We start from the raw sequence: 144179 nt of genomic DNA on the forward strand, positions 1-144179 counted from the left end.
ATTAACTCATTTGTCTTGTCTATGAAATCCGAAAAAATTGAAAAATGACCATAGAATTTAGCCAAAATCCAAAGTGAGGTTCCTTGTTTTGTCCAGCAAAAGCCCCAAAAGTATTTAGTTTAAATACAGATTGCAAAAAAAAAACTGCCAAGCTGCACATTTGAGAACTTTAGGTCTATTGTAATAAAAAATTAGGTGGGGGAAAAAAAACACAAAAATGAAATGATCCCTATGAATGATATCATGTATTGATTTCATGCTCAGTTAAAGATGTTTTGCACTTTTTTTGAATGTTATATTTCGGCAGGGATGTTAATTATATTGTTGGAATCGAACGGCTTGCTACCAACTGTCCTTTCCATTAGTGTCATTCATTCTCCAAAGCATAAGGATAATTTTTTTTAATGATTTGTTGACTGTTAACTAATTCCACAAACACCAAAACCAGCAATGGATTATCTGCATTCAGAACCAAGCCCATTTTTTTCCCCTGTTGAAGCTTAAATTGCCAAATGCTCAGTAATTTCCTATAAGCCATTGTCATTTTCAGCATATGTTACTCGTGTGGAGCAATGTGGAGGATAGAGATTTTTTTTTGCTTTTTTCTCGGTCAGACTTGGTGTTATTCTGGTGAAATTAAATATTTAAACTGAACACACCTCTTTGACATGAGTCCATACCAGCCAACTTATCAAATGAAAGAAAAATGTCACACTATAGTTTTTAATGACATGTTTAATGAGAAGTAGCAAGATGAATATCTCCCATGCTGGTTCCTCATTCTGACGGCCGTCCCCCCAGTTAGGACTCTATATGTGTTTGCATCTGTTGAGTTGAACCCACACTGTGTCGGTTTCAGTTGCCTGTATTTCCCTGGATGATGAGTAATATTGAAATTAAAAGAAAGAATTTTAGTTAATTGTCACACATTCTGATGAGACACATTCACAAAGATAGTTTTTCAGATTGGCTGAAATTAAGTGACAAACATTTGAGGGTGCTACCTTTGTATTTTGTTGTCTTTAAGACTTGGAACAATTTCCTACCTTTGTGTCAACTTCTTCTTCTGATGGTGGACCAAACCCAACAGAATTTTCGATTGGCAGCAAGGTACCATTCCACTGCTCCTGAAAGATAGTTATCAACATTTTGATAAATTCCCATTCTCACTCTTTGGTGTTAACATTTTTTTGTCTCACCTATCTTTGTATTTTGTTGTCCTTAAGTCTTGAACAGTTTCTTACCTCTTCACCATTTGTTATTCATTGCTTTACTTTATGAAAGTTAGAGTATCTAGCGCTATGTGCTCAATTTGTGTCCTTTGCTCTGGAACATAAAATAAGAGGGCATTGCACTTTATTAGGAAAATATACACATATTTACCCTGGACCAATTTTTGCCACAGTATGTTTGCTTAATCCTGCAAGGTCGTTGACTTTGAACTACTTAGCTAAACAAATTCTTTTGCTCCTCTGCAGCAGCCTTCACCGAATCTTTCGCTTGGATTGGAAAGCAAGTTTCATCTAAAAACAAAAGCCAAATTTTCCACCATCGCCAAAAATGTTGCAATCTAAAGTTGTGAAATGACTTTCTTAAACAAAGATATCGTTCTCTTGTCACACCTTCTAATTTTCCAACTGGGCTTGTAACTCCTGCTTGCCGATTTAAATTAAATTTAAAAAAACAAAACAACCTGGTTTGAGGATGTTACAGTGTGCACTTTGCGTTGAGCCACTGCGCCTACCTTGTCAAATATACTATCCATTTGTCAAATCCATTAACATTGGATTTCAAATTTCAGTTACTTGTTTTATGTTGGAATAGTATCAAAATAAAAAACTCAATCTGTCTGTAAGCAAAGAAAATCTGTAATATTTAGAATTTTAGACTTATGTTACCAGAAAACTCCATCATACATTAATCATTACTGCCCTTTATGATACTCAGGTGTACCTACCTGTACATACTCAATTTCTCTGGTTTTGTTTTTCACCTAAAAGAAAAGGACATTGCACTTTAGTAAGAACACACATACATGTACCCTTATTGAATGTTTTTTTAATGGTGTGTTTGTTTGTTCCTGCAAGGTCGTCGACTTTGGACTTCAAATAAAGCTGCAATATTACATTAAATGCATGAGTAGCTACTGTAGGCTGCCTTTGACTTAGCACACCTCAGGAAACATATACAGACACTTCCGTTGCAAGAATTGCAATGACTGAAAATGGACCCAGAATGCCTGTTAGCCTAATAGCCCTAGAAAGTTATAGAGTAAGACAATAAAAGCAGTGAGCAACAGCAACTATAACAGTACATGGTTTGTCTTAAAAATAAAATGCATGTCACCATTGTGAAGTCTCAAGCATGTAAAGTTAAAGCAACATTTAAAGCATCACAGAAATAATGCACAACCTGAGAAAACCGTTGTGATTTTGTGATACAAGGACACAACTGGACAAAGTGAAGTTTGTCAGCGGCACTCTTCATGCATACACTACATTTTCAATTCAAACTTTCCTACCACTGGTGCAGTGTGAAGCTCTTAAATATTGTAAAAAAAAAAAAAAAAAACAAAAGAAAACAAAAACATTCATCCTACTCAGAAGTCTTGTCCATTACCTATTCAACAACATTCGGCACACACAAAATTCCTTTGTCAAACAAAGACTGCAGTACATACCATTGATGAGTTGGTTGTACTGTTAAAGCCATCGCCATCCGTCGGGAATATAATGCCTGAGTCGTCCTGAAAATTGAATTTAAATATTGTTTAACTTAGTCCAAAGGCATTACAGTGTTTGTTTAGTGTCCAGTATTCATCAAGTCTTGTAACGGTTATTTCAAATAAATCAATTAAATTATCAATAAATGTAACATCATTACTGATGCTGTAGACTTATATTGATTTTTCTTTTTTTATTAAATAATTCTTTAAAATGTTAGTTTGCTTGTTGACGTCAGAATAGTATTAAAATGACAATGAAGTAAGGCTGTAAAATTTAAAACTAAATGCATATGTTTTGCTGATTTAACACATAATGGGTGAAAGTCATGCATTGATTTGTTTCCTCAGGAAAATCATCTGTCTGAATTTAAAGAAGGTGATTTCAGTAGTTAGATTTTTAAAAAATTTTAAAATATTTTTATGTATGGATTTATTTATTAATTACAGATTTTGATTTAAAGCTAAAATAACTCAAGGATTTAAGCACATGATTGACAGAACATTTTATAACTAAAAATAATTTCAATTTCTGCACCAAAACCAACATTGATCACAGTTTGTGTATAGTAATGGATGTTCAAAGGTGAAATATTTGTTTTCCAAAATTCCACGACTTGAAAACTTTAAATTCTACCAACCTAATAGGCCTGAAATATTTTTATACATTACTTTATGTGGTTTTAATTTCTGTCTTTGACATTTAGTTTAAAGGTTAACAATGCTGTAGAATTGCCAAAGTAACTGGATGACTTAAGGTGTAATAAGTTAAACTTTGTCAATATATATATTGAATCAGAGTAATTCATTTTTGTAATTTAAGGTCAAATTGAACTAAGAAATACAACAAATTAATAACCAGAGAACAGTAGCAGTCGATATTCTTATTCACGTGAACTTATTTCCTTTCCTTTACCGTGTTTATGCTAACTGTAGATGACACTGCTGTTGCTCCCAGACAAATTCCAAGCAAAACGAGTAGTGTAAGCCCTCTCATCTTGAAAATGAATTGTCCGCCTGTTTGCTCAGAGATCTGCTTTGTAGTGTCTGTGTCAGTAGGTGGAGTTTGAGGTCTGTGCTTCACTTGTACATTATTATCAAAGTCCAATTCCAACAAGTTTTTTTTTTCTTCCTTTTTTTCCTTTTTTCAGGATTTTGTTGACGTTCTCTTAAAGTCAGACATGTGTATAAACCGGGGAAGGCGCCCCCTCAAGAACAATGTTGATTCGCTTTTAAAATATAGATGTTTTTGTTGTCAATATGATATATTCACAAGAAGTATGCTTAAGTGAACAAATTTAGTATATAAAAAAAAAATCAATCATATCGGACTGCAGCTTTGTTATTCTAAAAACTAAAGGTGACATTTTGAAAAGGGACATCTTACCTGGGTTGTGGAGGAAAAGGAAGGGTTAAAGGTTCAAAATCAGGCTTGTTCAGTCATATTATGTCAATCATACGGTCAAAGCTTATGAAGGATGAAGATTCAAATCAAAATCAGAATTTGTGGGGAAAAAAAGAAAAAGAACCCCCAGGTGATAATCTACCCTCGCAAGCCACTTTGAGCAATACAAAGTACTTATAAATAAGATCGGCTATATTCTCAAATATTTCTCTGACTCTAACATAACATTAGAGAACACATGTGATTTTTTTTTTCTGTTTAAATTCTTTGATTATTGCCCATTATACCATGGTCAGTGAGAATTCTACCGCTAACTGGCGTGCATTATTTTCGTGTATACGCACACGTAGTTCGGCGAGTTAGATCACTGGTATGATATCACGCCGCTCTGGGCGTCACCATAGCAACGCGCAGATCAGCTGTGTCCTGACATGTGAATGAGAGAAACGCGATAAAACATGGATTTCGAGGTTAATTTTAATATATTTGGCCGAAACAAAACGTTTGAAGAATGGGAAGAGGAGGAGCGCAAAGGAGAAAAACAGCAAAAGAAACGACATAAAGATTTATACCATGGTCAGCGAGAATTCTATGACTAACTGGCGTGCGTTATTTGCATAAAGTAGTCCCAAAAAACTTCGGCATTCTTAGCAAGTTCTATTAATTAAATAAACATTTTGTGTGTTTGCTCGCTGTGTGGGACCATGGCATTAAACAACTCGGAGCCGTGCATTATACGGTTTTAGACTCCGCTGCGTGCATTCAAACCGTATAATGCACGGCCCCTCGTTGTTTAATCCTTACAGAAGCAGCGACTTCATCGAATGGAACGAACAGGTAGCGGGGTCGCGCTTTACCACCTTGCCTCTGTGAACGCGCGCCCGTTGCCATGGCGCTGCCTAGAAACCAGAGAGCGTTGACAGAACCGAGGCGGACTGAAGCTGACAAACTTTACCCAGGACTTGTCCTTAAATGACTGCTTTTCTCCGAGAAACCTCTTTCATTTCCAGCCGACTTCGTTTTTATATTTATACAGTTTCAACTGTTAGTTTCTGACGGCTGCCGTGGTTCAGTGAGGCGGTATGAACGGTCACAGCAGGGAGGTACAGGTCTTTGTCCGGATCAGACCGACTGAAAACTTGGCCCAAGACCTCATTGAATGTCTTCCTGACGGACAGGTAGCTAAATCTCCCTTTTGGTACCGTTAGAATGAACATGAATCACACTATAAGTTATAAGCACGATAAGCTGGGTAGCGTTTCAAACTCTAACGTCACGTGAGTGTGAGATAAAATGAATAGCAGTCGGTTGGAAGATGTTAAAAGGAAGATTAGTTCTGAGTTTGTCCAAGTTTTAACCTCCATGTTGTTACTTAAATCACTAAAACCATTTGGATAAGTCCAAGACATTATCGTGGCCATGGCAGGAGAAGCAGAGGTGTAATAACTTCCACCAGGGTTATTCCATCTCAACTCATCAGGAAGCTCCACCATCTCTGATTTGCTTTAAACTGTTTTTATCATAAACTATAGTTACTAAAAATGATATCTGTGAAATTTTTAACTTGGTATATCAAATACTTTGACGCACTTTCAGCACGTTTTTTGGGGCAATTTAAAGATCTTGGAAAATATTTGATATATCAGGCCAAAATATCACATTTATCTTTATAGATGTTTTATGTTTTGTAAATTTCAGGCAAATGTGAGCTAGTCAAGCAGAAATTGTTTTAAAAAATTGATGATTTGAGACAGAATGCTATAACCTACCAAGTTGTTCAGTTCCAGGGGGCATCATTTTATGTATTCTTGCACACTGCAGTAACTGTCAGGGATGATTAAATACAACGGAGGCATCAATGATGATTATTTACATCCATGTAGTTCCTCCTGTAGCTTGTCAGAGTGTTAGTCAGGGGGGTGCAACTAAAAATGATTAACATTGTAGACTAATCTGTCAATTGTTTTCTCGGTTAACTGACTAGATCTTTGGTCTCTAAAGTCTCAGAAAATAGTAAAAAAAAAAAACAAACAAAAACATGTTGGTCCATGTTTACCAAAGCCCCAAATGATGTCTTCAAGTGTCTTGCTTTGTCCACAGCCCCAAGACATTCAGTTTATTCTCATAGAGGTGAAAAGAAATCGGAAAATATTCAGTTTTGCTGTTTGTTTTTTTCTTGGGCCACAGATTTCTCACAAGTGTTTGACCTGTTAATTGGGCAGAATGAGTGGTTTCAACTTTTCTAAGATGGTTTCAATTTTAACAAAGGTTCTGGGATATTGTGACAATTTGACATCTCCTCGCACTTTATGGTCAAGCATGTAATCGACTTGTGAAGGCTAGTTTTTGTTAGTTTTGGTACTTGTACACTCATACATTCTGTTTGTGTGTTGTCCCTCAGACAGTAAACATCTATCAAAGTAAAGACTCCAGGAGGGTCCTTGAATCCAGGAAAGGTCAGTTGAGCTCCTGGTCTTTTCGGCTAGAAGGGGTCTTGCAGAATGCGTCCCAGGAAGAGGTGTACACCCGAGTGTGCAAACCAGTGCTACTGGGAGCACTGGATGGCTATAACGGTAAATAGGTTGGCAGATGACTTTCTAAATGATGCTTTAATCAAAGACATTTGTGAAGAGTTTTATGTTGAAAGTCTATTTTGTGTATCTGCCAGGTACAGTGATGTGTTTTGGGCAGACAGGTTCAGGAAAAACCTACACCATGACAGGATCTAGGGAGTCGTATAAGCAGAGAGGCATCATTCCTCGGGTGCTTCAGGAGGTAGGAAAATGCCGACCTTCAGAGAAAGGATGACTCAGAAAGTTATGAATGTGAAGGATACATAAGTGGACTTTGCATTTAATGTGATTTTCAGGTGTTTCAAAAGATGAAGAGGAGAACTGAGCTCACCTTCTCAGTCCACCTATCCTACCTGGAGATTTACAATGAGACCCTGGTGGACCTGCTGTCATCGCTGCAGGACTCACCCCACCCGTCTCCTCGGGGCATGGCGGTGATGGAGGAGCCGCGCAGAGGGGTGGTCATCAGAGGTCTGTCTCGTCACCATGTTCACTGCGAGGAGGAGGCTCTCGACCTATTGTTTGAAGTGAGTAGTAGGAGACTTACACCCATACAATTCTGTCCAGCGTGAAGGAGTAGTTTAAAGATTGTATATATGAGATTTTGAACATTACGTTCAAAATGTTTGTAGATTTTTACAAATGGAACGTGAAATATTCCTAAAGCTTTTCTTTCTTTACTCAGGGTGAGATGAATCGCATTGTTGGATCTCATAGCCTGAACAGGAGATCCTCCAGGTCACATTGTATCCTAACTGTGCATATTGAGGTATTAAACCAGTGTTTTCTGTGGTTACTATTCAGTTTTACTGTAGTCTTGGTGAACAGCCACCAAAATAGAAATAGGTGAACATGTTTTTGTCTCTCACAGTCTCGCTCACAGACTTTGTCTGGTGCCAAATATATGACCTCCAAGCTGAATCTGGTGGACTTGGCTGGGTCTGAGAGGCTGGCAAAGACTGGGGTGAGTTTGAGAATAGGACTTTACTTTACCAACCAAAAGATTTTTTTTTTTTTAACATCCAAAGTGCGATAAGATGATCGTCATGTCACTTAACCTTTTTCCACACGTTGTGTCACATTGCTGTTCTTCCAGTCCCAGGGTCAGATGTTAAAGGAAGCCATGTACATCAATAAGTCTTTGTCATTCCTGGAGCAGGCCATTCTGGCTCTAGCAAACCACCGCAGAGACCACATACCCTTCAGACAAACTAAACTCACACATGCCCTCAAAGACTCACTAGGTAAGACTGTGGCGCTCTTGGTTTTTAACAGTGCTGACACTTGAAATGTGGTCATCCAAGTGGCCAGCTGCTGTGTCGTAATACTCGTTATATTACCATGTGTTTGTTTCTGTAGGAGGAAACTGCAACACTGTGCTTGTGGCCAACATCTATGGTGAAGCTGCACAGATAGAAGAAACGGTTAGGAGTAGAATAAAAAATTTAAACAGAAAGAAGTTGCCTTTGTTGATGTCCGTTGTGCTCTGGCTGATAATTATTATTCTTTACAGCTCTCTACGCTGCGTTTTGCCAGCAGAATGAAGTGTGTCCAGACGAACCCCGCTGTCAATGAACACATGGATCCAGCAGTAAGTTGGCAACACATGAGTTTATATCTCAAAACTACTCATGGAGGTTTTACATGTGCACAGATATGTATCGATTGTGTTTGCAACCTGTATTGTGCTGTACTCTGTGTGTGTCAGTCATCACAACACAATTATGTTGAGATTAGGTTCAGATCAAGAAACTTCAAAAGGAAGTACAGATGCTGAAAGACGAACTGTCCATCTACAATATACCGTTGAATAGAGCCGACAGGAACATGGTGAGACGGCACGTGTCATTGTACTTTATTAATTTGCATGGATTTAAGGTGTTGCTCTTCTTCCATCATTTATTCGCAATTGTGTGCCAACTTTAAAGCTTGTATGACAAAATCAGAAAACGAAATAAAATTCTGTATTAGCTGGTGCGCTGGGATGTTTATGTTTACAAATTAGAAGCACATTTCAGTTGGTTCATATTAATATCTAAGTGCTTGTTCATCATCTTTCACCAGGAAAAGCGACCGAGCATCACATACGAACCGTTGTCTGGAGCCCAGCTGGCTGAGATCCAGAGCCAGGTTCAGAGGTACCTTGAGGGAAGCCTGGAGGAAATCAGTGTGAGAACATAACGAACAACACAACTATTAATACATTCTCTGACATTCCCATCTTCGGCTTTGAATTTTTCTCTGCGCTACATCTAATTACAGGTGACGAGTGTCAAGCAGGTTCAAGCAGTGTTTGCCCAATTCAAGCTTGCTGTGCGGTGAGTATCCTCCACCTTTTAAAATCTGCAACTTCTCAATACTGTGTGTTTTAAGACAACGTATTTTTATTATTGTATACTGTTCATTATTCGTAAACTGAATATGATTTGGATTGTTTTGGTCTGTGTTTGAGCAGGGAGCAGGAGCAGAAGGTGAAGGCTCAGCTATGCCAAACCTACAACTTGGTGAAGAAAGACCAAAGTGGTGGTGCAGCGGCTATTGAGGTCAGTCATTTTCTTTGAACTTGGAAATTAGCAGTTTAAATTCTGTAAGTGTGTTGTACCATTAACTGCCTAGTTCACCATGAGTTCATTGAGACTAAACTTTGGAAGTTACACTAACTTCTCAGGAACGAGATAGCAGAAGTATTCCTGAGGATGTGGACGCTGGCAGCTTGTTGGCATCTGCTCCGTCACAGAAACTGACTCATCATCCAAGTTCAACCAAAGACAAAACTAAGACATCCAGTGACACACAGAGGTAAGCGAGCATTTTAGACTGAAGCCAGTGGGAACAAAAAAAGCAGGTGTCAAAAATCTAAAAAAAAAATCCTAAATAAAAATTAGCACTCAGAAATTTGCTGCCTCTTCCCAGGCCTCCTCCAACTAAAGCAGAGGCATTTGAGGATTTCAAGGTGGGACAAGGCAGCAAGATCAGCCTTATTTTTAAGGAGAACAAGGCTGTTCTGCTGCAACGCCGCAGTCTTCTTCAACAGCTCACTGAAGAGGTCAATGCTGTCAAGAAAGAGATCGACTGCACCACAGCCACCTTACAGCAGTACGAGGAGATTAGAGGAGGCCAAGGTACATTTCATGTAAAATGTTTGTATCAGCATGAGTGCCAAGTACCTGGTGCCATTAAGTGTGATCACGAAATGTTTTGCACAGGCTTTGGAAACACTGTGCAAAGTGAGCTTGGATTGAAGGGCCTGCCAAGATGTGATAATGAAGTCAATACATCTTTTCTTTGTGTGTATTTGGATTAAGGTCAGTGTTTGGTTATGACCGGGGGCCCAACGCTGCAGGAGCCAGATGCCTCTTTATTGGTGCATCTTAGAGAACTTCAAGCACAGTACCGGCGGAGATATGAGGCGCTGTGTGACCTCAAGGCAGAAGTCTACTACTGCCAACACCTCGTGGATCAGTGTAAAGTGCGCCTGCTTTCTGGTCAGTTCTCTTTAGTAGCCTCTACCTTCCTGAACAGCAAACATTTTATTTGTTAAAACAATTGAAGATGCTCTAACTTAGGTTTTCTGTGTCCCAGAATTTGAGACCTGGTATGAGCAGTCTGTCCTGTTGCCTTAAGAGGAGCTGGACCCAACTATGGAGAAGAACTGTGCACAAGTGAATTTGTCTCATAGTCAGTGGACAAAATATTTATACTTATTACCACCTAGCAAAGATGCAAAAAAAATGCTTCTGCATAGTTTTGTATTGAGCAGACATTGGAATAAACTTTACAGTACATGGTGGAAAGCGTAGCTGTGGGCTTCATTTATGCAAAGAGTTTTTTCATTTTCTAGCATGTTTTGAATAAAAGCCCAAAGAAAGGAAGCATATTGGACATTAACTAGAAAAGTTTGTAGTAATGATTTGTTAAAAAGAGGACAGTCCAAGGCGTTAGCTTCTGGTTGACAGCTCAAATCCTTCTACAAAGCTCGCTACAGGACACTCAAACAGGTATTGTTCCTGTTGCTACAGATCTATTGAACAACTGTTTATCTTGCCGGATAGCACAGTAATTATCGGAAAGCTAATCAGTGGTTGGCTCATCTATTGCCAGGAAGACTGGAGTTAAGTAGATGTGCCAACAATTAAAACGTTGGTATGTGTCTGCAGAAGAACAGCAGAGGGCTGTGTTTTCTTCTACCCCAGTGCACAGGAACAAATCTGCAGGACGAGGAAGACCTCCTCCTCGTTTCTCCCAAAGTAAAATGAGGTTTATGTACAAATTTGAGTTCATGACATCCATAAGTGCTGAATGAGGTGAAGAAGTGTGATTTGTGGTTTTCCACTGTCCACCAAGCTGCTGAATTTACTTTGCTTTTTGTGTGTACAGTTGGTCTGTGCATTTTAGTTTGTACAAACTTTGTACATTGATCAAGCAAAAAAGACACGACACAGTGAATCAGCTTCTTAAATGAAAAGTAAAATTTATTATTCCTGAACCACAAAATAGACTTCTTTGGTTGTACAAATTCACTAGTTACAGTCTTGTATGAGCTATAACCCTTGACCCTAGGACTTCTGACCCTTTCCCTCCAACCTATTTGCAAGTAAAAGCCCCCAAAGAGAACTCAAGACAAAAGAAAAAAAAACACAGAAACTTGAAACACTGCATCAATAATGTAGTGAAACCCAACTGAAAAAAAGATTTACCTACTGAAAGTTAAAAAATAAAAAGATCTCAGCCATTGCAAATGTTATCAAACTGAATTTCAGTCAGTGAGAGCAACATGGAAAGCTATCATTAGAAGACCCTACATTAAATTAACACAAATGCTACGATGCTGTGATTCTGCAGAAATACCCGTCAGATACATAAACTGACAGTGTGTCAAGCTGTGAGCTGAATGAGATCAATGTCTTGAGAGGAATTCCTAATTGCTTGTGCCTCTCGCGGCTCTCCCATTAACAAACCAATATACATGCAAAGAGCATCCCAGCACCAAGCCTGTCCAAACCCAGATGCATCAGCAGTCTAGACAATTGTTTTGTCTGGGTCAAGACTGGCTCAGTTTCAAACCCAAAATTTGTTTTCCTTTCAGTATTTGTACATTATTCACACAATAAATGATTTTCAGTGGCATCAGATTTAAATTAACCATAGACAGAAAAATAAAACACCTGCTACCTTCACATCACTGTGGCATACCTCCTGATAATGCAAGGATAGAAATGAATGATTCACATTGATTTAAAAACAAAACAAAACAATAGCCTAAACAGGTCAGGGTGTAAGTACCATTAATGAATAAATGATGCTAAAATGCATGTTCCCAAACATTAATATTCTCAGCCTGCTCAACGCAGCTGCCTCCAGTGTAGTCAAACTCTACAGGGGAATGTAACACAGCTAATAAATCTGGACAGAGGCTCCTTTAAAGTCTGCTGAGACGAGAAAAACAAGCATTTTGTTATGACCCTACTGTTATGAAACCAATGTGCAACAACTAGGCTTCGTCAGAGCAATCTAATTAATAGATGTGCTTGCTTCAAAATCCCTAGTAAAAAAAATGTATATAAAGTAGATTAAATAAAATAAAGTGATATGCAGATAATTAGTTGAAAAGCTTTTACTTTCTGACTCATAACTGTATTGAAAAATGTCTTTAAGGATAAATTGATACGCCTCAGTCGTCCTCTTGAAACTAGAAGGACTGAATGGGTTAAAACTAAAATAAAAAAGGCCTTCCATTTGAGTAAAACAGTAAAAACAATAAATTAGTTAAGATATACGTTCTTAAAAAGCTGATCAATGGCAGTGCAAAAATGATATGTACTAATTTTTTTTAAAAGCTTTCCACAATTTGTGACTATGAAGGTAGCAGGATGTTCCCTCTTCAATTAATATATACACACACCTGTCCGCCCAAGTCTCAAGAAACATAAGACATTTTACAGTCGAATCACTGAAAGCCTAGAAGTATCATTCAAGAAGTTAGTATAGCTATGACCCATTTCTTTTCTCTTCCAGTATGTTTTTTTCTAAACAGCAAAATCACTGAAGGCGCAGAAATTTTAAAAAAACAAAACGAAACAACAACAACAAAAAAAAAAAAACCCTAAAAACTTCGATCACCTCAAGTTAAAATAGATCAGATTCTAGTAGGCAAACCGAATGTTGAACAAAAAAAGGAAGAATGGTCTGTAAGTAGCAATCCTAGCTAACCACACTCGCTCTTTCTGGCCCCCTGAGGGACAACTTGCCAACTCACCCACAGACTGTAAAGGCAAGACTGGCACGCAGGATATAAGTGAGTGTCTATGTGTGGCGACTATTAGCATCATAGTCTCTGCAGTGGTTATATATGTGAGAGTAAATCTCGCTCTACTGACACTGTGTGTAGTGTTTAGTGAATCTGCACCTCCTGTGGATGCACCAATATGTTTACCAGTGTTCCACAGTGAATGTAAATGTGTGTATATTTTGGTGTTACGTGGGCACAGCGGTTTCCAGGCTGCGGCGGCCCTGCCTCAGTTTACGCTTGTTGCTGTACAGGGCCATCTCCTCCAGGGCAGAGGTGGCAGGCAGCGGGGTGGGGACCTCAACCTCAGCACTCGCAGTGGGCCCTAGAAAACAGCAACGCAGACAGACCATATGTCACAATGACGCATCTGGGCTCCGGCAATACATATTCTTCCCACGTGACAACCGCTGTCAGCTGTGGAGAGGAAAAAAAAGATCAAGACAAAAGGACAGAATATTCCTGTGAAGCATTTGATGAAAAGGTGGCTGAATCCCTTAAACCTGCGAGAGACGCCCCACATTCAGAGCAGCAGCTGGAAACAAGCCAGAATAAGACTGGTGAGCAGAAAACTGAAGCGCCCGGTGAGTGCATGTTTAAACCTCTGTGGATTCTGTGCTCAAACTCTAAGCACAGTTGATGCTGCTGAAGTGACTTTGAGAACCAACAAGAAATGCCTTTTAAAATCTTCTCACTCAGTCTATGCATGCACTTGACCAGGTTATGGTCGGCTTCTCCAGAAAGGTAATTTATTAGTCATTAAAAACAGCATATGTTTTATTCATGTTCTACCAGGTCTCTAATTGTGTTTTTCCATGTGTGCATGTGCAAGACAAAGACCTCAGCCAAAGTATCGCTGTGCCAGCTGAGCAGGTGGACGAGAGCAATAAATACCTAAATTAGCAAGCAGCATGTTGCATCAGTGAAACTGTTAAAATCAGTAAAACTAGTGAGACTTTTGATTCAACTTGCTGCACGTGTACACAGATTAAAGAAGCAAACTGCAGAGCATGTAAGCCCACTGTCCTGCATAATCATGGTTTGCCTGAGTGGCATGGGCTCTGTTTTGGGCATGTAAACACTGACTGATAACTGAATCATTTAGAGCTCCGCACAAACAAATCCATGCACTGTTAGCATCATAGTCACAATACAGGGCCCTCCCAAGGGTCATGGCAGGAGTCTTTGGAGGACTACTTTTGTGTTTCATCACAATATGCTTTACGTTTATTCTGATTGACATGAACAGTACGTGTGATGTCCAGTCCAGTTATAACACACTGGCATTTTAGGGAAACACTCCACAGACAATAAGGAAAGGAGAGATGATATGACCCTTTTTACAGTACATTTAAGGTCAGTTTTTCATTTTAAAAGGCCATTTTTGACAGTATCAAGCTGCAGCTGCTCTGCCTGGCTGTGCCGGTGAAACTATAGCAGCATATATAGTTGCATTTTAAAATGAATGAATAATTCATGAAGTGTCACAGCGTCTCTCCTTGGTGTAGTAACTGTATTTCCCTAAAGGGGCAGTGTGTTATAGCTGGACTGGACAACACGTCAACTGTTGGACATGTGGATCAGAGGGAACGTAAGGCATATTACAGGGAACACAGATCACAAAATGTATTAAAATTTGTTCAGTACAAATTTCAACACAATCCAGGGGCAAAGTAAGACGGGTGAGCTCGACGCCAAATACTAACTAGAGTAGAGCTGCAGGGTTTTGCAAGGTGAAGGTAATAAGAGTTTCATATGATTTTTTTCTCCCCAAGGTGAGCTGGCATGTTATTAAAGCCCTGCAAGGGTCATGGTGAGAATTATTTAGTACTTATAGCCTCACAATAGACTTTATATTCCATCTGATCCATATAAAAATTAAGGCCATTGGTTCAGTCCAGTTGTAACATACAACCAGTTTAGAGAAACACTACGGAAAGGAGAGATGTTATGACACTTAATACATTTATTGCTCATAATTCTTTTTAAAAGGCCGATCTCAGCCAGTATCCAGTATCTGCTGGTTGTGAGTACAGCTGCAGCTGCTCTGCCTGCCTGTGACGGTGAAACTGTGGTTATTGTTTGGACTTCAGCTGCTGTGGTGCTGTGTCCAGCTGTTACTAACCGATTACTTATTTAGGAGTTCAAGAATATAACAGCTCAGCTAGCAAGCTACCACTGCGTGTAGTCAACCATTAAAAACTAATATGTCACAGCCATAATTGTCACAAAGGCTAAAGCCAGCGTGGCAGCTGTGTCATCCCAGAGCAGTCTCAGCAGTGGGCCAGTAAGAGAGCTGCTCAACCAGCTCCTGTAGTTTTCCTTCTAAATGCAATAGTGCAGTATCGTACCTGACAGACACAGCTGAGGGTGAATTGACAATCTATAGTCACAACCAGCAGCACCTTTAGGCTAAAATGTTGTGTTAAAGCTATTATATTCATATATCTCATAAAACTAGCTGTCATAGAAGCATCACAGTTTGAAATATTAACAGCTAAACAGATCAATAGCACAATAAACTGAACCGTCAGACAGGCAGAGCAGCTGGTTTATGTCTGAAATCAGGCTTTTAACATGAATAATTAGCTAAATAAAATGAATCACATTAAGAGTCGTCACATCATCTCTTCTTTCTGTAGTATCTGCAAAGTCTTTCCCAAAGTGTGTGTTCTAACTAGACTGAACCAACTGTTATTGATCAGTAGGAATGTAAAGCATTGGAGTCCTCTCTTGCCGTGACCTTTAGGGGGCTCAGCATTTAATATCCTACTTCAGTATTATCATCCGCAGCTGCTTCATAGCTGGTGGGCAGCAAATGGCAAAGCATACCCAGGTAGACACACCCACCTTAATACCTGAATCCACAGCTACTCCACACAACTAGCAGGTTAGCGTGTAAATGTACAAACCAGCACACATCCAGACACAAACTCTCCTCACATACATATTCAGCCCCACACACACAGAGCAACAAACACATGCACACAGAATCCTACCAATAGGAGTCTCTTATCCCAGGTAGTCACCTGAATCAAAGGGGATAGAAGAGGTTGAGGTAATATACACAGACTGTCCGCAGACTTGGCCCTTTAGTGAAGCCTGCTCTAATACACTTGGAAATCCAAAAAAAAAGGCAGCAGCACATACCTGGGTTGCCGGAGCCATCATCGATGTACTGTAGGTCGTCAGCTGTGTCAGGGGACTGGAAAAAAAGAAGAGGAGGTGAATAACAGAGCAGCAGGGGTGTTTCAGTAACATGTACCCCAGGGGAAGCCTTCACCATGTGAGTAGTGGCAGCGTAGGAGACTGTCAGGCAGCGGGCCAGCCGCTCACTGCGGGTTTAGCAGGCAGCACTGAAGCTCCCAGTCTGTCAGAGCCACAAAAGCCAGAGTACATCTACTCAACTAGTCCCCCAGGAGAAACTGGCATGTTAAAGGAAAGGGGGGGTGTTAAGTTAAGTCATCAGTTCCGGGGTTTGTTGTGTAGGATGGTCACAACCACAAAGAGACAGCAAACGGAGCAACAGCACAGCACCAGTATCACCAGCACACAACCGAAAACCAAGCAGCATGTTGAGCCGTCCGTCTTTTATATGGACACACTGCAAATTTTGTTTTTAATTTGGTGTCAATGCTTGGAAGCCATTTGATCGACATAATATGTTTAATGTAGTTTAGACATTTTTCAGCTCATTACCATAATACTGGCCGTGAAAGGTTCCCTTGATTCAGTTTAAGTGATGGGGAGCAAATCCACAGTCCGTGCTGACAGCAGTGTGTTCTTCAGTTCAGCTAAAGCTAATATGACCTTCAGCAGTCTGACAAGATTCCAGACTTCAGTAAAACTGAGGCTTTTTTTAAGTATGTCTATGAGGACCCAACATGGTTTGCTAAATCAGACACCAAACACAGATTTCACTGTTCATGTCTGCGTCCATTTTATCCAAAATCAAGGCTTTTACATAAATAATGTAGGTATTTTCAAAAGATCCAGTCTTTTTAGTACAAAATGTCTCCTCACTTCCTTCTACCACTGCTGAGCTGAGAGTTGAACCCAGGATGTTCTGTACTGAAGTGATTAGCTGTGACTGCTGCTGCCTCATATTAGTGTCAGCTGAATTTGAGGCTTCATTTTTACACAGAATGACGACTGTGGATTTTGCCCCCTATTTCTTAGACCGTAGTAGGAAGGGATCAGTTCACGGACGCCATGTACACAAGAAATAATTAAAACTGCCACTAATTTATTAACTGTACATATCTCTGACTATTAAAGATTGAAGGGTGTTCTTAAAGCACTAGTTTTGTGCAGGAATAAGACAAAACACAGTGTAAACACAGTGTAAACACACTTACATATAGCAGCGACAATTAAATTACAGCCACCGAAGGGAGGATACAAACAAACTGAGGCCACTGTGCAACAAACTGGAAACAAGAAAATATCCCACACTCAGGAGCGCAGACTGACACCGTCACAGACGACAGAAAAAAGAGACCACTTCCAAACAAGCGCTGCCCACTGCAGCTCCAGCAAGACTCCGGGATTTCCCTGCTTCCCCTCCTATCTGTTCCTCCACGCACGAGGAAATAAGCTTTTCCAAAACAGACCGACACCGAACTATTACCTTAACGAGAGCAGAGAGAAGTCCCCTGTAGCAGACGAGCGTTTCAAAAGCCAGAGCACGAGAGGAACGCTTAAAGTTATTCCTCCGCCCGATGTGCGACCCATGCGTGGAACAAGACAGCCGATGGAAGTGAATGTGAGAGTGGATGAGATGCAGTTTGTGGCCGTTTTTCCCCGGAACCAATTGTGGTTAGTGGGATCAAAAGCCTGTCTGGTTCTGTGCAGCTGGTGAGTGTTATTGTTTGTGATTGATTAGTCAGCTGTGAGACAGATGGGTGTGAATGGTTACTGCTGAAGATGCTCCTACGTTTGTGAGGCAGAGGGAGGAAGGTTGATTTGATGTGTCATTGTTTTAGAGTGAAAGTCCGCCTTCGTCATTGTTGTTGCAAGTGAGAGTTAGTGAGCCACATCGCTGATAGTGCAGAGCAGGAAGTGCTGATCAATCACTGAGCCACAACCTAGACTGCAGTCACACTGATGCCTCTTGATTATCAGCGAGACTAGAGGGGAGAGGCAGCAGGGAAAGCCAGGGGGGAAGGGAAGGAGGAGGCTGGAGGCCCCCGGAGCTCAGCATGCAGCCAATACCTGGATGTCGTATACGGGTTTGGAAGAAGGAATGGCAGCAAACTGTCGGTAGTCAAACTTCTTTGATGACAGGGACTAGAAGGATAGCAAATAGGAATGAGCAGAGGTTGAGGGAGACGGGAGAGAGGAAAACAAGGACAGAGAAAATGGAGGGAGTTGGGACAAAGTAGAGTAAAAGAGAAAATGGTGGAAGAGGGAATAATGAAAAGAAGGAAAGGGGTAAGAGGGAAAATGGAAAAGGGAGAGTGGGAGGCAGAGAGGCTGATGGGTGATTTCAACAGCCAGCTGTGGCGTATGATGGGAGAGCAGTGTGTGTTCTCAGCTCTGATTGGCTAAAGTGACAATGAGCAAGATGGTGGATTCATGTTAATGCGTTTTGAAGCAAATGTACCTTCTGTCTTTCCCAGCTTGTAAACAAACAACCCTGTTTACTTTCTTTCTAAAAATCGCTCTCCCTCAATCAAACTGCAAAGTCAGTGTTGTAGCTTTGTTCAAATATTTGATAATTTGAGCTCTCCGAGTTCGTACAAAAGGGAGGACACTGATGCGTGTTCGCCCAGACACACAGCAAAGTGGAAAAACAAATCTGTGAGGAAATTAGGAAGAGGGAAAGAGATTTAATGCTTACCAGCCTGCCGGGTGAGGTTACTCCTCGAGGACTGAGCTCTGTCGAACACAGACAGAAAATGTGTTCAAGCAGGCATGAAGAGCAGGAACAGATTGTTGTTTTTACACTTGGGTTTGTACTTGATTAGACAAGCAAGATAGAACATGTTAATTATTCATCTTCTGCTAGAAGGCTGTTACCCTGCTCCAGTCTGTGTACTAAATCGTGCTAAGCTCCATATTTACGTGTGTGATATTAATCTTCTTATCTAGCTCTAGACAAGGAAGCAGTTTCTTACCCTCCATAGGAGTGGGAGAGGGCGTTGGGGCAGGCGAGGGCGACTCTGTCAGCTGGTCTAGTGTCCCACGTTTTTTCCCATCACGAGACTTGGCGATGACCATCTGAGCTTTCAGTGCATCCTGCTCCAGAGACTTCATTCTACAGGAGGGACAACCACAATCTGATGAATGTTGTGACACAATTAAGGAAGTGTTAAAGAAATAAAGAGACAAAAACTGATAGGCATACACCTCAATGGGTGGGTGTAGGCCGATCACTACTAATTGTGGGTGCTCCTTGTCCTGGTTTGCTGTGACAAACAACCTTTTTATTTCATAGCACATTAAAAAGGGGGGCATTCCAGGAAAAGGACTACCTACTGCTAGTAGGTTTACCCTTAACTCACAGATAGCTTGCAAACTTACTGCGGGCCATGTGTTAGTACGAATAATGGTGTAAAAGACAACAGCAAGGCACAAATGAAGATGAGTGCTGCAGAGCGGGGGGTAAGACAAGACGGAGAGAGGAGAGGCAGGAATCAGGAGGAAGCTAGAGATGGAATTGGCAAAGACGTGCAGAAGCAAGACAGCACCAGAAAGGCAGTGGAAGCACTGTCAGTGTTGCTGCGAGTGCTTGCTTGGACCTTTCCGAATTCGGCCTCTAGCAAAACACCAAAGCACCCTAGCACACGCCCACGATGCCGTGCGTCTGGCCCTGGAGGCTCGGGCCGAGGAGCAGACCTGAGCTGGGAGGCTGCAGAGGAGGAGGTAGAGGAGGAAGTGGGGGGCTGGGGGGCCGTGCCCTGAGATGCCCTCACTCGGGCCTGGTAGAGCCTCTTAGCCAGGTCCTGCTCATACTGCCTAACATCCTCCTCTAGGCCATAGGGCCTGGGCCCCACAAGGCCACAGAGAGGACGGAGTGGAAGGAAAAGTACACCAGGATGAAGAAGGAAAATGAAGGAGAAGAGGAAGAAACGCACACAGACAGAAAAAGAGAAGAAAACCAAAGAATGGAAGGTAAAACACCGACACAATTAGGAGAGCCAGGAATAATAAATAAGACCTTTTTTTAGACATGACCATAGTGAGATAGAGACAGACTGACCACACATAGGATTGTGTTTTCACCACACATAATCTACTCTGAACTTGTATTTGGTCCTCTGGGAAAAAAAACTGAACCTTGACGAGCCTGCTGAACTTTGTAAGGATTTATGTGATCGTGCTGGTTTGAAACGGCTCAGAACATTTCGCACACATGCAACAAATTTTGTAAAGTTTCATTAAAAACCATGATACCTCAAAAATCTATCTCATCCTTTGTACTTTTGCACTGGATGCTATCATCATCCTTGTATCAATGTGCTGTTGTGTGCCAATGTGTTCATCTCCTTTAGACGTTTATACCACGAGTACAGTCACCTGTTGCTCAAAGTCTGCTCTAAAACAAACCACCATGGAATAAATAGAGGCTTCGTCAACAGACAAACTCCTAAATTTGTAATAGAACATTTTAGTCATTTCAGTAAAAGTTAAAAATAAATCTCTGCTAGATATTACCAAGATTGCTTTTTGTGTTTGTTTTTCATCTTTTTTTTGCTTCTTGTCAGAACAATAGACAAAAAGTCTTGTCGTCTTTACAGTGTGTGAAGCTGTCATATTTACCGGGCTGCCCTCCACATGGCTCTCTTCTCAGCCTCCAGAGCTCGTTTCTCTGCAGGGGACAGGTCCTTGTCGGGGGCCACAGCAAGCTCGGGGCTCTGCATACGGAGCCTCTCTTGATGTCTGCGCTCTGCTTTGGCTGTGCGGATGGGAGCCGCCGACTCTCCGGGGTAAACTGGGATCAGACTGACGAGACACACCGACCGCACTGATAAATAACATGACGAGCAGCACGGGGAGATTCAGAAACGTAATCTCGTATGTTGTGATTACCCCGTCATGGAGTTGGGCCTCATCTCCATCCTGAAGCTGTCCTCCAGGGAATTCCTTTGAGAGTCTCCTTTACCATCGACTGAGGAGGGCCTGCACACAAAACGGACAATTAGTTTGCAGAAGAAACTAAAATAGAGAAATGTTTCAAATGTAACACCCAACTTCTCACCCTGAGCTGCCGCAGTAGCTCGGTGGTGTGACGCTGTAGTTTGGTGGTGTGGAGCAGTGCTGGGACGGGGCGGACGCTGGCTCCACGTTGTACTCCACTCCGTCCAGCAGCACCTTACCAGTGGCCTTCATCTGGGCCACCTGCTTAGCCAGGTCCTCCTCCTCATCCTCCTCATCTTCATCCAGCAGGTACTCCCGCGCCCGCTGCTCAAACTTTTTCTCTGGAGAGAGATTCGGAGAGATTAGGATGTTCTCATGGTTTAGGGAAATAAAACCAGAAAAAAACTAGGTTCATTTTTCACTGCAATATAAAGTCCTGCACTTCTATGGAAACAGCACAGTCATGACTAGAAGTAGGGAGACCCCTATAATGTCTTTTGTGCAGTGCAACAAAGTTATAATGTCATAATCAATAATGTTTGATTGGTTTTCTACAAAAAAAATAAAACTGAAAAAGTAAAAAATTTATTTGCCATCAATGTATAAACTTTTTCCCAAGTGCCATGTGTGTTACCAATACTGGAAAAAATGGTGGCTCTACATACTACAGATATTTTACTACTTACATTTTACAACCTCTACACCACTCTACATCAACTGTAGAAAGATATTTCACCTTGATAAATGTATCTTCCAACAAATTGCTGACAACTTGCTCCTCTGTATACAGTTTTTGAGCCATTTTATTGCTGCGTGTTTTATTTTGCTCCTAATCTCTCCAGTTTGTTTCCACATTTGTCTACTATCTGCCCTGTGTCAACACAGCTGCAGTTTAACCAAAAAGTCCCTGAATTGTGTCACATGACTGAGTGGTGGGTTTTGAGGTTCAGAGGGTATGTTTGACGGTACTAACTTAAGATAAAACAAAAAAAGCAAACAGGTCACAGGCCATTCACAATGTTAAATGTTCATAGATTCAGAGGTTCACTTCTCATAACATGCACACTTTAATACATAAAGTACAAGCACATTTCACTTATTTTTAAGCTCACTAGTTCACAATAACAAGTTTTTGTCAGTTATTAGCAAGTTTATGAAACCGTGGAAACAAACCTTCTTCCTCCCTCATTTTCTTGAGGTCGTCCTCTCCGACGAGGGAGACTCGAGGTTTGGGTTTGTCTGGCGTCTGCTGCTTCACGTCAATCTCAAAGTACTTCTGCCTGTCCCTGAAAGAGCGCTGCTCTGGGCTGTCCTTTCCACCAGGAGACGGACTCTGTGGGGGTGTTGGAAAAATCAAGGACAGATTGCAGAATGATGAACAAATTAGAGTTGAGATTTGAACACCTGCCGTGCTCTGAATTGACAAAGCAGCTAAATAAAGTGCCATTTGCAGAAAGACCACAGTATACACGCTAGAAATGATAGAGGCCAGAAGTGTCACAGTCCAACAGGAAAGAAAACAAACAGGCATTAAATTAGAACCCAGCACCACTAAGCTGATTTCAGATCAGTTATCAGGGAGCCACATTACTAACAGAAGTAGCACAGCTGTCTCTTAATCTCTGTCAGCAGAGAACACCACCACCGGTCAAGCCAAGCACACCGCAGCCCCGACGGAGAGCTGGGGCTGCTCTCGCTGTGGCGGAGGCGGTGGGTACCTGCAGTTCCATGGAAGGCCTGGAGAACCGAGGCACTGCTGCCAGGCTCAAATACTCCCGACGGTCAGAGGAGAGGGAGAGCCGCGGGGAGACCTTGCCGGTCAGACCCTCGCCACCTCCCTCCTGACCGTCTGTGGCATCGACAAACACCTCGTTGTTCAACTCAGGCTGAAAAGGCCACAGACTGTCAGTACAGAACGCTCTGAGCGCATCTAGACAGCAGCAGGTTTAATGTTCACTTGTTAAAAACCAAAACTAAGATTATAGGACAACCAGCACACCCTTTCAAACCCCTCTTTGTTTAAAGGTACAATACGAAGCAAGTAGAATTAAATCCCACGTTGGCTTAACTTGTGCTTTAGCAGCCAGAATGATTTTCTCTGACTGGTCACATTTGTGGAGGATCTTCTTGAGCTCATTGGCAAGACATTCGGTGACATGGCTACTTCTTAAATGCTTGACAGATTAATTTCAGTTTGTTCCTGATGCTATTGACCCAATTGCCAACATTTTTTTTCCTCTATGTGGCTTCCTAAAATCTTTTAAGGCAAACTAAAATGCAACGCTGCAACTTTATATTCAATATTTGATGGCGTGAGCACATCCTCAACTGTAACACAACCTTCCACTATTTAGAAGTGTAACATCAATAAATGTTTACTGTCTGTTATTCAGGTCAATATGGTGCAACAGGCAGCTCTGCTTTATATCATATTTGATATGTTTGGGTCGATATGTTGACTCACCTCTGGAGAAGGCTGTACTGGGTGGACATTGTTCCTCACAGCGTACAGCTCCTGTTGGCAGAGCAAGAAATGAGCTTTAGTCATAAAAAGGAGACCAAAACTTAGAGCAAACACCGAGATAGAGAGCAGGCAGACTGATTAGCAGCTGGGATATAATATTAAAACAAAAAAAGGGGGAGGATCGAATATTAGTACACGAGCCACACATGGACGGATGAATGGATCAAGAGGCAACACCAGTACGACAGATGATGGCAGTGGAAAAACCAACGATGAACGCATTCCACACGTCACAGCACGTCACAGGCCCCCCGACAAGGCGCAGGCTTCACCGAGGACAGCCTGCTCCAGTCAGGAGAGGGCGGGGCGAGACCAACCAGTCAGCACAGCATGCTTGTGTTGTTGTGACCCGGTCGAGGCCGGGCAGCACGGCCTACCTGCGGCGGCTCCAGTACTGCGAGCGAGCGAGGCACGGCGGCAAACGCCTTGTATGCCTGCTTGACATTCATGGGGAACTCATCGGGCGAGGTGGGGGAGGGGGCGCGAGGCTGCAGGTTGGGGGGGGGGGGAGGAGGTCGAGGGGTCATGGAGGGTGGGATAGGTCCATATGGTAAAAGGAGGGCGAGAAGGAGAAGAGGAGGTGGGGAGGACGGACAGACAGACAGAGACATGGAGGAGAGGGTAGACTATGAAAAAAACCAGCAAAGTTGAAGAAGACTGTGGAGGAGAACAGGTGAACAGCATGGCAGCTGGTTTCATGTGAGAGAGGAGGGAGTATGCCAGAGAAAGACAGACAGTAGGGCCTGGAAAGTTCAAAGCCATGAAAGATTTGTCTGTATGAGCACCTTTGTGAAACAATCAGGAGGACGTGAGATGAAATCAAAGCTTCTTCATAACTTAATGGCCTCGCTATAGCCCCTTTCAGACATGGGATATGAAACGTTGCTGGCTTCATCGATCCATTAAGGCATTCCAGCAATTCAGGCACAGGTCACTTTTCTGTTAATGTTTCTCACGGCTGAATTCACAAATAGTCATTCACGCAAGATTATGCAAGACGAAATCTAATAGCAGCTTATAAAAATGCTGAATAAGCCCAGTTCATTTCTGATTTCTTAAACATAACACAAATATTTAACTGCGGCTGATCAAGTGTGACCACATGGATCCTGCTGCTGTCTGATGCTGCAGGTGTTCATTAAACTTGGAGGAAACAGTCCTGAACAGCTGGAAGCAACACATTTTAGCTCATGTTAACATCACTCATTACTGGTGAGGATCATTAACCTTTAAGCTTTTAGTGTCTGATTTCCTTGTACTAAAGTTTCATGTCATTTTGTAGCTTAATAGATTTGAAACTGTAGAGCAAAACGAGTGAGAAAGGTGTGCTGTGATTTTGGCACACAAGCTGCCTGTGATGGTTTTGGATGAATATTGGTGCTAAAATGTGGGAGAAGTCTTCCATAATTAACTTCACACAGTGATACAGAAATGTTACTGGGTCTGACCTAGTAGGATTGCCGGCCTGACTTTAACGGAAAAATGACCTGGTTGCGCATTCAGACATGCGGCAGATGCGTTCAGTCAGATTGTACATGTCTGAAAGGGGCTTACGCTACTTGTCAAAAGAATAAATGAGCAAACACATCAGAAAGCTGCAGTTTTGGTCAGTTATGTTTGATTCAAGTTGGGTTGAATGCTCTGTTTGCAGGCGTAGTCCAGACTCTTAAAACCTCCAGGTGTGCCCGGAGGTCGTAGCGAGCTACGCTTCAACTGTGTCTTCCCGTCTTTGGTTCTAGCTTCTTTGGAAACAAAAATCACTGGTGTGCCAAAATGATCGGTAACTGCTGTCAGACACCGTTTGATTATATTTGGGAGTGTGCAGCCACAGCAGGCAGCACAGAGCTGAGAGTGGATGGAGACCAGCCCTACGTGGTGGTGGTGGTGAGGGGTCTTACAGAGGTCTGGGAGTTGAAGGGGGAGGGGCCATGCTGAAAGGGGTTGGGACTGTGGCCGTCTGGCGTGGCGGGGGAGGCACTCGGCCGCACACGCCCCACTGGCTGGATGGCACCCGGTCGCGTCTGGGAAGAAAACGAATCGTGTGATTAATAAACTGTCAGAGATGTCGAACTTGAAGGCGACGACGACTCAAAATGAATGGAGAAGATGAAGCTGAAATGCACCTGATGTGGAATCTGTCTGTCTGTAGTTGTAATGGCTTATAATCAGGTATGACATGTTTTACTTATGAGTTCTACTCCAGGTAGAGTGATAAAGCGTCCAAAGACAGGACATGAGACTCTGAGCTCTTTTAGACCAGCAGCCGTGTTTCCATATAATTGTAAAGTGAATGATTTCGCTTGTTTACTTTAACTGCTTTGAAGCGGATTATTAAGGCTGTGTGTTGTCAAAAAGAGGCAGTATAGGCTACAATAGGTGTAGAAGAAGCTGCAAGCAAACTGGGGGTGCGTACCAATAGTAATACTACTCTACTACACAGTAACCAGAGAAAGATTCAGTACCTCTGTGCAGTTACAGAGGCTCATTTTGCGCTATAGACTGCGAAGGTTTAGGGTGCTGTATTATGATATAGTAGTACAACCCAACTGTGTGAATACTGCACGACACAGTATGTGACGACAGCTGCAGCATGTAAGTAGGTAAAAAGTAGTTTGGAACGTAGCTTCATCGTCTACCAACTGCATGAAAACCTCCAAGGAAAAGAACTGAAACTTTGGCCATTACAAGAGATGAATGAAGAATGAAAAATTCAATCAGTTAAGTTGTAATTATTCTTTCAGGTGAGCTGCTGTTGGACGTGTTTCATGCTGTCCGGAGGCGAAATCGATGGAAAAATTGGAAAGACCTCATCGGTCATGTGAGTTAAATGTTTGCTACATCAGAATTTGCTCAAAAAAGGTGTTTTTATCTGGCATTATGCGCATTAATTTATTTCCAAAAGCCACCTGAAGTTAGCGCAAAAACCTTCAGTGAAACTTTATCATTTCCTTTAAATTTATCTAATGCAATATTTAAAATTTGCATATAAAAATACACTATGGAAACACAGCTAATGACTGCTTCCTACTTCATTTTAACCGATTTCTACCAAAAAGCTGAACAAACCATCACAATTTTTTGATATAGCTGTTCTGGTGAAGGAAATGTCATCGCACTGAAACATCTGTGTAGCAACAACTAGTTTATAGACTATAAATAAATACAAGTCCTCTCTGCTATAAAATACATTGTTTTTTCAGGTGTTTCTGAGCTCAGACACTCACTGATGATGAAGTGTTGTCCTTGGCAGTTGGAGTGGATGCATAATGAATGTTGGCCTGCAAAAGAAATTAAAATAAAAGTATGACAATGTCAAAAAAAATTTAAAAATGCACGAAGCAGCACCATCTGCTTGAGTTTCAACCAGCAGTGCACTAAATTTTAACTCATGAGGGGCTTCTGTAGGGATGATGCCAGGCCACATAAAGACACTTGACACACAATGCAACATCACCAGGGTTTACCTTGAGCTAATTCGATCACCAAATGTGGGGCATTGGTCATATTTTGCTGTGGACATGTAATTTGTAAACAACAGATAACGTTGCTCAAGGAAAAACTACTCATGTTATCATCTGGTGAGAAAATACGAAGCCATCGCCAGTCAGTAGACACATTAAGGACAACCAGTAGAAATCTCTAATGAATGCACATCCAGTCGGCGTAAGGCAAAGCATCTACTGGCCATTGAGAAGCACTCGCATGCTTTTCAGACTGGCAGGACTGTAGCAGCTCAGCTAGTTATGTTTCACTGACAGATAAAGGGCTCAGCATGTGCTTCATAAAAATGAAAAATCCACGCCGGAGCAGAGAGGGCCGCACTTACAAAGCGGGTCTCCCTGCCTGCACACATGGAGCTGTTGGAGGAGTGGTGGCTGGGCTACGGGTGGGAGGAAAGGTCAAGAGGGTCAACTGTCAAATGGCTCTGCTAAAGAGCCCGAGGTGGTTCATGGAAAAGGATCAAATAAAGGAAAAAGGATGGCATGAGAGAGCAGGTGATGAATACTGGAGGAGTGCTGGGTGATGGAGCTGCTCACCGGTTGGATAGTCGGAGAATAAGGTGCTTCCCTGATCGGGCTGTCGGTTCTGGGGAAATCAGAGGAAGGAGCCTGAAAAAACAGAGATGGAGAACACTTAACAGTTGCCATCAGTTTCACTGAGTGCAAAGACAACACAATTTACTGGTTAGTCCTGTGGTGAATTCATCTCCCAGTAAACCCAACAAACAACAAGCTCCTGCTGGTAAACATGCAGTTTTCTGTTGGTCCTGCAGGTCGTGTTCCTTCGTGACTGATGACTCTCCTCACAGCTGTCGGCTCAAACATTCCAGTCGCTCCTGACTATGTACTGAGGAGGTGCTACAAGCTCCGTGCTCACAGCAAAAACATGCACCGGCTCAGCTGGTCGTTAACCCTCTGACTCTACACGCCACTCTAGCTGAGAAGTCCATGAATTTTTGTCACAATCTTTATTGGTCTGAGTCACTTGTAACTTCTCAGTTGTGCAGAGAAGCACTGATTTTTTACTTACTTATTCTGCTTTACAAATGACATATCAGATGAGTAGTTCAACAGTTAAAAATCTGATGAATTTTACAGTTTCTGGCTCAGATAATTGGTATAACTTTGGCAATTATTTCAAAACAAGATGCCTTTCAACCCTGCCGGCAGGTTTTGTGGTTCAGAGGGTTAAACTGGAATTAATACACATCAGAGAAAAACGCTTTTCACAGAAACTGACAGAACCGTCTTTAAACCACATTAATCCTCATCAGATGTGACAACTTGATTCCTGCTGTGGCCGTTTGTCCAGAGCCAATGCATTTCTGCTGATTATTTTCTTGGTAAACGGTTGTGGTTTATAGAATATCACAAAATAACATTTACACTTGCAGCTGTAAAGAAAAGGTGAATGTTACAGTACAAGTCGAAAACACTTCCTTGGATCACATTCTGTCAGTCAGATATTTTTTTTTATCCATTTTAAAAGGACATAAGTGAGCAAAACAACAAGTGCCACAGTAACACAACATGCTGCCTCCAAACCACACGCAGGCTTCTTGCCTTGCTGAACAACCAGGGCTGCAGCTGGCCTTGTTTGCCGTAGCCCACCGGAGGCCCTGACAGGATCCGCTCTCCAGGAGGAAGGCCTTTTCCTTTGCGATTGGCCACCAAGAACGGGTTTTCTTTGAAGCAGATGGGCTGAGAGTCCACCAGACACTCCTCTTCCTCCTCTTCTCCTTCAGGTATAAACGTTGATGTTGAGCTAGTGGCTGTTGTCGAGCCTGAACTCTCAGTGGTGGAGGTCCCATTAGGGGAAAACTGGGATCCGTGGAGGTAGTCGTGTTCTGTGTTCAGACTGGGGCAGGACTCGGGGTCCATGTGGCTGAGGGGCGTTGTGGGCAAAACGAAGCCAAGGGGCTCTAAAGGGGCTCCGTACTGGGCCTGCAGGGGGGCCTCCATGGGAGCAGTCAGAGTAACAGAGGTAGAGAACTGAGCAGGAGCAAAGGAAAGAGGGAGGACACATAGAGTGAACTGACATGACACAGAAGGAAAGGAAAAGCTGAAGATATAACTAGTGGAACAATAAAATGCATACAAGTTCTAAAAAACTGACAAGAGAAGAAACTAAGAAGGCAGATTTCTTTCAGTTATATTACACTTCAGAGTTCAACAAGGAAAAAACTCAGTTCGTCTGACACTAGTATGACCTGGAAACCTTGTGTGATTTAGAAACTATCCACCCACATCTGTGCTTCATGTGGCACATTCACAAGCAACAAGCAAAACCTGTTTTACTCCTAATTCACTGACATTATCTGCAGATGTAGCATTAACAAGCTGCTACATATAGCGGTTTAACCTGCTGAAAGATAGCAAAATGTTCCTCACTTCATGCTGCCATGCATGACTTGCATCTATAATACTTCAAGATGTTGCTCTTCTGATAAATTTGAACTTTCTGCCTCTGAGTTTGCACCCAAAATGCTCCAAACTCTATTTAACAATTGCTAATGCAGCCTCCATAATTCCAAAGCAGGAAAGAAGCAGAGAAAAGAAAAATATTGCAAAAAGAATTAAAAAAAAACAAAACAACCCCAAATCACAGAGATGCTAATTTGCAATATTATCACAGGACTTCTGTGTTTGGCGACATATGGTAGGAAAATCATGCCAGAATTTTAAACTTTACAAATTAAGGACTTTGCAGATTTTTCACAGGATTAAAGATCACAGACAACTTCAGCAACTATGATGAATTAATAAAAACTCCCAGGTAAAACCAGTCCAGAGCTTTTAAGGCAATTTCCAAACATCAAGTGCACTAACTCAAAACCCTTCTTGGAGGATGTAAAGTGAAAAGCTAAAAGTGGTTTGAAAAACAACTTCCATATTCACCTGTTAGTTTAAATTCACACATTTTAGAAACGGAAATGTGTGAATGTGAACATGTTCATTAGGTTTACAGTAAAACCAACATCATATCTGGGAAATAAGGTGATCAAAGTAATACATGACCTAATATATTATCTAAAACAAGACAGGAGAAGACATTCCTGTGTCTTACTATGACGTTCTGTAAATAGAAACTTGACACAGAAGCCTCCTGCTGCTAAAAAGAGTGGCTCGCATCACTAAATCTTTCCTGCAGCCTTTAAGATAAGTTTCTTGGCGGCCATCATTCAAGACTTCACTGGTTCTGCGCGTTACTAGATAGACACATAACTGCAGTCCAGCCTCTTGGCCTCTGCTTTAAATAAACATATTATCAGAGCTGCGAGACGTTCAGGCTCCAGCACACCTTCTGCTTCTACTGTGACAGAGAGGATGGCTGCTGCAGAACAGAAAATATCCCGCTTTTAAACCAACATGTGCTCTGCAACACCAGAGAAACTGGACACTGCGTGTGTTTCCTAACATACCTAAAACCTAAAAATACTTAAAAACATTCAGGTCAAACCAGATGACCACTCTGAACTACAGAGGAATTTATGTGACGTGGCCTTGACATATCTAGTGATAATCAAAATAGCCAGACTAAGAATACAAGGAGCATTGTGAAGCGTTGCTCTCTGCATGCTGACTATAAGAGCTGGCGGTGCGATGAGGGTCAGTGGGATGGAATGTGAACGAGTGGCCTTTTGGCTCCGACACAGACTGTGAGGGACAGCTGGGGTTTTGGTGTGAGAGAGAGAAGTCAGGCTGCCAGCTCGCCGGCATGCCGACACACTGAGCTGTCTGCAGCCATGCTGGGAAGAGCTGCACGTCCAGGAAACCGGGAACTGAACTGACTCTGTGAATGTAAATACCACTAACTAAAAGCACAGCCAGGGTTCCAAGTAAGATTAAATTAGAACTGATTACAGTAGACTGTAATCTTTTCTAAAACAATGGCAGGTGAACACAGATTTACACGCCATCATTTTTTTTTCGTAATAGATACTTATTACTGATTTTATTCTACCGTTACTCTAAATCTGACGGTAGTTTGAATTTGATGCAGGTCATGTAAGCAGCATATATTACATTTTTAGCCCTGTTCCAAATTAAGTATTTTCTAATTAAGACATGTAGCATATGCTGATATTATTCAGGTTTTGAGACTATTCTTCAGACATGTATACATCCTGAACTGAGGTTTCACTGCAGTTTGCAATTAGCTGTGCAACTAATACATTTAAAATTTCAATTAATTTGTTGATTGCTTTCTGGATTATTCGGTTATTTAGGTGGTCTAAAAAAATGTCAGAAAATGGTTTCTTTTCTGTATCTGTAAACTTGGACAATTGGTCACACAATACAAGACATCTGAACACATTGTTGTGGATTCTAAGAACTGTTGTTGGCCTCCATAGTTTGTTTCTACTGTACTGTTAAAAAAGGGAAATAATCTGTAGCATAATCAATACTGAATATGTAATTTTCCCTTTGCATAATCCACTGGTTACACTTGATGTTTGATCAGTCCTTAGCTTTATATGAGATGATTAAAGCTGCAACTAATGACTATTTTCATTTTTGATTAATCTGTCTCTTATTTTCCTGCATAACCGATGAGCTGTTTGGTCCAGAAAATAGTGAAAAATGTTGATCAGTGTTCAGTGAAGACAATGTCCTCAATTGTCTTGTTTTGTCCACAGCCCAAAGATATTCAGTTTACTGTCACGGAGGAATAAAGAAACCAAAATATATTCACATTTAAGAAGCTGGAATAGTTTTTTTCACATTTTAACATAATGAATGATATGTTAAGGCTGATAATAGACAGGAAATCAGAATATGCACAACTTCATGTTTTCAAGAATATTAATTGAATATTTATTTTCATTAAGCATGTAGTTCGATTATTGTCTTTATTGAAATAAAAACTATACTATTTTATGAATGTAGAGATAGCCACTGTAAACCTGTTTTTGGCGACAGAGTAAACAAGAAAAAAATGTACAACCTGAGGCTAACCACACAGTAAACTCCAGTAAAATTAAGCCTTTTTCAGAACTCTCTACATCAGTCTAATCTAAAACGTAACCTGTCTGTCTCATGTCAGAACAACAAACAAATCTTGTATAACCAATATCTTGGCCACACTTCTTCTTTTCCAAGGCAAGCATCAACCTTTTAAAATACGCCTTTGGGTTGATAAATATTTAATTTGGGGAAGTATTCACCAAAAAACATCAAGCTGACTCTTCACAGCAGCTCTTAAATCTCCATTTCCAGCATGTGTCTCTGGCCTTCAGCAAAAACTGTTAAAAGAAAAGTAACTAACAAAATAGTTTTTCTAAGACAGTCTGAGCAGGAACACGTGGCTGAACAGCAAATCCAGTTCTAACGCACCGAGTATGAACAGCTGCATGTCATATGTAGGTTAAGTTCTCCTGCTAACGCTGATCTACAAGTGGGACACAAAAACAACCCATCCTGTGCTCTTTTTACAGTTTTTGCTACCTTTCACAAAGAAACAAGAAGCTGTTTGTTTAAAAGAATAAAAACTTATCACACACAAGTCAGTTTGACCAGAGTGAGAGTGACAGACAAGAATCAGGGACAGAAGTAGAGGAAAATACAAGAAGGAAGAATAATAATGAAGCTAAAGAGTCGACTCCTGCTGGTTTAAGTTCTTTGTACTCACTGTAGGATGGTAACGGGACAGCGCTGTACGTCCACTCAAACTTACTCCTGCGAGGACTTTGGGAACTGAAACACTTGTCTGTTTCTCTTGGTCGACACCCTCCCTGTCTGCCTGGCATCCCCCCACCCCTCCACCCAACAGACTCCATCCACTCCAGAGCCAGATGCAGGTTTAAAATATCGCAGAGGATAGGCCGGTGGATAGTGGGCAGCTGTCCCCTTCCCCCATCTCAGCAACTCTCTCACACTCGTACTTTTTTACCACCCAGGACAGCGCTTGGTCTTCGGCTTCCTTTCATTTCCACATATAGTTTTTTCCTCCCACAGCTTGTTTTTCCTTTTGTTGATCTTCTGTACTTCTTCCTGGATTGGTTTACTCTCCAGCTCCTTCATCCATCATTCATGTGATTTCTTTCAGTCCTGGTCACATATGCTCTTGTTCACCGGACACGCTGACCTGATGTGTTGTAGCTTCTGGCCTTGGAGCCACCAGCAGCCATGCTGACTTGGGGTTATGCACATTGAGGAGATTGAGGCCTCCTGGAGGGGCAACTGGTCATCTCCAAGGACTTAAAAACAACAGATTCCATGCACAAGTCTATTCTGAGCTTTGAAGGCCATTTCCAACTTAGGCCACACACAAAATACCAGCAGTTTATAATTTGAAAGGGCCACACTTGAAAAGTAAAACGATTAATTCACTCGGTTTAAACCTGTGTATCGTCCACCGCTGCCTGATGACATTCAAACATAAAGCGAGACTCACCCTGTTGACCTTCTGCAGGCTGGTGGTGGGCAGGGCGGCCAGCGTTTTGTAGTCAAGTTTTAGAGGTCCAGTGCCAATGTTCTAATGGGAAATAAACAGACACAGAGGTGAGAGGAGGTCACGGCTGAGGTTTAGTTCACAGCAAGCTGGAATGTATTAAAAATGAATTAGTTTTACGTATGTATAGAATGAAAGAGAAGTCAAGGATCCAAACTTTCACATCCTGTAGATTTGAACTGGCCGAAGGATTTGTGCTTGAAGTAATGTTGTTTTATTAAAGATATATGAAACTTGAATGATTACGAATCTAATTTCTGGACTTTCAGGCCTTAAAAGAGAATTCTGGTTTATTTCAACTTGGCGTAACTCCCTAATTTTGCACTCTTTACTTCTATTGTAGAGATTCGGGTAAATGAGGAGTTGTACTAAACAGCTTGGGAAGCGTGTTTAGCTCGATAATTAGCATGAGCTCCCTGCAGCCTTACAAAGAAAAAAAAAACATGAGTCATTTTAAATGTTTGTCTTCAGTCAGACTGAAGTTAAACACAAAAATCAGCCGCCTAGAATGGACACTTTGCTAACTGCATTAAGGATCTCCATCTGGGGAAGCTCGCTGGCTGACTTAATTACCAACCACTTCTGGCTCGACTTCAACTTTTGTGCAGATGGCCTCGCCTTATCTTTGAACACTCTTTGATATGATGCAGAATTTATAGTTGAATCAACGACTGCAAGCTGCCCTGAAGGAGCAAAGCAACCCCAAACTGTAACATGTCCACCACCACGCTTCAGAGCTGGTATGTGTTTTTTCTATGGTCTACATGGAACAAAAAGCTACCTTTGATTAATCTGTCCAGAGCATATTATTCTTTAACACCTGTTCTTTACATCTATGTTCAGTGGCAAACTAGTTTTGCTTTAATTTTCTTTTTTTTTTCCTGGAATGCCTCCCCTGCCACAACTTTTTCTCTTTAGAGCACACACTTCAATAGCAGAAAGAACAGACACTTAATATCAAAGTTTATAAGCCTGATTCAACCTGTTGCTCCCTTAAAGGTCCTAATCTAGACATTTTTATTCTAATTTTATGGATTTGAAGGTGTCATAAATGTGACTGATGTGTTTTTTATTTATTTAAATTCTAAAATGACTACAAAATGCCAGTTGTAAGTGCCATTTATGAGTATAAAACCATTATCTGTAGGCACTGTTTCAAAGAGGATCAAATGTTTGCTTGAAATATGTCCAAAATAAGCAAACAATGTCCCTTTTTCACATGACAGTATCCTGTCCATGGGCCTCCTCCAGTTGATTAAGTTTAGACGATTGACTTATGTAAAAAGTAAGATGGTAAAATCCAGCAGCAGTAGTTCTGTGGCGTTTACGGTTGAACTTTAGTTCGGCACAGGCTTGAAGCTTGTCTGAGGTCCTGCCGATGAGGAGTGTCTCACCTCAGTCTCCTCTTCTAGCAGGCGAGTTGCCTCCTCACGCTCCAAGCGCATTCGCTCCTTCACCAAGAGAGGAAGTGGAGGAGTAGAGTACAGAAGGAAAGACACCCAACCACACACAGCCACACAGTAATGCGATGAGGGGGGGTGAAACGAGAAGATGATGGAGGATTTACGGGTGAGGAAAGAAGTGTTACAGGAGTTGAAGTGGAGAAAAACAGCAGAGGAGAAGGTGGTCGGGAGATGGGATGATTGGATGATTTTCGTATCACACCAAACACACCGAAGGTAAAGGAGAGAGAAAAACAGAAGGGAAAGAAAGGATAGAATCCGCACACATTAAAAAGTACCCTATTCATTCGCTATGGGAGCAGAAAAAGCATGCAAGGTGGGACATTGCAGGAACAGTTCTGTCAAACACAAAACCCACACAGGGTGCAGAGGAGAAGCTTCATTCACCCGGTAACAGACAAACCTGAGTGTTTGACTTCTAAAGCTCCGCCCAGTGCGCTGCACTCAGGTTTGACTTTTATGGAGCCATAATGGGGATTTTTTTTTTTCTTCACTGCAGTGACATTGATCTGCTGATATGACATAGAATTTTACCTCTAGCCGTCCCACAACAGAAGTGGATTTTCACTTTCACTTACCACTTTCTCCATCTCTTCTCGCTCCCACTGTGATGTCTCTCTCACCATCTCAGACTCCTGGAAAAGAGCAACATTTTAGAGTCTTATAATGCTAAAAAAAAATAGCGACTGTTTATCCTGTAAAACTTAGCAGAAGCACAGTCTGTAGCTAAAAACCAGGTATGTGTTCCCTGATAAAGGTGTCTCTGACAAATCGATCTAAATGTGTGCAGAGGCACAACAGAAGGGTAGTTTTCAACAAACAAACAGACGCCTACATTCCTTTAGGACGGGCAGTCTCCCAAAAGCTAATCTGGACAAAATAAACAACTGTGCTGGCGCATTCTGGCTGCTCTGGTAGAAAGATGGTACGTGTGCTGTGTATGGCTGGAGTGGGCGAAGCTGTGCTCAGGACTTGATCAAACTGCTGTGGAAGCACAGTGTTGGTGGGACAGAATCGCTGAACAAAACATTTGATTCATTTGTTGGTTTGGATGGAAATGGGCTTCATTTGGATGATAGTAAAGTGTACTGCACTTCCTGATGTTCGAACCAAAACTCTGCATTGCACCTGCATGGGTTCTTAAGGCTTTAAGGAGTGCATTTAGTAAGTAACACACACACAGTCAGTGAGTGCCAATATCTGACGTATATCGAGGAATGTTGGAATTGCTAATTAAGATACCAAATCAGTGTATAATCTGCATTGTACCTTCTGTATTATGTCCATCTCCTCTGGGCTCAGGTCTCGGTCTATAGAAGAGATGCTTTCCATGCTGTTCTTACGTACAATACCGGTTGCAAACGGGTTGGCAATGATGCCAGGAGACGCCTGGAAATGAACACAAACAGAGTCACAGTGAGCAGCTTTATCTCTACATCAACACTGCAGCCAAATAACTGACTGACCAAATATATGTATATCTCAGTCAACATAAAGACAGCGTCACATTACAGGACATTTAAGTTTGTTCTAGACAGTTAGTGGTGTGTCACCTCCACAGCAGCCACTTTTCGTGGGTCGAAGCCGTCACACACCAGCATGACCAGAGAGTCCCCGACAGCTCGCAGCACTCGCACTGCCTCCGTGTGCGTCATCCCCAGCAGACTGTGGTTGTTCACCTCGAGGATACGCATGCCGACCTGCAGTCGTCCATCTCTTGCTGCTGCTCCGCTCGAACTCACCTGTAGACAATAAGGATATTCCAAATCCCTCATTTCCAGTCGATCAGACATTTAAATTTAAACAAGTCAACTAGTGTAAAAGCAAACTCAGAAATTTGTGAGCATAATTTAACAACCCTGTACACTTATCTAACAGTCATTTGAAACTTTCAATCGGATTCCTAAATAAGCAAATCTTATTTTAAATTCCACTGATATTGTGACGCTTTGTGCTGTGCCTGTAAATATTTAAATATTGCACATTAACCTATAAAACCTGACAGCAACTCACTGAATAAATCTTAACCAATAACAATAAAATAACTTGCAGGTTAATGTCCACATGCCAGACATTCCTCTGCTCGAGTGGTTATACGCCAGTTTATTGTAACAGCCCAAACTGCGCTTGTTTTATCAGATGTTAACTGTCCTGCTTTCCACCTTGCTGGTTTGCAAAATGTGGAGCATTAAGCAGCATTGTACATTAAGAAATACTAATAATGATTTCAACCAACTAGTGTTTCTTATGCTGACTAGCTGAGGCAACAATATTTAATCGTTTTTTCAATTGTTTGCACACAACCCTTGGAGAGGATGGAGAGAAGTGAGCAATCTTATGTTTCTCAAATGTTTAGTTGCCCTTAAATAAAGCTGACATTAAACTAGCTGGTTGGTACACCTAAAGCTAAGGAGAAAGCACTCCTTGGGATCAAACTCCTTTTAAGATGATCAAAAACTCTAAAAATGTGTACAGATTAAATGAGTGGTGGAAAGATGTGATGTTTTAGGTGGTTTAGGAACCTTGGAGATGAAGATGCCTTCATCCGTGGGGTCGAAGGGGTTTCCAGCGTGACCCTTGGCCCCTCCACGAATACTGATGCCAAGCTTCTCTCCTGGCTGCTTCTGGATCACGATTTCCTGCATCCCAGGCGGAGATGGGTCCCTCCGTACCAACATTTGGATCTCCTGCTTGTTGGCCAGCAGGGCCCGCACAGCCTCCTGGTGCGTGGCGTGACGCAGGTCGATGGAGTTCACCTCTAATATGCGATCCCCGACACGAAGTCCACTTTGGCACGCCAGACCGTGAGGAATCACCTGACGAAACGAGGCGCACACAACATATAAGTAGGAGAACAAAAAGTACCACAACGACAAAGAAATTTAGAATTTTTTCACGTCATACCTTTGATATAAACACTCCAGGTTCATTGATGCCGAAGGGGTGACTGGCGTGGTCGCTGCCTCCCACGATGCTCAGGCCGAGAGGGCCGCCTGACTTCACCAGGGTCACCTCCTGTTAGGATCAGAGGCAGGAGGTTTACTGTAGTAAGAGATTTTGCAATTATTTCAAACTCAAATCTAAGAAAAGCAAATTAATTTAGTGTTGAGTCGCATTAAACACTCTTATCTACAACTATTATCATCTAATAATAAATACCTACCATCAAGTTTCTACTGCGCACACATACACTATCTCTTTGCAGACCTAAGTCACTACTAGGTAAACAGCATTATCTGTGCAATACTGATAATGTTACTGCTGGTATCAACAGGCTACAATCTAGACTACACCATTATTTGAATTGGACCATTCATACCATGCACCACCTTCTCTGGAACTGGACAGCGTAAAGGATAAGGCAGGGGCCACATAAACAAACATTAACACTGCTTCAGAGAGGTTTCTACAGCGTGCTATACTAAAAATACGCAAAGACTATTATACATATTTAAGTAACAAAATCAGTCTCACCTCGATGGGGTACTCGTCCTCCATCCGACTCAGGTGGTTCCCGTGAAGGGAAAGGCCGTCCTCCTCCTGGTCTGGAGAGTCTGAGGGTTCTGGAGGCGGAGGGGAGTGGGCTCGTGCCCGAGACTGACCTGGAGAGCCCCCTGGTGCATTCGGGTCTCGCTCCACCAGGAGGGCGATGGTGGGGGAGGTGCCGGTAAGGAGCGCTACTGCCTGGTCATGCCTGGCCTCTGTCATGTCTACACCATTGATCTGGATCGACAGTAAAACCAACCACGGAGCGTGTCAGCCCACCAGGACACTCCCAATAATCATTTGCCACCGGCACGATGAGTATTAGAGCGCAAATACATGCTGTCTGTCATCAGATTCTGCATCTCATCACTCGAAAGTAAAAGTGAAGATTTACTTAAAACACCTTGATTTCTAATTGAGAGCTTTTGTGAATGCATTAAAGTGAGTAATGTTATTGAAAGAAGAACCCGACACCTACACAGAGCAGCAAGGACTTGTAGAGGAAAAGAGAGAGCAGTGGTAACAGCAGGACGCTGCAGGCAATTTAAGCTGGCAGAGGTTCCCTGAGGGAGAAAAGCTGCGAGCAAGCAAAACTATCCCTAAAGTGAGCTCAAGAATGCTCATGCTGCTAACATTTAATAATCAGTTCCCCTTCCTCTCTTGCCTTTGTCTACTTAAAACTCAAGTGGATTTTTCTCCAAAAAGTTTGACCTTAAGTCAACAAAGGCAATCAAGGAAGTCTTCAGGCACCTCTCAGTCACAAAGTAGCTATTTCATCATTAGTTTAGTTAACATGTGTTTAGAATTTAACACAAGGGGTAGCTCTCAGGCATGCACCACCTTAGAAACTGCACTCTGACAAGCAGAGGTCAGCACTGACCCGACAGTACCAGCTCTTACCATAGGCTGATACGCTGCCGCCGCTGCTGCTGCGGTGACACGTGTTCACCACATCGGCAGTGCGACAGGCTCAGCCCACTCCATCCCAACACCGTACCACCACCAAGCAGGCAAAGAGATGCGCTTAACGCATTAGTGAGCATGCAGAAGGAGACAGAGTGAGAAAAAGAAGGAAAAGAGACACAGAGAAAAACTGCCGGAGGAAAGAGGAAAGGTAAACCCGGTAAGAAAGCACAGAGGATCACTCAGGAAGCGTTTCTGTGATTCCCAGAGAACAGGAGTTGAAATAAAGAGGAGAGGCAGTTTCACATTCAGCAGACCTCTCATACTTAATCTTCATTAATTCATTTACAGAAATACAATGATTGCAAAAGTGTGCGTGAGTGCGACTGGACACCAACATGCGATGCAAGAGCTACTAATATGCAGGAAGAAGCAGCAGAGCTTGAAATGTGACAAGCAGAGGAAATAAAAGAGCAAAGAAAGGACATGCAGGAGCCCCTGAGCAGTGGAACCTAAAACCTAAATGTTGCTTTATGAAACCAAAACAACTACACAACTGCACTGAGGGAGACTAAAGTTGGTTATTAGTATGAGGACCGTATTAGTGTAGCATGTCAGTAACTCGCGACTGTGATGTTAAAGTCTGATGAGATCATTTTTAATTTTCTACATGAGTTCAGCATGGAAACACAAGTTAGTCTGGTCTATCTTTGACATGGCAAGACTCAGCTTGAGTGATGAATGCAGTGTTACAGTTGTACAATAACACATGCAACAGAAATGGCATGAATTAAATGTTATTTTTATATTTTCTAAGATTAGTAGCTCTCTGTAAAACTGAGAAAACAGCCCCAGATTTCAATGAATATAAAGAATGTTTATTATAAGTCTGTGTCCCTAAGCTAGGTCACAAATAATTCATTCTCATGTTTCAGGATAAATTGTAAGCATCCAATTTGGACTTATTTCTGAGTCAGTTTTCCAGTTTGTAATGAAAACCCGGTTTCAACCACAATGAACGCTGTGACGCCCAGATGGAGATGTGTGATGGTAATACTCACGGAGATCACCCTGTCGCCTACTCTCAGCGTGCTGTCTCTGTGCGCCGCTCCACCTTCTGCGATTCGAGAGATGTAGATTCCCTAAAAGTAGACAGAAGACATGTTTACATTCTAAACATTTCTGTAAATTTGTGATCAACTTATCATTATTCAAACTTGTTCAGTGTGCCTTCTCAGGCTGCTTTAATGCAAGAAATAAATAATCAAGAAATGGGTACCATACTCCATGATGAAGCCGGAGACCGTAGGATCTCTATGCTTCATCTTGCACATTTTAAAATCTTTGTCACATACTTGTTTATCTCTTGTTGCAGCAGGCAGGTATGCTATGTATGCTAACAGCATAGAGTCCTCATATGGAGGTAACTTAATTATACAAACATGAGCTAATGATTAAAAGTAACCATTACATGTGTCTGTCCATCAATTCTATGTAAAATGGTCCAAGCATCAGCTGGGTTTCATAGCGCTTTGAGCAGAGGCAGATTTAGTGATTTAGCTGGTAAACGTCCTGCTTTATTTATGTTATTGCTCTTTCTTTGACTGAATGTCAGCATAAGCAGTGGCAGAAGAAATTCATACCACACAATTAAAGCAACGTCACAGGAAAAGTTCTGCTTTAAATTTTTACTTAACAGTGAAAAATGGCAAATAAATAAAAAAAGAGAAGAAAAAAGGGATAATGCACCAATAATCAGCATTGGTACAAGTAATACTGATAAAATAAAAACATCTATCCCTAGCAACTATACCGATGCTTCATTCATTACATCATGTACCAGAAATCTTTTTATGGCCTCCCCTGCCTGCACAAGATTAAACAGGGCTGGTGATTAAAAAAAAAAAAAAACCCAGGGTAACAGTCTGCAGCGCTGTGATGCATCAGTGTGCTGACTGTGAGCTGGTTAGTAGGGGGTTGCTATTCAGCCAGTATGCGATACCCCACAGTGAGCGTCTGAGACAGAAATAGACTTATTTTCTCGATACTTCTAGCAGGATTTATAGGCTAGGCAGTTCTGATGTATTAGCAGCCCACAATGCAACAAAATTAAGATACAAGATTGCGCTCATAAACAAGCCACTCCCTTCGTGATAAACAGCCCAGTACTTGATCATTAGGACACATTAGGACTGCACAGTGCCAGCAGCTCATTAAAAAGCATGACCCCTGAGACACATTGTCCCCTTTGCTTTGACAAATTACCTAATTTGTTTAACCAAATAAAACCCACCTGAGCTGCTGGCCTGTTCTCACATAAACAGAATGTGTCAACACATGCAGGAGCAAAGTCTATAGCAGCACCTCCTCGGATCGAGCAGCATCCAGGCAAGTCACTGCATCCATTTCAAAAAGATTTTGAAAGAGAGGCAAGACTTACAGTCAGGCCCGCCTAAATCATAAGTTTATGAGTCCTTTCCTCTTTGTGGGCTTCTTGAGCAGCATGAGCTCCCGTGCAGTGTTGCGCTGGCCCAAATATGCGCCTCACCCTGTCCAATTACAGTGGACCTATCAAGTGTCAAGGCCGGCTATTCATATCTCCGTTTCCCCGGTGATGACTGTAAACGCTGTGGCCAGAATAGGCAGCGTTAAAAGACAGATCACTGTGACTGAGACAGTTACTGCAAACATGTTGTGACTTCACTTCCTAACTTCCAACACCTCGCCGGTTACAGATCCGATTAGGCGGCTCTTTGTGTGATAGATTGTGTCTGCAGCTTTCTCGGTGTCATCTTTCTCCTTGAGCTGAAACCCATGATCTCAGTCCATTACTGACTTCACTTGTCAGATTTGCGCGCTGATAGAAAGCTTTAAATATTCTAAATGTGTAAACTGTCATTGCCCTTGAGAGCATGGTGCCTTTTTTTAAAATGTGTCACGAAAGGGTCAGGGCAGAATCAGAGTGTGTTGTCGTCAAAATGAGGAGCGTTGAGTTATTAACCCTCTGAACCTTGAAAGCTGCCGGCAGGTTCTAAAGGCACGTTATTGTTTAAAATAGATAAAATGAAACCATTTCTCACAGCTATAACTACAACTTCTCAGCAGCCTTGGAGCTAATTTTGTGCGAATTTCGGTTTTGTCAGAAAAGAAATCTACAAAATCTAAGCTTTAAAGCATGACATTACGAAATCACTTTGTTCTATTCGTCTCATTTAAAAAGAAACTATTTGCAGTAACCAGATTTGGTTTAAACCTAAAAATGCTGTGCTCCTCTGCAACCTTAAAGCCATTATTGACTTATCAGCGACCGTCACGTGACAAAAATTGAGAGACTTTTTGCCTGAACTGCAGGCAGTGTTTACACTGAGCAGATCGGAGGCAAGCATGAAAACAAATCACTATCTATAGTACGTAGAGTCACCATTTCTTTTCTAATATTGTTTACACCTGTCTTTTTTTCAAGTTTTGTAAAAAGTATAATCAAAGTACTTCAATGACATTTTTCTCTTTTTTATGATATATGGCACTCTAACTGTGTCATGCCTCACATAATAGATTTCTAGCCATGGTTCCTGTTTCCATAGAAGCACAGGACTTTATATTCCAGTGAAAAATGAGCCCACACTGAGAAATAAGGTGGCCTAGAAACTGCTTGTGAGTTAAAGAGGTTGGATACTTTCTAACCCTAGATCTTTCTACTTCTTTCTTTTTGCCAACCAAAAGTGCTTATTGAGAGAAAGGTGATGGGTGTTTTTTTTTGCTGCTCACCATGTCTCCTGTGCGGTACGGCGTGGAGCCTTTGCCCCCTGCGATGCTGAATCCCAACCCCTTGTCGTTGCGGATCAGGCAGGTGGAGAACCGCTGCCGAGGTCCGCTGGGACTGCTCTCCAGGTTGAAGGCGAGGCCGCTGCTCCGTCTCTCCCGTGGGAAGTAGTCGTCCTCGGGCCTCAGCGGCGTGGTGGTGATGGCGTTCTCCGGCTCCACCATTCGCTCCCGCAGCACCGTCATGGAAACCGTAGCACCGGAGCTCCGGAGAGCTTCCACTGCTGTGTGATGTTCGGCTTCGTGGAGGTCTACTCCGTTCACCTGGGAGAAACAGATAGACACAGATAGACTTTTGCTCTAAAAAAAAAAAAAAGAGCACAGAAAAAACAAACACTGAGAGGTTTTTTTGTTACTGTGTTCAAACTGATTTTTACCTCAAGGAGTTTGTCTCCAACTTTAACTCCCGCTCTGGCTGCAGGACCCTCCTCAGATACTCTGGAGATAAAGATTCCCTAAAGACACAAGAAGAATGAACTTATATCATCAGTGATTTCTAAAAATCCTAGACCTATACGTATTCCAGGTACCCGTTTTACCTCGTCATCTCCCTTGTAAGGCGTAGATCCTTTCCCACCAGCTATGCTGATACCCAGGCCGCCTGTTTGTCGCATAATGGTCAAGGTGTGCTGCAAGTTGAGGAGGGGGGAGTCAACAATACTAGTAGTGACACCCCACAAAACACCACTCATGTCAGGGCAGATTTAAAAAAGAGAGGAGCCCACAATTATGTTGTTTTGTTGCAAAATTTAAAGATGGCAGTCATATTACCTATGGGGATCAATAAAGAATTATCATATTTTTTTATATAAATATATTTGGCTTTAGGATTTAAGTTGTGGGTGACCTCCCTCTTTCTGCCAGAAGGTGGTGTTAATCAGTGCTAGATCCTGTGATTGTGCCAATAGACGGATGGAGACACCTGTTGGGAGCCTTATGTCAGTTTCAATGGAAGGTGGATGATTTTGCCAGATTTCTTTTAAAGCTTATTCAGTCAAGACTGGCATGAAATCATCAACCTTTACCCACCAAACTGACATTAGACATAAACTGAACACACTGTCCGAAGCCTTCTTCAACCGGACTAACAGTGACTAACCCCCTTTTAAAAACAATACAGTGTGTGCTGGGTATGTATGGGTGTTGTGACAAAACGTGAGGTAAACACTATCTAACAAGTAGTAACAGACTGTGTGTGTATTCTGTGTACTTGCAAGCCATGCAAAAAAGGGGGAGGAATGAAGATAAATGAGGTAGTGATGGAAGGGAAAAGGGAAATGTCAAAAGGAGCAGAGAAGTGTCCTGGATGTGGAGAAGACTCTGGAGTCTGAAGCGCTGCTGAGACTTCAGCATTCATAGTGATGAGATGGCATTAGTCACTAACATGTACAATTATCTGACGAGAGTGAAAACAAATGTTTCTTGCAAGTTTTCTTCATGTAGTTTGTATGAGTGTATTCAAAGACATTATTTGAGACATTAAAAAAAATCAAGCAAATAAAAAGTAGATAAAAATAAATCCACAAAGGATTACTAAAAATACAATTCATTAAATAGTAAACACGCTCTTTCTTGCATTTTAAATAACAGCCATGTGTATTTGTACGGGCTTACACTATTAGAATTAGACTATTAACAGTAAAGTTCTTCATCCATCCGGAGCTCTTCTTCTGGTTGGAGGCTCAGTCAAGACCGATTCATGCTTTCCACATCCACGTGTCCCCAAGGGTACAAAATCTGTGGCATCTATTTGAGTGTACGAGGGTCGCAGCCCAAAACTTGTAACCGTGCAGCCTGACGTACTGGAAGCGCTGGGAAGGAAATGGTGCTCCAAACATTTCGGGGAGAAACTGCAGTTGTTGCTGGATGTTGGGAGGAGCCTTGATTTGGAGCTACATGGGAAGAAATCCTGTATCATGTCCACTTACTGGGGAAACAATCACTGACATGGTGCAATCTGTTACTGGAAGCACAAAGTCACAGCCAGTTTCTAGAAACATCTACAGGAGCTTGTTTATCTGTGTTGTATACCAGGCACGATGCTACTCGTACGCTGACGCATACCATCGCATGTTTGTTATAATATCAACAGACATGCACCCACTGTCCACTTTTTAATCAGGCTGCACACGAGGATGTGGAAACCATAAATGGGCTTTTAAATACCATCTCTGTATACCTGTACACTGAAGGAAAACCTGGAGGGAGTTGGTAAAGGAGACTTGTTCGTCACAGTGCAACCAGCCCATTCATTCCAGGGCAACACAGCGTGGACAGGGGATGAAAAGGCGCAAAGCAGCAGAAGCAGAGGAAAGGCAGGAGAGGCACAGTGCACCAGAACCTGATGTGGGACTGAGACTTTCACCACTGGGTCTACAGTCAGAGTTGTAGCTATTTGGAGCATTGCCGGCATTTTAGCAAAACAAAAAAAAGTCAGAATGACATATAGGCACAAGTATGTAAACATTTTGGATTAGTTTAAGGAGGATAACACAACTGTGGACATCCAGTGCATTATTTACTTTTGAAAACCAGGGTTTCCCAGAATTTAGGGAGATCTGGTAGTGTTTCAGGTGCTGTGCCATGTGCAAAGCTGCTGTCAATGAACTTTACAAAAGACAGAAGTTTAATCTGCCCTAGCATTGCAACAGAAACCACACAGGGTTGGTCATTCTGCATGACGTGCAATGATAAAGAGACTGCCCTTGCACAGAGTGCATGTTCTTAATATTTATCTTGCACTGTTTATTCAATGGATGGACAAACAAATGGCAAAGATTAAACATAATCCCGTGTAACAGGCTTCTCTGGAGGATGTATGGGAGTAAACATGCAAGTGCTTAAGCTTAACCTTTTCCTGTATCAACAGAAAAGAGCTGCAGCCTACAAACAGGAAAATGAAAAGGGCTGCTCCAATCTCATGATGTGAAAATGCTGTCGCTTTGCACATTATCACTGAATATATTAGTCTAAACCTCCCTGCATGTTTGCTACCACAGTTTGAACGCTCCAGCTGTCCAGCAAATAAAATACATTTATTGGGTAAAATGTCTACTTCAGTCCTGTATCCAGGTTCTGCCACACTGGTCCTCTGGTAAATGAGTTGTGGTTAGGGGTTCCCTAGTGATTGGCTCGGATTAACCGTGAATTTTCTGTCTCCACTTCTGAATACAGGTGGATCAATGAGTGGGTGAGTGAGGAACAGAGAGACAGATTGGACGGGAAAGAGTAGGTACAGACCTCTTCCTCCTCAATTCGAGCAGGTTCAATCAGCAGATTATTGACTTGATCAAATGACACCCCCTGTTAGGACAGGAACCAGCGAGAGGCATGCGGATTAGTCAGGCCAAAATAAAAATATGCACGCACACACATACACACAAAAAGGAAAAAAAAAACACTTTCCTCACACTTTTCATAAACTTCACCCAACACACTCAACACTTCACTATCTGCTTGCAGGACTTCAAAGTCCACTGGGATGGAACACCTTGAAGCAGAAGTGATTCCACATTCGCTCCCCAGCCACCAACAAGCAAATAAAGGCAGAGGTGGAAAGACAAGACCAAGGAGCTGAGCTACAGCGCAAAAAAAACCAACAACACACAGTGTAGAGAGAGCGGACAAAAGAAGGCAAAAGCTCCCAAACCAGAACAAGCCCAGCCTCCACACCACAAATAGCAATCTCCTCCGGTAGCAAGACTGAATGTAGACAACAGGCCTACTTATGTAAAGACTGAGAGAAGCTACGGAACAGTTTCGGCCCAAAAAATCTGAACATAACTACAAGATGACACTCTGAATGTTCGGCAAAAAAAAAATTAAAAATTAAAAGAAACGAACTTTGCTGAATTTGATTTACTAGAAGAATCCTACTCTTCAACAACTTCAACATCTCATAATAACTTGGACACAAACAAGGCCCGTTGGATCTCTCATTCCAGCTCTGCCAATAAATGTTCTGGTTGGCCCGAGTTCATCCACACAAACAGACCCACATCCATAAACACACACACAAAACAGATTTTTTTTTTTTTAAGCAGATCATTGTGTTAAATAAAGCATTTCTACAATTAGCATTTTAAATCATCAGATCTCATTAAATCTCCCCAAACACTAATGATCGATAAAGAGATTCACTTTCATAAGCAGCACCTGAGCAGACTTCACTCGCTCCATTCACACTTTAAAGCACACATACGCACAATGTTACAAAAGCAGAGTGTGAAAATGTCATTATTTAATTAAATCGGCAGGTGGCTGATAATGGTGAGAAATTTAGTGCTGAACTGGGCTGGTGATGTGCAAGAAAGGCTGGATTCGTCAAAGAACTGCTGTGTTATTCGCATGTAGGCAAAAATTAAAAATGCAGTTTTATGTGGAAACAGAGGTTTAAAATAAGCCTCCAGCTGATTTACGTCAACCACGAAATGATGTTGTTATATAATTTGAGGGAGCTAGGTGAGACTGCTAGAGAGTTTGTGGTTAAACTATCAACTCTTAACCTTGATTTATAGCACAAGGGAAGACGTCGTCATTTCCACAATGACCCTGCATGCATCGCCACATCCATCTGAAGTGCCAGCAGCCCACTCCAAACTGAATGCAACGTGCAAGGTGGTGAGGGCACTCTATGCAAACAGTGTTTACAAAGAGGCAATAAGCAAAGCAAAAATATATTCTTATTGGCGTGTAGTGTGCTTAAGACTAAGCTTTTCTGCTGTATTGCTTATTTGTGTATACGTGAATGCAGGTGAGGATTATATTTCTCTACTTATATAAGAATTTTTACACACACATTCCCAAACTGCATCCTGCCAGTGTTGGGATCTCTCCTTTACCTTCACTTGACTGGAGTTGACCTGATGCCGGCTGTCCTCCAGCTCCTCTGCTCTGTGGTGGTGTTGAGGGGTTCCCAAGCTTTGCTCTTCCTCGTCGTCCTGCTCGTCCTCGGCGGCCTGAGAGTTGAGGCCGTCGGGGCTGAAGCCCTGCAGCAGCGCGGCCACGGCCTCGGGTTTGGGCAGCTTGGTGATTTTGAAGTGCTTCTTGTAGTGCGGCGTGTCCTTTCTGATCAGACGCTGCTTCTCCGCGGGGAAAGCCGGCCTCTCGTCCTCCTCGTCGCTCCTCTCGCCGTCCTCGCCATCCTCTTCGTCGTCCTCGTCCCCGCCGCGGATGATGGGTTCTTCTGCAAAGTGCACAGTGGGCTAGAGAGAGGGAGGGAGGAGATTTTAGAGTTGTACAGGAAAAGGGGAAGTAAAGGATCGTCATGGATGAGATGTTTCCAGCATTCACCTCAATGTACTCCACCTCCATCTCATCCAGGTCTTCCTCCTCCTGAGGGGAATGGCCATCCACGAGGTCCTCCTTCTGAGAGACCACCGTCACGTTTTGTCTGTCCTCATGGGAGGTGGCTGACAGCGTGCTATTGGACACCTGGGAGTCGTGGCTCTGATTGGAAAGGTCACTGAGCCGTTTCTCCTACATTTCCAGTACACAAATAACAGGAATATTTTAGTTTCGTTTTGTGCTCAGGAGGTCTGTAAAGATGTGATTAACAACACAGCAAAAATAAGTAGAAAAGCGCTTTTGTTTATTTTCCATAAAAGCTGGTAATGACCCAGATTCCCCAATGATTTTTCCTATTTAGCAAGGCAGCTAAATTATTATATTACTGACAGAACGTTAATTATACAGTATGGTGTTTGTACCTGTGGGTCTAGAGACTCTTCCTCTCCATCAGGCCTGGATGTGTAGGCTTCGTTCCTCCTCTCCTCGATCACCTTCTTCATCACCTTAAGCTCACTGGGGTGCGGTGTGGCTCTGCGCTGGAGTCCCTGAAGAGAAAAAAAGTGAATGAGAATTACATAACAAACATATGCCTGTGTAGATTCTCAGTCAGCCAGATCATGGTATTCCTAAGAGCTTCAGTAAAATGCAACTGGACTTCTCTTTTTAGTTCTTGAAGACGAGGTTTCATCAGTTTGTATGAGAGGTCAAACACCTTCATAAACCAGAAAGTTCAAGCGCTTTTAAGTGAAGCTCCTAGGATCATAACATACATTACAAATGCTTGAGTCAAAGTCATAACCATCATCGTGCACAGAAACTGGTTCTGGGACACCAAGAACAATAAACCACATTCATTTAGACTGGATTTTGTTTCACTTGAAGCAGCTTCAATGACAACAGAGATATTAATGCTGAAGCTTTGGAGGGCAACACATCCATCAAAAACAAATCCTCAAAGCTGAGGGACACGAAAGAAACAGAAGATGACACTGCATCGTTGTGTGTCCTCACTCTGCGCTCTGCAGCAGCCTCATCGTCCTCCTCCTCGGCCTTGGTCTCCTCCTGGAACTGAATGACTGAAACCCGATTCAGGTTGCTGTCTGTCCAACTGTCATCTACACTGTTCTGCAGCAGGTTCTCTGTGAAAATGAAGAGGAGGGCAAAAGAGGGAAGGATGTCAAAGCATTCAAGTTAACATGGTAGCTAAATTAAATTGAATGCAAAACAATACAAATCCTGTTGAGAAAAAAACATAGATAATAATGACTGCAGGGTTGGACAGGTCTGTATATTCTGTTATATAATCTAAGTTTGGTAAGCCAGGGGTACAGAAAATCTTCCCACTGACAACTTAGATGTCATGACAACAAAAGAAATCCTAATATTGCTTAAACAAACTGTTTCTGACCTAGGCTCGGGGAAGGCTGCTGGGGCAGTAAATAGCACGTCAACACTTTCTCTCCTGTTCGCTCGTCATCCTCCGTCTGGAACTTGAGCATCGGCTGCGACTGGTTCTCTGCGAGCCACATGGCCTTGAGATTGAGGTTTGTCAGGGCAAAAGGCAAGTTTTGTAATCTGCACAAAAGTAGGGATGAGATAAGATGAGTCAATATTTTCTTTTCAGTGGATAAAAACAAAATATGATCCACCTGATACTTCTATGATCTTACACAGTTCAATCACAAAACTCTCAAACCTCTGACATAACATCATCGCTTGAAGTTTGCCAAAACATAATTTCCATAATGTAGCACGGTAGCTTTAAAAAATACACCAACATAAGTTTAACTGTTCGCTCTTGATCACATTAAAGGAGCAAAGTTGGAGGTGTAACGTCTTTATAAATAAGATATTGGTCCATTTTGGCAAATACGCTGTGCTCAGCTCTTGAACCTTTGCAGGACGAGCTGCTGTGTATTATTAACAGCTCAGCGCGATAAGTAAAGGTACCTGTTTCCAGCCACGTCCAGCACATGCAGCTCAGTGGCATCTGCAAGCTCAGCAGGCAGTTTGCCCAGGCGGTTGTCCCTCAATGAGAGAACGTTGAGGCTGGCACAGCCGCCCAGCTCTTTGGGCACGCTGCCCAGCCGGTTGCGGTCTACATTCAGGTTCGTCAGCTTCTTCAGCTTGCCCAGCGAGCGAGGAAGTGACTTTGAGGGAGGAAGGGAGGACAGAGGACATTAACAGTCAGTGGAATCAATAATGAAACTTAATTGCTGTTAATGAGACTTGAACATTATAATGGGCGTGCATGAATTCCAAATGGGTCAGTGCAAAGTTAAGATAGGGATTTGATATCTTTATACCTGTAAAAGGTTCTCTGTCAGGACGAGTTCTGTGAGGTTTTCACACTCTCCTATTGAATCCGTCAGGTGAGTTAGTCTGTTCTGATCCACCTTCAGGATGGAAAGCTGCTTCAGGCAGCCTGGAGACAAACACGGTACGATTAACAACCTGCCACAACATGAACACCAAACAAATCATCGCCTTCTTTATCATCAAAAATTGACACTATTTTTTACTGCAAACATGTACATTTATCTGTTTTTGTGTCTGGATACACTCTTTGGAATAAGGCAGATCAGGAAGTTTGACAAAGCAAAAACACAAATCGAAAGTTGCTATTGTTGTCTGTGCCACTGCTCACTGGATTTATTCTTCCAGTAGAGGGCAGTGCTGCTCTTGTTTAACAAAGCCCATCTCTTGCACAGACTGGGCCCGACCCAGTATTCACTTCATCAACACTGCATAATAATCAGGTTGCAAACTTTCACTAACTGGCGAAAAATTACACTTTGTTCACACAAAGCACAAGACTGAAAAAATAGCTTTTAACGAACTCATGAGAATGAAGCAAGTTGTCAATTTTTGATGCAGTTTTGCCTTTAGTTGTCTTATTTACATTTGAGGAAAGCAGGAGAAAATATTCTAACATACAAAATAAGAGCAATACAACCCAACGATAATGCCATTTTTGTGGGTACAGCACAGGGTATGACATGAAAAGGTGGCAGCAGACTTTACTGTGACATCGTGTCTTTTGTAATTTCATCCATTTCTCATTATTACATAATTCTACTGAACTCTGTTATTTCCATCCACATCTCTAAGTAAACATTTCTCACCTATGCTGTCTGGAATGACCTCCAGCAGGTTCTGTGTGAGCAGCAGGTCTGTGAGAGCCAGGAGGCCGCTCAGCTCTGAGGGAAGCTCCTCCAGACGATTCTCTGACACATCCAGACACACCAATCTCCGAAGATTTCCAAGCTCCTAAACACACACAATAAATTACCACTTACGATGAAGTCATGGAGACTCAATACAATTACTATCTTACAGCAAAAACGAAGGGAGGATAGCTGCTAGTGGGAGCTAATTCTGCAAGGTTGCGATACAGTTTCGCAACATTTAAAAAAAAAAAACATTTGTTAAAAAACTGTACTTACTGGTGGTAATGAGGACAACTGGTTACGGTCTAGCCACAGTTCCCTCAGGTTGGGGAGAGCGCCGAGGGTGTCGGGCTAGAAGAAAAATTTGATAAGTAAGAGAGAAACAAAGAGAGCGCTTTGAGAAAAGGAGGTTGGCTATTTTTGTAAATTCTTCTGGTGAAAAGTCAATTTGAGGTCTGAACAACACATTCATGTGTTCGTGGAATCATGCTCCATTTGAAAGCTATTAGAAAGGTTGAGGCCAGAAATCATGCGCCTGAAAGCAATTTGTAGATGAATTGTTTGGTTACAGATGATTACGTCAAAGATTTTATGTCAGTCTGTGGTACAACGTGGCCTGTTTAGGAGGCCTGAAACAATGCTTTGGATTTTTACAAAACAGCTTTACCATTATTTAATTTATTGTTCCTAAATGAAAATCTTGGGTCTGTTGTTTCACTTTTGTTCCTTTGGTGAGTTGAATGCAGTTCAGCCGGAAAGTACCTGAATTTTTGTCACATGATTGTTGGTCGTTGCTGAGTCACTCAAATCGTCACAGTTGCATTGAGAGGAGCACAAGTCATTGTTTTTTTAAAGAATTTGGTTCCTGTTAAGGGGTTGTTTTTTGGAAAATTGTTAAACGAGATGTGTAGAATAAAGTGGTGAAATACCAGGAGTTTAAGCTTAGATTTGGTTATTTTTTCTAACAAAATTGCACATAACAGATGGTTAGTTCACAGAGAGTTCACAATCTGATTATCTGTTTCTGTTTTATCTATAATAAACACTGTCATTTTGGCGTGTTTTTAAAGACCCAGCTGGCAGGTTTGGGGTTTTGGAGGGTTGATCAAAGCAGAGTTTCAAAATTAACTGATTAGCAGTTTTTAAAGCAGAGACTATGGGTTTAAAAATCTGCTAGATAATTACAAATTTCTGAAACTACTTGAGAGAAAAACACAGGAAAAGCTCCAAAATCTGTTTCAGCAATTATGCATGGCAAAAATGTCCCAAAAGGAGTTCAAAATTTAAGGCAATGACGTGTAAATGAGATTGAGGACAAATGTCAGCGGAGCAGTGACAGACATGCAAGCAAGGTTTCATCATGATGTCAACTGTTTGCTCAGCCTCCGCCCTTTGTCAGGTCCTGAGGCATTGTTTACCCTGTCCTATTGAGACAGGTGGGCGTTCCCAGGCTAAAAGCAGCGCTCGCTCTGCGGTACAGTGCAGGCAGGGCCTCAGTTCTGACACACCGCCTCTGCTGTGTTTGGTGAGGTAAACATGTGGTTCGGATCATAATTACTGAGGTGGGAATGTGAGAAGGACATTTGTGATACGTGTCACTCCGAGTGTGTGCTGCACTAGCTGCGCAAACATGTAATATATTGTTTTAAGTCACAAGCAAGGGTGTTGTTTGAGCAATCAATAGCACAATGTCTTATCTACTGTTTATTGTATGATTAAAAGCGATGTAAGGATGTTGACTTACCAAAACTTCCAGTTCATTGCTGCCCAAGTCCAGCTGTTCCAGTTTCACCAGGAAAGAGAGCGACCTGCATACAGCATGACACAAGTGGTTAAGTCACACAAATATGCGACCCGAAAGAACAATGAGTACAGCTTTGCATGGGGCAGCAACATACCGTTCATTCACATGTGTGGACATATGTAAAGAATGTCTTTAAACTTATGCTGCAACACGTAACTACAGGTTTGTGTCATGTTCTTCCACAAAACTATTGCACTTGTAGGTGACAAAGTTCAACTCAAAGAATGTGCGTTTTCATAATGAGTATAACAAAGTTCTTGATGCCAATTGTTCTGAAGATGATGGAGGATTAGAAAACAAAGGGACCCGGCACGTGCACACTGAGCAGAGGCGACACTTACGTGGGCAGAGACTTCAACAGGTTCTCCCTGAGCTCCAACGTCACCAGGTTGGCCAGACTACAAAAGGAGGAGCAGCAGAGAAAAGGAGGCAAGAAGAAGAAAACGAGGAGTAGGAGTTGGCAGGAGAGGATGGGGGAGGCAGGGAGAGGAGAGGAGAGGCAGGTTGGTTAGTCAGATGGCAGGTCTGTTCGTCTGGGCTGCCTGGCATGGTGAGGGGCTCCTCCATCTGTCTGAGCACAGCAGTGGCCCAGAGCCCAGAGACCAGCTGCCTGGGAGCCCACTGGGCAACAGAATTACACTCCTTGAAAACCTGCTCAGTCTTCTAAATATCAAGGATCTAACTGAGGCCTTCAGTCAGACAACAGCAAACAGTTACTGATTGATAGGCAGCATTAACAATTTTGATAACAAAATAGAATCTAGGCTGTTTCTCAAGCAGTAGAATTCATTCAACGCTGCAGGTAACATTTATACTGATTATAAACGAATCTATTGTCTTTTTTTTTTTTTTATCTTCATCTTAAAGAATTGCAGAATTGTGCAAGAGGCCTTTCACGTTTTTTGCTTTTTACAGATGTTTAATCTAACCAGCTGATGACATCCTAAAGACAATAATTGAATAAAAAATATCACATTTTAAAGCTAACACTGACAGACTTTAGTATTTTTGATTAACCCTCTGAACTCCAAAGAGTTTCTGGGTGTTTTTTTTTTTTTTGCTGCAGTATGACAAAGTTTTAATGCCATAAATCATAAAAAAAAAAGAAAGACAAAAGTTGAATTTCTCCAAGTAGTTCAGTGCAATTCAGTCCAGCTTAGCCTAAAAGTCCCTCAATTTTTGTCACGTGACTGTTGGTTGCAGCTGAGTCACTCATGGCTTGCATTTAGAAGCTTTTTGTTTTTGAAGGAATGCGGTTAGTGCAAAGGGTTTATTTTTGACTGATCTTTAAAAAAGACGTAGAATGAAGTGATTTTGATTAAATATCATGATTTTAGGCTTACATTTGGTTAATTTTTCCAACTACATCATATGGCACAAATAAGTAGTTCAAAGACCAGCTGAAAGTTCAAAAACGGACAATTCTTTTTGCTTCTACACTTTCTTTCTATGACAAATTGTGTAATTTTGGTGATGTTTTTTTTAAAGGTATCAAGCCTTTCAAACCTGCCAGCAAGCTTTGGGATTAAGAGGGTTAATCTAAATGGATGTATATAGATAAATTATTATTTCAGCTCATGAACAACTGTTTAGGAGCAGAGTTTCAAAATTGTGATGATTAGCATCAGACATTATTGCTTAAAATAAATCTGTTACATAATGAAAATATGAAATTAGAAACGGTTTTTGAAACTACTGGAGGGGAAAACACAGTTTCCAAGAAAAATACCAAAAATAACACTCCATCACATTTTCTACTATGAGCCTTTGTGAATGTGTACATACTTTCCGATGTCGCCGGGTAACGTCTGTAATGACACGTCGTTGAGTGCCAAGTGAGCCAGCGCTCGGAGCTGAGTAAAACCATCCGGCAATCTGAGGCAGAAAGACAGGAGGGGGGGAAAGTGGAGTCTCTTAGGCTTTTGTTTCGCACTGCATGGGATCATTCAACTCACACGCAGACTACTGGACCGCTAGATATTCCCATCTGGTGAAGTATTCAGCATCAAAGCTTCAGCCAGTTGTTCCATCGCTCCTCTATAGCAGGGAGTTAAAGGTGACAGATCAACGTAGTGGGGGTGCAACAGTGGCTTTGTATAGGAAAAACTGGAATTAACTGGTATCCTGATGAGGTTATTGTGCATTTTAAACAGAGCCGTGTTCGGTCAGAGAGCAACAAAGTCACACAAACCGTGTATATGCTCATGTGCTGTGCGTAATCTTTTCTTGAATAAAACTATTTCAAGCTTCACACATTACGTACTGTATATACAGACCCACACACGCACATTACAAGTCAGTGCACATTTATCAAAGTAATTGGAGCAAACAAATGTCACTTATCATGCGTTGTTTCATGTGTAAAAGCAGCACAGACCCCCACTCTGCTTACTGTTTCTAGAAAGGCACGGTATATATCTTTTTTTTCCCCCTCACAGTGATGATGAATAGTGATGGGCTGTTACAATCCACTCACCTGGAGAGGGGGTTTCCGCTGAAGTCTGCGATCTCCAAGGCCTTGCAAAACTTAATGCTCTCTGGGATCTCAGGAATGTCTGCAGGAGAAAGGAAAGGATGGGGAGAGGGCAGAAGTCAGCACCATGGACACAGATGTAGAGTGTGTGGGGGGGTTGTATTCTATAGAGCAAATCATTTTAAGTTCCTTTTAATCACAACCAGATGGATAAGAGCAGAGAAGTCAGAGAAAAGAAAAAGGAAAAATGAGCAGAAAGTTGTACTATGGAGGTCAAAGTCTTTTTCTCCCATCAAGTAAAACTGCAATTCCATCTAAGTTCAGTGCACTTGACCCCCGCATCTGTATATAAAAGCATTTTATTGCCCATGTGTGGTAAAATGCATAAATAATAAAGAAGGAAACATTGACTGTAGACTGATAAAACTATAAATACATTAAACAAAGTGGTAGCTGTCTCATCCAGTTTGTAAAATAGATAGAATGGATTTAAGAAACGTGCTGTACTGGAACGCAAAATAAAAATGGAAGCAACATTTTTGCATTAGTCTTAAATTGACATATTTTTCCTACATGCATTATTTGGCATTCTCAGAGTACATTGGAACCCAACTAAAAGTAGTGCTTTCCAAAAACACCAATCACTCTCTGGATTACAGGTAGATGAATGCAACTTCACACATTAAAAAAGATAATAAAATAGTTTGCACAGTTACAAATAGCATAGACGGTAGCTCAACTTTTGCCTGCTTCATCTGGTGTTAAAAAAAAAAAAAAAAGCACGGGAAAAATATGACCCAATGGCCTGATCAGGAAACGAACTTCCACTTGTGCATGCTGCAGGTGCATGTTAAGAAATCCCTACTGAGCAAAGCAGCCCATCACACTGATCTGGCTCAGCGCTGTCCTGCAGCAGGAGCAGGGAGGCAGACAGGCAGACAGATGGGAAAGGCCCTTACAGGCCACTGCACACTGCTCCCACAGCACTTGATGCACTGTGTAGCAGAGCAGATGTCTCGTATCCACCATCGAGGCCCATCCTGCCGCTATAGCTGTGTTTGTGTGCAGCATGCAAGGACGCTGAAAGGGCAAGGTATTTGTGCAGGTTACAGCAGAAAACAATATAGCAGGCCTGGCTGGAATTTCATCTTTCCGCTCTGCAACATGTATGACCGAGGGCCGAATCTGCAGTTATTTTCAGCTTCTTTAGGGAGTCGAATTCATTTCTTTGCTTGTCGTTTAGACATATTTCAAGGGCACAGAGATTGGTGCATGAATGTCTGTTGTGCCTGGAGGTGGATTGGATAATCTAGCAAAGATGGCCTGCTAATATGCAAAGACTGCTGCTAGAGTGTTGATTCCCCAAATGATTTGGCAATGCTCTTACTGCTTAACCCTCTGAACCACAAAACCTGCCGCGGGGGTTCGAAAGGCAAGTCATCGTTTCAATAATTATCAAAATTATACCATTTATCAGAGTCAGAAACTGCAAACACAGAGACAATCATTGTGTTTCAAACCTTCCTATGGTCCTTGAACTTTTCAATTTTGTCCAAAAAATTGACCAGATCTGAGCTTAAAATCACAATATTTCATCAAAGTCACTTTCTTCCAAAAGTGTCATTTAAAGATTTGCCAAAAACAAACTGTGCTTTCCCCAGATTCTTAAAAAGCTCAACCATGAAGCCATGAGTGAATCATCTACGTGACAAAAATTCAGGGACTTTCCAGGTGAACTGGGCTGAACTGCCAGGTGTGTTTACAAAATGGAGGTAGAAGACAAGTATGGAAACAAAACAAAAACATAGGTAGTAAAATATCTAGAGCATGTAGAGTCACCATTGGGGGGTGTTTTAGGCAGGCGTGGAAGATTATTTTTAAGCAAACAAAGCAACTGTGGATTACAGGGGAGTCTTGCAAGCATAGGTGGTAGAGAAACTAAAGTTCACAGGGAATTTGTATTTGTGTACCGTTTCTGGAGATGTCCAATTCCACCAGGTGCATGAAGTTGGCCACCTCAGGAGGGAGTCTGTGGATCTCATTGTCACTCAGGCCGAGCTTCCGTAGGTTCAGTAGTCTGAAAAAAGGCTGTGGAGACACGAGGATAGCACGTTAATGAAAAACATGAAATACTCCTTGGGTACTCATTTCAAGTCTCACTTCAACACTTCACTATTCACTTTATTAAAATGTACAGCAAGTCAAAATCAGCAGACCATCACATTTGAAAAGGTGGAGCCTGAGAATGTCGAACACTTGCTGGAAAAACAAGAAATCAATTACCAAAATAGATGCTAACAGTTTCTTTCCATTGACTAATTCTTTCAGCTAAATTTCAGGCATTTTTGGACCAAAAGTGTACATACTGTCATCTCATCTCTAGAGTTAATAAATTACCTGTCGGCTAATTTCCAAGTACTTTCATAATTGATTCTTTTTTTTTTCTTTTCTATTTTAAGAAACAAACTTAAATTTAAACATTCTCTGGTTTCTTTACTCCTCTGTGACAGTAAACTGAATGTCTTCAGGTTGTGGTCAAAATGAGACAACTGATGACGATATCTTGCACTTTGGGAAACACTATTAAAAAGTTTTTGACATTTTATAGACTAAACAACTTAAATTAAGAAAAATAATTGTTAGTTGCAGCCCTTAAAAACTGATCAACCATCAAGTAGCCACACACAATTATTTACTAATTTCATTTTTGATTATTCCATGGATTATTTCCTTTTCTATCAACAGTGTCATAAAAAATGTAAAATAGAAAACATGGGCATAAAAAGTTCCCAAAATTAAAGATTATGTGTTCTGATATTTTGTTTCTTGTGACCAACTGTCCAAAACAGAAGGATAATGATTTCACAGAGACATAAATGAAAGAAAGAAAAGCAGTACACCATCACATGATTTGAGTTTCTGCATGAATAAAAACATACAAGATGAATAAATGATCCCAACAATCCACTAATAGATTAATCGACTAATTGTTTTGGTCAAACATCCTACACAGTGCGTCAGTTCCCTAAATGTTGAGGAAATTCCTCTCTGCCTTGACAATAACTGCAAAGTGGACACACAAAACATCCTGTATATTCAACAGAGGCGCGTCTCCAGAACTGGTTTTAAAAACATTCCATCCTTATATTCCCAAAAAAAAAAAAATCCTCCTCGCCATGGCAACGCCAGCCAAACAAAGTGGCTTTCGTTTGGAGAGCTGAGCAGAGTGCTGCGGCTGTGGCCATGCCAAGTGCTTTCACAAGAGCCTGGTTGTTGGACAGGACACCATTCAGAAACATTCCTCCGCCAGCCGCACTGTGTGTGTCTGTGTGTCATCTGCCGTTCAGATGGACAGACAAGACAGGCTGGCGAGGAACAGCACGAGGAACAAGCCAAAACTATGCAGTTATTAACCCCTCAATCAGTCCCTGGTTCTGCAGTCCACAGAGGAGCCACTGTGCACCCTGTCAAAAGGCAGATTTCTCAGACGCTGCAAGGGAGGAAGACTCTAGACGAACTTGCCGACTAGAGATTTCTCGGGTAGAAATGAGTATAAACTCATTATTCAGGGATGCACCGATGTCTGCAGGCTTGGAGACTAAACCTTAATTCAAATTAAACCTCAGACTGTCAGCAAAATCTTCTCCTGAAAAAAGCCTTTGTGTGTCAATTACCACAAATTAATATCCAAAACCGAAAAAGCCAGACAATTTCTAAACTCCTCCGTCTCTGCCGTGGTTAAAGCTGTAAAAAAGCTGTTGCACCCGTGTCTCGAAACTGTTGCGTAAACATATGGTAGAATCAGATAAAACAAAACCCTCTTTGATGTGTATTGTCAGGATTCTGTGTGACAAAGTGTAAAAACACACACTCGATGCAACATGCTGGGAGACAGCTCTACAATTACGCTGCCAAAGAAAAGAAAGCTGCAGTTCCTCGATGACAGACATTTCCTGCTCTTAACTAGTTATGTGTATTGTGCTTGGATGGGAGGGATGTGTGAGGTGGATACAGCAGCAAGGCATTTTTTCCCAGAATCTGTTCAGGTTTTGCCAGTCATGCAAGACTGTTCTTGTCAGTGCTTTCCCAATATTCAAAATACCGCAGAATTTGACTGGAAGGCTGGAGTCCTCCAGCTGATGGTGAGGGAAATGGTGGTGGAGGGGGAGGGGGGCAGATAAATACAGCAGGAGGGCAAAACCAGAGAGAGACACAGAGGGTGTTGGCTCACAAAGTAGCAGGTGAGAGGAATCAGATGGCAGGACCAGGAAACAGGAGCTGTGGGCGAGCATGTGACCGGGGCCCAGCCCAGATGGGGACTACCCCTCAGGTAGGGACGCGACCTGGCTGGCAGAACAGGTGACACTCGAAGATGAAACATCTCTCAGGTTGGGGGGGAGGGGCTTTGAAAATTGCAAATACGACAACTTAAAAACCATATTTCACATCTCTTTAGACACTAATTGAGCTTTTAGTTCACACGGCGAGGCAAAGTTTGAAAGCCTACTGCAGCTAGACAATCAGCAGCTCTTCCATCGAAAGCTTTTGCATCAGTGCATTCCTCTCTTCCACTCTTGATGCTGCCCAGAGCTTGATCAGCGATGAGTGGAAAACTGGACAGTAATGCAATCATGCCTGTGAACAAGTAATTACGAACACTCACAAAGATGGCCATTCACTCCTGACCGGCCTCTTGCAGACAGGCCTGTCTGTGTTTTTCTAGGATGCAACAGCAATGCCGTATCCAATCCTCAAACCAGTTTTCCTCCAACACTGAAGCAAAACACCAAGATTTGCTTTACAACATACTTGTCTTCATAGTATGTTTCTGTCTGAATAGCTGTAGCATGCCTTGTCACATCAAATAAAGATGTTTACCACAGCAACGTGACGATTCTGTTCTTTGAGGCATCTGATTTTATAACTGCTAACAGTGTAAACTTGCCTGATGTTCCTGCCGTTTCCCAATGACTGATTGTATTTTCAAATCTAACAATAGAGAACCAGCAGTGTTATACGGGTCAATGGGTCAATTGGAATAACAAGTGGGAGCAGTGGGATTTAGTGTACCGCCACCGTCTCTTTATTGTGCTACTGAGCCACGGCAGTCTGCTCAGGCAGCCTTTACACAACTGTGATTGTGTGTGTTGCCATTTTTAGAGTGAGAAGGCACATTGGTGAGAACCAGTGTGCTACTTTTCCCTTTACAACTTTGAGGCTAGGATGTTTTAATGAGGCCCTTGCAAGAGTTGTTTGTATAAGGAAGGGAGTGAAGCTGTGAACGGGAGGATGTATTACTATAGAGCAGAGAGGAGAGAGAGGGGAGGTGGGTAAAGGATAGGTGTCAGCAGAGGGCAGTGTGGGGTCTCATAGCACTAATGGTAATATACAGCATGCAAGTCCACACAGCTCACTTTAACCCTCTGAACCCCAGAGTTTCTGGGATTTTTTTGGTCACAATTGCCCCATTTTTTTACTCAATATGGGCTCATTTTTCAATGCAAAATGAAAGTCCTGCAGCTCTATGAAACCAGCACAGCCACTGAAATAAAAAGATCTTCCATGCAACACATCTACAATGATGCAAATTATTACCAATGAAAAACAGTGAAGTTAAATCTCTTTGATTAGTTTTTGTACAAACACTGAACCAATCCGGAATCAATACAGGCAACACTTTTCCAAGTGCCCTCTACCAATACAGGTACTGGTAACACCCAATGCTTTGTGTTTTTACAGTTTCTGCTTTAATAAATGGTGTCATTTTTGCATTTCTTTTAAAGATAGCAGGCCCTTTAAACTTGCCCGCCGGTTTTGGGGTTCAGACGGTTCGACATACTTTTCATTCGTCTCGCTTGTGTCTGAAGAAGATGGATAATCATGAAAAGCATTAAACAGCAAATATTTAACTGAACTGGAAATCAACACCAGCCACCTGCTTGCAGCTGACAAGTCTGTAAAATGTAGTAGGAACATTCTGTTTGACTAGTATGTCTGTTTCTACGGACAGAGAGGTTTTTAGAAAGGGAAAAGGCCAAAGAGACTGCCAAATACAGCTGAACGCTTTGGCAGCCAAAACATCAAAACAAATGTGATTGATTAAATAAAAAAAGTTGCCTGCATCCATTTTAAAGTGCTTTGAGATTCAGAGGGGAAAAAAAGCAGCAGGTAAATTACATTAAAGGTGGTTAGAGCAGCCATGAGAACTGACACAGCTGCACAGATTCACTTGGACTATGGTCTCACAACGGGGAGGATAGAGTCTGTGTAGCATCCACTATGCAGCTAAATCAAGCTAGTGTAACATTTGCTCTCAGGTATGGGCAATTATTTAGGAAATCCCTTACTTGTGCTTATTATTTACAGTAAATCAAGCCTGTTAAGCCACAAGTGACCCAGGACAGAAAGCAGTGCAACCCAAACACAGAGGTTAAGCTAAAGACATGCCGCAGTTCAGTGCATGTACACGGACAGTCCTAAGATGCTTTGTCTTTGTCTAAGTGGAATGTAAGCTAAGCTGGACGATGCAGATAAGGCAGAGTGTGTCAATGTGCCTCAGGATGTGTTTGTATGTGTGTGCATGCATGTTTGCGCATTTCAGTCATCCTTTAGTGAAAGCAGAGCAGATCCTGCGCTGTAGGTCTTTAAGTGAGAACACACTACTGTTTACAGGATCTTGGCAAATGCTGCCAAAAAAACTCTGGCTACAGTAGTAGGACTCAGCATGTGTATGTCTGGGGGATAGGCCAGTATGTTGACACACATACTTGTGTATTCATGTGTATTGGTGTTTGTGTAAGAGTGTTTATGAGTGTGTTTATGTGCATTGGAAGAGACTGTAAATTTACCGGGAGGAATGTTAATGTTTGTGGACCTCACATCACTCCAGAAAAACCAATTAAAATGTGACTGCAGATATCCAAGAGGCAAAGTGTGTGCGTGTTTGTGAGTAAACTGTATGTTCTCTGTATGAGTCCAGTGTAGGTGCAGCGAGATGAAGTCTGACGTTTACAGAGGCCGCAGTGTTCCAGTCAAGTGATTCCATTTAGCTTATAGTTTCCCTCCAATCATGCCATCTGACTACAGAGAGAGCAAGCTCGTCCCGCCCTGCAAACACACAGCTTAATTCCCCCTTCCTTCTACAGGGCGCACTTACTGCAGGAGATCATGGAGAAAGTGCAGCCACTCTAAGTCATCAACCTATGAGCACTATGTAAACATATTGCATAAAAAGGCATTTAAAAAACATTAAAGAAAAAGAGCAGTTGGTGCATTTTCTGCAGAGTCAATGATAAAGTCTTAGCATCTATCAAAAAGAAACCAAAAGGTCTTAACCAAATTGATCATGTTCCAACTTGTCTATAGAGGAATTCAATCAAAAGATCCACACATAAATCAGACCAACTTACAGTCAAAGTCAAATTACACACAGTCATTACATTTCTCTCTTTACTCTTACTCACAAATGAAATTCCTATTCACACATTCCTGAGCCTCTTAATCTTGTGCCAGATCTGCCCTGTCGGCCCAGTCCTCATGTCCCCACTCTTCCAAATATCCCGTTCCCTCACAATGCACACAAACTACACATCCACACACACATTGCATGCACACTACTGGGGTGAGGGGCTCAAAGAGAGGGGAGGGGAGAGCACATGCTTTTGTGCTGCCCTGCACTCTTTCAGTGTCCCGGGAAATAAAAAAAAGCAGAGAGGATTTGGTTGACTGAGTAACTTGGTCGGTCACTCGAAAGGCTCATTACTGCACACTCGTTTCTATAGATAGCAGCAGTCATTGTTGTGGTATAAACTCAGCACACGAGTGACCACACACTGCTCTAGCTTTGGGTAGCTCTGGAGTAGGAATCAGTCTTTCTCCTCTTGTTAAATCTTCAGTGTGGAGTTATGGGAAGCTAAAAGTTCCAGCGAGCAACATACTCAGCCATTTCAAGGCCAATGCTAATAGAGCAACATGGACTGATGTTGGCCTGCTGCTTGGCCAAAGCGTCCCCTCCCCCTGCAGAGCAACGTTTGAAGCCCAGAGTTCCCAAAACTTCTACACATGAATGACACCCTAACTGGTCCTCTTCCCCCCACCTCCTTCCCACTGTTCCACCTCTCTGGGTTCCCTCCATTTTCCTTGGCAGAAGGACAAAGGCCAAGCAGCCAGTCCCACACAGGGCTGTCAGTCACAGTCCAGCTCAAGCTGCCCCCCTTCCTGCAGCCCGGCCAGGGGATTCCTCCATTGTCCGAGAGGGCACCACAGAGAGGACACAGAGGGGGCTAGAAATGAAGGGATGAAGAGTTGAAAGAGGAAAGTGGCAATGGGTAACAAAAGGCAGGAATGACTAAGAAGGACAGAGAAGGCGTGTGGGGAGAACAGCGCCGGGAAGAAAAGCAAGATTGTGTGCGAAGTAGAGAAGAGAGCTGAGAGAAAAGGAGTGACGGTGGATTATTAATGAAGAATGGACGGTAAACAATGGATTCCCACAGTGCTCTGGACACTCTGCACCGCTAATGGGGACAAAGACTTCATCCACTGACCAAAAAAATTATCTCAACCGACTACAGACTCGCAGCCCTTCACTCTGACAAATGAATAATGACATTTATTATGCGGCTTAGTCTGGTCCACTGTGGTCCATATATGCAGCGTGGAGCGCAACACTCCCACTGGCCTCAACAGAAAACCCACACACACACACACATCGGCCAACAATACAACCATCCACCTACTCATGACTGTAAACCTACATTCCACTTCCTCTGCTCCCACCCACACTTTTACCTCAGGTGTGTGAGAAAGACCAAAACCAAAAACAGAGCACAGCGCAGCTAAATCCACTAATATTCTCACGCAAAATCTACAGGACGCATAAAGAAAAGTGGGCGTATGTCTGCTTCTAAATGACACAAAACACTATTAATTGCTGGTACAGCCGGCACGTATGCGCCTCGGTGTTTGTGTTTCAGCTAAGTGGCACTTTCAGCCATGACTACCCTTATCCGGCTCCAGTCCCCCGGGTTGAAAGGGCCACACAGAGAGAAGGGCGTGGTGAGGTCGGTGTGAGTGACAGCCTGACTAACTCCCATTTAGAGTGCTTACACCTGTCCTGGTGTCTTTGATCTGTGCGGGGAGTAAACACAGCCGAAAGTCAAGCCAGAAGACGTCTGAGCTTACCACTACGTATTAAAAGCTTGGAACTGCAGGAGCTAAGATGTGGTCTAAAAATACAACAATCAGAGCAGATAAAAGCTGTACATAGTCATGCAAAAATAGATTTAGGTAGCAATTATTTGCTTTTCGAAAGAAGAAAAGAAATTGTATGAGGAGTCTGGATTTCCAGATTTACTGAAAACAACAAACGTCTTTATGACACTTTTTTCCAGTTTGACATCTGTATGAACTACATTAAACCTTTCCATCTTTGTTTTCTCAGCAGCTGTTTAATAAATCTGTATTTAATATGCTCTTGATTCTTAATTTACTGTTGACAAGCAAACTGGAAAACGACAAAGTAATGAAACTACCCTACATTTACATCCCAGGTTAATACACTTTATAGTACCCTGGCCAACTAATATTATACTGGCTTTAAAAAAAAAAATAAAAAAGCTTAAAATCAGAAATTCAAGTGGTATCTTCACTGACTCTGCATTAATTCACAAGTGCCAAAAATCAATATTTGTAATAACAGTTAATAGAAGAGTGAAGAAGAGTGTCGACTGCTTCAGACTTAATGCAGTTAAGTCAAATCAATAACTTTAAAAATAACTTAGTTAAAAAGCTGCATACTCTTACAGTTTTCCTCTGTCGTTTTCCCATTAGACGTAGCCTACATTAAGATTATTTAGCTGAACAGTCAGCTATATTTCATTCGCAGCAGGACGGGAGTCAGTGGTCTGGCACATGGTTTAGTACAAAATAAAGCATCCCTCTTTTTTTTCTGCACCAATAGTTTTGAAGCTAGAACCGAATCATCACACCAAGAATCAGAAATGAATTGCGAGATTGTCCAAGAATTCCACCCTTAACTAATACTTGTAAAAATGCTTCCATAAATAATACTCTCTTGTTCTGTCTGCCCTTTAGACAACATGTGCTTTGCTGTGCTGCTATGTTTTCTTCAGTGAGGATAAGTCGGGTCAGAGTGAGGGGAAAAAAGGATGCATGGTCTTAGCTGAAGGCGTCTGTACACAGTTTATATATGACTCTTTCTGATTGTGTATATATGAGTAAACTTGTGTATTTATGCTTGCTGTGTCTGGATAAACAGGGGGAAGCCTGGAAAGCTGATTGCTGAAGAAAACAAGAGCTGCTCAGGCAAAGAGGGAACCCTCTATTGAAACAATGATATTGCAGCCGACCATGAGCAACTCAAAATACCCACCGGAGCAGCAGTGTAGCCCGATAGCGTTCCCACTAAGCTGCTGCGAGTGCAAAGGCTTTTCCAAAATCAACATGGTTAATAAACAACAACAGTGACAACCCGCTCTGCCTCCTGGGAATGCTGCTGCGTTTTGTTGAGTTGACAAAACACTGTTATGTTTCTGTTGATCTGACTGAATTTAGTCAGGCTGAAATGCTCGGCTTTTAGATTCCTATTACACAGCTGCATCTACCATCTGAATGCACATCATAAAATAAATAGAAAGCCTTTATTAACTTGTGTCTACTGATGTAGTCTCCAGGGGATTGAAGGAGATGGAGCATGTACAGGTGCACATGACACTGTATGGCTAAGAGGCTCCTCCACACAAGTACTCTCTGTGACACATGTTCTACACTTGGAATTTTTTTTATTTTTATTTTTTTTAACGACATCCCTTTAGCTGTTGAAAACAAGAAACAGGTTAGGTTTTGTGATATTTGCTACTCATGCCTATCCAAAGACAGATTTATAATAACAGGAAACAATGTGGCACTCTTGGTTATGCTCTCTGTAACTGAGAATGGTGATTGCTTGGTACAGTAAAGCGATTTCCAGTGAGCATTTTAAAAATAGACGAGTAATCCCTCCAGCGTTGCCGTATTGGTGGGCTAATCACTGCTTTGGTTACTAAGACTGTCACAGCGATAGACAAGCTTGCGCCACCAGTTCTGGGACACCATGTCCACAACTTGATTAACACAAACGAAGAGAAACAGACAGAAAGAGAGCTAGCACAGCGTCCCGGCGCAGATTTGCAATCCAAACCAAATTCAAAGCAGCAGCCAGGCTAAATGCTTTAAACTCGGTCTTTTCAGAGCTCCTATGTCTGCCTTTACTTCAGTTTCAGGTTTCATGAAGCTTTATCTTCCACCTGACTAAAACAATCACAACACTAATGCAATATAATCAATACCCTTATTGACAACATCCCTCTTTTACATTAGAGAAAGCCGGAAACAATGTAACAAGCTAGAACTCAAAGTGCTATGTGATAGAAGGAGCGAGCAATCAGCTTCTCAAGGGATGAACCATATATAAAAGGTCCCAAGAGGGTGTGGCAGCAGCGACATCAACGCTGCCTGGAAATGCAAATGATGGCTGGTCCTGCAGGTGTCTGGAGAATCACTGAGCAAATCATGACCGCAAAGTGAACACAAAGGGATGGGCCTAACTTTTGTTAGCAACACTTACTTGCTGACATATTAATGGACAAGCAAGGGCACACTGCGGCCATTCAGGGTTTGATGTTCTACTGAAGTAATGGTGTGAGATTCTCCGGCTATGTTCTCACACAGCAGGAATGAATGAGCGCACAGAAAGATCAGAAACTGTAGAGGAGGCCCTCCATCTCCACCCCCTGTCCGGGACTCCATCACATGCTCTCTCATTCTCTTTCTGTGTTCCCACAAACATGAGACAAAACCAGAAGCCCTATTGTTTATAGTCCACAGAGGACGTTTGGCTCTTTCCTGGATGGGCTGGATCCGGTATGCGCTGCCTGCCGGTCTGCCAGCGCTTAGTTTGTTCCATAGTGGAGCTGCAGGGGACCACCATGGCAACCAGGGTCTCTGGCCCTGCGTGGCCTAGGCGTTGTATATACAAGTAATTTGCTGGCTGGTTAGTATACTGTCAACACATACCACAATCAAAACCATTAGCTATAGTAGGAAGAAGACTTTGGCTCTGTCGCTGCTCGATTCAGTATAAACAGAAAGACAGGCTCTGTAGAAGATGCGCAGAAATACACAGACAAATTTGTTTAGAAAAGAAAGGTTGTAAAAGATTTAACCTGTCAAGAGTGTCTGAAAGAAGGAAAGGACCTGTTGTCTCTACTCATGCTGTGTAACAATTTACCAGAGACAGTAAAGTGAGAAACCCTACCCAAACTTCTCAATGACTGCATGCAATTAATTAGCATCTTTCACTACAAGTGCAATATTGGGCATTACACCTTTACAGCGGACTTAAGTGCCAGTGTGTGTTGTGAGCGTAGGAACCGCTTTGGTACAATTGGCTCATTGTATGTGCCCAGGTTGTGGCCTCCCTCACAGTATCATGTGGCTCAGTGTCTATCGTTTTCCAGTAACCGTCTGGCCATTCTTCCTCTTGCGGAGGGCTTCATACAGGTCTCGCTCTCTACATTTCTGGTTCAGGAATGTTCCCCGACGATTTGAAACTGACACGGCTTCACAAGTGTCTCCTGCAACTTTGTGACTACCACATTTTTGTCTCTGATTCAGGCATTTCTGGCAACAGAGTTTTCAAACAGCCATGATTTACTGCTGCCAAGCTCTGAAACACTGTATAGCAATCATTATTCACACAACAGCTATCGTAGCATCCCTTCAAGACAGTCTGTGCTGACAAACTGAATATTGAAAAACTCTGGTAACAGGCATTGATAATTAGTTGTAATTATAACAGCCAATGTAACATTGTGTATGGGATACAATACAGCGAGAGAGATTTCTTAAAACTCAGCAGCTCAGTAGAATAAATGACACATGCCACTTTATCACAACATTTTCAGAAATATACAGAAAAATTGTGTGAAACTCAGAGGTTGAATCTATTTGTCTGCATCAAACTATGCCCAGTCATGAGGCTGGAATAAAGTAACCCTATCAGGTGGCACGAACAGCCTGTCTTTTACATAAACATGAGCTGAAAAACATCTGTCAGTTTTGCTGGGATCCAGCAAATCTGGATTACACAATGGCTCCTGCTGTTTTATTATTTATTTACTCACAAAGAGTAAGTACATCTAAAAAGGTCAAAGTGAAGGCAATATGTCCTACTTACGCAGAACCAAGTGACAATAGATTACACTGAGTTCAGCTAAACTACTTAATCCGCTGGTGTGTAGCTTGTCATTAATGCACAGTACCATATATTTAGAATGATACATATTCATAGTGCAGTAAAGTGCACAAACCTACAACACAACATTCTTTAAGTGGTTCACAAGAGCAGCACAAAGTCATCTCTATGTAGTTCACTGATCTAGCATCCCACCCCCAGTGGAAAAATAACTGCTCCACTTTAGGTGTTGCTATAAAGTGTCTCTGCATTGCTGCTGTAGCTTTTTCAAAAGCCCAAGGACGAAGTGTGGCTCTGAGACAAGCAGGTCCACTCTCTCACTTCTGTTTGACAGCTCTGGCACGGGCAGAGGCCAAGGTTGCTCTGTTGCAAGCAGATTTGGAACAGCAATGGCCTCTGTGCACACACAGCTAGAGAAGGTCCGCAGTGACAGGGAAGCCCCAGCCCATCTGGTGTCTCTCCCTGACAACACAGGACAAACGTGCCCCCGCATCAGGCAAACCACTGGCCCTGGGAGATCCATCACCTTGGAGACCGGCGTTTGTGCAGTCAAGAAGCCAACAAGGAAGCAGAAACCTCCCTAGTGACGCTCCGCTGACGATGAAATGAAAACCGAGCCTCGCTTGATTCGGACACTTTATCTGCCCATAGATAACAAACAGTATGTGAACATCTGCACTGTATTGTCACAACCAGAAGCACCGCTACTCTGATACTATCTGGTTTTGTGTCTGTTATCATTTCATTTCTATGTTTTGGATTTTTTTTTTGTCCTATAAACATTAGGCCAGAAAAGCAACCATCATTTTAGCACATACTCTTATCTTCAAGAGGTGACACGAGATAATGTCGTTACTTCGGATTACAAGCCAAACCCCATTAATATGTCATGGAGACAGCATAATTACAGAGTTGTCTACACTCCCTCCCACATGATTCCAGAGAGGATCAACGCCAGGAACGACCAAAACACTAGCCCCTAAGCCCACAGGCAGGCACATGCTGATCCCCAGTGGCTGTCTGAAACACACTCTTCTACGATGCTGACGTCATGAACCTGATTTGTGATAACGGATCTAAAAATACACTAGCGGAGAACCTGATGATGCACCTGAAAAAGAAAAAAAACAGACTGTACTTCAGAGCACAGATAGCACATTTTGTACCTTTGCCAGCATGCCATGTTCCCTGTCTTATAAAATATAAGGTGACAGAGTCCAACCAAACATGGTGCATATATCAATCTGTACTTGTACTTGACCTTACCTGCCGTGTTGCTGAGCTCAAAAGAGCCATTAGACTGCTAAGCTGCAGCAAGTGGTTCACACACAGTCATTCTTTTCTGACTAACCTGCACAGCAGAAACTTTTCATGGGGACTAAGAACCTTTTGGATAACCTCCCTCAACTCTGTTTCCACTGGAGGGACCAGGGTCTAAATTAAGTTCCAAGGAGATCATTTTGACCCCCAAGAGTCCCTGCTCAGAGGCAGTACTTTCTGAAGGTTCACGTACTTTAAGGCTGGCTGGAACACTAGCATTATCCCTTGCCTTTTAAAAACCTGTAACAGCAAACAAGTTTAAATTCATTTGCGTTCAGCGTTAAGTTCCAGTTGGGCCAACAACAAAGTGAAGGATTTGTTAAGCAGTCAAATAGGGCTGCCCTGTGAAAGGCGATACTTCAAAGCATCAGTCAAAGGGCTCTGATTCGACTCAGATTCTTTGAGTCGAGCATGCATTTGTCAACGTGATGACATGTGCTGCACTTGTGGTTAACTGATGAGTGAAGCTGAAACCTGAAGTTGTGACACTCTTGTTACCAGCCAAGCGTTTACCTATAAGGAAGGTGGCTTTGTGGGTTAACTGTATGTGACGTATTGCACTGTTGTGGGAAGTGAGTGACTCGTGAGAGAGCAAGACTAGAGTAAAGACACTAAAATCTGAAGTCAAAACAAACAAACAAACAAACAAACAGCCAAATCTAATAAAACTTTAATTTGGGGGCCGCCCTACATTTATGCAGCAGCATCTACATTAAGAGGGTCGACTGTAAAATATAGTTGTTTGTTCAGAGTATTATCATTCTGTAATATTACATGCAAAAATATCATAATAAAACAGTCAGCACTTTCTAGAAACATGGGGCTTTAGACCAGAGTGGAAATGAAGACAACTGAGGGCTTGAAGAGGCCTTTATTTCTTTGAAAATTTTCTGTCCCTGGACCTGAAGGTTCGGGGGATTTTTAGTGGAAACCTGGCTTTACAAACCCTGAACCATGTCCTACCATTCATCCTGCAGTCTGTTGTACATATTAGATAATATACACCAATTAGAAACAAATGATAAGAATAGTAACTTTAGTAAAGTCCCAACCTGCAGAGAGAGGGTAAGATGCTGTAGTCAAGAAGAAATTTAGGTGTTATTGCCATGACATTTAAGAATACCCTCTTAGTACATGGGGAGTTGAAAAAGAGGGAGTTGTGCATTTTAGGACAAATTATGTAATACCAGCACAGTTCCTATCTTAAAAATTACGTTGGCATTTCTGTGCTGCACTTCCTTCCTGCTTTTCTGCCAACATATATCAATATATCTGCTATAAGCTACTACCAGCCACACATCAGGCCCGTAAAATTATCAGTTGAGATCCTAATCTGAAAGCAAAGTCATCGTACATCCTAAAATCAATATAGTAAAGCCTGTATCTGCAAAATGAGCTAAAATTAATTTTAACAGCTCATTCTTTCAGCTGAGTTCCTTCCCAGTATTCCCAATTGTGTTATAGGTCCCAGAAGAACGTGGACTAGCTTAATTAAAGCATCATTAAAATGAGGAGGCTCATATTTAACAAGAGGAGTTCAAAATGAGGCTTGATTAGCTTGAGAATTCAGTTGAAGCAAGCATCAGTGCTAAGCAAAGCGTCTGAGTGTGTGGGCTTTTCCTACAGGAATGTGAAATGAGTAAGTTCAAGTGTGTATGTGTGTGTGAGAGAGGGAGTGAGGAGTGAGTAAAGCTTCCAAAGGGCAGGGCAAACTCCTGGAGATTCCAGGCATGCCTGCATTTCCTTGGATGTCACGTGCCGCAGTGCAAACACAGCTATGCCGAGTTAATTATACAGAGCGAACCACTCGCTTATTCCCAAATGTTTCAGACTTAAGCAACAACATTATTAAGGGAAATTTGAGGCAAAGTTGCTGAAAGCACCCTTCAGTATATTAAATGTATGAAAACAGGACAAAAATTAATCAGTCTTTTAAAATGAATACAGGAATGTACAGAGATGTGCATCCATAAGTTCAAATGGGTAATGTTTTATGTAATGAGCTTAAAAAAAAAAAGGTTTGTGTGACGTTTCACCGCACTCTCACAAAACATTGAAGAAATATTATTAGAAAGTCCTCCCCGGAGAGAAGAAGGCAGTTAAAATGAACACAAAGAGTTGCATTGTTAAAAGCTGCAATTCCTCAAGTTAAAATAACTGACCTTTTACTGTAAACAATGCCTTGTCTATTAACACTTGCTGAATCAGTCATCAGATTTGGCTGTTCTGTGGCGACCAGATCAACTCACTTAAAAGCTTCAGTAAATGGGTAACTACTTTACATACTCAAAGAAAAAGAAAAAAAAGGGGGCATTCTTGTGGCATTGGAGATAAAAAGATGTGTGCTCGGGGGCCTGCTGACGTGCACACTTGCATGCACCCACAGCGGACACAAACTGCTGCCATCTCCTTTCTGCAGACCTGTAACAGCTTCGTTTGTTATTCATCGCTGGCATGAGCATGACACACACACACACATGCGTGCATACTGCTTTGTTGTCTCCAAAGAACCCTGCTGTGCTTTCTATTGACCTCTCACATCTATTCTCCCTGTCCTACACACAAACATTCACCCATCAGCACCTCTCTATTAGTGGCCTGAAACTGGTCATGTGGCACAACCCACACATTCAGTCTGTGCTATATTATGTTTGCTGAAAAACCAATTAACCAACCATGACCATGCATCATTGTTAAATTCCAAATCCCCACACATTTGAAAACTTCAGGCCACTTCCAGGTGGCCCCATTACACTTTCAGGAAGTATTTGCCTGGAGACTGCTTCAGTGTTTTCTCTATACTTTTAAGCAGCTGTGTTGCTTGAGGTGAATAATTCCAGTTTTCAACACATCCATCAGCATGGGACTGTAGCAGAACTGCTTCAATACTTTGATCACTGCTATTTATCTCTGTTTAAGTTTTGGAACTGACTTTATTTCAGTTGGCTTTACTTCAGTTCAATCTGACAGAAATTACATTCAACTCTGTGCTGTTAATATTACAATATCATTATTTAACTTCTAAAATTCATACTTAGGCTTTGCTTTTCACATCAATCAGCATGTTACATCACAGATAAATAATCAGTGAAAACTGATAATAAAAACAATCCTCTGCCAAAATCACAGCACAAGCCAGAACAAACCTGCAACAAAGCAAGACAATTCCAAAAAATGAAAACAATCGACTAATTCATTCGTAAAAATGATTTCACACTTAAAATCAATAAAATGTCTGTACTTTCAGAAACTTCTTTAATTTAATAGACAGATCAAGGCAACATAAATTGTCTTTTACAGAACAATGTTGGTACATGTGGAGGGAAAAAAAGGATAAACGCTAGATAAAACCCATGCATTGTGAATAAATAAGATGTATTAGGTGATTTATCAGAGGAGCGTTAGACAGCGGGCACACAGGCTATAAAACACACTCGTAAAACACTGATCATTAAAAGGAATTACAACTGTAAATGCACCTTGAGCTGCAGCAAAAGTATTTATTAATCAAATAACAACATGGCTGTTTCCTTGCATATAAAGACAAACGTGTTTCAGTGACATCCAGTGATACTGGCTAATGGCAGGTCAAATCAATAATGGGATCAATAAGGAAGTAAGTAAGTAGACAACACAACAATTTAGATAAGTTGTAAATGATTACTCAGCAAATGATAGCTATAGTGACCAGGAAATCCTAAACCCTGGGCTCTACATTAAGCTCTTGCTATTGCACAGGGAATGTATGTATATTTTATGACTAAGCAGGTAAATATTATATATGCATGTACTAAAATCGATTTGTTTTGGATATATGTGTACAAATGGTATGGATGGCTGCATGAAAATAGTTTAATTTCTACAAACATGAATTAGCCTGTTGTTTTCTGTACTTTCAGAACACTTATGCACTTTTTGTTTCAGTTGGGACACTTACAGCCGCTAAGATGCTGCTACGAAGCACAAGCATTCCCGCTATTGAGAAAAGCACCACATAGTTTAGAGACAACCATCAATCAAAATTTGGGTTGGGGAAAAATATTCCCCAAATGGAACCAAATGTTTGCACTCTGGAGCCCAGCGTACATGACACGCAGTAAAATGGTGAGTCAAGTGAGCAGCATTGAAGTGATGTAGACACTGCCATCTTAGCAGTAGTAAACACTGCTGCAGCCACATGTGTATTCCTGTTCTCTTTTGAAATTACTCTTGAGATCTTAAGCTCAACATTCCTTCACGGTTTGGTGCCACATCTTGTGGGATTACGGAGAAACAAAGTGCTTCACATCCCTTATCAGAATCACTACGAGTGAGCATCTACATATGAGAGATAGCAAAGGAGGGAGTGGCAGAGAACAAAACAGAAGCTGCGCTGAGAGTCAACAATGCAACCCAAGCAAATTTTCCCTCAAATATCCCGCCTTCAAGTCTGGACCGAAAGTTCTCAAATTGCTCTACAAAACAAGGTAAAGAGTGGAGATGTTCTCACAAAAACAGGGCATTCCACGGCTCACTTGATTATTCCCACTTCCTGCTTGCAGAGACGCTCCCAACAGAAAGGAATCAACAAGAAAAACACCGGCGTCAACAAATCAGACTGGTCCCGAACTTACGCTGACTGACTGACTGCCTAAGTTGCCCTACAGAAAAAACAAACCATGGCTTTGTGTGCCCCCTGAAGCTGCTCTGCCACTAGGACTAGCCCAGACAGAAAGTCATTCTGGCCCAGCCACCTGTTTCAAAACACCATATAAAAGCAGAGCTGCTCTGTTGTGGTAGCTGTTGTGTCGATGAAGTAGTTAAACTCCAATTTCCATTACTCCATTACGAGCAGTCCATGTGAGGAGGTAAAACACTGCCTCTTTCTGTATATCTCACAGGTACCTTCAGCTGTAAAAACTAAATTGGATGGAGATTAAAGAGCTAAAGGCAACAGGGACAGTGATCCATCAAAAACCGCTGGTACAGAAAGTACACTGGGCTGAGGATGTGACGGCTATCAGGTTTCACTGAGATAGATTGAGGCCTTCAATGATTGTGTGTGGCCAGCAGATAAAGGGCAGCATTTGTTTGTGGTTGGTTTTAATGCCATCCTGGGTGACCTATTCCCCCAAAGGGACATCAGCACCCTGACAGATTAGCCTCAAAGGGCCATTTGTGTGACGGAGCATGGTTCCTGATCTCCTGTATGATCAAACGGTTCAGAAACATCATCCTGTCCCAAAGAAATGTCACTGCTGATTTCAACCACTCCTCACATATACATCAGCGACAGCGATCTCTTCTTCAGTCTGTGGCCTGAACATAAGTTTAGGCAGTTTAGTCAAGCAGAATTACCATCTAGCACAAGACAACCTCAAACAGTATTGCTAGTTGCTAAATGCCTTACCGTGTACCAACATGGCTTTTCGAGGCTTAAAGGTGATTTATCGGTTGGTCAGCATTGGCTTATTACAATACGTAATGCGGTAAAGATGCTTGGAGTAAATTAGAAATGGTGTCATCACAATGGTTTTTCAGCAGAATGGCTTTATTCTTTATGACACTCTCAGCCACACATATAGCAGAGCAAATATCACAGCTGAGCAGACACGAGTGTGGACTTCACCGGTTTACAAAAGACATTGCTAGAAGGTTGATAAGAATTACCTTTGCTTCCTTTTCTCTTTTCAGTGTAACTATTAACATTTTATATGCATATACATATATGTAAAGATTTCCAAGTTTTTTTTTTTCCCCAAAAAATTAGCATGGGTCATGCTTTAAAGGTTTTCTGTACTTAACAGATTAATATTTATCAACTTAAAACATCCATAAACAGATCCTCAGAATTGCTATAAAGTAATGTAGAGTTACTACTATGACTTAACTGGTTCCAGCTTCTTTTTTTGAGGATTTGCTGCATTTCTTTGTTGTTTTTTTTTGTACAGTAAATCAGATATTCTTGGCTTATGGTGTGTTAATTGGACACAGCAAGACAGTGAAGATTTTGACTTAGAAATACAACTTTTAATCATTTTTTTGACAGTTTATAGACCCAACAATTCATCCACTGATTAAAAAATGACCTGCATTTACTTGTAGCCCAAAAATAATTTTAATCAGCTAGGGTAAAAGCAAAACTTGCTGCTTTCCTTAACAAAAAGTTTGTCTCTTGTTTTTCATTTTAGTTCATGTATATTGGTAGCAAAGATTTTAGAGTGCCACTCCCTGCTCCTGGATACAAGCAGGCCTGTGCCCTTAGGCTCTGACATTTCTAAACACTGGCTGCTGAGAGGATGAAATCAACACATAAATACAGTGGGACAAAAAAAGAGAAAATGGCGTCACCTTGCACATCTCATCTGTGTGTATTTGATGCCTGTCGTGAACAGATCTCCCCTCCTATCACAGTGCTCCTGCAGCCACAGACTCTCCCCTAGTCCAAACAGCTGCCACTGCCACCATAGCCATCAATTATTCACTGGAGCTTTGCCTCTGTGTTTACCTTTGAGGCTTGAAACCAAGGCCAGAGTGCATGGGAGAGTGGCGAGACACAACGGCATATAGACCAGTGTCCAAATCACACTGGAGTTATGGGATCATTTGATGAACACTGTGCGACCGTGATGACAACAGAAACACACAGGTCTCGACCCTGAACATTACAATAATCATACTATAAACTGTAGACAGCTTTCTCCATCTGCAGCGGCCTTGCAAGCACTGATCATTTCTCTTATCAATTAATCTGCCAACTTTAATTAGTATTTCTTAATGTATTCTTGAAATGGAAGGTTCTCAAGCTAAGTCCCCAAGTTATTCAAATTGCTTGCTTTGTCCACAGTCCAAAATCCAGAAAGTATTCCGTTTCAGTGATAGGAAAAAGAGAAAAGTAGCAAAAGCAGCTGAAATCAGCAAATATTTGGTGTTTTGTTTTGAGAAATGACTAGAAACTGCTACTTAATTACCAGAACTGTTGATTTATTGTAAAAGAGATGCCTGATGTAGGTACTGCATTCTGGGGCCAAAAAACCCTCTGAGATTAGAAAATAGGTCAGCGGTATCAAAAGATGCAGAACAGCACATCCACATGCACTTTAACACAACTGTAGTGGAGGTTTACATAAAAAAACAGCAGAGATGACTGTCTATGTATTTCTTATAGCATCCAAGTGTTTTCTACTGTAGGTTTGCTATTACAAAGTCAGAAATTTGCTCACTTCTCAGAAAGAATGCAAGATTTCTCAAAATGAAACAGTGGGAAGAAGAAGAATATATGTGTGTTTGATAGTCAGAGACAGATTCGTCCACTCCATGCATAAGTCTCCAGAGGACTGGTTATTAGGTCTGTGACCACATCTCTGACTGCTTCTTTCCCACCTGACACTGCATGTCAGCCAGCGTTCATGGATGGATGGACGGCCCTAACACCAGCATCCCAGAGGACTGAGGATCAGTGGAGCTCAGCTCAACTCCCAGATCACTTCCTCCTGTAGAGGTGCCAGAGGCCCCCCTTCTCCCGTTAATCCATCTCCGGAATAAAAACACACCCCCATTACCACTATATACTCACTCTCTCCCTCACTCACGCACACACATGCACCTCCCATTACCCCTCTGTCCCACCAGATTGGGGGGGAGGGAGGCAGGCAGGATGTGAGACCAGCTGGTCATCAGTTCAGACAAAGAAACCTGCTGAATGTGCTCTTGCATCAAAAAGAAACAGGCCTTTCACATTGCTGTTCCTTCATAGACTCACTGGCTCTGGATCTCTTTCTCCCTTTTAATTTTTAAGGAGGACGATGGTGTGATTACAAAAGTTTGCTTGTGGATTCTCACGATCGTAGTGGAGGTTACAATTACAAACTGAGGAAGTCTTACAGTCTGACTTAACACGTGAAGACAAGTATTCTCACAGCCTATTTTATTATACAGGCTGAATTACACTTTTTTAAACAATAGCGCCGCTGGAGTCAACATGTGTTCCCAAAGCAGGAAAAGCAGAAGAACCAGAGGAATGATGTGGTTTTACCGCAGAGAGGCCATTGGCAGGTGCAATTTATCTTTGGTCCTAGCCTAGTTCAGCAAGTCGCTGGGGAGAAACAAACCAGGGCTCTCCTGTAGAGTTAACTGGAAACTCAGGGAGTGGAGACAGACTGCAGAACCCAGCCGTACACCGTGAGGACACAGTGTGAAGTGTACATGTCCTAGATTAGGACACCAAACTTTCAGGAACAAATCCCTGCATGAGATGCATTTTTTTTATATCTTTAATATAAGTTTAAAGCAGATGGACGTAGCCACATTGATTCTAAAATCAGACAGCTCTCAACCACATTTTCATATATAACAAAGACACAGTGCTCTTACATATTCAAGCTTGGGTAAACAATGGTAGACCAATTCACATTCAGCCAGAGTTAAGTGAAGCGGCCAATTTGAATTTTACTTGACCCGAAGCCGAACACACACAGGGGACTCAAGAGAAAAGCACTCAGATTTTTATCAGTGCATTTATATGTTTGAAAAGAGGTCCAAGAGCAGATCCCAGAGGAAGTGTACACTGAGGCGCACTGGCCTGTATGCAGGGGTCATAACTGTTGTGCTGAGGGGCGTTTTCATGGCCGGGTGAAGCCCTAATCTGCCCTTTAGCCACAGATCTGTTAGCGCACGCACACACACACACACAGAGGGCACTGGTGACAGCTGAGGATTAAAAAGATTGCGCAGTCATCCTTCCTATTTATCATGGACTTATGCTTCCTCTTTATTCAAAAACAACAAAGTACCTACACATCTCATTTTTCTATTTGAAACAAAACCTTACAAGGCTGTTCAATCTGTGACATAACCATAAGATTGGAAACTCAAAGCAGTCATGTAACTGCTGATAACAATGATAGGCAACCGAATTAGCTGCTTATTAGATTACATACAGCTGTCATACTTCTGGCCAGTCTTGAGGGAAAAAAATCAGTAATGTAACATTCAACTGCACCTCAAAGGCTCTATTAGGTAAGAAATACCCAGCATGCATAAAACCTGTTTCGCAAAGTCTGATGTGAAGACACACCCATCAGGGATTTGTTTCCTAGTTCAACAATGGAAAGCCAGAACAAGTACAAGTAGATATGCTAGGTAATGTGCATGCTATAGAACCTTTATTTAGGCTAAAGCCTTCTGCACCTGCAGCCCATCAGGTTACTCCAAAATGGGACCTCCTTGTGTTTTTCAGCAGGTGCAAGTGGCCCGCAAAAAATCTTTAGAATGATCACTTGAGTCATGATATGCTTGCGGACTTAACATAAGCCCGGTCAAGGCCAGTGCAGAGCACACAGGAAACACGAAGAGCTATGACATTGGATATGGAGGGGGGCCAATCAGACTGATGAATGGACTTCTTTGTAACCCATCATGGGACTTGAGAATGGCTAAAAAGATAATTCCCTCTTCCTTAACATGATCTTTGAGGCAGGGCTAGTTTGTCAAAGGAGCAAAAAAGACATTCAGATCACTTGAGTGCAAACTTGCCTGCTGAAAAGACAGGAAAAGATGAATAGGGAAAACAATGACAGACAGACTAGCACATTTTTTAAAGAATTTACAGTACACTAAAGTAACAATACATAAGAGATCAATGCTTTCTGCAGAACAGCTTTGCTAATTTGAAGATAAGAATGTCTACATGGAAACTCACAAAATAAACAACGCTACAGCAAAACAAAAGACCCATTAGGGACTGTCTGAGATTAGGTTTTGTGCAATGAGAATACTTAGCCGCGATGCAGCTTTAACAGCTAAGGATGTATGGGCATACGGGGAATTCCTGACCAGCTGCCTACTTAAAAGGTTCTCTAAACCCAGTGCACACACATAAGTCACACTTGCACATGCTATTACCATTCAATGTAGTCCTCACTGCCTGGATAAGTCTGTTCCCTACATCAGACGAACACACTAGTTTAATTTCCTTGTTTTACAAACTTAAAATGTTCTTGATGTGGCAAATGGAGACATCATTACTGCAAAGAGCATAGGATTGGTGAGCAGTGCGGTGGGGGTGAGTCACAGCAAACTTAAGAAACTGTCAGGACATCTAAATCTCCATCTGTTCACTATGTTAAACCCCTACCAATACGATCTAGCATCAAGCATCAGCGCACCAATTACTGCTACAACTTGCGACGGCTTTATTGCTCATTGTTAAATGAAAAACAGTAAGCAGTTTACTGCGTTTGAAACTATTTAATGGCTGTGCTGATTATGTGATTGCGTGTTTTAATTATTTCAACATGTTACAACAACTATTACTTCTTGACTGGTCTGGTTTCTAGAACAGTCTGCAGCCCACCCTTTAAAAGAAACGACAATTTGCGAAAGTGTCACCTCTGACTGAGCTGATTATTCTGCATGTATGCCATACGTCGTGCATGGTGATGCAGCCAGAATGTCCACACTGTTTGTCATACAACGCTGCCTCGTTCGCGGACACATGGGATGCACTGATGAGCAAAAACAAACTGGGATGTTAGACTGACATCTAAAAATAGCCAAAGACTGACGAGTAAATCCACGGTCTCATCCCTGACTCGAATACATAGTGACAGGGGAAGGGGGCACACGAATGCATAGAGGCATTCAGGCCCATAGTTGTGAGCTCATAATGGTAATGCCATTCATCCTACAGTCAGTGCCCTTGTTTCCAACCCCGTATGGGCCTGACCTCTCGCACTGCTTCGTCGCTGAAGCCCCGCTGACTCCGAAGACCACAGAGGGCACATATGCTTTGTGTCTGCACGCTACGCATTCACCGCGACCACACGAGACATTCTGTCACCACGCATTTATGTCTCCTGGTTGAAGCCAGCACCACACAGAGAGACTGCGTCGGTTAGCTGTCTGTGCTGGAGTATTTGGGTGTATCTGTCACTCTGTGTTTCAGAGGCTAGGTACACTGTGGATGTCTGACAGGTATAAAGTCATGGAAAAGCCCTCTGCCTGCTGGTAAACCTCATCATGCAAAGTAGGCCCCAGTTTTTGTTAACAAAAAGCCCTAAATTCCAATTATTAACATTTAAGATTAGATAAACAACCAAAATTGACTGAATGTGTGTCTTCAGTTGTTCTCTGTCTATCTGGGACAAAATCTACACCCTAGTCTGTGACCCCTGGGTAGTTATCTTTCATCAGACTAACAAAGGGAGGGAGGATCTTCAAAACAAGCACTCTGGTGTGAGAAAAAAAACAAACCAAAACTTTTCTGGGTTGCTGTAGACTATAGCATCACTTTGTAAGCATCAGGTTGTGTGTTTTTTTTCTTGGCACTTTGAGTATAAACTGTTTGTCAAAACACTGAAAAATACTTAGAAATCATTACTGCAATAAATGTGCATCTACTGCCAAAACACAAACAAAAAATGCTCTATTGTTTAAGATTCCCAGAAGGGTAACAGGCAGTCCTGTGCCAACACTTCAGCCTCTGGTGACCTTGAGTTGTTAACAATCTTCATTAGTGAATGTGCCACTTGTCCCTTTCACCACCAAGCCATGAAATGTGAGAGACTGACAATGTCTACCACTGACCAGTCTATTCATACAAACTCCCCTCTAGATCACAATCACAACCGGTGCCTTGTCCTAGCAATGAACAATGTCCTAAACTAAATGAAAGAAAGAGAAAGTCAAGCGAGAATTCTGTCCCATAAGTGTGGAGAGCTACAGGAAAACTGACCAACAACAACCCAGGTCCCCTTAAAATAAACTAGGCTGTGCAGATTGAACTTTTGTCATATTTCAAACAGTGGGAGTGTGGGTGGGGACAGCTTTGCGAGTCATTCCACGCATGCCTTCCCACCCTGCATCCAATCCAAATGGCCACTGATGCCATTACTACATGCAACATGGTGTGTGCCAGCTGTTTCGGTGTGGGTGAGTCCATCCAAACATGCAGCCGGAGAACCCTCGAATGACAACAACATGCCATCATCCGGGTTGATTTCTCTCCACTATTTTTCATTTAGTCAAGTTAACCAATGCTTGAAACACACACTCATGCATATATGTACAGCATTACCTAGTTATAACACCATTAGCCAAATCTGAAACAGTTTGTGATTGTCATTTGTCCATTTGCATACGTGCAAAACAAATGTGTGGTGCTGTTGCAACACTGTGGGGCAGAATGAACAAACTTAAAGAAGGCATCTGTGCTGAGAAGGAAGTACCTGGGCAGGTGATGTGCAAGCTGCTTTACTGCTTATGTCACCTCGCAAGTGACCTTTGCTTTAGAAGCAGTAAATAAAAGCCAACTTTGAGGAAGTGAGTAGCAGTGCATGGTGAATTTCGCACAGTTATAACCAGACTAACATCCACACAAGTCCCACGCGTAGACTCATCGTTCAGGGGACTAACACATACTTGCCGACTGACACAGAGGAGACATTTTTCGGCATACCTTTGGTAGCTCTTTGAGTTGGTTGGCATCGAGGAGAAGCTCCTCCAGGCTGCGACTGTAGCGGAATATTTCATCAGGGACCGTCTGCAAGTTGCAATGCCGCTTGTCCACCGACTCGACGTGGCGGTTGCAGCGCCACAGGGGGATACACTTCAGCATGTCCGGCCGCCGTGGGGGATTTGGTTGCCGGTGCTACTGAAATCTCCGCATCGGAGGTTGAAGCAGGGGAGGGGGGGAGGAGGTCGCTGGGGGAGAGGATATTTTGCGGGCTCACTCAATGTCAAAACACTTACTGTGTTCCCACGACGATCCCGAACAGGAGGCCGAAATCCACTTAGAGACACAAAAATAATCCCTCCAATCTGTTAGCGATATTCCCAGTTTCAGTTGAGCGGTGTTCAATGATTGTCAGGTCCGTCGTAGCGTCATCCAGCCCCGGATTTACAATTAACATAAACCAAGCCGAGAACTCCCCCTTGGCTCCGGTGTTTCCTCACTTCTTGCGCTCACTTCTTCACAAGAACCGAGGAGCAGTTAGCTTGCTTTGCTACCGCCACCATCCCCAGAACCGAAGCTTGTGCCGCGGCTAGCCGAAAAACATGCAGCCAACAAGGCAGCTCTGCAGAAACGCCGCTTTAACTATCGTAGTCATGAGTGGCGACTGCGGACACAACCACTTGACTTGAGTTATAAGTAAACGGCTACCACAGAACAGCTAACACATCACACGGAGCGAGTCAGCAGAGATTAACCCGAGTGCGGTGGGATGTGTTCGTCCTCACAGGCGAGCTAGTTCCAGTTAGCCGACATCGGCTAGTAGGTGCCTTTGTGCCTAGCAGCCGTTAGCTAACGCTGGTACAATGAAATATATGGCAAACACCGGCAAACTGTGTGTAGAAGCAGCATCCCAAAATACGCCGACGAAAGTGCCCGGTGGCTCTTCTTTTAAGTCGACATTGGTAAAGTGCCAGAGGCGAGAGCAGGAGCTTCAGCAACAGCCGCGCTTACCTCCCCTGTTGAGCCGAGGCAGGCCGGTTTGGCGTGTGGGGGGCTGGGCTAGGCTTTAGCTGGAGCACCGCCGCTTTGCGCCTCTGTAGCAGAGGCCACAAGTTACTGTCTGACTCCACCTAGCGGCATTCAGCTGTTAGCTTCGAGCTTTTCCAACATAAGACTCAAAATTCGTTCAAATGTCTGGAGAAGTTACTACAACAAATGCCATTTCTTGGAGCTAAACCGTCCCGCTGCCCCACCCAAGCTAACCTTTAAATAGGGACGGACTGTACCATCACGTGTATTGTTCTCCAGCTCGAGTCCTTCAGCAATAAAATAGTGAACTTATGCAAATAGAGCAATAATTACTACTGTTTTATGACATGTTTAACAATCCTGTTTCCAATCAAGGAAATATTTAACACATACAATGAAATTTTCCATTTGTTTTGTTGTCGGAAAACTTTTCAGATCTCCACAAATGACTGAAATACATGATGTAGGATTTTGTGCAGGCAAAAAACATGCTCCAACTTGTGCTAATATAATCCAAGAAAGATTAACTTAATATTTGAAAATACTCGAGATAAACAAGAGCTTAAGTATGTTTTTTTCTTTATTTGCCATGTTTTACAACCAGTGAACAGAAGCCTGTCAGTTACAAATGCTTAAAAAATACTTCTTCCGTCAAGACCGTTCGTAAATAATTTGCTTCACACTTCTTGTGGACAAACAATAACCTTTAATTGTATAAAGAAAAAAGTGTTTACATGTCCTGGCAATGTCATGAAAGAAAATAAAAAGGGAGCTAAAGCAGGAGAACCTAAACGTTGTACAAGATCAGATTACAAAAAAATGTTTAAACCAAAAGGGAGTCTTCACAGATCACAAAGCAAAAGAAAAAAAAAAAATCGGACACAAATATTTTAATGAACACCCCCCAGTGGAGCTTTAAACATTGATATCAACAGCAATTGTTTAAAAAAAGAACAAAATAAAAATATAATTACAAGTTTCAGAGGCCCACATCTTTATCTGCAGTGACTGTGGCTGAAATGGGCAACAGGTATGGGGATGAGTGCTGGTGAACCGTTTCACATACTTTACGCAGAGAGGTCACTGCTGTTGAAACGGTCTTGGTCATACACTTCTGCGACAACTTTGCGACCCCCGAACCAGCGGTCGTTGAGGGCCTGGATAGCTTTGTTCATCTCTGAGGCCATGGAAAACTCTACAAAGATTTTGACGATGATATCTGCATCCTCCTCTTCTCCCTGCTTTTCCTGGTATATGATCACTCTGTTGACGGAGCCGAACTTCCCGCACTCCTCCGTCACCTCGCCCTCCAGGTCGTCGTCGATGTCCTCCGGCCCGACCATATTTCGAAGCACCATCACCGTGGACTGGAGAGGAGCAGAATTCAATGAGTGTAAATGATTTTTAATGATATAAAAAAAAAAAGGAGTGAATGAGAATCAACACAATCACATGTTGTCACCTCTGATTTTCTGAGCAATTTCTGCATCACCATATGCCTGGCGCTGCTGCCCGAGATGCTCATGTGCTCTTGGTCGCTCAACATCTCCTGCCCTGTGCCGTCCTGAAGCATCTCTTCCTTCTCCTCTTTCTTCTCTTGTTGGCTGGAGCCACCGGCTTGATTAGACAGGACTGGCGGTGATGCGAGCACAGGGTTCACGAGACCGACCTGGGGAAGCACTGGTATGGGAGGACGCACTGGAGTCACACCTTTTCAGGGAAGGCAGACATGTAATGAGTGATATTGACTGTGCAAACACACTGGCTTTAAGAAAGTTAGTGATCAATAACAGCAGTTGCCATTTGTACAGATGGCCTGTCATGGTCACTGAAGATCAAATATGACGCTGTTGTTTAAACCTCTGAAACACATTCAAAGGCATGTTTTCTTCTAAATAAAACAGCCCAAGTTACGTTTATCGGAGACAGAAATTGTACAAACAGGAAAAAAACACTGCATTTTTAATATTGCTGTGGTTCCTGAGCGACTCATTTATGGGGAAAGTTTCACCAAATCTTAGCCACATCTACACGTGTCTCTTAAAAACTTGCCAAAAAGAAACCATTTGATTTAACCTGTTGTTAATTTTTTTAAAAAAAGGAGACGAAAGAAAGAACAAATTTTGTGTTACTCAGTGCAACCGTGAAGTGACAAAAATTCACAAGTCGCCAGCTGATAATTATAATACGAAGAGTCACTTTTCAGTTTTTATACAATAATCAAAGAAATTAAACTTTAGTTTTTATATAGCTTATTGCATTCTAACTTTGTCACACTATATAGAAAACATTCTCTGTACTTCTAGCCATTGTTAAGCTGTTTCCACAGATGGTGCAGTTCTTTACATTGCAGTTTAACAATGAGGCCATAGTGATTAAAGTATGATGGGAGCAAAAAGAAACTGCTTGTGGCTCAGAGGGTTAAATGTCTGCAACTTGATACTAATTATATAGTCGTTTTACTGTTACTGTTGGCCAGGATAAACCCACCCTGTGTGATTTCATCTCCTTTCATGATGTGCCATGACTAATAAGATTAGAACCTCAGACAGCTGCACTAAACAAATGGGGAAAATACTGTTCTTGTGATCCTTGTGAATGCAATTTCTCATCTGCCTTCAGAGATGTCAGCAGTTCAACAATTTCATGTTCCTGTCCAACTGAATCCAAATAATGCCCTCTTGAAGGAGTGAAACTCTTACATTTTAATGGAAGGCAAAATATACACCCAATCTTCATTTTCATTCTAGGTTTCTATCATGCTTTTGACCTACAGTAAAGTACTGAGTCATTACAGTATCCTGCATGTTGTTACATTCACAAATTCGGCATATTTGGTCTTGTTTTGCAACCATGTTGAAATGAAAAAGGTGCACTCAATATAATCAAACGCAACATACACATAACTTTTTTTCTGATTTATGACCACTTACTAACAACTTTACCCAAAGAAAACACACACACACACAAATGATATGCTGTCCATTACAAAATAAAGTTGAAAGCAACAAGAGTTCTGTCACAGTGGGTTAAACACATAAGCACACTAGAAGCAATCAAAATTAATTAAAAACCTGCCTAAAACTGCTCATGTTCTGGTACATACCTGTGATGACCCCTGGTGCCTGGGCAGCCATAACAGCCTGAGGTATTCCCATTTGCTGACCGAGAAGTTGGGGCGCTGCTAACGCCCCCAAGACTGATGCGCCGGCTACAGCCTCCTTAAGAGAGGGGGGCCGAAGACATTAGGTAAGGGAAACACACAGAACACAGCACAAGGCAGCACAGTCAACGATCACACAGCATGGCAAAGAGTGAGCTCAACCTATTCCCCTAACAAAATCCCTGACTATTCTTAGCAAGCCATAAATATATAGCAGTAATGTTAAAAAACTTCAATCATAAAACATTCTGCTTCGAGCATGACTCACTAGTTACTGACTATTCACACTGAAAGACAGCTGTCACTTTGTCTGCACTAAAAGAAAAAGCTCATCAGCCTTTACATCCAATCAGTGAATGGGAGGAGCTTTAATAAAGTACATTACTTTATAATGTATACAGTAAAAGATAAATCTTTCATTGTATATAGGTTCTATTTGTGCTCAGATAACAACAAATGGACCAGAATAGATTATGGCCAAAACATTCTGCATTTTAGGGCTGCTAAACTAACACTGTGTCAAGGCAACTACTGTTCTTACAGGATCTCTACAAAACTGGCCTTCTCCCAGTCACCTCAGTAAAAAAATCTATGGCTATATTATCTGTTCTGGTGTCATATCTAGCTAGTTCTGGGTTATATTTACCTGGAAGGCCATTAAATCCCTTTGGAAGGGATTCATACTTGCCTGGGCCGTTATCTTAGCGGTGGCTGCCGCTGCAGCCACAGCTGCTGCAGGCGGCAGACCACCTGGGGTCGTGGGGGTCAGTAAGGGCATGGGTGGTGTCACTGCTTTGCCCACCCGTAGGTACTGACCCCCCAGGTCAAAGAGGTTCATAGAAGACACAGCGTCCAGGGCTGACTGAGGCTTTTCATACTCTGTAGGGGAATGAAAACACCAGTTAGTAGCAGAGCGACGGCAACACAAGCGCACGAGCGAATGAGGACCCCCAAGCTCACCAATGAAGCCAAAGCCTCTGTGTCGCCCTGTGGTGGGGTCTCTGGCTAACGTGCAAGACTTGATCCTTCCAAAGGCCTCAAACACACTCTTGATGTCATCATCTGACAGGTCAGGGTGGACGGACGCTACGTAGATCCGGTTAAAGGCGCGAGCCTCCTCTGCCAGTTGGTCAATGATGGGTTGCGCCTGACCGATGTTACTTGGCCGCCCAACCTATAGCACAGATCACACCAGCAGGGCTACTGAGTAAGGGGGTTTTATTGTTAACCGAGAACGCACTACCGCATAGCTCTATGTCGGCAGCCACCGAGTTCAGTCAAAGCCACTCACTTCTACAGTTATGTTGGATTTTGACCGGTAGCTTTCATTACTACATTTGTTAAAGATCTGATTGAGTGGTTCTGAGATCTGAAAGGACCTACTCATCTATCATATATCACTGTCATTGAGGTCATTAGGTAAGAAATACTTTTTCTTTTCTTTTTTTTTTTTTTTGATGGGAAGAGGTTTTAAGAACAGGAAATAATTGAATGATTAGTTAGACGAAGGACCAGAACATTTCACTGTGGGCAAAACTTTGACTTTTCAGAGCTCTCTCAATTTAAATTGTCATAAATTCAATTGACTGTAGAAAATAAAGTTTATTTGGAATGTCCATTACTCAAGAACCAAATATTTTAAATTAATTTGACCACTGATCAATCTCAGCTTTCACTAAATTAGGATAAAACAATGTATGTCGCACTAAATATCACTTCATTTACAAGTACAATAGTGTCATATGAGCAACTAAAGCTTTATTTCCAAATAACAAATTCATGCTCAGTGTGACCTCCTGAGCTGGTGGCAACACCGAAAGGGGAACGCATCAAATGTTTTGTGCTGTGGCTACGCACTTTTGACAGTTTCCTCTATTGTTTTTTTGTTTTTTTTAAAAATAAAAGTACTGAGCTCCCTACGTGAGACGAGAACCTAAGTGGGACTGGGATCTGTACTACAGATGGGGCGGCCAAGCAACACCAACCAGGCGCAGCCCATCATCAGCACACCAAGGAAACAGAGCGAAGTCACGTGCCGCTGGGCATCCAGCTGGAATTGGTCACTAAAACAAGTCTTGATGACATGGAAGCACAACACAGACGGACAGCACGCAAAGCATACACCCACACATACATACAGCACGCACCTGGAAACAGACAAGCAAACGGAGAGACGATTTAGTGTGTTTACATATGTTTAATACATTGGGAAGACACATGTGAGCAATTCATTAAAGTAACACATCAAACAGCCGATAAAAAAAGTCTACATCATAGGTAAATCTAACACTACATCAAAAAAGACACAGCTATAAAAAAAAGTGATGTTAAATTATTTCCATCTGTTCTTAAGAATTTGACAGACACTCATTTGTCCAGAGAGCTTACCTTAATGTTCCTCCCCCCCAACATGACTGAGTTCATCTGCTCCAGAGCCAGCTGTGCAGCCTCTGGCACATCATACTCCACAAAGGCAAACCCCTGCACAGCCAGACAAAATTCAAGAATAACAGAACATCTGCAAGCATTAAATACTTGGGTAGCCTCACAGATAATCGTTGCTTTAATTTAAATCAAGGTGGGATAACAGAATTCAACACCTGTGAAATGACACAAACCTTATGTTTCATTGTAACCGAATCCCAGGACATGTCAATGCTCTTGATTGGGCCGAAGGGGGCAAAGGCCTGTCTGATGGTGTCCTCACCAAGCTCATAGTATATGGAGCCCACATACACCCGACACATGATCGCTAGTGCACGTTGCCGCTGAGCTGCCACCTGCCAACCAGGGAAAACAACACATAATAAGCATTAGAGAGTAAAAGAAAGGAAGCTCAATACACACACACACACAAACAAATAATAAATGTGTATTTTCTACTGTGCTTGCTTTCCCCAAGAAATGTTAGAGGCCAGGTTTGGGGGTCTGGACAGGTAAATAGGGTAATAATGGGATACTGTATCAATGGACAGAACTTTGTGGAGAAAAGAAATACTAACATATAAACTGTTATAAAACACTGATGTTATCAGTGATAATTACAATATGGCCTCTATTCTGTTACTATTGAACAGACATATGGAGGAAAACACACTGAAGTGATTGACATGCACAGCCCTCACAAATATTTGGCTTCAGTAACTGACCTGTAGTCCAGGGATGCAAGTAAGGTAACAAAAGTAATCGTGGAGTTCAAACGAAATCCATACAAAGTCTTGATGAAAGCATTTCAAACATTCTTCTCAAGTCTAAAGGTGAGGGATTCGGTTTAATTACCGAAAGTTGCTGTGTTTCATTGATGCCTTTAAGCCAGTCTGTTTCTGTTAAGTCTACTGTATCACCAACAAAAAGTAACAATTTCCTAATTGATAACATTGGGGGGAGGGGAAGATGACTTGTTCATTCACAGAAAAAAACTTGACTTTGAGATGGCCAAAAAGATCCCTGTCCCAACAGTTCTCTCATTTTGGTCCATTAAAAGGGATTGCTATCCCTCTTTTGTCCCATGCCAAGAGTTTTCTGTTTCTTAGAAGGAGGAAATGCATATTTTTCAAAGAGACGTGACTTTTCTCACATTTATAAACCCTTTACAAAATCCTTAAAAAGCCTGTAAACAGCTGAAAAGCCTTTTACTATCGTCTTATAAAAAAACTACTAAAGCAAATTATCCCATTGCAACTCAAGAAAGTAAGTGCTTCGACGATTAACGGCAGTCATTCATCTCACAAAGGCTTGCAGACATGGTCGCAGGTACGCTAGCTGTAGAAAGCCATGTTTTCTTACAAAATATGCATTCTTTGGTTAGATATAAAGGCAGGGATTGTTGTCAACGCAACCAGTAAAAGAAGGGTAACAGTCCTTTTCCATTGGGAATGCGCACAGAAAAAAAATTTAATAATCTATTGACCGATTGTAAAGGTGAGAGAGGATCTCCAAAGCCCATTGTCACTGCTGCCATCTGAAAGACAGTAAAGATGAAAAAAGTGCTGAAAAGTAGGTTAGATATCCCTTAGCTTTGCTTTTTCAAAAAGGTCATTGCTTTGCTAGATAGACAGAAGCGGTTAGGCTAACACTATATTCAGACCCTCCCTCTAAACAACATACAGTTTGAGGATTTACCTCCCCTAGCTAAATAACAAATCACCACACAGCAATAAACATAACCAAGACCCCTTTAAAAGTGCAAAGCATTTAACATGATAACCAAAGCCTTCACGACGATCTTCTCCATCTGAAAAAGAGCAGAGGCAAAAGCAAGGGCACATGGTCTACACATGTGTTCTTTCTCGCAGCATGTGGAAGAAGGGAGTACGACTTCCAAAAGAGCTATGCCAAAACCGACTTCAGAAACTAAAGATGACTGAATTACTGAAGCATGAAAAGGCTAAGATACTCTGTCTAGAATCAAGACTCACTGGTGACACGCGCATTAAAAAACACTTTTTGTTCGGCAGAGGACCAAACTGTTTTACACATCTCACCTGCAGGTTGGTGAGCTGTTGTTGCTGATGGGCAATGGTCTGCTTCACCAACACACTCTTAATGCTTTGTTCCATGGCATACTTCTTTGCCTGGGAAAGGATAAATAATACATTTAATTTAAACTCCTCAGATGAATGCACTTTTTTTTTTAAATAACATCTTTACCAAGACAGATATTGTATCAATACAAAGAAATGCACGCAAGAAATGTAGATTACTCAAGAACATATTAATGTGTATGTGCAGGAGGTCAATATTTAAAGAGTAAGGCTTATTCATATTAAATGTGTTACTATTTTTTACATGGGTAAGTATGGCTATGTTTAGCGACCTATTTTTTTCCTTCCTACCACATTGCTGTTACTTTTTCTACCTTAAATCTTGTCATGTGCGTGCATACAAGCAAAAAACTAAACACATTATAACATCCATACATGGCCAGATAATTGGCTTTCACTAGAACAATCAGGCATCTCCAATTATGGAAGCAAGGTTTCTTGTATACATGGCATTTAGAAAATCAAGCTCTTGCAGAAAGCTAACTGTAACCCAGGTACTTCAGCTGATGTAAAAATGCACTCATTTAGTTTTGGCATTTTATCAAATACTGGATGAGTTTCCTACCCTCTGAAGTGCCTCCTGCTGCTCTGGGGTGAGAGGCGGCAGGCCAAGCTTGGAGCCTGTGCTCTGTCCATTCTCCATCGTCAGAGCTGCACCTCCCTGCAAGTTAGAAAAACAACAATTCATGCAAAATCTGAGAAACAAATTGTGGAGCATAAACACCTGCCTTTATATATCCATAACTAAATTTTCCCAGTTAAAAAAAAATAAAAAATAAATCCTGTATTGCAAGCAGAAGTCACATCACCTCATACAGCACAGGTTATCATTAAATATGCCACCATATACAGGACATACACCCGGATTTAAACCAGGTGGTACCGGACGAACTCCTTACCTACGCAACCCGCTAATCGCTGGGTCCACCAGACTGAGGCAGGAAAGCCCCCAAGGGGAAGAGCACTGATGGGGAAGCTTTAACAATTCAACAAATTCTAGGGGAAATAAAAAATGCCTTCAGACTAACAATAAAAGAAACAGGCACCTAGCATCATTTTACATTGAAATCTGCACGTAGCCTGCCCGTCTTTCCGTAGATTTTAGTCAGCTAATGTTAGCGTGATGCGCATGAATGCTAACGACGGTTTTCATCCTAACATACGCTGGCTCGGTGAAGTAGCAGAAACGGGCTAAGATTAAGCCATAGCCGATTAAATGTTAAGTCAAAGTCGAGCTAAGAATTACATACGCTCTATCTTTACAACATCTCGATAACCTCAACCGTGCAATCCCTACTAGAAGCCCTAATTAATTAGTGAGGCCTGGTTTCTACCCTGCTTACAATAACGACACCTACGTCGCTAGCACGTAGCTAGCAGATAGTAGCTAATGTTAGCCATTCATTACTGTGGCGCGAGAAGCAAGCTGCATTGTCCCCACGGAGAAACACTGTTATTTTACAGATTATTCACTTCACATGAATTCTAACAGATATCGCGCATTACCTCCGCAACGATCACTATAGCTAAAAAATGTTAATGTGTCTCTTTATCAAAGAATTTATTTACCGCAGTCTCCGTAACCGCCATGAAGCACACCGTCGCGGAGAGGCCCTCAAACTCCAACACCCGCGAGACTTCGCCTCTTTCAATGGAAGTTATCGCGATAGAAGACTTTCTCGCGATGACAAGGAGATTTGAACGCAATCTTTTGTCCTCAACCTTTCATGACAAAAAATTACATATAGTTTAGAATTTAATTTATCTAATTTTACTACCATTTTTTTGTTGCATTTTTAATTAAGTATTGTGTTAGATTCATATTTTCACTACAAATGTTTAGTCTAAACTTCTTTTCAATCAAATACTTTTACATTAATGTTTCTATTCAAATGTTTCTTTCGTGTTTTTATTGTTGTGTTTATTTTTTATATATGAAGACAGAAACAGCCCCAAACTACAATCCGTCTCCAGACGTAAGGGAGTATCTTTGTCTGACAAAGGCAACAAAAAAAAACATGCAGAAACCCACAAGATCTTTTTTTTTTTTAAAAAAAACAATGCATTTCTTTACATTTTATTTATTTACATTTATTTGGAAAAGAAATTGAAACAATTATCATTCCCACTAAGATCGTGACTACTCTATTTAGTGTTTGGTGGTACCTGTGTTTCTGGCCTAGATTGTATGTACAATGTATGGTTTATAACCAAAGATTGTGACTCTAACAGAGAAATCAGTGGTTGTAATGATAAAAGTTAGGGCAAGAGTGTTTCAGTGTGAAGTGAAACCTGTGAAAAATTGTCAAGGCACACATTTCGGTGGAAAATTGGATGTGTCATTGGTGTTGTTCACTCTGAGGTCAATTTCTTACCTGAGTTTACATCTACACTACCTATTTCAAAAGCAATGATTTGTTACCCAGCCTAAAATGTAATTAAGGATCTTGAAATCATTTTATTTCTGATTTACTTAGCTGGCAAAAAAAACAAAATGAACGATGTATAAATGACGTACCTTCAAAATCCAGTCTTTCAGTGTGCAGTTCTAAATTCTTTAGTTGCATACTTTAAAACTCTAATATAAAATGTCGTCCAGACTAATCACATTTGACACCCTCAAACTTTATTTTGTTCTTCTCCAAATAATAATTTCTTATCCTTTGCAGCTGGATAGTTTATTCTAATAGTGTGCATGTTATATATTTAATCAAATCTTTTTTCTGTCATAATCTGTGGTGCCAAGAAACTAGTTACATGTTTCAAAAGATCACAATATTATCTTGATAACTGAATGAATTCTTAGCAGAAAATATACCCAACATATTTGATGTGACAACATGCAATGTATATGTCTCAGAGTAGTGAAAGTTTATTGATTCATACTAAATCCTAATCTTGTAAATAAATTCCAATCATTTCAGACCGTGCCAACATGTCACATCTCCTTTATTGTCATGTAATTAATTGCAGTAGCTACAATATTTAACAAAGGTTTAAGTAGAACACATTCAAAGGCAAGTTTCCTTTAACAGAGTCACAAGAAAGAAAAAAATAAGTCATTTGACATAAAATAAGACTGATATGGATGTTTTCTTGTTATGTTTGCACATTCTAAACATTCATTTTCTTGGTCAGGTCCCCTCTGGAACTGAACGGTGACTGACAAAGGCAAAAATGCAAAGTTTTGAATGGTTGCAGGCTATTAAGACATGCAGCGTACAAGATCAGATGAGAGCAATAGTGGCACTGCTTTGCATTGAAATTTTGTCCGAAGTAAGCCCCTTTGATAGCCATAAACAAATATGTACACCACAGCCTAACTGTCTGGGAAAATTCAGGGCTTCTGTCTTCAGCGACACACTGATAAGTAGGCATGACACAGAGTATAGTAGTAAGTACTGTAAGCAATGACTGTACAGCAGTTTAACTGTTATGAAACTGGAAAATTACAGACCCGGAAAAACGAATGGAGCAGAGCCAAGTGAGTCTGACAGACAAGAGTATATTGCTGAAGACTGATCAGACAATTCTCTATTGTGTTTTTGTTTTTTTTTACTCTATAGTTTTGTTAAGGAAAAAATCCACCCAAATGGTAGTTTTTTTGTTTTTTTTTTTTACAATTCCAAGACTGGTTTCTTGACCAGAAAAAACTGGCGGAGTTTTGTGTTCTATTTTTGTCTTTGTGTGGGCTGCAGTGCAATCGATTCCCAAGTTCACACTGATATTGTCTGAAATAAAAGCACAGTAGATGTAGCTCTGGCAAAATGAACATGTACAAACTGAAATATAAAAAAAATAAAATAAAAATCTGTAGCTCATGAAAACTCTAATGGAAATAGCTAAATCCATATGCATAATAATACACATGATAGAGTTCTTTAATCATAGGTTGTCTAATGATTTGGGTAGATTTTGCCATTCAAAGACCTCTAGACCTATTCACAAAATAAATGTCCTCAATTGGTTTTGGGGGAATCCAACAAAAAAATGAGTATAGCAATGATATTTATTAACATTATGGCAATTTTTATTCAGTTTTTAATATCAGATACCCAACACCCTTCCTATTATGTATATAGGACTTTGCTTTGAAATCACACGCTGCTATATTCCAATTTTTACACAAAGGCTGCAGCTCTTCCAGTAATAATGTTGACTTTCTTCAGAGAGCATAATGATCTGACAGACATGTCCAATATACAGTGGCCGCTATCGCTGGGTGTCGAGCTTATCTTCACATTCAGGCAGGTCGACTCGTAAAAAGAAAGACCAGGTCTGATTTTAAAACTTAAGTCAACCTGAATTAGTTAACATCCAAATTGCTAAGTTGGGTACGATGCCGTTCCATTTGGAAATTTTTGTCCAAAGTACATTGCCATATCAGGCACTTTGCAAGTCTTTGGCTTTCACAAAACACCTTCGCAGGGAAAAAACCTTAAGAGCACTACAGGCTTAAAGAGAGGCGTCATCTCCTTGCTCGTCACTACATTTAGGCGTGGCATGGTTAGCTGCATGAGAAGTAGCCTTTAACCCAACACTGCAGTGAGGTGTGTTACTTTGCAGATTAAAAACATAAAGGAAAAAAAAAAAACAGGTTTGTGCAATGCTTCTACTGTTCACAGTTACAAACAGAAATAAATAAGTCAAATGATTGAGTATTAACAGTGCATGGAGGTTGGAATATTTAATTCCTGAAACTGAAATAAATGGTTCTGACTTGTAAGAGAGGGAGGCTTCAGTAAATGATTTTGTTCAAAGTCAATAATCACCAATAAAAGTGGGCATTGGAGTGCAAACGAGGCTTTGAGCAATAAAATGTACTTTTGAAAACACAGCTGCTGCATCTGTAAGTAAAACATATCCATTCTGAATAGTGGCATTATGGAAAAACTAAGCCATCAAGATTTCTTAAGGCATGATAGCCCTTTTAAACAGGGAGTTTGTCAATCTTCCGCTGCTCTGTGGGGTTGCTGGTCTCAGCCGTGTCGCCTCTGGTCCTCCAACCAGAGGTGCCTTCGGTTTGTCTCTCAGTGCCGGCATTTTATCCTCCTTCTCACTGGGATTGTTTAGGCTCAGCATCCATCTGTATTTGTCCCCCTTTTTTTTTAACCCCCAGCCTGGTCAGCTCCCTCTGCTCCCTCGGTTCCTGACTGTGTGATCCTGCCCGCTGCCCTTTTCTTTCTTTCTTTCTTTCTTTCTCCATCTTTGTGGTCAACGCACCGGGCCCCTCTGTCCGGGTCAGCCGCTGTCATGACCCCCTCCTCACTGTGTGCTTCCGGAGGCGAGCGCTCGGACTCGGTGTCGGTTAATGGCGTCCTCCAGGAATCCCGCCACCTTCTCAATGTCCTCCTGCACAGCACACAGTAAAAAGCTAACTGAAAAAGTAATTCCTAAATAATAATTTCATCATGTGTGCAATGTTCCTTAACAAGGAAAGTGAGGGAGCTGCTACACCTACCTCATTAATGAAGGCGTAGTGAACAAGTTCACTGGCGAGGTCTTTGGAGGTGTCCGCTGCAAGTGTCACATGAAATAATTCAGTTAGAAAAATCTGCAATAAAAACTAAGCTGTCTTTTTTGAAAGCATGGTAAGCCTCTTTATTTTGGTGCTGCCAAAACAACTTTGAATGAACTAAGAAGTTAATTCTACATTCTGCTACTATAGATAAATAAACACAAAATCCATAGAGCAAAATAGTCACCAACAAATACACTTTGTGATCTCTCATTCTTGTAAGTAATGTTAAAAACATTTAAAAAACAAAAAAGAGAAACCATTTTTTAAAAATATAATTACATTACAAGGCCTATAAAAAGTACAACAACATTGAGTTATGATCAATCAAATTTTTTGACAAGAAAAAACAACAAAAGAAGGATTCTTTAGACTTGAAAAGAGCAGTTCAGCCATGTCCGTCTTGCAAGATTTGCAAAGAACAATGGGGTAAAACTGCAGTGTCCAGATGTGAAAGGCTGATTGAGATTTAATCACACAGGCTCAATGTTGTAAATGCAACCAAATGTGCATTTACTAAATACTGACTTGAAGAGTGGGAAAACTGTTGGAATCACCCCTTTTTTTTGCTTTATATTTTTAAGTAATTCACATTACTTTGTAGATATCTGTCTTTTTTTTTTTGTGGTAAATTCTTGTCCAAAATGCCATATCACATTGACCATGATTCATTCATTCACATCTATTAAAGGAGTACATATTTTCTGCACACTGTGTGTATTTAGAACCAGTGGACTTGGGGCTGAGAGCCACGCAAAGTTTTCAGAAGCTATAAAGTCAAGATGCTTTGTTCGTTTTGGTCTTTTTATGGGATTTATATACAATAACGAAAATGAAGAATAACTTTAGCCTTATCCTGAACATGCTGATGTTTATAGCTGAGGTCAACTTACTTGGAAGGATGTCACAGCTCAGCTGCCTGTGAAGTTTGTCATCCATCTTCAGAAACAAAGAGAGCTGAGAGGAGATCAAAAGGTCAAGTTAAATTAAGCTCACTTCTTGTTTAACCATTACAAGAGCTGCAATGCTATTGATAAAAAGCCCAATTTTATTTATGTTTTATTAAGAGCCCAAATAAAGTGTTTGGACTGAAATGGGCAAAGTAGCTGTAACACTACGTGACTCACATGAGTTTTGGTCCCTTCTTCATTTGACTCCAAGTTACAGTGCATCTGAACAACCTGCAATGCCAACAGACAAAAACTGTAAATGAAGGTCCAAGTATCAAACAATAAACAAATTAGTATAGTGAAATCAATAATAAACAGACACAAACAAACACACACAGGTCCTGTTTTTTTTTAAACAGTACATAAGCAACACGTATATTAATCCTCTAAACATCAAAACTCGCCGATTGGCTTGAAAGACGTCCTATCTTTTAAAAAAACATCCTCAAAATGACTCAATGTATCAGAGTCAGAAACTGTAAAAACAAAATGAATTGTCAGATTTAACTTTCCAGAGGAGTAATTTTGTTAAAATCCCTTTATTCTATTATCACAAAAATTCTGAGACTTTTCAACTGAATGGGGACAAACTACAGGCCGTGTTCACACAGAGCAGATAGGAGGCAAGTGTGCAAACAACTTATAAATGTAAATAGTTAAATATCTATAGTATTGTAATTTTTTTTTAACATATTGCTAACACGTGTGGGCACTTCGAAAATGTACTTTTTTCAATTTCTGTAAAATAAATAATCAAAGAAATTCAACTGTCATTTTATTTTGTATGATTTATCGCATCATAACCGTGTCATACTGCTCAGAAGACATCGCTGACCTCTTTCTACTTCTAACCATGGTTGTGCTGTTTCTATAAAGGCGCAGGACTTCATATTGTAGTGAACAATGAGCCAACAGTAAGTAAGAGAGATGGCCCACTTTATTCCCAATCTTACATCCTTGACATACTGCAGAGTGGAGACCATCAGCACAGTCCTCCTCTGTGGACATTTTACCCACTACAGCATCACATGAGCGCTGTATTCTTCATGTGGGTTATGACTACAGACTGAGCAGCAAGCTAACTAGGAAGCAGGATTGTGTCTCTGACATGCGTGTGGTGACATCTGAAAGGCTGACCTTCCTCGTCTCTGTCTCCTGAGGTTCAGGAGTCGGCGTCTTGACTGTCTCAACCTGCTCCTGAGACAAGGACAGAGCTCGAGGGACGGGGTGAGGACGAGTGGAGGCGAAGTTCATCAGTGGGTAAATCCCATTCCTGAAGAGAGGAAAGGAAAAAATGTTAAACTTCAAGCTGAGATCACAGCGTAACAACCAATACAAAGCCAATAACACAAAGCATTCCACTTACTTTACATCCTCTAGAAACTTATCCAGTTCCAAAGGAGATACATGGGAATACCTGTAGACAGAGAAAGGCACAGTGAGTGTTGTATTTGACGTGGCATGTTGTAATCACAGATGGCTAAAGATACAAGGTAGTTATTGGATTTTACTTGAGCTGAACTCCCTGTCTGTCGTCGTGCTTAATCTCTGCCATGACAGCGTTGGGGTCAAACGACTTGGTTTTCTCTTCCACGCAGTTCTCTGGAAGCAAATCTGCAGACGCAAGACATGGTCTGGATATTAATAAACTGCTCTGATGTACATATGCAACAGCAACAATTTGTGTAGTGCATTTGAGATGTGATTAAACTAGCGAAAAGATTTTTAAAATAATTTTTGAAACTATTTTCTAGACCTTGGGATGTAATTTGGAAAAAAAAAAATGAAAAGAGACAGTCACTTCAGCGAGTACTTATAGCAGAGGAGTTGAGTTTAAGATGAAAACTGTTGACATCAATCAATTAAGATCATAAAGTGTGTATAAATATGAAAAAAAATGGGTGATTTTCGAGTGGACAGCTTGCGGCATGTGGCAGGGAGCAACTCACATTGGTTGTTGATGAGGCAGTGGGCGGCAAGCAGTTTGAGCGAGTGGACTTCGAATAAGACTCGGTGGAACAGAAGGTCATGAGCCGTAGGACGGAGCTTGGCTTCGTGGCGCAAACAAGACTGGGTGAACTCCTGCAGAAAAGCAACGGCACACTTAAGTTCAGCACATAACCACACAACTGCACAGTGTGACCCAGTTTGAAGAGCATCACTGCGCTCTGAATTTAATTGCTGGTGAGTTTTACTGAAAGTGTCTAAAGTCCCAGCATGTGGTCAGAAATAAACCTAGAAGCAAGGTGGTGTGGGTGGGCGAGTGTTAATAGAGCAGAGTGGGACAGTTTGTCTCCATGTTTCCTTGCTTGCAGTGGTATAGAATGAGGACATGAAGTATTTTTGAGACTCACTCTCATGAGAGGGTCTTCCAGAGATTGACCTGCATTGACTATGGCCTCCTTGGACACAGCAGTATCTCCATTGGCCTGGATTTCCAGTACTGCCATCTAGAGGTACAAATAATCTGTTAATACACACAAGCACATACAGAAAGATGGAAATCTTACGGATCTCTTTCGCTCACCTCTAAAGCACAGATGCCAAATGAGAAAATGTCTATGGCGTAATCATCTTCGCCAGCTGGAAATAAAAAAAGAGAAGCAGAAGAGGAGGGTGAAATATAGAAAACTTCAAGGAAAACTTATCCCAAAAGGAAAATGTAGTCATGTCCTTCTCAAAATCCCCTTAACAGGGACAAACTGAAAGAAATTAAAGTCAGTTCAAATGATCCACTGAATGGCTCCAAATAATTCATCTAGAATGATACAAATGATTTGTAGCTCATTGATTTCACTGTGGCCCCAATAAATCCAACATTCTCCACATTATTTCTGACCTTTACAGTCAATAGATCACAATATTACAGCTTCTATTTGCTGTTTTTGGCAGCAAAATGAAGTTCTGCTGCACAAAATGCTTAAAGAAATCATGGACAATTCATGTTTTTCTCAGAGCTATAAAAGTACCTCACCAGCAATAAATAGCAGACAAGTACTAAATTTCTTTGTGTTTGGTTTTCCCAGCTTATGGGAGATTTTGAACTACATTAAAGTGTGAAGGCAGGGCTGCACGACTATGAAATGAAATGAAATGAAAAATACTTTATTTATCCCAGAAGGGAAATTCAATTTATATATAGCAAAAATGCTCATAATGATTATCTCTCACGATTTGTGACTAATTTTTAATCAGGATACTTCAATTGCACTTTCACATTTCACTAAAACACAGCACTGACTTCACTTCTATGATGCACTACATTCCTGCTAATGTGCAAAGCAGCATCGAAGTTAGACTTAAAATAAGGTTCCTCTTTACATGAATTCATTGAATCTCCTCGAGGCAACACGTGAATAAAACTGTACTCATAACAACACCTCATTTGCTAAAAATATGCTTATCAATAGACTATAATTTACCAATGTTCCCTGAATGCCTCACATGCATCTTGTACACAGAGAGGCCTCTTGTCTCCGCTTATTCACTTTGACAAGTGTGTTGCGGAAAATTGAAGTTAAAAAATCAAACGATTTTTATCACAGTCAATCATGCTCCTTTAATTGTGGGAAGCCAAAATTTTGATTAATATTCAAATAATTTTGAAGCTCAGTGTGAGAGTAATGACTGAATTTTTCATTTTTGATGTCAAACATTCAATTAAAGATGAATAAAGACAGAAAAGATAGAAATCTAGTCATAGAAAGCTACACACAAACACCACTTACCTCCATATTCCGGAGCAAAGAAATGAAGATTCCTCTGCTCATCGCGGTGTTGCCTCGCTTTACCATGAACGCTGGCATCTGGGAAAACTGCTCAGAGAAGACACGAATATTACAGATTTATTAGATGAAATAAAGTGATGGATTGATATGAAAAAATTACTACGACAAAATGATCTATTTCTTACCATTAACAAATAGCCGATGCCAAACTGTGGAAAGAGAATTAAGCACAGTTGTGATATTTATTCTGCTTTGTAATAGACATACAGGTAAAACCACACTGTGAGGTAACAGTATTAGTTGTAGTGACACAGAAAGCCCTGCTGGGAGCAGACCTGAGCCGATCTTGATGAGGCCGTTGTGCTGGATGAAGATGGTGTCACATGTCAGGTTGCCATGGATTATTGGTGGGTCGCAAGAGTGGAGATAACTGCAGGTGAGAACAATAAGCCGTCTTATTAATGCTCTGGCTGAGACAACAAAGATCTCATATGTTAAAGAAGTAATCAGTCGGTACCTGAGTGCAGAGAGAATCTGGGTGCACCATCTTTTCCAGGCCTAAGATAAAGTGTAACAGAGCAGCATGAAAAAATACACCATCGAAGATACACGCTTGGAAATTATACTCTGTTGTAATACACGATAATACATCGTTTCTATCTTATCCTTATGTGGCATCATGATAACACTTTGTTTTTGCAATTTATGGCTTTGCATTATGAAACAGAAAACACCATATGCCTACTGTCTGACAGATGGAAAACAGAGAGCAAGAGATGAATTGCAAAAAAAAAAAAAAGGTTTCAAATCCACAACATTACAAGGATGTATGTCTGAGCTGACTGAGCCACCAGGGTGTCCTGTTACATAATCTCTAATCCTGACTGAAATATGGATCTGAGTGGTGGTCGCACTGCAGTACCCTGAGCAGCCGCCACCAGACAGACGGAGCAAAACCCTCCACCACCACCCCAGTATGTGACCAGAGTTAAAACACCGACCTTCACATTCATGGTCTTGTGGTTCTTCTTCGTTTTCTTCAGGAATTGCTTGAGGCTGCCTGACGACATGTATTCAGTGATGAATATAACCTGAAGACACAGATGGAGGAGAGAAAGAAATGTTAATTCACAGGTTAAAAAAAAAAGGACAGAGAGAGAAAGAGATAAAAGTCTTACCCGTGCTTGGCTCTCCTTCATGTCCAGCCAGTATTTGTGGAACTTGACAATGTTGGGGTGCTCGACCTGCATCAAGTTCTCAAACATCTCCTTGATCTTCTCCTAAACAGCAGACATCAGAGCTGGTTCACATTTACACATAACATCATGGACCAAATACGGTCCTTCAATCCACAGGCCATTGCCAAAAAAGCTAAAAGATTTAGTCAGTTGCTTAATCAGCAAATCAATCAGAGACACTTAAGATAATCAGTATTAAAGGAGACTTGTAAGCAAAAATGCAAAAAAAAAACAAACAAAACAAAAACAAAAACTGGATGGTAAGAGCCAAAATTTGCAAATTAATTAGAATGCTTGGCAAGGACATGAAGTCTGTTCTGCTGAAAGAACATAAAACAATATTTTGCGACTTGCATTTAGAATTTTCTACGTCCGAGGGCTGACTATTGGAATAGGACTCCTCTTACTGTACGTTATACCTGGGCAAAATCCTGAATAAGCTTGCCACAGAATGAAAATGGCTTTGAAATGCATTTAGCTGCCATCAAACAAGCTGACTATCAACCAGACTGCAATTAGTAAAAACTGCACAGAGAAACTGACCTTCATATTAAGACTATGATATGATCAATGCATAAAATAGTGAAAAAAATAAACCATATGTGGATTTCAGATTGGAAATGTATCGTATTGTCAACAGATTTTCACTTTAAACCCAAACATTAGTTTAAAAAAAAAAACATAAAACTTGTAGCTGAAGGTAAAAAAGGTTCCAGTACCTCCTGTGCTTTGAAGACCTTCTTGTCTGAGAAGAGCACTTCGTTCCAGACCACCTCCACTCCCTCCTCTGTGTCCATGGCAAGAGAGGCACTTTCCACGCCTGGGACATTACCTTGGCTGACCTGTAGTGGGTAAATGGAGAAATGGATGTTAAAGACTTAATGGGATCATTAGAGCTGCAAACACTGAAGCACTACTTTAATGCGGCCGTTATTTTGAGACAACACTAAACCAACAGTAAGTGATTTTTTGCCACTTGGGCAGAAGAAACAAGCCATAAACACATCATGAACATCTTACAACCTATATATAAAGCCGTTACAGACACTGCATATATCACAGCACAACCAGTCAATTCAACTTGTGTTTATGTTCATCTAATGAACACAAGTGTTCCACTGTGTTTATCATTCAGATGCTAAGTTTGTTTATCTGCTGTTTGCTGCTGGATTGATACCATTACAGCCAGTTTGTTGTAGACTTTTGCTAAAAATGGCTGTCTACCGCAACAAAACAGCAAAGTTGCATGTTGTAAAACCAAAACAATGGGCTAAAAGATGCAAAAATGCTACTTGGAGCAGAAAGTAACTTAAAAGTCAGGTGATAAATACTGAGTCTAACCAGTTTATATATATATGTTGTGTGATCTGGGCCGATATGAATACTTTTCCGACATCATATTGCAAAAACAAATGCTCAGGGTACTTTAGAAATTATGTCCTCATATAGTTTGTCAAGTAGAGAGACTCTGACTCAGTTGTTTACAGCACTCTCAGCACTGTCTGCAGCACATGTAGCAGGGTAAGACAGTGGTGCAGAGTCAAGCGGTGTCTTCACAGTAAATTGCAAACCAAAATAATGTCAAAATTATGGAGTCAAACTTGAACTTTTTACTCTCTAAATACCAGTAACAGCCCCAAAAATCCAGTTGTGGTTCTAAAATTCACTTGTGGATTCGTAACAAGAAGAAACTCTTTACATGCACATAGTCATTTGGTCCGTTGTAAATATACTTTTTTATAGTAGCTTTAAGCAAAACATCAGGTGGAAACTTTATTTCTGTAGCTAAAATACACAAGTAAAGTCAACACAGCTCCTTGTGAAAGTACCAAGATGTCATATCAGCACTGCTATCACTACTTAAGTTCAATACAGGTGTAAACTAGCCAGTAAGAAGACAAATGCAGGAGATTATGCTGGTGTCCCCAAATGACACACAGTTGATTGTCCCTGAAAGCGTCTGTATTGTAAAAACAAAGTAGCAGAGCTTTATCAAGCCCTCACTAAAACACTCAACAACAGAAAAGCGTGCCAGAGCCGACTACACTGTGACCATAATATCTGCTAAAAGCCCCATATAACACATTCACTGAATTATGACACCGGCAGCTCCATTAATAAAAAGTTGAATCTGGGTGTCTGGGTTAAAACAGACAGCACAGCACTGTCTACAAGGCATAATGTTTTATTTAAGTGTCATCAAACTCAGTTTTCCATCCATTAATGCATAAGAAGGCATCAGAGCGGATAGATGGGAGATAATTCACTGCACTGAGGTTGTGTTAGATGCCTTCCAGCCAGCCGGCTCTAACGTAATGATGAGCAGCGAAGAGGGGCGAGAGGATGAGCAGCAGCTTGTGTAAAAAGGGAAGAGATGGATTAGCCGGAGACAGTGAGGGGGATTGCGGATGAGGGGTTTAGAGCAATGAGACACATGCCACAAGATGGAGGATGTGGAACCAAAGTGTCAAGAACTGCAAAGACCAAAATGAAGCGGAGCTGAGTGGAAGCGAAGAGGCAGCGGCTCGGTCTATAATCTGGCAGACGGCTCGGGGCTCCAACGCTGCATGAGGCAGCAGAAGAGCTCAAAGACAGTTCATCACAGGATATTGCTGCCTCAGCTGGGTAGATGTGATGTAACCTCCCGTTAGGTTTATTAGTTTTTAGCCGAGCTTTGTGTGTCAGTCGGGGCTGGAAAGTCTCAGCTGCTACTGTTTGGACTGCAGTGAAATGTGGTGAAGAGACTCAGAGAAAGTCCCACACAAAGGTGGATTTGCAGTGACGTGTCTCAACAACGGTTAGGTGAACTTACATACAAATCAGTGCACACAATTATGTCCTCCTCAGGATAAATTGTAATCATTTTTGCCAACTTTTTGTCTAGGGGCTCATCGCATCAAGATTTCAGGTGACCCAATACTTCAGCAAAAGCTCAGATGCAAACTAGGGCTTACACAATACATCATTTCAGCATCGACACAGGACGTGCTATGTGGAATAAGTTAAATTAACTCGAACAACTCTTCTTACACCTTTTCTTTTTGCTGCCTGACACAAAAAGAAAGCTGGCACAGCTCCCATTTTCCATGACTAATGTACAAAAGAAGTCTGTCTGATAGAAGATAATTTACTTTATAATGAAGCTTCTTGGATTCACTGAGTTTTTCCTTTTTACTTTATTCACAAGACACAGAGATTTGTTGATGTGCAGGCTCCACATGAGCACGGCAAAATGAGCGAGAAACAGGAGGGAGACACTGAAAAGGGGAAAAAAAAAAAAACGGCAGTTACATGGAAATATTTTGGCTACAGAAAGGATGATGTGACCCAAAACAGGCACTGTGTCGGCGGTGCCTTGGAGTTGTTGCCATTATACGAGACAACATAAATAATGTGATTAACCAGTTAAGTCAGCTCCACAACGCTCTGCATGGCGAGTACAAAACCAGTGTTGAACCACAGGAGTCAACTCAGTAAAAAATCATTTTTAAGCGTTTTTAAATCATTTTTTTATTGTCAGTTTGGATGCATCATTCTAGAATGACTCATCCTTTCTGAATTAATGTATGTGAGAAAATCCTGTATTTTTATATATTGCAGTCTGTATTGCAGAAAAACAAACACAACTGACCTGAAAACTGAAATCTGAGGTGCAGCATCTTCTGCTAATTAGCAACAGTTAGCACGCAGACGTCAGTATTTAACTCGAAAGTGTCAATGTGCATAACGACGGTAGTTTTATTAGGAAAAGGTACAGCCTCACAAAGCTGGCGGTGTCGACGCAGAGTCTTTTGACAAGTGTTTTTCCACATGGCTTTACCGCCTCCACACCCTTGACCTCTGACCTCCTGGAGATTTCCTCATAAGGACCAATAAACTATAAAAGTAATCCCAGGATGTAGACTGGGAACATGCAACAAGACACCTGCTACCAAGCTACAGAGATATGATATGACTCCGCAAAAAAAAAAAAAAAAAAAAAAAAAAAAATTGCAAATGTTTATAAGCTATTAAGCTGCAATTTCCTTGAACTTGGTGCCGTCTGTTCTAATTTTAAACCCAAAAATGAAGTTTCCACATGTGGTAACCAGTCTGTCGGCAATGAGAAATAAGTGACATCTATGTGAGGTTTCTTCCTGAAAGATCTTTCTGTATTTTTTCTGGTCACACAAGTAAGCTCTTAGATTTTATTCCTTCCTACTCCCACTCTTGTGAGCTCCCTTTGAAAAGGCTTTTCTTTTTTAAAACTGCACCGCTGTCGTACAAACAGGACCACATCTGTGCTTTTCTTTTGTTCCCTAGTCTGCTGACACTTTTTATAGAATTGTTTACTCAAGACTAAATAATTAATTGCTGCTTTTATACCCGTCACCACAGCAAACACTGACTGACAGTTGTTTGGAGACGATTCTTGAATGAATAGACACAAGCTGACGAGTTGAGTTATTCATCCACGTTCTACTGACAGTCTATTGACCTTCACGTTTATTTACTGGCACTACAGCAAATAACTAGAGAAGTGAAGGACTGAAGCAGCCTGAGCAGATTATTGGTGTCAAACAGAGAGATTACTGGTCTCAAATCTAAGAAAATCAATGAGCATATGGATCGAATGAAGCAGACCCCATCTGCTGCTGAATCCTCATTGTCATTACCAACACTGTTAACCTGCCATCTGTTGCAGAGCTCCCATCTCCTTGTTGCTGAAAATAGTTCTTTATGAATCTAGTTGACTGTTCGGGGTCTTTGTGGCGCTACAGGATGAATTATTAATGTCTTTTTTTCTACAGATAGTTCACTTTCCATTGTGTTCAAGCTCATCGAAATTGCACAGTGGATCTGGATGCTTGTTGACATCTGCACGTTTTCCTGTTATTAAAATGTAATAAAATTCGATCCAATCTGAAGCTGTTTCTTCTCATCGCTTATTGAACCTGACTGCTTACGGAAGTTTAAAAAAAAAATAAAACAAGAACACCTGACGCTCCTCAATCATCATCGTCTTCATCGTCACGTCTAAAATGTCAGCCGGGCGAAGAGCCGAGAACTGACGCACCGCTTAATGACGGGGTGGCAGCTGAACAGCTATTATTTTGGGCTTGTCTCTCCACCTAAATGACTGCTTATTACTGCTAAATGCCAACCATTGATATACGTTTGACAGAGCTCCACTTGTACCACGCTTCCCGACTTCATCGTCTTTGACTCGACGATGAACGGAGTCAAAACAGGCTTTCTGTACGCGACAGGAGGAGGTTTGTTAACCGAAGCAGACTACAAACAGCAATCAGAGCAAAGGCTGCTTTTATATTTTAACTCCACAGACATTTTCATGGCAGTCTGAGCTGAGAGGAAAAATGCCACTATGGTTTGTTTATGGCTCAACCAACGAGTGCAGCTGCACTGCTCTCTGAGGTGGGCAGCGGAGGAGACATGATATATAATCTCACTACACCCACTCAGCCAGAAGATGATAATCTGATTACTGGTATTACCGAGCGGGAGCACAATGCTCCGACTTGTTGACAGCAGAAGGAATTCCTTTGCTTCAATGGCTGTCAGGAAGGAATCATGTCAGCTTCCCTCTGGCGTCTACGTTTCGGCCCTTGTTTATTTTCTCGGGATGTTGTGAAACACTCGGTCCCCTGTCCCGGCGTCTCCGTCCCAGAGGACCTAGCGAGGTCTGCCGCTTGGTCACGGTAGCGTGAGACTCATAAACACGGCCCGAGATGGTGGGATCTGATTGGCCGCTGGAAGGGGAGGTGGGTTTAGGGCGTGGAGGGCGTTCATGCCAAAACAACACCAACTTCTACTCCGATGTTTGTTAAATGTACATCTGAGCCGGGTTAAACTGGATCTGGAAGGCCGTCACACAAACCTCTCATTACATTACCACACTATTTATTTCTGTACACTCCTCGATCACATGATGTTTTCTGTACGATGTCCTCTTTGTTGATGTGAAATAATATTTGGTTCAGCAAGTAAAGCAATTTGAAATACGCAATATGATCTACAAACCAAGAATCAATCTCCACAAGAACAAATCTCATCACGCAGTATATTAACATCTTCCCTTTCTGTCAGATCCAATCAGAGCTGAATTAATCAGCACAGCAGATTACCCACAATCCATTGCTTGGTGGATATTGGTAGACGTATAAATTTGTCACTCTTAGCTAAGGAGCACAACAGAGACAGAGTGGGATTTATTTATTTTTTTAATTAAAGATGTGACAACAGAGATTTTGAAAGGCAATGAGGAGGGCTGGTGACACAAAATGCAGTTGGAATCGCCGTTTCTCTCCATTTTCTTTTTGATTAAAGGCCTAAAAACTCATTCCTGTGCATCACAGGTACATATCTAGATGCTTTTTTTTTCATGAAAAACACCTCTCTTAAATTAAAAACACTTAGATGCAACTCTACACTGTTGCTTTTTCTAGTAATCCATAGTATCACTTCTACTTCCATGCACCCCTCCTCATTTGCTGGAGCTGGAGCACGCCAGCTCACCTACAGCTTTTCTCAACAACAAAATATATTAGTGGACAACCTATTTGTACAGCAAAAACAAAATTAAAAAGTAACATTTCAGGATGGGAACCACGACTACAATGTTCAAGACAGACAAATTGACAACTTCTCACAGTTTAATGCACCGACTGATCAAAATATCTTGTTCAGTAGATTTATCAGCTTGACCCGTCACACTGCTGTTAATTAAGAAGCTCCCTTAATTCAGTAATGATGGCGCTCCATAAAGCTTCCTCTAGGTATTCACTAATGTAAGGTGTTTTTTGATTCATGCTCATCTAAAACTAAGACAAATGAAATGATTAAAATGTTACAAAAAATGTAATATGCTACATATTTTAGTACGTTATACGAAAACTAAATTAAAATCAGGTGTCAAATCGTACACCAGCTGAAACACTGTAAAACTATACAACAAAATGGCATTGTAATATTGGAGTAATTCAACCATACATGCTCAAACCAACTGAAGTAGAATCTTGACACACAAAGTCCCACCCTGCAAGTTGACAGGACTGGTTCCTTAGATCTGTTACACATCAAACCCCACAAGTCAGTGTTTTTTTTTTTTTCATTTGTACACTTCAGTTTTATGGTTGAAATGCTCAGCCATGGTGTTGTCTGCTTATTTTGCTCATGATGCGTCATTCAGCATATTAAAAAATCCCCATGGGCATGTTAACAGGCTTCAAACTTGATTTTCACCACTTTAATGCTATGCAGTCATTCACTTTCTAATGCAAGATGCAGACTAAAAGTCCGTACATTTACAGTAACATCTTTAGTTTGCAACAGTCACAACTCCGTCTTCAATGCACATTAACAGTACGAAGGCGGAGCTGGTATGTCTGAGCATTTTGCGCTAAAAATAGAAACTGAAAAATGGGACTTAAAAAGGTGTTCTGACAGATTTGGGTGCACAGATCCTTTTCAAAGAGTCAATGTGATACACTCACCGAGGTAAAACTAATGCAACAGCCATGCAGCAAAGCCTCCCTTCACAGTTATAATGTTCAGATTTTGTTGAAGCTGAGGAGTTGATTCGACTGTGTGCTCATTTTGGAGGATATTTGCTTTGCTGTTGACTTTCGTTGTGTTGTACTGAAGGCGCATGACGACAGCTGAGAGTCTGTATTGTATGCTGGTAAAAGACACACCCTGCTTTCTGTGCTGAGCTGAATTTGCTTGTGGCATCAGACAAACCTTCTCCTTTACAACTGACTACAAACGTTGGCTGGACCATCTGTCAGACCCGGAGTCTGATCTTTTCTATACGTGGCACAAGTCCAGTGTCTTATCTCAGGCAGAGAAAAGGTGGATTATCAGGCAGCCAGAGGAGAGGGTTTACACTCCAGTACGAGGGCTCTTTTAGTGCGATTCTCCCTGCCGTGGCATCTTAAATGAAAGAGCGTCTTTGTCTGATACAGTGTGGGTCCAAACCTCACAGTTACAAAGAGCTTTGTCTCCAACATCAGCGTCTCGCCTCTCCCGAGCCCCTTCCTACACCTCATACCTCGACGATGAGCTGATGCGCCGCACCGCATTAATATTTAATAACCAGATCTGGAGGAGCAAAGGCTACACCCAAGTGATCGTGCTGTACCAGATACTTGCTAGGCCGGTGTGCTGTATGTATGTAAATGAGGCTCAGGCTGCTTTCTCGGTTGCTTTGTGCTTTTTCTCTCTCTCTTGCCGCGATTTTGCTGCCATCAAAGAGGAACGGGATCAAAGAGTTGGACTGAAATGTTGCAGAAAAAGCAGGAGGCAGAGAAAATCAAGTCTAACTCCGCAATGTAGATGCGAGAATCCTAGAAAAAGACACACCCTCTTCAATTCAAGCATGCTCTTAGGTACTGGAAATCCAAAAAAAAAGGTGTATCCTGCTCTTAGTTTAAAAAATAATTGCTCACAGGTATTTGTGAGTACAGGCAAACAGATGCTAATGATACCGAACTAACTCCTTAAGGGTTTAACACGGGCATTCCTTCTGGTTAAATAACAAGAATGTATTATTAAAAGTCAGGATGTTTATTATCTGTGTGCATTCTTGGCAAATATGTCTGGAGTTTGTAGGACACATAAAGCAAAAAGTAATAAAACTAGTAAAACTGACGCATTTTTACAGTTTGCCATTCAAAAGAGACATCCAAAGTTTGTCAGCTCTCCTGGCAAATAAGCTAAATAATGACAAGGTATTCTTTGTTATTTTTAGCTTCAAATAAGAACAATTTAGCTGCTTTAGTTAACTGCACATCATTATGAATGGACTCCTCTGAGCTCGTCAAGTCACCTTGAAAAAACAAGACATTTTCCAGCAGCACACTTTATACATATTTTGCTTCCGTTGTCATTATTTCTGAAACTTCCGAGACATTATTTTAATTAACTAATGAGAATAAATCAAGCAGCAATGAAAGTGTATATTATTAGAATCAACACAGGCTTAGGAATTTAGTTCATCACGAGTATTACAAGCATAAATGTGCCAAAAAATTGAATTGTCTTTAACATATTAGACCCAGAGAACAGCTCCGAACTGAGACAGAAGTTTTAATGTGACCAAAGCGCCATGTTTTAGTGACAACTTAAAAGCTGATGAAGTTGAAAGCTTAAGAAACTGCCACTAAATGGATCTTGAGTTGAGCCCAAGATTAAATGAACAATCCAGTATTTTTGGACTGCAGTACCATAAAGCTAGAAGTAAGTCTGTCTCATTTATTACATAATCACAATTATTTGATCAACAACTTTTCATAATGGTAGGAATCACTTCTATTAATCTGTATAAAAAAAAGCTGGATGCCACTAACAGACATGTCATATTTCAGCCACTATTCTTACATCATTTTCCACCATTCACAGCCTCTTCCTCTGCTATGAATAAATGGCACCAGCTGTTTATTTCCAGGCACAAAACTTGTAATATTTGACTGACTGCACTCCAACAAGCTTCTATTGACTAACAGGGGCTCCAGACTAAGTCTTCACATTGTTTGCACTGCTGATTTTTTTCAGTTAGATGTAGCAGAACATAATTTAGATGTGCTGAAAAGTTTTGCTTTTTTTTTTTTTTTTTAGCAAATGACATAAATGACAAATAAATGCTTTGTACATTTAACCTGCTCTTTTTCATGAGTAAAACTAGTAACAGGTAGCTCTTCTTTGGCCATAATAAAGTAGTGATGAACTGTATTGGGATTTTTGACTCTTTGCGGCTTCAGCTGGAGACGCTGCGGGAAGCAAGGGCTGCTCTGCCGCCCACGCAGCTGTCAAAACACAGTAGAGTTATGCTTCAATTCAGAATGTCGATGCCTTCAAAAACCCAGCCATGCTTTGGCCACACTTGTTGCAATAAATAGAATTCCTAAAATTGGCCATTTTATCACATCTCAGTGTTGAGATCTACTTGCGGTGGTGGGTGGTGAGGCGGGACCCGTGTGAAAGCACAGAATCACGCAGTTCAGAAAAGGGGAGTGTAACCGAGGTTGGTACAATTTACAATGTCCCCTAAATGCCTCACATGCAGACTACACACACTAAAACTTACCAATACTCCATCAACGCCTCATACTGTAAGGCTGTGCACAGAGAAGCCTCTAGTCTCCACACAGTTACTGCATCAGCTCAGACAGGTGTGAGGCCAAAGATGACTTAGTTAGAAAAGTGTGAAATCAGATGTTCTAATGTCAGATTTACTTCAGTTGAAACCGAGTGATTTCATCCACCTGGATGAACCGCTCAGAGACACACACAGGCAGATCGGCTAAACATCGAGTGCACCGGTTCGACCAATGAAAACGCTTAGTCACACCTGACAGATTCTGACAGAGCTGTTTGCACTCTGGAGCCGAGGTGACTTTCAAATAAAAAAAACACAACTTTGGAACCATTTTAATTTTAAGCCAAATGATACAGCAGAGCAAAAATAACTTGAAGGACACAATTTTTTATAGATTTGCAGCTAAAAGGTGGCAGTCAAATGTGCTAATACTGGTAATGAAAGCATAAAATAAATAGTAAAAGACACTTAAACCTTTTTTGTATGACAATTAAACTCCTGCACTCTGTCTAACTTGCACATTTATGATGTTCAACCTGCAGCAGGCATCAAGCACTCTTACCCTAGGCTTTTAACCATGCCATGTAAATATTCTTTGCAATATTTATGATTCGCTTTAATATTTATGCTTTCTGTATGGCACTGAAACGAGTCATTCAGTGGAATGTTTTTCGTGTTTCATTGCTGGGGTATGTAGAGCATGTTCATTGGTGGCTTTGGAGTCTCTGTTTAAGACTAAACTATTTGCCTGATAAGGATCTAACACTGTGCTAACAAAGGCATTTTTGCAAGAGAGACAGAGCACAGGAGTCTGATTGAATGTTTCAGATGCACTCGTCCTTCTCCTCTGCTTCATGAAACACAAGAGTTCCTTTGAATGACAATTAAACTAAAATCTCATGTTTGCGACTGCCCTACTTGGAACACGCACAAGGACACACGGTAAAAACTGAAGCACCTGTCATTCTTTAGACTCTACCTGCCACCTATTGTACTTCTTAAAAACCCCACACTTGCAGATTGTAAAGCACTACTTCCGTGCAACTCTTTTAAAAAGCACTTGACAGCTCCAGACTATCAAAGGTTATTATAGAGCCGTTCCCAAAGACTACTTCTAAACTAAACTTCACGCATGCCTCTAATTAGACTGCACCTTCATGTTTTACCTTTAATTTATCCCGACCTCCTTTCCTTTTAAATCTATTCTCCATTGCAAAAAACATTCACGAGTGACTAAACGCCAAAAACAAGCCAGACTTCATGGTGTCAGCATCATCAACACCATCCAGACCTCCGCCTGCGTGACGACTCACACCTTCCTATTCTGTCACTGCGGAGGTTTTGAGCCGCTGACCGTCTGCTGACCTTCACCGGCGGCTCAGCGTGAAGCTCAGCGCGACGGCTCCAGCTGCGGCGAGGAAATGTGCAATCCAGCTCTCTTCGCTTCCCGTTTAGATGACAGATTACGTACGTATGAAAGATTTTTAATCATCAAGCAAAATCGTGTCTGGTGGCCTCCTCATATCAATGTCCTTCATGTCCCGCATTATCTAAATTAAACCGCAGCCACGGTCTTGACTCGTCAGAGCACAAAAGCTTCGACCTCTTTTCAAGAGAAGGTCGCAGAGGCTCGAGACGAGATTTCAGACAGATCAGCCCTCGTCATGTCTCACTTATTCATTTTCTCATGGAGCACTCGAAGCTCCCCACTAAGAGGAATGTGGCAGAGCGAGGCGGGTTAGCAGAGCAGATGGATGCAGATGGGAGAGCTGCTGCAAAACAAACAAAACGGGACTCGACACAGTCAAAACACGTTGAAGCGCCACGCAAGTTATTCAACCTCTTATGCGCAGCTCTGGTCATTATTTAAAAATAGGACTCTTACGTCCCATTGTGCCACGAAAATATGACCAATTTTTTTTTCTGAAAAGGCTAAGATAAAATCAAATTAGCCTTGCCGACAAAAAGAACTCTTCAACAAAAGCAGTCGGCCCTGACAGAGTCCTTGCGGCGGGAGGCCTTCACAAAACATGACAAAAAATGTCTGGTTTCTGCAAATGATGTGTCTTTCCATTCTGGTTGGGCGGAAGTAATCATCTGCGCCGTGTTTCAGTCCGTACCAGGGATACGAGATTACAGTAGCAACGCTGTCCTCGCTCCCATTGTCACCGTGACAAAGCACAGATTTATGAGGCCAGCGGGAGAGAGATGGCAAAACCACAACTACATTCAAGAAGTAAGAAGCTGCTTCTGCTGGGACGTGATGCGCATAGGAAGTGTTGAACCGCCTCATTAAATGAAGCTGGTACCCATTAACTTCTCAGAACAGAGACTCTGATCTCTACCTGCAAGACAAAGGATTTGTGCGTCTCTCATGCATGTCAGAGCAAGTGATGTGATGATGTTATACTGCTGACGACTTTGAGAACAATCTCACAGATCGGATCATTACGTAAATATCAGCGCTGTCCTTCCCCGCTTTCTTACTCCGCAAAGCAAAAGCGCGATTCGTTGTGGCACAACTGGGACGATGCATAAACAGAAGACAAAGGAAGAGTAGCAGCGACCGGACCAACATCCTGGACGGGAAAGATACGAATCAGCACCTGCAGTCAGATTTTTTTTTAATGAAATTAGAGAGAAATTAGGATGCAGAGAAGTGAAAGGTTTCCTATCCTGGCAGCTATATTCAATCACATGAGTTTGACTAAAACTGCAGGGAGAACATTTCTTGATGATTGTCATATGATCGTTATGTCACATCGCCCACCCCTATGTGTATATATATACATACACTCACGCACACACATATATATATATATATACACCATACATGTGTCGGCCTGCGTCAGTGTCAGTGCTGCTTTCACACTAATTTACACCTCAAGTCAGAGATGTTAATTAGCAATCTAGAGTTGGGTTTTAATAGAACTTGATAATTTAGTCTTATGCAACAGCTAAACATAGAAAATCGACATTCTCATACTGGCACTACCAAGGTTTTAGTAAAAATAACAGAAAAATAACTTTGCTCAACTAAATGAACACATTAATGTACGCATTTACAAAAAAGTTCTTAAAAAGGAATGATTTTTTTTGGGAGTGTATTTTGCATATACGAGGCCATTTATGTCACATATAAGTCAAATATGAGGATATTTTCATTAACAACACCAATGTGGAAACTAGGCTGGTATTTGTCAACCACACAGAAATACATTTGTTTGCAGCATTTTGCTAATTTCTGCTTTTTCTCTATTTAACAGCTAAAACTCAGAAATGACATTCAAATACTGGATGTTATTTAAAATGTTTCGAGAATAGTGCCAATGTAGTACCCATGTAATTTTCAGTATCAGTCTTTACGTAATGATTTTAATATCTTTGTTAGCTACTTTTCTTCCCCACATAAACCCTTTTTAGTGACTAAAACATGCCAAACCTCTCAATGTTTAGGTGTGTAATGTGGCCTTTCACCTGATTTTCCTGATGTAGATCGCTGAATCTGATCAGAGATTAAGTTTAGACCAAGAATGACGAGAATAAGAATGTAAAAATTTTTTTATACTTTGCACTGTGTTACATATTTTTGGCTTATACAGACAGATATATGGACATTGAGCTGAACTGCTGCCCGAATAAAGCAAAGAGAAGATAAAAGATTTGATGTGAGACTGACTGACTAATTTAACGATCTAATATCCAGAACAATGAACGAGTAAATTAATACATTCGTGAAACATCCTCAAATAGCATGTTTTGTCTGACTAGAAGTGTAAAACCGAAAAGCTTAAAGTGACACTAATTAAGCACATTTCCAACTGTTGCTTGACTCATCAGCTAATTGACACTAATCACTTTGTGACTCCACTTGAACCAGATAAATCTGCACACTCCAATCAGTCTGCTGTGAACTCTTGAGCACAGCGTTGTCAAAACCTTCAACGTTCCTGCAGCCGCCGGCTCAGTGAGCTGAGAGAAGGCCAACTCCCCTTCAAACACACACCCATGCGTTTCAACCAATCAAACATTCTTGTGTTCAAAGTGGAAAGAAAAGAAGAACAAGAAAAAAAAAAAACACAGACACAAGGTCAGGGTGCTCAGGGGTCATTTTATCTGCTTTACCTGCAGCTGTGTTTACTCAGTGTTCTGCTCAACCTCTTAAGATAAAAGCTCCTTGACTGACTTTTACAGAATTCACTGGGTGAAAGAGGAAGAAAAAAAAGATGTTTATGCAGCTAACGAACCCAAAAGTGCTGAGACTAAAAGCCGCATCTTGGTTTTTTTTTTTGTTGTTGTTGTTTTAGTTTCCTGCAGCGGTGCATCTTTCTATCTCTTAATCTAGTGTGAAGAAAGTGAGTAGTCGGTGTAATCTGATAAACCTGTGAATCAGCATCACGGGCAGGGAGAACAGGTAGAGCCCACATGGGAGGAATAACAACCTGCCTTATCAAAGCGGCCGGCGTCTCCTCCACTGACAGAGGTTAAAACTGAATAATGAAGCGAGATAAATCTCCGTTATCACCTCAGTGTCAACTGTTCTGCCACTTTTAAGCAGTGGAGGTTATTGCAGCGCTGCGGTTTATCTAATCTGTCGTTTGATGCTGGTTTTACAGGATAAATGGGAGAAAGACGTGAAAACATACGGCAAAGGTCAAAAGTGGGAACAAGCAATGTCACAGCAAATACAACGCAGCCCAAGGAGGCATAATTATTGTGGGGATTTTTTTTGTACATAATGCAAATAAAATCAATGGTTGACAGAAAAATGACATTATTTACTGGATTTAAATGAGCAAACATGCAAACAGGAGAGTTACTTTACAGATATTTGCTGTTAAAAAAAGGTAAATAATACTTGAAACTGTTACTTTAAAGATTTTTACTAGAGCATATTTGTGCATTTTTCACTTTGGCATATATTTTATATTATATTGTTCAATTTGTACTTGTAGTGGTTTTCACTTTACTGTGTCTGCTTGCTACTGTAACAACAGAATTTTCCTTTGGGGATCAATGTAGTATTTCTATTCTATTCTTTCCATTCCATTCCAATCTATTTCATTTCATTCTATTCTATTTTATTGTATTGTATTCTATTTCATTGTATTGTATTGTATTGTATTGTGTTGCATTCTATTCTATTCTATTCTATTCCATTGGATTGTATTGTATTCCATTACTTTCCTATTCCCTGTTTTTAAAAATGACAGATCATTTCGAGCAAAAGGTTCTAATTTCCATGTTAAGTGTAAAAAACTACTGATAATATTCTAATAATATTTTTATGAATAGTGATTTGTTTTTTCATGTGTGACTTTTACTGTATTTAAATGTTTTTTAAAATTGTATTTATTTTTTAGAGATACTAGACATTATTTTAATTTTTTCTTCTTTTTTAAAGAAAAATTATTTCACTTTTTTTGCCCTCTTGTTAACGCACTTCATCATTTTTTAAAAATTATTTCTGGCACCCTCGCTGCTAGATTTTCATCAAGGCTGCCAGAAATACAGGTTTATTTATTTTTTTAACTGTGTATTAAAGAGGCTTGTAACATCTTTCACACATTCTGGTAAAAAGGATCTAATTTACATATTGACAGTAAAAAAATAAATTAAGAATAATGTTATGATGTTTTTACAAACAGCAATTTGTTCTTTCACAATGTGAGACTGTAAAATTAGGTTTTTAAGGATAAATGGGAGAGAGACAGTAAAACACATGACAAAGGGTAAAAAGCAGAGCTTACAATGTCGCAACAAATTCACCACAGCCTAAAGACGTGTGATTATTGTGTGTTTTATTGCATATATTTTGGCCTTGAGACATCTCGTAGGTTAGTTAGACTCTGATCAGACGGGACTCATTTGAATAATGTCAAATATTTGTGCTCCGCTTCACATTAATCCTTAGAATAACAGGCTTAATTAGAAAAAACACTCAAATTGTTTGGCTAAAATTCAATTTTATGCCTCAATATGACATTAAATAACTCGTAGCAGTGAATTTTTCTTCCCGTGGTGAAGCTTTGGTTTCTCCATCTGGAGGAGTCTGAGGTTAACAAGGCTGACCTGTTGTGTGTCACTTTTAATAAAGCAAACAGAGCCTGGAACAAAAGGGCTCCTGTCTTATTGGAATCCTATAGAAAAACAGTCGCCACAGAAAATGTGTTTGTGCACCGAAGGAGAATTTTCCTCCATCGTAACCGTCTCTCCTTTAAATAACTTGTATTGCTTCTAATCATCTGTTGTTTTAAACCCGCAGAAAGCTGCTCGGGGCAAATAAATTTCCTGTGAGAACAATGTCCTCTTGTGTTTAGAGGAATTTAATCGGTTTCTTTTTTTAATATCACAGCAGTGAATCAATCAGGCATGCTGCAATAGCCTGACCCTTGCACTAATTTTTATTTATTTTTTTATCTCACCATCAGCTCTGCAGCAGCGGCACCATACACACAGGCAGGAAAATTCCCCCAGACCGACATTCTTACATAACGCTGTAGCAAACAGCCCGATTCTCCACTTTTAACAGCTCCGGCGGAGTTATAGATTCACGCTGAGTCATAATTGTGGAAAACCTGCGTGAATCAGCGTTTCTTCTGTTGTCTCTCAGGGGCTTGATTGATCGATGCTGCAACTGCAATTTAAGTCATATTCAGAAGAAATTAAGTTTTCTCAATGAATAGCATAAACAGATTCCACCTCTCTTCCACTGCCAGGGGCTGAAACAGATTTTTACTCCCTCGCTTAACATAAACTCCTCCACAGTGTTTTATACGCGACTCTGGTCGCAGCGTCCGGCCTTGTAGACTCACAAACTTTAAATCTGGGTTTTCCCACTGTGAAAACAACAAGTTATTAGCACTCTCTTGCAGTGGGAGCAGAATTCTTTCCATGAGTTTGTGGTCAGTGGTGGAATGTAACTAAGTGCATTTACTCAGATACTGCACTCAGAGTAATTCTGATGAGCCTGTACTCTGCTTGAGCAACGTTTCCATGTTATGCAACTATCAGTCCGCTACATTCCTCAAACGCTGTACCTCCATTATGTCATTTTCTGCAAGTTCTTTTGCACTTTCAAGTATATTTTTCTGCTAAAGCATCTGCATTTTTATGCACTATTATATATTTTTAGTAACAAGCTGTGGACACAAGATTGACTTATCACTTGTTTATGTTGATACGGCTGTTATCGTAGATTAAGAGGAAACATTACTGTTATCTGGTGAGTTTGAGTCCAATATTTACTTTACTTTTGGCTCTGTTTTGGTCTCCTCCAACTCAAGAAAAGTAGTTTGTCTGCATCAAATAATTATTAAACTACACTGTAAGAAGTTAACTCTTTTTTTTTTCTTTTTTAAGCATTTTTTTAGCTGTAGGTTTTGAACATACAGTAATTTTACAGATGATCCTTGTTTTGTGGAGGTACTGATAATAATTGGTAAGTTCAAAGGAAAAAATAATTATTTCAAAACTGTCCACAAAATCACAAATCTCTTGCAACTGTTGACCAGAAAACTTCATTAGTTACCTTTTTCTGGATTTAAATCAGCAAACATGATAATCATTTTACAGATATTTGTTGTTATTTGAAAGAAAAACTTTTTATTACATAGACTAAAAACAATACTTTAAGCTGCGACTGCGAACTCCTGTTGTGCTAAATTACAGATCATTTCTAGACACAAAGTATTAATTTACATGTTAAAAAAAAAGAAAAACATGCCCAAAAGGCTACATAATCTATACATCAAATCCTTTTGTTGTTGTTGTTTTTTCAAACAGTAACTTGTTTGTTCACAACGGGTGATTGTAAAATTACTGGTTTACTGTCATCATTTATCATTACTTCACATTTTCATTAGTTTCTGTTTTTCTTTTTTTGCTGCTGAAACAATTCCGTCCTCTGTGGGTTCATGGCTACTTGTAATATCTTTCACAAATAAATACACGTTAAAAAAGCAGATTTTAGTGGTTTTGTAAGGGGAGTATGCGTTTCTAATAGCAATACACTCTTTGCAAAGTCAGTGGCAAAGAGCAATATGCTTAAACACGTTTCCAATGTGTCCTGTGCACGTTCACACTTCTGCATATTCCTTCCCAGATTTCAAATGCAGGATCTTAACCTCATCAACTGTGACCTCTATTTAAGGATCTGAATGCATTTTTCAACATTTTCTCTGCTGCTTCGGGGAAGTCAAAGCCTTCTGGTTGACAGGGGAAGTCCAAAACCGTGCAAAAGCTGCACTTCTTTATTCTGCAACAGCACGGATATGTTGATCTGTTTGCATCAAACAGCATCACTTTCAGAAAAAGGGTAAGTCGGTTTTATAGAACCACACATTAAATCTCAGCTCTGGCACTGTCTTGCACTGGATGACGTCAGTTCAAGTTTGTGGGGTTGCAGAGTTTTGGACGACAGTTTCAAACTCACTCACCCACACAGCGAGAACTTTGGCACCGAAGGAGGATTTTCAAAGAATTCCAGTTCTTGGAATATTAAAAGCAATTCTAAGTAGGCTGCTAAAAAGACGATGAGTGTGTTCGCTTGGAGTTGAAACTGGCACCCTTGTGCTCTGGAGAAACTGAACCGGGTCTGGCAGCGTCTGAGCGAGTATTAAAAGTTCTCCATAAAGCGGGGTAATTTCTGCCCACTGGATTACCCAACTCATGCTTGTAAATCCAAACACACTGCTTGCTTCATTGCTACTAGAAACCCAGCGGAAGAGTGGACCGCACCCCCTCCTCCTCCCCTCCGCTGCATCTCCAGCAGGGGTTACTGCAGTACAGCTTTCCAGCAACGCAAAAGAGGTGACTCAGGGTAAAAGCTCAAAAGGCTTGGCAACCGCTGCAAAAGGGCTTTATTGAGCGTTTGCCACAAGTAGCCAGCCAGCAACAGTTAAAAAAGCTTGGATTGGGCGGCGTGCTCGCGCATGTCGGGACTGACATTAGCTCCTAACACGCCCATTACTGGAGGCAAGAGCAGGAAAACAACACTGTGCAGCAGAGGAAAGCACTTAAGAGGAGTGTGAGAATGCAGTTAGGCATGAGTTTCAGCTATTGTTAAGTTTATGAGGCCTCAATTAGTCAAGTGGGTGATATGGAGCTTGTTAAGAAGGTCCCATGTGGTGAAAGTGAGGCTAAAGGAGAGCAGATAGAAATAAGAGGACGGACAGTTGTGTTTATCATGTGGCTTTTATCTTCCAGGGGGATTAAGCCGAGAAAGTGAGAGTGAACCTGAGCTGGCTCTTCAGCGCGTGTTCAAACAAAAGTCTGCTGGCAGACAAGCATGGAGACAGTAAGCTGGGTTTTCTTTTTTTTTTTTTTCTGGTGCCGGTTACATAACAAAGCTCAATAGGAGTGTCAGTGAAAGCACCACGTGGGGGGTTAGTGTCTGTTTATCTAACCCTCACCTACCTGTGCACGGTTTCTGCACAAGACAGCAACAACCACAATGCGTTTTGTCGTCACCGGGGTCTACGCGCAGGCTTTAAAATAGTCATGAGCTGGCGTTCAGACTGGAAACAGCAGGAAAACAATGCAAAAGGTCGCGTGGGTGTGGCCGCACGGCGTCAGGTGCCACTGAGACCATGAAATAGGATACAGGAAGTCCAGTTTGAGCAAGAGATCCGCGAGTTTGAAGACACGACATGACACAGTGGTTGGTAAGACTGTGACACTGGGTTTTACAACATGGCTGGAATTTTTATTGTTCGTCATGATAATAAGTTGAACGACAGAAGTGTGGCGTTCATGTTACAAAGGACGTGGAGGTTGTGGATGTTTACCTCATGACAAAAGTGCAATTAATCATTTTCACTGCTGATTAAATGTCAGAAAATTGTGAAAAATGCCAATTAAAGTTTCCCAAAGTTCAAGATGACGTCCTTAAATGTCTTGTTTTGTCCACAACAACAAAATATTCAAATTATGAAGCTAGAATTAGAAAATGTTGATGTTCTTACTTTATAGAATGACTCAAATCAATCAATCAAAGTTCTGAACCCCAATACCTGCAGGTGGTTTAAAAGGCATGTTATCTTTATTAAAAAAAAATAAAAAATCCAATAATTACACTATTCATCAGTCAGAAACCTTAAAAACAAACAGAATATTCAGATTTTGAACTTTCCAATGGTCCTTGAACTGCTCATCTGCCACAAGCCATTCCATCATTTTTCATTAAAATTGTTTTACTCAGTGTCACAATTAAAAAATTCATGAAAAATAAACCATCTGCACTAACTAGATTTTACGAAAAATAAAAAAATTCTGCAGTTCTCGATGCAACTGTGAAGACATTACCGATTCAGCTGTGACCAGCAGTCACGTGATAAAATTCAGAGACTTTTCAGGTGCAATGGGATGAACTTCAGGCTGTTTACAATGCAGATAGGACACAAGTATGGAAACAAAATAAAAACGTAAAATCGTATACGGTCACTATTTTTTCCAGTACTGGTAACACCGATGGGCACTTGGAAAAATGCTATACATGTTTTTCAATTGTTGTCAAATAAGAAATTTAAAAAATGCAACTTCTGTTTTATATTTTTTAGGATTTGTGGCATTATAACTTTGTTTTACTGATTAAAAGACATATTCTAGTTCTTTTCTACTTCCAGTCATGGTTGTGTGGTTTCCATAGCGATGCAGGACTTCGTAATGCAGTGAACAATGAGCCCACAGTGAGTAAAAATGTGACAGGAGCAAAAAAAAACACTCAGAAACTGACTGGGCTTCAAAGGGTTCATGTAACACTTTACAACTAACTGATTACTTGTTGCAGCTCGACTTATGACATTGAATTGTGTGATTGCCAAAGCTGAGTCAGCTTGAACTTTTTTGCAGCTGTTTATTTTTCTTTTTGTTTTTGCCAGCACTGAACACACACTGCTGCTGTCCGTCTGAACGTGGCCTTTGTTTGTGCAAAAAACTCTTCGTTCCCTGGGAAAGAAATAAAAATCTGAAATTTTCTGTTACTTTTGATGTCTCTCCAGATCTTCCATTAGACTCCGGCTGTATGCGTCAATGTTTCCACATCCAATACATTAAAAATCTGAATTCTGAGAGACTCCTCGGCTCGGCAAAGACCTGAGCGTTGGAGGTCGGCGTTAGGAAAGAGACGTCATCTTTTTATGCCAGAGCTGGAAATGTGGCCATAAAATTAATGACAAACATGGAAAAGAGGTTACAGAAATAACAACTTTTAAAATCAGGTGTAAACACAGCAGCGGCGTACATCCGTTTGCACTAAATGTTTCAGAAAAATGAGGCCAAATGGAGAACGCAGATGGCTTTTCAGTCGTAATTGAATCTACTGTCAAGTTTACAGAATGCTGCCTTTGAAATCCTATTATCTGTGCCTTAAATTGAGGAAATGTAACCTACATTTATCCCTCCGACACAGAGGACACGACCTCTGCGTCCTCAATAGTAACTAAAGCCCTCATTATCAGAATGGAAGCTTTTATTTACGAGCTCCATATTTAATTCATCAGGCCTCTGACTGATTGATGGTCGCGCTTCTAATTCGACTGCAGCTCCTGCATCACGGTAACCTGCTTTACTTTCACCCTCGAGATCGGCATAAACAGCACATTCAGATTCTGAATATAGATCAGCTTTCATGTGCCGAGCAGGGACAACGGCAGGCTTATGAAGGCGAGGAAATCTGATTTTTAGCTCGTGGAGTTAGATGCTATTTCAGCTCAGGAAGAAGACGGTTGTACGCAAGTCATGAGACCCGACACAACAGCGCCGGACTAAAGCTTCACTCGGGATCTGTTGCTCGTATCCGATCTGAATGTTTTATTCAGCGTGTTCGTTTTCATAACATCACAAAATTGGTTCGCATTAATTGACACTTCACCACCCAAGCTGCGAGCGGCGCTTTGTTTTCAAGTGTCGAAACAAGAAATTTTTCCAGTTTTCCCCGCAGCTGTTCCGTCATTGATTTAGCAGAAAGAGGCGATGTGTCAAAAAAGAGCAAATGAATGGAGACAAATCAACAATCACCGGTACATTTTGCAAGACTCGGCTGCAAAAGTGGAAAAATTGAAGCGCGCTTCTATGCTTTTATGGCAAATCAATAAATATCAAAGGCTTGCCAATACTTCCCTCCACATTAAGACCTTTGAATATGTTTGCACTGCTTCTCTACAAGGCCCATTCCCTTTATTATGTGCATACTTGACATAAAGATATCCATATTTGGCTTCAAAGGTCAAGATGTGAGCTGCCGGAGTGGAAATGCAGAGGAATGAACACCTGAACACACCGAGTTTTCATATCAGCCGCTCAGCAAACTGAAGAAAGCTCCCTTTGAAGCCATAAAAGCTCATGAAACTCCACGTAGTATCCCTCCTTTATTGACAGTTAAAGCACACTGGTCTTTATAGGGAAAGTCGTGTTTATTGAGGCTTTTGGCGACCTATTCTCACCTGCCAGCAGCGATCGAGGCCCTCGCCAGGGTTCGTATGATGTTTTTACAAGCTGATATTCACACACATGTTCTCAGATCAAAGTCACTCAGAATGCCGGCGAGGAGGAGGAGAACCTTGGCCTTTGCCTCACAATAGGAGGAGGGTGGAAAAATGAGCGATAGCAACCAGACCGTAACTGTGGTTTCAGTGTCTTCTTGCTTTGTGCACAGCAAAGAAAANAAAGTCCCACCCTGCAAGTTGACAGGACTGGTTCCTTAGATCTGTTACACATCAAACCCCACAAGTCAGTGTTTTTTTTTTTTTCATTTGTACACTTCAGTTTTATGGTTGAAATGCTCAGCCATGGTGTTGTCTGCTTATTTTGCTCATGATGCGTCATTCAGCATATTAAAAAATCCCCATGGGCATGTTAACAGGCTTCAAACTTGATTTTCACCACTTTAATGCTATGCAGTCATTCACTTTCTAATGCAAGATGCAGACTAAAAGTCCGTACATTTACAGTAACATCTTTAGTTTGCAACAGTCACAACTCCGTCTTCAATGCACATTAACAGTACGAAGGCGGAGCTGGTATGTCTGAGCATTTTGCGCTAAAAATAGAAACTGAAAAATGGGACTTAAAAAGGTGTTCTGACAGATTTGGGTGCACAGATCCTTTTCAAAGAGTCAATGTGATACACTCACCGAGGTAAAACTAATGCAACAGCCATGCAGCAAAGCCTCCCTTCACAGTTATAATGTTCAGATTTTGTTGAAGCTGAGGAGTTGATTCGACTGTGTGCTCATTTTGGAGGATATTTGCTTTGCTGTTGACTTTCGTTGTGTTGTACTGAAGGCGCATGACGACAGCTGAGAGTCTGTATTGTATGCTGGTAAAAGACACACCCTGCTTTCTGTGCTGAGCTGAATTTGCTTGTGGCATCAGACAAACCTTCTCCTTTACAACTGACTACAAACGTTGGCTGGACCATCTGTCAGACCCGGAGTCTGATCTTTTCTATACGTGGCACAAGTCCAGTGTCTTATCTCAGGCAGAGAAAAGGTGGATTATCAGGCAGCCAGAGGAGAGGGTTTACACTCCAGTACGAGGGCTCTTTTAGTGCGATTCTCCCTGCCGTGGCATCTTAAATGAAAGAGCGTCTTTGTCTGATACAGTGTGGGTCCAAACCTCACAGTTACAAAGAGCTTTGTCTCCAACATCAGCGTCTCGCCTCTCCCGAGCCCCTTCCTACACCTCATACCTCGACGATGAGCTGATGCGCCGCACCGCATTAATATTTAATAACCAGATCTGGAGGAGCAAAGGCTACACCCAAGTGATCGTGCTGTACCAGATACTTGCTAGGCCGGTGTGCTGTATGTATGTAAATGAGGCTCAGGCTGCTTTCTCGGTTGCTTTGTGCTTTTTCTCTCTCTCTTGCCGCGATTTTGCTGCCATCAAAGAGGAACGGGATCAAAGAGTTGGACTGAAATGTTGCAGAAAAAGCAGGAGGCAGAGAAAATCAAGTCTAACTCCGCAATGTAGATGCGAGAATCCTAGAAAAAGACACACCCTCTTCAATTCAAGCATGCTCTTAGGTACTGGAAATCCAAAAAAAAAGGTGTATCCTGCTCTTAGTTTAAAAAATAATTGCTCACAGGTATTTGTGAATACAGGTAAACAGATGCTAATGATACCGAACTAACTCCTTAAGGGTTTAACACGGGCATTCCTTCTGGTTAAATAACAAGAATGTATTATTAAAAGTCAGGATGTTTATTATCTGTGTGCATTCTTGGCAAATATGTCTGGAGTTTGTAGGACACATAAAGCAAAAAGTAATAAAACTAGTAAAACTGACGCATTTTTACAGTTTGCCATTCAAAAGAGACATCCAAAGTTTGTCAGCTCTCCTGGCAAATAAGCTAAATAATGACAAGGTATTCTGTTATTTTTAGCTTTAAATAAGAACAATTTTGCTGCTTTAGTTAACTGCACATCATTATGAATGGACTCCTCTGAGCTCGTTAAGTCACCTTGAAAAAACAAGACATTTTCCAGCAGCACACTTTATACATATTTTGCTTCCGTTGTCATTATTTCTGAAACTTCCGAGACATTATTTTAATTAACTAATGAGAATAAATCAAGCAGCAATGAAAGTGTATATTATTAGAATCAACACAGGCTTAGGAATTTAGTTCATCACGAGTATTACAAGCATAAATGTGCCAAAAAATTGAATTGTCTTTAACATATTAGACCCAGAGAACAGCTCCGAACTGAGACAGAAGTTTTAATGTGACCAAAGCGCCATGTTTTAGTGACAACTTAAAAGCTGATGAAGTTGAAAGCTTAAGAAACTGCCACTAAATGGATCTTGAGTTGAGCCCAAGATTAAATGAACAATCCAGTATTTTTGGACTGCAGTACCATAAAGCTAGAAGTAAGTCTGTCTCATTTATTACATAATCACAATTATTTGATCAACAACTTTTCATAATGGTAGGAATCACTTCTATTAATCTGTATAAAAAAAAGCTGGATGCCACTAACAGACATGTCATATTTCAGCCACTATTCTTACATCATTTTCCACCATTCACAGCCTCTTCCTCTGCTATGAATAAATGGCACCAGCTGTTTATTTCCAGGCACAAAACTTGTAATATTTGACTGACTGCACTCCAACAAGCTTCTATTGACTAACAGGGGCTCCAGACTAAGTCTTCACATTGTTTGCACTGCTGATTTTTTTCAGTTAGATGTAGCAGAACATAATTTAGATGTGCTGAAAAGTTTTGCTTTTTTTTTTTTTTTTTAGCAAATGACATAAATGACAAATAAATGCTTTGTACATTTAACCTGCTCTTTTTCATGAGTAAAACTAGTAACAGGTAGCTCTTCTTTGGCCATAATAAAGTAGTGATGAACTGTATTGGGATTTTTGACTCTTTGCGGCTTCAGCTGGAGACGCTGCGGGAAGCAAGGGCTGCTCTGCCGCCCACGCAGCTGTCAAAACACAGTAGAGTTATGCTTCAATTCAGAATGTCGATGCCTTCAAAAACCCAGCCATGCTTTGGCCACACTTGTTGCAATAAATAGAATTCCTAAAATTGGCCATTTTATCACATCTCAGTGTTGAGATCTACTTGCGGTGGTGGGTGGTGAGGCGGGACCCGTGTGAAAGCACAGAATCACGCAGTTCAGAAAAGGGGAGTGTAACCGAGGTTGGTACAATTTACAATGTCCCCTAAATGCCTCACATGCAGACTACACACACTAAAACTTACCAATACTCCATCAACGCCTCATACTGTAAGGCTGTGCACAGAGAAGCCTCTAGTCTCCACACAGTTACTGCATCAGCTCAGACAGGTGTGAGGCCAAAGATGACTTAGTTAGAAAAGTGTGAAATCAGATGTTCTAATGTCAGATTTACTTCAGTTGAAACCGAGTGATTTCATCCACCTGGATGAACCGCTCAGAGACACACACAGGCAGATCGGCTAAACATCGAGTGCACCGGTTCGACCAATGAAAACGCTTAGTCACACCTGACAGATTCTGACAGAGCTGTTTGCACTCTGGAGCCGAGGTGACTTTCAAATAAAAAAAACACAACTTTGGAACCATTTTAATTTTAAGCCAAATGATACAGCAGAGCAAAAATAACTTGAAGGACACAATTTTTTATAGATTTGCAGCTAAAAGGTGGCAGTCAAATGTGCTAATACTGGTAATGAAAGCATAAAATAAATAGTAAAAGACACTTAAACCTTTTTTGTATGACAATTAAACTCCTGCACTCTGTCTAACTTGCACATTTATGATGTTCAACCTGCAGCAGGCATCAAGCACTCTTACCCTAGGCTTTTAACCATGCCATGTAAATATTCTTTGCAATATTTATGATTCGCTTTAATATTTATGCTTTCTGTATGGCACTGAAACGAGTCATTCAGTGGAATGTTTTTCGTGTTTCATTGCTGGGGTATGTAGAGCATGTTCATTGGTGGCTTTGGAGTCTCTGTTTAAGACTAAACTATTTGCCTGATAAGGATCTAACACTGTGCTAACAAAGGCATTTTTGCAAGAGAGACAGAGCACAGGAGTCTGATTGAATGTTTCAGATGCACTCGTCCTTCTCCTCTGCTTCATGAAACACAAGAGTTCCTTTGAATGACAATTAAACTAAAATCTCATGTTTGCGACTGCCCTACTTGGAACACGCACAAGGACACACGGTAAAAACTGAAGCACCTGTCATTCTTTAGACTCTACCTGCCACCTATTGTACTTCTTAAAAACCCCACACTTGCAGATTGTAAAGCACTACTTCCGTGCAACTCTTTTAAAAAGCACTTGACAGCTCCAGACTATCAAAGGTTATTATAGAGCCGTTCCCAAAGACTACTTCTAAACTAAACTTCACGCATGCCTCTAATTAGACTGCACCTTCATGTTTTACCTTTAATTTATCCCGACCTCCTTTCCTTTTAAATCTATTCTCCATTGCAAAAAACATTCACGAGTGACTAAACGCCAAAAACAAGCCAGACTTCATGGTGTCAGCATCATCAACACCATCCAGACCTCCGCCTGCGTGACGACTCACACCTTCCTATTCTGTCACTGCGGAGGTTTTGAGCCGCTGACCGTCTGCTGACCTTCACCGGCGGCTCAGCGTGAAGCTCAGCGCGACGGCTCCAGCTGCGGCGAGGAAATGTGCAATCCAGCTCTCTTCGCTTCCCGTTTAGATGACAGATTACGTACGTATGAAAGATTTTTAATCATCAAGCAAAATCGTGTCTGGTGGCCTCCTCATATCAATGTCCTTCATGTCCCGCATTATCTAAATTAAACCGCAGCCACGGTCTTGACTCGTCAGAGCACAAAAGCTTCGACCTCTTTTCAAGAGAAGGTCGCAGAGGCTCGAGACGAGATTTCAGACAGATCAGCCCTCGTCATGTCTCACTTATTCATTTTCTCATGGAGCACTCGAAGCTCCCCACTAAGAGGAATGTGGCAGAGCGAGGCGGGTTAGCAGAGCAGATGGATGCAGATGGGAGAGCTGCTGCAAAACAAACAAAACGGGACTCGACACAGTCAAAACACGTTGAAGCGCCACGCAAGTTATTCAACCTCTTATGCGCAGCTCTGGTCATTATTTAAAAATAGGACTCTTACGTCCCATTGTGCCACGAAAATATGACCAATTTTTTTTTCTGAAAAGGCTAAGATAAAATCAAATTAGCCTTGCCGACAAAAAGAACTCTTCAACAAAAGCAGTCGGCCCTGACAGAGTCCTTGCGGCGGGAGGCCTTCACAAAACATGACAAAAAATGTCTGGTTTCTGCAAATGATGTGTCTTTCCATTCTGGTTGGGCGGAAGTAATCATCTGCGCCGTGTTTCAGTCCGTACCAGGGATACGAGATTACAGTAGCAACGCTGTCCTCGCTCCCATTGTCACCGTGACAAAGCACAGATTTATGAGGCCAGCGGGAGAGAGATGGCAAAACCACAACTACATTCAAGAAGTAAGAAGCTGCTTCTGCTGGGACGTGATGCGCATAGGAAGTGTTGAACCGCCTCATTAAATGAAGCTGGTACCCATTAACTTCTCAGAACAGAGACTCTGATCTCTACCTGCAAGACAAAGGATTTGTGCGTCTCTCATGCATGTCAGAGCAAGTGATGTGATGATGTTATACTGCTGACGACTTTGAGAACAATCTCACAGATCGGATCATTACGTAAATATCAGCGCTGTCCTTCCCCGCTTTCTTACTCCGCAAAGCAAAAGCGCGATTCGTTGTGGCACAACTGGGACGATGCATAAACAGAAGACAAAGGAAGAGTAGCAGCGACCGGACCAACATCCTGGACGGGAAAGATACGAATCAGCACCTGCAGTCAGATTTTTTTTTAATGAAATTAGAGAGAAATTAGGATGCAGAGAAGTGAAAGGTTTCCTATCCTGGCAGCTATATTCAATCACATGAGTTTGACTAAAACTGCAGGGAGAACATTTCTTGATGATTGTCATATGATCGTTATGTCACATCGCCCACCCCTATGTGTATATATATACATACACTCACGCACACACATATATATATATATATACACCATACATGTGTCGGCCTGCGTCAGTGTCAGTGCTGCTTTCACACTAATTTACACCTCAAGTCAGAGATGTTAATTAGCAATCTAGAGTTGGGTTTTAATAGAACTTGATAATTTAGTCTTATGCAACAGCTAAACATAGAAAATCGACATTCTCATACTGGCACTACCAAGGTTTTAGTAAAAATAACAGAAAAATAACTTTGCTCAACTAAATGAACACATTAATGTACGCATTTACAAAAAAGTTCTTAAAAAGGAATGATTTTTTTTGGGAGTGTATTTTGCATATACGAGGCCATTTATGTCACATATAAGTCAAATATGAGGATATTTTCATTAACAACACCAATGTGGAAACTAGGCTGGTATTTGTCAACCACACAGAAATACATTTGTTTGCAGCATTTTGCTAATTTCTGCTTTTTCTCTATTTAACAGCTAAAACTCAGAAATGACATTCAAATACTGGATGTTATTTAAAATGTTTCGAGAATAGTGCCAATGTAGTACCCATGTAATTTTCAGTATCAGTCTTTACGTAATGATTTTAATATCTTTGTTAGCTACTTTTCTTCCCCACATAAACCCTTTTTAGTGACTAAAACATGCCAAACCTCTCAATGTTTAGGTGTGTAATGTGGCCTTTCACCTGATTTTCCTGATGTAGATCGCTGAATCTGATCAGAGATTAAGTTTAGACCAAGAATGACGAGAATAAGAATGTAAAAATTTTTTTATACTTTGCACTGTGTTACATATTTTTGGCTTATACAGACAGATATATGGACATTGAGCTGAACTGCTGCCCGAATAAAGCAAAGAGAAGATAAAAGATTTGATGTGAGACTGACTGACTAATTTAACGATCTAATATCCAGAACAATGAACGAGTAAATTAATACATTCGTGAAACATCCTCAAATAGCATGTTTTGTCTGACTAGAAGTGTAAAACCGAAAAGCTTAAAGTGACACTAATTAAGCACATTTCCAACTGTTGCTTGACTCATCAGCTAATTGACACTAATCACTTTGTGACTCCACTTGAACCAGATAAATCTGCACACTCCAATCAGTCTGCTGTGAACTCTTGAGCACAGCGTTGTCAAAACCTTCAACGTTCCTGCAGCCGCCGGCTCAGTGAGCTGAGAGAAGGCCAACTCCCCTTCAAACACACACCCATGCGTTTCAACCAATCAAACATTCTTGTGTTCAAAGTGGAAAGAAAAGAAGAACAAGAAAAAAAAAAAACACAGACACAAGGTCAGGGTGCTCAGGGGTCATTTTATCTGCTTTACCTGCAGCTGTGTTTACTCAGTGTTCTGCTCAACCTCTTAAGATAAAAGCTCCTTGACTGACTTTTACAGAATTCACTGGGTGAAAGAGGAAGAAAAAAAAGATGTTTATGCAGCTAACGAACCCAAAAGTGCTGAGACTAAAAGCCGCATCTTGGTTTTTTTTTTTGTTGTTGTTGTTTTAGTTTCCTGCAGCGGTGCATCTTTCTATCTCTTAATCTAGTGTGAAGAAAGTGAGTAGTCGGTGTAATCTGATAAACCTGTGAATCAGCATCACGGGCAGGGAGAACAGGTAGAGCCCACATGGGAGGAATAACAACCTGCCTTATCAAAGCGGCCGGCGTCTCCTCCACTGACAGAGGTTAAAACTGAATAATGAAGCGAGATAAATCTCCGTTATCACCTCAGTGTCAACTGTTCTGCCACTTTTAAGCAGTGGAGGTTATTGCAGCGCTGCGGTTTATCTAATCTGTCGTTTGATGCTGGTTTTACAGGATAAATGGGAGAAAGACGTGAAAACATACGGCAAAGGTCAAAAGTGGGAACAAGCAATGTCACAGCAAATACAACGCAGCCCAAGGAGGCATAATTATTGTGGGGATTTTTTTTGTACATAATGCAAATAAAATCAATGGTTGACAGAAAAATGACATTATTTACTGGATTTAAATGAGCAAACATGCAAACAGGAGAGTTACTTTACAGATATTTGCTGTTAAAAAAAGGTAAATAATACTTGAAACTGTTACTTTAAAGATTTTTACTAGAGCATATTTGTGCATTTTTCACTTTGGCATATATTTTATATTATATTGTTCAATTTGTACTTGTAGTGGTTTTCACTTTACTGTGTCTGCTTGCTACTGTAACAACAGAATTTTCCTTTGGGGATCAATGTAGTATTTCTATTCTATTCTTTCCATTCCATTCCAATCTATTTCATTTCATTCTATTCTATTTTATTGTATTGTATTCTATTTCATTGTATTGTATTGTATTGTATTGTGTTGCATTCTATTCTATTCTATTCTATTCCATTGGATTGTATTGTATTCCATTACTTTCCTATTCCCTGTTTTTAAAAATGACAGATCATTTCGAGCAAAAGGTTCTAATTTCCATGTTAAGTGTAAAAAACTACTGATAATATTCTAATAATATTTTTATGAATAGTGATTTGTTTTTTCATGTGTGACTTTTACTGTATTTAAATGTTTTTTAAAATTGTATTTATTTTTTAGAGATACTAGACATTATTTTAATTTTTTCTTCTTTTTTAAAGAAAAATTATTTCACTTTTTTTGCCCTCTTGTTAACGCACTTCATCATTTTTTAAAAATTATTTCTGGCACCCTCGCTGCTAGATTTTCATCAAGGCTGCCAGAAATACAGGTTTATTTATTTTTTTAACTGTGTATTAAAGAGGCTTGTAACATCTTTCACACATTCTGGTAAAAAGGATCTAATTTACATATTGACAGTAAAAAAATAAATTAAGAATAATGTTATGATGTTTTTACAAACAGCAATTTGTTCTTTCACAATGTGAGACTGTAAAATTAGGTTTTTAAGGATAAATGGGAGAGAGACAGTAAAACACATGACAAAGGGTAAAAAGCAGAGCTTACAATGTCGCAACAAATTCACCACAGCCTAAAGACGTGTGATTATTGTGTGTTTTATTGCATATATTTTGGCCTTGAGACATCTCGTAGGTTAGTTAGACTCTGATCAGACGGGACTCATTTGAATAATGTCAAATATTTGTGCTCCGCTTCACATTAATCCTTAGAATAACAGGCTTAATTAGAAAAAACACTCAAATTGTTTGGCTAAAATTCAATTTTATGCCTCAATATGACATTAAATAACTCGTAGCAGTGAATTTTTCTTCCCGTGGTGAAGCTTTGGTTTCTCCATCTGGAGGAGTCTGAGGTTAACAAGGCTGACCTGTTGTGTGTCACTTTTAATAAAGCAAACAGAGCCTGGAACAAAAGGGCTCCTGTCTTATTGGAATCCTATAGAAAAACAGTCGCCACAGAAAATGTGTTTGTGCACCGAAGGAGAATTTTCCTCCATCGTAACCGTCTCTCCTTTAAATAACTTGTATTGCTTCTAATCATCTGTTGTTTTAAACCCGCAGAAAGCTGCTCGGGGCAAATAAATTTCCTGTGAGAACAATGTCCTCTTGTGTTTAGAGGAATTTAATCGGTTTCTTTTTTTAATATCACAGCAGTGAATCAATCAGGCATGCTGCAATAGCCTGACCCTTGCACTAATTTTTATTTATTTTTTTATCTCACCATCAGCTCTGCAGCAGCGGCACCATACACACAGGCAGGAAAATTCCCCCAGACCGACATTCTTACATAACGCTGTAGCAAACAGCCCGATTCTCCACTTTTAACAGCTCCGGCGGAGTTATAGATTCACGCTGAGTCATAATTGTGGAAAACCTGCGTGAATCAGCGTTTCTTCTGTTGTCTCTCAGGGGCTTGATTGATCGATGCTGCAACTGCAATTTAAGTCATATTCAGAAGAAATTAAGTTTTCTCAATGAATAGCATAAACAGATTCCACCTCTCTTCCACTGCCAGGGGCTGAAACAGATTTTTACTCCCTCGCTTAACATAAACTCCTCCACAGTGTTTTATACGCGACTCTGGTCGCAGCGTCCGGCCTTGTAGACTCACAAACTTTAAATCTGGGTTTTCCCACTGTGAAAACAACAAGTTATTAGCACTCTCTTGCAGTGGGAGCAGAATTCTTTCCATGAGTTTGTGGTCAGTGGTGGAATGTAACTAAGTGCATTTACTCAGATACTGCACTCAGAGTAATTCTGATGAGCCTGTACTCTGCTTGAGCAACGTTTCCATGTTATGCAACTATCAGTCCGCTACATTCCTCAAACGCTGTACCTCCATTATGTCATTTTCTGCAAGTTCTTTTGCACTTTCAAGTATATTTTTCTGCTAAAGCATCTGCATTTTTATGCACTATTATATATTTTTAGTAACAAGCTGTGGACACAAGATTGACTTATCACTTGTTTATGTTGATACGGCTGTTATCGTAGATTAAGAGGAAACATTACTGTTATCTGGTGAGTTTGAGTCCAATATTTACTTTACTTTTGGCTCTGTTTTGGTCTCCTCCAACTCAAGAAAAGTAGTTTGTCTGCATCAAATAATTATTAAACTACACTGTAAGAAGTTAACTCTTTTTTTTTTCTTTTTTAAGCATTTTTTTAGCTGTAGGTTTTGAACATACAGTAATTTTACAGATGATCCTTGTTTTGTGGAGGTACTGATAATAATTGGTAAGTTCAAAGGAAAAAATAATTATTTCAAAACTGTCCACAAAATCACAAATCTCTTGCAACTGTTGACCAGAAAACTTCATTAGTTACCTTTTTCTGGATTTAAATCAGCAAACATGATAATCATTTTACAGATATTTGTTGTTATTTGAAAGAAAAACTTTTTATTACATAGACTAAAAACAATACTTTAAGCTGCGACTGCGAACTCCTGTTGTGCTAAATTACAGATCATTTCTAGACACAAAGTATTAATTTACATGTTAAAAAAAAAGAAAAACATGCCCAAAAGGCTACATAATCTATACATCAAATCCTTTTGTTGTTGTTGTTTTTTCAAACAGTAACTTGTTTGTTCACAACGGGTGATTGTAAAATTACTGGTTTACTGTCATCATTTATCATTACTTCACATTTTCATTAGTTTCTGTTTTTCTTTTTTTGCTGCTGAAACAATTCCGTCCTCTGTGGGTTCATGGCTACTTGTAATATCTTTCACAAATAAATACACGTTAAAAAAGCAGATTTTAGTGGTTTTGTAAGGGGAGTATGCGTTTCTAATAGCAATACACTCTTTGCAAAGTCAGTGGCAAAGAGCAATATGCTTAAACACGTTTCCAATGTGTCCTGTGCACGTTCACACTTCTGCATATTCCTTCCCAGATTTCAAATGCAGGATCTTAACCTCATCAACTGTGACCTCTATTTAAGGATCTGAATGCATTTTTCAACATTTTCTCTGCTGCTTCGGGGAAGTCAAAGCCTTCTGGTTGACAGGGGAAGTCCAAAACCGTGCAAAAGCTGCACTTCTTTATTCTGCAACAGCACGGATATGTTGATCTGTTTGCATCAAACAGCATCACTTTCAGAAAAAGGGTAAGTCGGTTTTATAGAACCACACATTAAATCTCAGCTCTGGCACTGTCTTGCACTGGATGACGTCAGTTCAAGTTTGTGGGGTTGCAGAGTTTTGGACGACAGTTTCAAACTCACTCACCCACACAGCGAGAACTTTGGCACCGAAGGAGGATTTTCAAAGAATTCCAGTTCTTGGAATATTAAAAGCAATTCTAAGTAGGCTGCTAAAAAGACGATGAGTGTGTTCGCTTGGAGTTGAAACTGGCACCCTTGTGCTCTGGAGAAACTGAACCGGGTCTGGCAGCGTCTGAGCGAGTATTAAAAGTTCTCCATAAAGCGGGGTAATTTCTGCCCACTGGATTACCCAACTCATGCTTGTAAATCCAAACACACTGCTTGCTTCATTGCTACTAGAAACCCAGCGGAAGAGTGGACCGCACCCCCTCCTCCTCCCCTCCGCTGCATCTCCAGCAGGGGTTACTGCAGTACAGCTTTCCAGCAACGCAAAAGAGGTGACTCAGGGTAAAAGCTCAAAAGGCTTGGCAACCGCTGCAAAAGGGCTTTATTGAGCGTTTGCCACAAGTAGCCAGCCAGCAACAGTTAAAAAAGCTTGGATTGGGCGGCGTGCTCGCGCATGTCGGGACTGACATTAGCTCCTAACACGCCCATTACTGGAGGCAAGAGCAGGAAAACAACACTGTGCAGCAGAGGAAAGCACTTAAGAGGAGTGTGAGAATGCAGTTAGGCATGAGTTTCAGCTATTGTTAAGTTTATGAGGCCTCAATTAGTCAAGTGGGTGATATGGAGCTTGTTAAGAAGGTCCCATGTGGTGAAAGTGAGGCTAAAGGAGAGCAGATAGAAATAAGAGGACGGACAGTTGTGTTTATCATGTGGCTTTTATCTTCCAGGGGGATTAAGCCGAGAAAGTGAGAGTGAACCTGAGCTGGCTCTTCAGCGCGTGTTCAAACAAAAGTCTGCTGGCAGACAAGCATGGAGACAGTAAGCTGGGTTTTCTTTTTTTTTTTTTTCTGGTGCCGGTTACATAACAAAGCTCAATAGGAGTGTCAGTGAAAGCACCACGTGGGGGGTTAGTGTCTGTTTATCTAACCCTCACCTACCTGTGCACGGTTTCTGCACAAGACAGCAACAACCACAATGCGTTTTGTCGTCACCGGGGTCTACGCGCAGGCTTTAAAATAGTCATGAGCTGGCGTTCAGACTGGAAACAGCAGGAAAACAATGCAAAAGGTCGCGTGGGTGTGGCCGCACGGCGTCAGGTGCCACTGAGACCATGAAATAGGATACAGGAAGTCCAGTTTGAGCAAGAGATCCGCGAGTTTGAAGACACGACATGACACAGTGGTTGGTAAGACTGTGACACTGGGTTTTACAACATGGCTGGAATTTTTATTGTTCGTCATGATAATAAGTTGAACGACAGAAGTGTGGCGTTCATGTTACAAAGGACGTGGAGGTTGTGGATGTTTACCTCATGACAAAAGTGCAATTAATCATTTTCACTGCTGATTAAATGTCAGAAAATTGTGAAAAATGCCAATTAAAGTTTCCCAAAGTTCAAGATGACGTCCTTAAATGTCTTGTTTTGTCCACAACAACAAAATATTCAAATTATGAAGCTAGAATTAGAAAATGTTGATGTTCTTACTTTATAGAATGACTCAAATCAATCAATCAAAGTTCTGAACCCCAATACCTGCAGGTGGTTTAAAAGGCATGTTATCTTTATTAAAAAAAAATAAAAAATCCAATAATTACACTATTCATCAGTCAGAAACCTTAAAAACAAACAGAATATTCAGATTTTGAACTTTCCAATGGTCCTTGAACTGCTCATCTGCCACAAGCCATTCCATCATTTTTCATTAAAATTGTTTTACTCAGTGTCACAATTAAAAAATTCATGAAAAATAAACCATCTGCACTAACTAGATTTTACGAAAAATAAAAAAATTCTGCAGTTCTCGATGCAACTGTGAAGACATTACCGATTCAGCTGTGACCAGCAGTCACGTGATAAAATTCAGAGACTTTTCAGGTGCAATGGGATGAACTTCAGGCTGTTTACAATGCAGATAGGACACAAGTATGGAAACAAAATAAAAACGTAAAATCGTATACGGTCACTATTTTTTCCAGTACTGGTAACACCGATGGGCACTTGGAAAAATGCTATACATGTTTTTCAATTGTTGTCAAATAAGAAATTTAAAAAATGCAACTTCTGTTTTATATTTTTTAGGATTTGTGGCATTATAACTTTGTTTTACTGATTAAAAGACATATTCTAGTTCTTTTCTACTTCCAGTCATGGTTGTGTGGTTTCCATAGCGATGCAGGACTTCGTAATGCAGTGAACAATGAGCCCACAGTGAGTAAAAATGTGACAGGAGCAAAAAAAAACACTCAGAAACTGACTGGGCTTCAAAGGGTTCATGTAACACTTTACAACTAACTGATTACTTGTTGCAGCTCGACTTATGACATTGAATTGTGTGATTGCCAAAGCTGAGTCAGCTTGAACTTTTTTGCAGCTGTTTATTTTTCTTTTTGTTTTTGCCAGCACTGAACACACACTGCTGCTGTCCGTCTGAACATGGCCTTTGTTTGTGCAAAAAACTCTTCGTTCCCTGGGAAAGAAATAAAAATCTGAAATTTTCTGTTACTTTTGATGTCTCTCCAGATCTTCCATTAGACTCCGGCTGTATGCGTCAATGTTTCCACATCCGATACATTAAAAATCTGAATTCTGAGAGACTCCTCGGCTCGGCAAAGACCTGAGCGTTGGAGGTCGGCGTTAGGAAAGAGACGTCATCTTTTTATGCCAGAGCTGGAAATGTGGCCATAAAATTAATGACAAACATGGAAAAGAGGTTACAGAAATAACAACTTTTAAAATCAGGTGTAAACACAGCAGCGGCGTACATCCGTTTGCACTAAATGTTTCAGAAAAATGAGGCCAAATGGAGAACGCAGATGGCTTTTCAGTCGTAATTGAATCTACTGTCAAGTTTACAGAATGCTGCCTTTGAAATCCTATTATCTGTGCCTTAAATTGAGGAAATGTAACCTACATTTATCCCTCCGACACAGAGGACACGACCTCTGCGTCCTCAATAGTAACTAAAGCCCTCATTATCAGAATGGAAGCTTTTATTTACGAGCTCCATATTTAATTCATCAGGCCTCTGACTGATTGATGGTCGCGCTTCTAATTCGACTGCAGCTCCTGCATCACGGTAACCTGCTTTACTTTCACCCTCGAGATCGGCATAAACAGCACATTCAGATTCTGAATATAGATCAGCTTTCATGTGCCGAGCAGGGACAACGGCAGGCTTATGAAGGCGAGGAAATCTGATTTTTAGCTCGTGGAGTTAGATGCTATTTCAGCTCAGGAAGAAGACGGTTGTACGCAAGTCATGAGACCCGACACAACAGCGCCGGACTAAAGCTTCACTCGGGATCTGTTGCTCGTATCCGATCTGAATGTTTTATTCAGCGTGTTCGTTTTCATAACATCACAAAATTGGTTCGCATTAATTGACACTTCACCACCCAAGCTGCGAGCGGCGCTTTGTTTTCAAGTGTCGAAACAAGAAATTCTTCCAGTTTTCCCCGCAGCTGTTCCGTCATTGATTTAGCAGAAAGAGGCGATGTGTCAAAAAAGAGCAAATGAATGGAGACAAATCAACAATCACCGGTACATTTTGCAAGACTCGGCTGCAAAAGTGGAAAAATTGAAGCGCGCTTCTATGCTTTTATGGCAAATCAATAAATATCAAAGGCTTGCCAATACTTCCCTCCACATTAAGACCTTTGAATATGTTTGCACTGCTTCTCTACAAGGCCCATTCCCTTTATTATGTGCATACTTGACATAAAGATATCCATATTTGGCTTCAAAGGTCAAGATGTGAGCTGCCGGAGTGGAAATGCAGAGGAATGAACACCTGAACACACCGAGTTTTCATATCAGCCGCTCAGCAAACTGAAGAAAGCTCCCTTTGAAGCCATAAAAGCTCATGAAACTCCACGTAGTATCCCTCCTTTATTGACAGTTAAAGCACACTGGTCTTTATAGGGAAAGTCGTGTTTATTGAGGCTTTTGGCGACCTATTCTCACCTGCCAGCAGCGATCGAGGCCCTCGCCAGGGTTCGTATGATGTTTTTACAAGCTGATATTCACACACATGTTCTCAGATCAAAGTCACTCAGAATGCCGGCGAGGAGGAGGAGAACCTTGGCCTTTGCCTCACAATAGGAGGAGGGTGGAAAAATGAGCGATAGCAACCAGACCGTAACTGTGGTTTCAGTGTCTTCTTGCTTTGTGCACAGCAAAGAAAAGAAACGACAGAAAACAGTGGACTATTGTAAGGCTTAAAAGCTGTAAAAATGGAGAAAATAACTGCAAATATCTAGAATATCTCTAACATAATGGTATTTGTAGCTGGCTTAAATATAGCAAAACTGTAATTTAATGGTCACATACTGTAAAAGAACAAATGACCTTTCTATAAATACAGTTTTTCATGTGGACAATATGTACGATTTTGGCCTGTTTGTCTTTCTTCCTTTGTTATGTGTTGTTTTTAAATCAAAGTGAAAATTAATACTTTTTCCTTTGATTTCACTCAATATCATTTAAATGAACAAAACAAGAACAATCTGTGAAACAACAGTTAAAAATTATTTACCATTTTTTAATCTTTAATATAGATGATATTTCCTTCAAATGAAAATAAACATCTGCATATGTTGTTTTTTTATGGATTTAAATACTGTAAAAGCAGTTTTATTTTATGGTCAAATAGTGTAAAAGAATTAATTAAATTTAATATAAATACAGATTTTTGATGTGGACATTATTCACAGTTTTGGCCTGTTTTTCTTCTCTCTCTCTCTCTCTCTTTTTTTTTTACAGTTAATATATATATATATATATACACACACACAGTTTCCCCTCTAATTTTACTGGCTATTATCAGTAATTTAACTATACACAGGAAGATCTGTAAAATAATATTAAATTGCTCTAAAAATATAATCAAAAACTGTTGAGAAAAAAAAGTCATTTTTTTCCGTGTACAGCAGCTCATATAAATAGTAGGGTGTTAGACCTGCTGGGAATCAGCCAGCTAGCAGCAGAACACTGTAAACACTTATTAAAGGATTCACATTACAATACATAACAGGAAGCAAACTGGTGCTATTATTATAACCGTCTATGTGAGTGCATCATAGTCACAAGGATAAGTTTGCAAAGCTCTAAATGTTTGGAACTTCCACCACAGGATATTTTTTCCACATATGGTGAGCCAAGAGTCAATGCATATTTCCTAATCTGCATCGGATCTGACTCTCTGTTAACTGATTACTGACAATAAACACATTTCAGCTGCACATGTAAATGCAGTGGGATATACATATTTCTCCAGTCTACGGTTAAAACCTCTCAGTTCGTTGCACCTTTGGTCACATCACAGTCAGACCGACTGTGCTCTTTTTGGCTGCGCCAGCATTAGAGGTCGATCAATATGTTTTTTCCAGGACTGATACCAATTACCAGCAATGAAGGAGGCCAATGGCTCATATGTGGGACAGACATGATGGTAAATGTCAAAATTTAGAACAGCGAGCTCTAATGCAAAGATTTGTTGAAATGCCCTTTGCTTTTTTTATGGTTTACTGAAAATCGTTAGTTTTTATAGGGCTAATACCAATTTTTTGTAATCAGTGAACTGATATATGTAATCGAGGATCAGGGTTTTGTAGAAATGCCTTTATTTACTTATGTTTCATGTTCATAAAAGTTTCATTAAAAGAGAACTGTTGTATGTATTCTTCAGTGCTAATGTAGGCCATTACTCATAACATGTAGCCAATCAGATGCAGTGAGCAGAACATTGTGCAAGACTGCAAAGAGATGCCAGTGCATTTTTTAATTCATTTATGTTTTCAGAAATCAGGTAATTAAAAAAAAACAAAAAAAACAATACTGATAATGTGTAAAATGCTCAACATTGCATCGATCCCTTGGCAGCGTGCTGCTCGGCTCGTTGGCGGCGCTGAGAAAAACCAACCAGAACGGACTGCAGGCCGCACGTGAGAGCGCACATATGATGAGGAATTACTATAAACAGCAGCAGGAGTGGAAATGCTACAGCAACCTACATGGTGTTACACGGTTTAAGCGTGGGTTTTCTGAATTTAATCACAGCATGTTGTAGGCACATGTGGACTTTGGCTTAAATCCTGCACAAAGCCACTTACTCTAGTCAATATGAGCGGCATTAAAGCGGAGAATGAAAAATGTTTGAAACCAGCAGTTGTGGAGAGCGTCGACTCTTCTCACCGGTAAAAGGCACAGCCAACAGCAAAGGTGTGGATGTCAGGTGGTGAATGGATACTGTTACACCACTCAGAGATTAAAACAAAAGACAAAGGAAGGGCCACACACATTTGTAAACACACTTTTCTGTCACACTTTATGCCCCAGTTTGCATTGAAGATGCTCTGTTATAAGTTTGCAAACTTTAAGCCCAAACTGAGATCCAGAAGCAAAACTTAGCTGATTTTCCTAAACTTTACAGTCGCAGTTGACATAATTAATTTCACAAGATGAGAAGTAATCTGCATGATTCATGATTCTATGCTGGTGTCCATTTACGTGGCTCTCTTCCAGTGAAAACATGACGGATTGTGGGAAGTAAAGCCAACAGTCACTCGTGGGTGATGACGCTATGCGCAGGTCAAATGCTAACTAGCTGAAAGGTTGAAGGATTGCTCCAGGATGATGAACAATGCATGTGTTGCAAGCACTGTTGCAACAGATCATCCGTTTCATCACTATTTTTCACTCCACTATCGTTTTTTTTGCAAAAGGAGCAAGAGCAAAAGG

At 41.1% G+C, this 144179-nt stretch overlaps 4 protein-coding genes across 10 annotated transcripts in view; 1 reads left to right on the forward strand and 3 right to left on the reverse strand.

Moving 5' to 3' along the window:
• The first annotated feature begins 5209 nt into the window (after nucleotides 1-5209).
• Nucleotides 5210-11269, forward strand: kif9 (kinesin family member 9). The gene is given in 18 exon segments (XM_008290327.1): nucleotides 5210-5305; nucleotides 6529-6700; nucleotides 6796-6902; nucleotides 6997-7227; nucleotides 7386-7469; nucleotides 7572-7664; nucleotides 7797-7944; nucleotides 8060-8124; nucleotides 8214-8291; nucleotides 8438-8515; nucleotides 8771-8869; nucleotides 8963-9018; nucleotides 9156-9243; nucleotides 9369-9499; nucleotides 9614-9822; nucleotides 10006-10185; nucleotides 10283-10362; nucleotides 11261-11269. Coding segments are annotated over 18 exon segments (2004 nt in total).
• Nucleotides 11147-83999, reverse strand: scrib (scribble planar cell polarity protein). Of its 3 annotated transcripts, XM_008290292.1 has the most exons (45): nucleotides 82965-83999; nucleotides 57927-58044; nucleotides 55960-56038; nucleotides 55269-55358; nucleotides 53825-53881; nucleotides 53424-53487; nucleotides 51956-52030; nucleotides 51635-51779; nucleotides 50816-50934; nucleotides 50460-50659; nucleotides 49918-50084; nucleotides 49521-49648; nucleotides 48929-49054; nucleotides 48513-48698; nucleotides 48062-48424; nucleotides 46461-46523; nucleotides 43760-43849; nucleotides 43598-43675; nucleotides 43167-43484; nucleotides 40460-40540; nucleotides 38484-38732; nucleotides 37914-38024; nucleotides 37532-37825; nucleotides 36563-36751; nucleotides 36279-36398; nucleotides 35588-35644; nucleotides 34941-34997; nucleotides 33490-33570; nucleotides 28656-29084; nucleotides 27630-27701; nucleotides 27419-27472; nucleotides 26817-26870; nucleotides 25491-25613; nucleotides 23533-23583; nucleotides 22787-22954; nucleotides 22242-22401; nucleotides 21190-21409; nucleotides 21021-21110; nucleotides 20751-20933; nucleotides 19827-19973; nucleotides 19106-19245; nucleotides 18829-18866; nucleotides 18201-18275; nucleotides 16137-16191; nucleotides 11147-13311 (listed from the first exon to the last, which is right to left on the reverse strand). In XM_008290292.1, exons 1-45 carry the CDS (start codon nucleotides 83121-83123, stop codon nucleotides 13175-13177), a joined length of 6060 nt encoding a protein of 2019 aa, XP_008288514.1. In that variant the 5' UTR covers nucleotides 83124-83999; the 3' UTR covers nucleotides 11147-13174. The 3 variants fall into 3 exon arrangements, with proteins under 3 accessions (XP_008288514.1, XP_008288516.1, XP_008288515.1); XM_008290294.1 differs by lacking the exons at nucleotides 22787-22954; nucleotides 27419-27472 and adding an exon at nucleotides 23970-24080; XM_008290293.1 differs by lacking the exons at nucleotides 18201-18275; nucleotides 19827-19973; nucleotides 22787-22954; ... (1 more) ...; nucleotides 28656-29084; nucleotides 34941-34997.
• Nucleotides 84000-84552: 553 nt separating this feature from the next.
• On the reverse strand, nucleotides 84553-93325 carry puf60b (poly-U binding splicing factor b). Of its 5 annotated transcripts, XM_008290296.1 has the most exons (12): nucleotides 93267-93323; nucleotides 92597-92693; nucleotides 92263-92358; nucleotides 91638-91727; nucleotides 91064-91114; nucleotides 89772-89933; nucleotides 89542-89634; nucleotides 88114-88327; nucleotides 87800-88032; nucleotides 87097-87211; nucleotides 85453-85700; nucleotides 84553-85357 (listed from the first exon to the last, which is right to left on the reverse strand). In XM_008290296.1, exons 3-12 carry the CDS (start codon nucleotides 92338-92340, stop codon nucleotides 85058-85060), a joined length of 1584 nt encoding a protein of 527 aa, XP_008288518.1. In that variant the 5' UTR covers nucleotides 92341-92358; nucleotides 92597-92693; nucleotides 93267-93323; the 3' UTR covers nucleotides 84553-85057. The 5 variants fall into 5 exon arrangements, with proteins under 5 accessions (XP_008288518.1, XP_008288519.1, XP_008288517.1 ...); XM_008290297.1 differs by lacking the exon at nucleotides 92597-92693 and having other exon boundaries at nucleotides 87842-88032; nucleotides 93267-93325; XM_008290295.1 differs by lacking the exon at nucleotides 92597-92693 and having other exon boundaries at nucleotides 93267-93325.
• A 1303-nt stretch (nucleotides 93326-94628) lies between these two features.
• The window catches only part of nrbp2b (nuclear receptor binding protein 2b), a 63764-nt gene continuing 14213 nt past the window's right edge, over nucleotides 94629-144179 (reverse strand). The window contains exons 2-18 of the mRNA XM_008290301.1: nucleotides 103851-103973; nucleotides 103072-103173; nucleotides 102895-102984; nucleotides 102411-102451; nucleotides 102229-102323; nucleotides 102079-102102; nucleotides 101894-101980; nucleotides 100693-100748; nucleotides 100520-100615; nucleotides 100115-100247; nucleotides 99677-99779; nucleotides 99532-99582; nucleotides 99303-99438; nucleotides 98343-98396; nucleotides 98109-98172; nucleotides 97159-97214; nucleotides 94629-97049 (exon numbers count right to left, since the gene is read on the reverse strand). Coding sequence (XP_008288523.1) covers nucleotides 96963-97049; nucleotides 97159-97214; nucleotides 98109-98172; nucleotides 98343-98396; nucleotides 99303-99438; nucleotides 99532-99582; nucleotides 99677-99779; nucleotides 100115-100247; nucleotides 100520-100615; nucleotides 100693-100748; nucleotides 101894-101980; nucleotides 102079-102102; nucleotides 102229-102323; nucleotides 102411-102451; nucleotides 102895-102984; nucleotides 103072-103173; nucleotides 103851-103973 — 1398 coding nt within the window. The 3' untranslated portion in view covers nucleotides 94629-96962. The remainder of the gene's footprint in view (nucleotides 97050-97158; nucleotides 97215-98108; nucleotides 98173-98342; nucleotides 98397-99302; nucleotides 99439-99531; nucleotides 99583-99676; nucleotides 99780-100114; nucleotides 100248-100519; nucleotides 100616-100692; nucleotides 100749-101893; nucleotides 101981-102078; nucleotides 102103-102228; nucleotides 102324-102410; nucleotides 102452-102894; nucleotides 102985-103071; nucleotides 103174-103850; nucleotides 103974-144179) is intronic.

This window comes from Stegastes partitus, unplaced genomic scaffold, assembly GCF_000690725.1.
Source record: "Stegastes partitus isolate 25-593 unplaced genomic scaffold, Stegastes_partitus-1.0.2 Scaffold666, whole genome shotgun sequence".
Taxonomy (NCBI): domain Eukaryota; kingdom Metazoa; phylum Chordata; class Actinopteri; family Pomacentridae; genus Stegastes; species Stegastes partitus.

Coding starts and splice junctions, on each gene's coding strand:
- scrib (XM_008290292.1), bottom strand. CDS start 83,123: ATGCTGAAGTGTATCCCCCTGTGGCGCTGCAACCGCCACGTCGAGTCG. Junction 37,826..37,913: donor CTGGAGTGTTTATATCAAAG/GTATGACGTGAA, acceptor TCGTTTCGTCAG/GTGATTCCTCACGGTCTGGC. Junction 25,614..26,816: donor AGGACAACACTTCATCATCA/GTGAGTGTCTGA, acceptor TTTTCTTCCCAG/ACGCGACCGGGTGCCATCCA.
- puf60b (XM_008290295.1), bottom strand. CDS start 93,287: ATGGCGGTTACGGAGACTGCG. Junction 89,934..91,063: donor CTCTCTCACCTTTACAATCG/GTCAATAGATTA, acceptor CCTGGTTGGCAG/GTGGCAGCTCAGCGGCAACG. Junction 85,701..87,096: donor GGCACCAGGGGTCATCACAG/GTATGTACCAGA, acceptor TTCCCTGAAAAG/GTGTGACTCCAGTGCGTCCT.